The 121896-nt window shown below is 37.8% G+C and overlaps 1 protein-coding gene, 3 long non-coding RNA genes and 1 pseudogene across 8 annotated transcripts; 3 read left to right on the top strand and 2 right to left on the bottom strand.

Moving 5' to 3' along the window:
* The first annotated feature begins 38013 nt into the window (after window positions 1–38013).
* On the top strand, window positions 38014–44734 carry HMGB1 (high mobility group box 1). Of its 3 annotated transcripts, none has more exons than XM_051986510.1 (5): window positions 38014–38118; window positions 40771–40934; window positions 41279–41424; window positions 41794–41968; window positions 42944–44734. In XM_051986510.1, exons 2-5 carry the CDS (start codon window positions 40785–40787, stop codon window positions 43121–43123), a joined length of 651 nt encoding a protein of 216 aa, XP_051842470.1. In that variant the 5' UTR covers window positions 38014–38118; window positions 40771–40784; the 3' UTR covers window positions 43124–44734. The 3 variants fall into 3 exon arrangements, with proteins under 3 accessions (XP_051842470.1, XP_051842473.1, XP_051842472.1); XM_051986513.1 differs by having other exon boundaries at window positions 38059–38074; XM_051986512.1 differs by lacking the exon at window positions 38014–38118 and adding an exon at window positions 39251–39342.
* A 14804-nt stretch (window positions 44735–59538) lies between these two features.
* LOC127554704 (uncharacterized) lies at window positions 59539–100452 on the bottom strand. Of its 3 annotated transcripts, XR_007952049.1 has the most exons (3): window positions 97567–100452; window positions 66588–66680; window positions 64710–66181 (listed from the first exon to the last, which is right to left on the bottom strand). It is a non-coding gene; the product is annotated as an uncharacterized LOC127554704 (long non-coding RNA). The 3 variants fall into 3 exon arrangements; XR_007952047.1 differs by lacking the exons at window positions 64710–66181; window positions 66588–66680 and adding an exon at window positions 59539–64066; XR_007952048.1 differs by having other exon boundaries at window positions 64710–66680.
* On the top strand, window positions 95240–99986 carry LOC127554703 (uncharacterized). Its single transcript, XR_007952046.1, has 2 exons — window positions 95240–96466; window positions 96770–99986. It is a non-coding gene; the product is annotated as an uncharacterized LOC127554703 (long non-coding RNA).
* Window positions 100453–106374: 5922 nt separating the features above from the next.
* On the bottom strand, window positions 106375–106763 carry LOC127557315 (40S ribosomal protein S23-like; annotated as a pseudogene).
* Window positions 106764–114012: 7249 nt separating this feature from the next.
* LOC127554701 (uncharacterized) lies at window positions 114013–121432 on the top strand. Its single transcript, XR_007952044.1, has 2 exons — window positions 114013–115804; window positions 118027–121432. It is a non-coding gene; the product is annotated as an uncharacterized LOC127554701 (long non-coding RNA).
* Window positions 121433–121896: the final 464 nt, after the last annotated feature.

The raw sequence follows: 121896 nt of genomic DNA on the forward strand, positions 1-121896 counted from the left end.
ATATAAAACTGTGTTTTGCATGATTTCACAAGTAAAATTGATATCATATTGCTTGTTTTCTCAATAAATAGGAGAGGGGCTAGAGGGAAGGAGAGAATTTGGAAATCAAAAATCTTTTTAAAGAATTTTTAAAAAGTAAATTAAAAAAAAAAAGAACTCGAAAAAAAACAATGCGCATTCCTTAAAAAACTTATTATATGCTGATCTCTATGCTAAGTGGAGGATAAGAGAAAAGTAAAAAACCTGCCTTCAAGGATAACACAGTATAAATGCAGATAAAATGCAAACAAAACAGAGGAACTAAAGGGAGAATCCGCAAGGCTTCCTGTAAAAGGTGGAATTTTAGCAGGAACTTGAAAGAAGTCAGGAAAGCTAGGAGACAGAGATAAGGAAGGAAAGCATTCCAGGCATTAAGGAAGATCAGTTAAAGTGACCATAGTCAGGTATGTCACTAACTGCAAGTATCTGTTATTATGAGTGATATACAGGCCTAACTCTTACCTGCCTAGGAGATCATTTATCACTGGTTTCTGGCTCACTACTTTGGATTCTATATATGGGATTTTTTGTGCTTAATTACTCAAGTTGGATATTCTGAAACTTTTCTTATTAATATTATAATAAATCAACCTAATATCCAAATCAGAAAATATCAGAAGCTAAGAATTTTTTTTAATTTTGCATGATAGATTGTTTTACTGTATATTTTATTATTAGAAATGTATTAGTGTAATACCAATGTTTTCATTTGTATCATTTGAAATATCCCTTAGCATTTTTTGTAAAGCTATTTTGCCAAATAATTTTAGTCAAACTATTATTTTAGCAAAATTTTATTACTTTTTTGAATTATTTTTTATAAAAGAAAAAACTTAAATCATCATTTTTATGACTAAGTAGTTTTAAGATTTTTTCAAAAAAATCTTTCCAATCTCTCCCAAATTCTAAAACAACAAAGGGAATTTTTTTTTTAATTAGCAGCTTGGCATTAGTTTTGCCAAAGCCAATGGAATATGGAACTCAACAGTTTTGAGTTAAATTCTAAACTTAGAACCCATGATTATCAAATGGGTTCTAAATTTGGGAAACTAAAACCCTCCACTCAGATTAGAAGCTATCTTTCTAGTATTCTAAATGTGTACATATTCCCTTATTTCCTGAATTACAGTTTTCTTTCTTTTTTTTTACTGTAGTTTCAGCATTTTTCTTATCTGAAACAATATGTGTGCTGCTTTCTTTGGGGAATATAAAATCAAATAGAGGTTATTCAAAAGAAGAAAGTGATTGCAAAAAGGATTGACTATTTAGTTTGCTTTTCTATTTTTGAAATAAGATGAATATTTTTTAATTTGCTATATACTATTTACAAACACCTCAGTAGAAATTGCCACCTCATCATAATATAATTTATTTTTAAAATTATGAATAATATTTTATTTTTTCCAATTACTTGTAAAAACAATTTTGAACATATTAAAAATATTTTAAGTTCCAAATTCTCTCCCTTCCTCACTTCCATCTCCATTCCCTGAGACAGTAGGCAATTAGATATAGGTTATACATATCATAATATAATTTAGATAAGTAATTACTTTTTCTTTAAACTTCTGCATAAACATAGTTGGATCCATTTACTTTCTCTTGAAACATGAGAAAAAACATTTAACCAGGTGACCTAAAGAGCAATATCAAATGAGTCAATTCATCATTTGGCTACTATGGTCTAGGAGTCACTAAATATTCTATTATACTCCTTCCAGAAAAGACAAAGCTAAGTGAACTATCTTATGTCATGCAAAAAAATCAGTGATAGAACAGAATTTACAGAAAACCAGTCCTTACCCACTGAGATGCATCACTTCTCTGAGTGTGTAGCCTCCTTGCATTTATCTGTCTCATTTATTTGTGCATTTCCAACTCCTTGTCCTACAATAGCTTCCTTAGGCAAGGATTTGCAAGTATTGAGAATCAGGGAAATGATGTATTGTCCATAAACAAGTACAAGGTCCTTGCCAGCCCATTTCTAACTCCCATTTGTTTTCCTTCATAGACATTTAGCACTTTAGTTCAGTTCTCTTATTGAAGCATCTCTTTCCCTGTCTCCTCTTTCTACAAGTATCATTTACAACATGATCTCCCTTAAATTAAAATTATTTAAAGAAGGAAAGAGGGAAAAGTGAAAATGAAATCCTTTGATGTTCCCCCCAAATCAGTGGCTGCAACTCCATGGGAAAATTGCCTGTTAAGCATAAAACTTGTGGCCCTAGATATACCCACCCACCCCTTCCCAAAGTGATGTCTTTCCAACTCAAAAGTGCCTTTCCCTCTTGGCCACTGCCTCTTTTAGAGTTTTCTACTTTTATCTCTCTTCACTCTTTCTTCCATGTTCCAAAGAAAAACCTATCATACATCTGCCAAGAGTAGGAGTTCTCAAGCAGTAAAACCGTCCTGAAGACCCTGCTCAGCAGGTTCCCCGACTTGGCCACTCCTTTGCTTTCCCAGTGCCAAGGATAGAAGGGTGCAGTACTTAGATGTTCCCTGCTGCCCCAGTCTCCGTGGGTACCTGGCAGTCTAACTCTAAAACTCATTCATTCAGGGACAGCAGCAGGAGTCTGCTTGTGGCTTTCTCTCTGTCTTAGATGGACTTACCCGCCTTGAAACTGAAAACTGAGTTTCAAGAAATAGAGGCATTCCTTTCACCATGACAAATCCATTGTACACACACACACACACACACACACACACATTTTTCTCTTGCTCTTTCCCTTATACATACACCCATATTCCCTCTTTTTCCTTTTCTTCTTCTTTCTCTTTCTCCTTCTCCTTTTTCCTATCCTTTTCCCTCTCTATTTCTGTTTCTCTGTCTCTGTCTCTTTCTTTCCTATTACTTTAGAAATCTAACTTTGAAGTTGTTGAAAGAAAGCAAAATAACTATTCTCCTCTATTCCTAAAGCTCACTTCAGTCCAGTCCAATAACTTCCTATATCTTTCTCTGAATTATAACTGATGGCTCAGAGTCCATTATCATGTAAACATGAGTTAGCTTAGCACACTGGAGAGAGTATTGGCTCAGTAGTCAGAAGATTTAATTTGAAATCCCACTTTTGATGCTTACTACCTATGTGATTCCAAGTTACTTAGCATTCCAAGATGACCAGTATCTCATCTCTAAAGGCACATTTTATGGCCTTTTAAATCAGAGATCTACAAATTTTTGTTTTAAACATTTTGATAAGTCTGATTTTTCTTGCACAGTATGACAAATTTGTTTAAAAGGATTGCACATGTCTAATGCCTATCAGATTGCTTGCTGTCTTGGAAAGGAAGTAGGTATGAGAGGAAGAAAAAAAATTCTGGAACATAAAGTTTTACAAAACTGAATGTAGAAAACTATCTTTATATGTATGTGGAAAAATAAAATACTATTGTAAGTTGCTATTAAAAAAAAGTGTTAATAAAATGTGCATATCCTTTGACCCAGCAGTGTTACTACTGGGCTTTTATCCCAAAGAGATCTTAAAGAAGGGAAAGGGACCTGTATATGCAAAAATGTTTGTGGCAGCCCTCTTTGTAGTGGCCAGAAACTGGAAATTGAATGGATGCCCATCATTTAGAGAAGACTGAATAATGAATAGTATGCAATATTATTGTTCTGTGAGAAATGACCAGCAGGATGATTTCAGAAAAGCCTGGAGAGACTTACATGAACTAATGTTAAGTGAAATGAGCAGAACCAGGAGATCATTATACACAGCAACAAGAAGACTATATGATGATCAATTCTGATGGAAGTCACTGGACTGGACTGAAATGAGCTTTAGGAATAGAGGAGAATAGTTATTTTGCCTTCCTCCAACAATTCTGATGGACGTGGCTCTCTTCAACAATGAGACGATTCAAATCAGTTCCACTTATTCAGTGATGAGGAGAGCCATCTATACCCAGAGAGAGGACCGTGGGAACTGAGTGTGGACCACAACATAGCATTCTCATTCTTTCTGTTGTTGTTTGCTTGCATTTTCTTTTCTTTTCCAGTTTTTTTTTCTTCTTGATCCAATTGTTTTTGTGCAGCAAGATAACTGTATAAATATGTATACATATATTGGATTTAACATATATTTTAACATATTTAACATGTATTGAACTACCTGCCCTCTAAGGGAGGGGATGGGGGGAAGGAGGGGATAATTTAGCACAGAAGGCTTTGCAAGAGTCATTGTTGAAAAATTATCCATGCATGTGTTTTGTAAATAAAAAGCTTTAATTAAAAAAATATTTTTTTTTTTTAAAAAGAGAAATATGGGGATTATAGGAGGTGGCGGTAGTAGAAGTAAGTGGGAGGGACATTGGGTGAAAGGAGCATTGGGATCTTTTCTCTAATGTTAATGACTAAAGCCCCCATTCTAATTTATTCCCTCAATTAAAAATAACCCATGATTAGGATTCTTTTTAACCAATTTAATTAATTTTTATTGTTGTTCAATCATTTTAGTCATGTCCAACTCTTCATGACTTCATCTGGAGTTTTCTTGGCAAAGATACTAAAGTGGCTTATCATTTTCTTCTCCAGCTCATTTTTCAGATGAGAAAACTGAGACAAACTAGGTGAGGGGACTTGACCAAGGTCACAGAGCTGATAAATGTCTGAGGTCAGATTTGAACTCAAGGAGAAGCATCTTCCTGACTGCCAGCACTCCACTGCCACATAGCAGCCCTTTCACTAATATGTATCATTTCTTGAACGAAGATTGATTAACTTTCACAGAGGGATGTTTAATAAAGAGATAGAGCAAAACTAGTAAAAACATTTCCTCATCACACCTGGAGGCATACTCTCCCCTCTACCACTGTGATCCCTAGAGAGAGAGTGCTCAGATTTAATTCAGTTTCTACATAGCATTCACGCCATCGAAGTCACTTCCAAAATGAATCTACATCTTTTACTCCAGGACTGAACTGAAGTTCCTCAAGATTTGGATTCTGGCAAATCTCAGCAAGACATATCTCTTTGAACATTTAAGGTTTATCTCCTGATTTCTCAGACCTCACAAGGTAATAGAGATCTTCAATTTCCTTCAACTAACATGGGAATAAACAAATGCCAAGAGGCAAAGAACAGAGGCCTGTACTCAGGGCCTAGAACAGGAAGGGCCCAAAGCTTCTCCCCTTATATCATTTCTTTCTGAACTATAGTTATATGTGGGGCTGGGGTAGGGTAGTAAAGACAACCAAGGACCAAATCCTAGTTGCCTAATGCCTTTTGAATGTGCCCCAGTTCTTATTACACAGCCAAAAAACAATCAATATTCTTATCATGTAGTTAGCAGTCCAGAACCAGCAACAGATCACCTGTGCATTCTCCAAATCAGGGAACAGGAACCTTCCATTACATGTCATCATGGCTTTCCAGAAGCAGACTCCCAGCTTGTTTCAAATGACAGATTATATCAGCTCCCCATTACAATTCATATTCCACATAGCCCCAGTTGATAAGCATTTTTCTCTAGTTCTTTGCTCAATAAAAAGTGTTATTTGAATTTTTTTTTTCAAAATGCCCTTTGCCATATTTGCCAAGAATAGCAAATTTCAAATGGGCATTTTTCAGTTTGCCCAATGCATTCCTTGGTATGTAGGTGGGGGTGATCTCCTTTGAGGAGCTGTCTTTGTCTTTAAAAGTTCACTATAAAGGCAGCATATGAAGGTATGAGGTTACCCCCGACTATGTGGTAGTAAATACAGTATTTCCCTGCTAGGGTAATTGGACATACTCAAAAGTCCAGGTTATATATATTTGTGTGGGGTGAGGGGGGTGGGGAGGTTATTTGTCCCTCAGCCCACATTGAAACTCTGCACTACAATATTTTTTTGAATATCCATATGAGATTCCCCTACAGCTTGTCCTCTTTGGCTTGGTATTTTTACTCTTGAAAAGGTTAATGTCATCTATAAACTTGAAGATTTGCCTGCCCATACCACTTCAGGAAAAGTTAAGAATTAAATATGACCAGGTCTAGCATCAATCCCTTGGACATACTGTTAACAATTCTTTACCCGGAGAAGTGCCCATTTATTCCTACCCTTTGTTTTCTATTAAAAAAGAACCTTGCATCATTATATACTTCAACAACGATACTGTGTGAGGATGTATTCTGATGCAAGTGGATTTCTTTGACAAAGAGATCTAACTCAGTTCCAACTGATCAATGATGGACAGAAGCAGCTACACCCAAAGAAAGAACATTGAGAAACGAATGTAAACTGTTTGCATTTTTGTTTTTCTTCCTGGGTTATTTCTACCTTCTGAATCCAATTCTCCCTGTGCAACAAGAAAACTGTTCAGTTCTGCACACATATATTGTATCTAGGATATACTGCGACATATTCAACATGTAAAGGACTGCTTGCCATCTGGGGGAGGGGGTGGAGGGAGGGAGGGGAAAAATCGGAACAGAAGTGAGTGCAAGGGATAATGTAAAAAATTATGGGTTCTGTCAATAAAAAGTTATTATAATAAAAAAAATAAATAAATAAGAACCTTGCAATACTGTGTTAGTTTAGCTTTTAGCATGAAATACTATCAAAGAATTTTTGAAAGTCTCCATATACTGGGTATGGTACCAAACACCAATAATCCCTAATACTGAGATTAGACTAGAGGATCTCTGGGTTTGGAAGTTCTAGCTACCATGAACTAAGCCAATCAGCGATCTGCACTAAATTCAACATTAATATAGTGAGCCTCTAGGAATGGGAGTTCCCAGGTCATCTAAGAAGGGCAAACCAGCCCAGTTATTCTATGTCAATCAGTAAGACTGGACCAGGTTTTTCTACATACCCAAGGTCTACCCCTTCTCTTCTTTCCCCTCGTCCTTTCATCTATTTGTGTAACACTGACAACCAGGGCCTTTGCTGCCCAAAGGCCAGGTATATTACATTTCATCATTCCCTCAACCCACCTCTGTGGTCCTCTGTATTCCAGTTCCATTAACCCAACAGCCAGATTAGCTTTTATAAAGGAATATTTACTTCAAAAGGTATAATCACAAACATATAAGCCCACTTCCCAACACCTGGGATTTAATATTCCCTCTGCTTTGTACCACCTCAGTCTTTGGGCAGAAGGTGATGAGGTTCATTTTCCATGGAGCACAGTCCCAATTCCAAGTCCCAGACACAGTCCAGCGTTCTCTGTACCATTCTACTTGGAATGTCAGCTCCAAGGTCAGCAGCACAAGTCCTGGCCATGTGGGATCATCCCCACAGGTACCTGAAACTGGAGCTTTCAGAACAGAGGACAAAAACACAGAACAGAAATACTCCCTCCCCAGACTAACTTCTTAGAGCCCCAGTCAAAGAGATGCTGAATGAGAGAAGTCCTTCCCTTGTCCAGAGTTCCCTCCATGCACCTGCCTCTGTCTCCAGCCGACCAGAGTGAATTACGGAGATTGCTTCCTCTCCCCAGTTTCAGACCCAGAGCCAGCCAAAGGCGGCTATCCCTGCTTAGGTGGTCAGGGACACAGACGCCACCATCTTAGGAGATATGAGCAAGTCTAGGCAAGGCCCCATGGCTTCCATGCTAGGCCATCTGCCATGCTCCCAAAGCAAAACCAATTACAGTTATTCCTCTCTTCAAAGAAACCTGCTAAAGTAATTAAGCATGATTTCTCCTCATAGAAATTATCCTGCCTTTGCCCCAGCAAGTCATATCGACTTAAAGGCTCCGTGGAAGTTCTGAATTGAAACCCCAGACCCAGTGTAAGTGGACAAAGCCCCAAAGACTGGTCTGGGGCTAGCACAGGCTCCCAGAGTCCGAGGCATCTAAGGCAAACATGTTTGAATGGCGAATTTCAGGGAGGCAGGAATGGGGTGACATGCAATCATCACTCCTTTATATGCTCTTTCTCACTGGACTTCCCTTCACAGAATTTCAGAATTAAGCACATTCAATAGAGAGGTCTGACTTCACATAGGGAAGACTACCCTAATAATTAAAGTTTTCCAAACTTTCCAATACTAGAGGTCTAAAGCAAAGGCTGGAAGACCCCTTGCTTTGGGATGTTGTAGACAGACTTCTTACTAAGGTATGGGGTGGGCTGAGTGAACTGTGAGTCCTTTTTCAATTCTGAAATTCTGTGAATCATGAAAGTGCCATGAGAGATGTATCTACAAGGACTCGCACTAGAGTAATGGCAATGACAGAGAAGAAAAAGGAGTAACAAACAATTTAAGAAAGTTAAAAATCTACAGGATTGGCAACAGATTAGATTTAGATAGTGAGAGAGGGCAAAGTTGGGAGGATGGGGGTACTCAAGGTAGTGAGTAAAAGGGGGTTCAAAAGAAGAATTTGGGGGGAATATAATGACTTCAGTTTTAAATGTTAAGCTTTTTTTTTCATTTTTAAAAATAATAGTAGCTTTTTATTTTCAAAATACATACAAAAATAGTTTTCAACATTTACCCTTGCAAAACCTTATTTTCCAAATTTTTCTTCATCCTTTCCCCCTATCCCCACCCCTAGAGAGCAACAAATCCAAATATGTTAAGTTTTAACATGTCTATGTCAGTTTGAGATGTCTAATAGACAATTGGACATGTAAATCTGAAGGTTAAGAGAGAGCTTATGACTGGATAAGTAGATTAGAGGGTCATCTTTTCAGTCACTTTAGTCATGTCTGACTCTGTGACCCCAGTTGGGATTTTCTTAGCAATGTTTCTTGGGTGTTTTGTCATTTTCTCTTCCAGCTCATTTTACAGATGAGGGAAACTGAGGAAAGCAGGGTTAATCGACTTGCTCAAGGCCACACAACTACTAATTATCTGAGACTGGATTTGAACTCAGATCCAGTACTCTATCCACTGTACTATTTAGCTAAGTGAAGGATCACAAAACAGCATAAAGAAAGGAGATGAAGGCCAAGACAGGATCCCCAGGTAGACTTACTGAGTTTCTTATATTTATCAAGCTATAGGTGGGTTTTAATTCCTACAATGGATCCTGGCCTTGATTTTTTTCCTTAAATTTTTATGGTTCTAAGATGTGATGTCTAGGATCAGTTTCTCACTTAATATGTCTCACTAAAAGTGTTAAAAGTAAGTTTTATACTGCCTGAACTATTTAACTTTCAAAGACAATCACATAAAATTCTTCCTTACTTATTATATGTCCGGATCTCATTTCAGCACTTGAAACCATCTTAGAGTCACCTTAGATATTGGAAGGAGCCGAGGAAAATTCTTTAGTGGAATTCCTGGTCTTCACAGCTTCTGATAATTGTCTCCCCTCAGCATTCTTTTTATCTGCTACTCCAGTCTAATCTTACTTGGCACGTTTTAATCCATCATAAGATCCTTTAAAGAAAAAAATACTAAGCTTGATTGTTAGTCAATGAAGTTCTTACAATTTTTTGGAAATAAAAATACTTTCCATACAAGTTTGTCAATAATTATCATTCTGGTCTCGCTAATAAAAACTTATCTTGGAAGATTACTGGGGATAATATGATTAAATTCAATTTACCACACTTATGCAACATCTACATTTGCAAGGGACTGTAGTAAGAATGGCCTTTGCCTGCAAGAAGCTTATATACTTAGGCAAAGAAACTAAAAGTATGTCAAAAAGTATGCCAAAAGATTTTACCAGTGTAATGGAAGCTATCCTATACACATTCCAAATGGATAAAGTAGCCCATTAATGAAGTTATACTCCAGATATTTCTGTTTGTGAATGACATTAAGCTGATGACATCCAGCTACTGAATACTGCCTTTTGCTTTTACATTGTCTAAATCTCCACTCTTAACTCTCCCCCTACACCTCCCAATAATAAAGAATTTTTTTAAAAAAGGAAACAAGGAAAAAAGACAGCGAAATCAATATTATCAATCAATACAGTGAGAAAAAAAGAACCTGAAAATATATATAATGTCCTATATCATAGACCTCCCATCTCTTCAAAAAAGTTGGAGGAAGATATTTTCTCCTAAACTTTTCTTTGTGGCCATGTTTGTTCTTTACAGTTTTACAACATTAATTTTTATTGCTTTGTGGGTTTTTGTTCTTTTCATTTATGATGTAGCCACTGTGCATATTGTTTTCTTGTCTCTTCCTATTTCAGTTCCTGTCTTTCCATGTTCTCTTCTATTCCACATATTTGCCATTTTTTACACCACAGCAATCTTCCACTACAAAAATGTACCACAATTTATTTATTCTCTAATCAATGAGCATCTATTTTGTTTCTAGTTCTTTTGCTACCATAAAAAGAACATATAAATATTTTGATATATGGAAGACTTTGTTTTTATCCAATAATCTCTTTGGGGAATATGCCTAATAGGAGAACCTACTACTAAGGATTTTATAGGGGCAGTTTAAAATCTGCACAGTATGGCTTTCCAAATACAATCCAACTGATTTACTTTTCAAATTCAATTCTAGAAATGACACATCCTTCAGTTTGAGGCTAAATACAGCTGAAGTAAACCAATGGACTGTCTGTTATGACAGATCTATTCATATTATAACCTGGGAAATACGAATTTTTTCATCCACTTTGTTTTCCCAGGGTGAAAAGCAAAGTCAAAATTTTTTGAGCAGCTTTGGTTCTATTTATTATTCTGGATGACAAAAGAACAATGCCAGAACTAAGAGAAAATTTTGGAGTCCCGACATCAATAGGGATGCCTCCTCATCTATAAAATGGGATAATTTCACTTACCTCAGAATTGTTGTGAGGATTAAATAAGATAACATTTGTATTTGTAGTCTATATAAATGCAATCATTTTAGTGATAATAAATTAATTAAATAAAATTAAAGTATTATTAAGTAGAACTGTAGGGCAGTAATTATTGATGGTTTTTTAATAACTATTTTTTGCTAATCTTCGAGTTTGAGATCTTTTTTTTTTTTTTTTAGCTAATAAGTACAAAGTGTCTGAGTCACATTTGAACTCAGGTTCTCCTGAATTCAGGACTGGTGCTCTATCTACTGTACTATCTAGCAACGTCCTTTTTCCATTTTTTTATCTCTTCAGCTATTTTGCAAATTAATCCCTGAGTATACTCCCAATTATACTAGTCATTTGCTTTTCCTGTCTTTATTCTCTTTAGTGCTATTTCAACTGTCCCCAGAACTATGATGTTGAATCCAATAGTAATGGTTCTACAATTCTTGGTGATGGGAAAAGTTTTCTATAAAAAATAACAATAAATTAGATGCATTTTAACTCACTTATAAATGACAGTACAAGAGGCCACTTGGCACTAGTGGATAGAGAGCCAGTGTTGAACCTAGAAAGGACCTGAATTTGAGATCAACATACTGACTTTATGTTGCTGGATAAGTCCCTTAATTCCTCAGTGCTCCAGGAAGTTCGTTTAAATCTAAAAATTGCACAGGAAAGTCAACAAGCATTTATTAAGCTTATATATCACAATAATATACATACATATATAATAAGCATATATGTTTTATAAGCTTATGTATATTATAAGCTTACATCATATATATATGGCATTGTGCTAAAATGAAAAGAAAAAACATTTTTGCTCAAAGATATTCCAATTCTTTATATTCCAATAGGAGGCAGACAACACAAAAAGAGAAGTATAGAAGAGGAAGGAAAGAGGAAAGGTATCAGCATAAGAGTTATGGTATAAAAAGTTGGAAGAATCAGGAGGGGCTCTCTCCCAAGAGGAATGAATGGCCTGAGGATTTTCCATAAATGGAGGTTATGGGAGAAACCAGCAAGTCAAGAGGAAGGGGCTGCAGATGAGAAGGCCAGGGACCTTTCCAGGGTAAGAAGGCTGCTGTGATATGGTAGAAGAGCCATAAATGAAACCCAGAGAGAAAAGGTGCCAAGGAAATTTTTTCATCCAGGAGTTCCCAATATCAGTGAAATCAGATACAGACTCAACCCCCTTCCCTATCTCTATCCCTATAAATGATGGTAAATTATCACCTCAAGAGAAATGAAAAATAAAACCCATAAATTTATCAGTCTGAGAAAAATATTGAGCAATAGTATCTGAATAGGCTAGATACATGCCCTCAAGGCCATCAGATCTAAGTAGTGTGGAAATTCCAAACAGGTTGGCTTATTCATATTGAGCACTATATTACACAGCAAATTAGATACTATTTTGTTTCCCTTCCAATTTCTTCAAATGTACTCCTTTAGACTGTGAACTCCTTGAGAGCAGGAATTTTTTCTCTCTCCCCTTTGGATCTATTCCTTGCATTTAATAGGAGATGAGATCTGTTTTTCTTGTGTTTCCTGGTCACATCAATCTTCCAATCTGTGGTTTTCAGAGGGAAAAAAATCTTTTGATTGTACTTCAGATAATCAGTTTAATTCTTAGGTTTAATTTTTTAAAAAAAATCTAGCATTGATATTCACAGCAAAAGTGAACAAAATAAAAGCTGTTTTTAAATAAAAGGCTATGAAAATCTATGTAAAGGATACACTCAAAAGTAACCTCATTCAGCTAGCTCCATAAAGGGATAAAGTTCTATTCTGACTGTATTTCTCTGATGGGTGTGGATATTCCCCATTAAGTCAATTGTCAATAACTATTTCTTAAAACCAGGCACTATGCTAATCATTGGAGATTCAAATACAAATAAAGAAAGGCAGTCCCTACCCTCAAGGAGCTTACAATCAAATTGTGGAATACAACACACAAAAGGAAACAGAAAAAGGGTGGGGTTGTACATGATGGAAGACCAAGGGCTTTAGCAGAAAAATCTGACATCCCCTAGTACCCAGGTGAAAAATATGCTCAACTCTTTCTTTAAACTGAGCTTTCTGAGTTCTTGGCCCCACTTTCTAAATGACGAGAAGGAGCTGCTGAGATCTCACCAGATGATAAGGGTTTCCTTAATGAGCTTCCTCAGGGCATGGTATCTTACTGTATTTGAGGCAGACACACACACACACACAAAAAAAAAACATTCCAAAGAAAAATAGCAAATGGCTGTTTGGATGAGACTTTACAAATTGCTAAGGAAAGAGAAAGGAAAAGGAGAAAGAGAAAGATATACCCAAATGAATACAGAATTCTAGAGAATAGCAAAGAGACATGAGGTTTTCTTAAATGAGCAATGCAAAGAAAGAGGAAAGAAAAAAACAAACAAAATGGGAAAGACCAGAAATCTCTTCAAGAAAACTAGAGATATCAAGATAAATTTTTATGCAAAAATGGGAATAATAAAAGACAAAAATGGCAGGGATTTAAGCAAAGTAGAAGAGATTAAGAAGGGGTGGCAAGAATACACAAAAGGACCATACAAGAAAGATCTTAAACATCACCAAGAAGGTGTGATTACTCCTCTAGCACCAGACATCCTGGAGAATGAAGACAAGTAGGCCTTAGAAATCATTGCTAACAAGACTAGTGAAGAAGTTGGAATTCCAGCTGATTTATTTAAAATCCTAAAAGAGAGATGAGGATGTCATAATGCTGCACTCGATATGTCAGCAAATTTGGAAAACTCAATCCTGGCCACAAATTGGAAAAGATTGGTTTATATGGCAATCCTAAAGAAGTGACATGCCAAAGGATGTTCAAACTACCAAACAATTACACTCACTTCATACACAAGTAAGATTATACTTAAGATTTTGCAAGCTAGGCTTCAGGTATATAGGAACCAAAAAGTTTTAGAAGAACAGGATGGTTTTCAAAGAGGCAGACGAACTAGAGACCAAATTGCCAACATTCACCGGATTATGGAAATAGCAAGGGAGTTCCAGAAAAAAAAAAAAATCTACTGTTTCATCAACCAAATTAAAGCCTTTAACTGTATGGATCATAACAAAATGTGCCAAGTCCTCAAAAGATAAGAATACCAGATCATCTTGTCTCCTGAAGAACCTGTATTAGAATCAAGGAGTGACAGTTAGAACCAAACATGGAACAACTGCCTGATTTATGATTGGGAAAGGAGTAGAACAAGGCTATATATTGTCACCATTTATTTAAATCATATGTAAAATATATCAAGTGAAATGACAGGCTGGATAAGTCAAAAACTGGAATTAAGATTGCTAAAAGAAATATCAACAATCTCAGATATGCAAATGGCAGAAAGTGTAGTTAAAGCTATGAAATTAAAAAGGAAGGAAAGCTATGGCAAATCCTAAAAAGCAGAGATATTACCTTGCCAAAAATGGTCTGTATTGTCAAAGCTATTTTTTTCCCAGTAGCAATGAATGGCTATAAGAGTTGAACTTAAAGTAAGTTGAACACCACAGAATCAATGCTTTTGAATTGTGGTGATAGAGAAGACTTTTAATAGTTCCTTGAACATCAAGGAGATCAAATCAGTCAATATTTGAAGGAATTAATTCAAGCTCTTCGCTGGAAGGTCAAATACTGAAATTGAAGCTTAAATACATATAAGCCACATAATGAGAAAACAAGACTCATTGAAAAAGACTCCGATGTTAGGAAAGAGTGAAAAGAAAAGGAAATGAGGATGGCAGAGGATGGGATAGATAAATGGTATCATGGAAATGTGTGGGACAGGTCAGGTGCAAGACCCCATTCCCAATTAATTAATCAGAGACACCATCAAGTACAAAGAGAAAGCATTTATTTAATCTCTGCAGGAAGAGGACCAGACACACTTGGGAGCCATCTCAATTCCCACCATGTGCTCCTGGAACCTGGCCAGCTTCCTGCTTGTCCGGGGTTTAAAAGCAAAACACTCAAGCCTCCTCATTGGATAGATGGTTACATCCTTGACCAATGGTCATCAATGCTGGCTGCCTCCCACAGGTCATGTCACTTCCTGCAACTTCCTGTATCTCAGGGTTCAAAGTTCATCCCTTCAGAGATCAAATGACCTCTCCAAGGTCCCAGTTCTGGGAACAGTGATCATGTGACTCAATACTGAGAAATACTTCATCCAATCAGTCCCATTCAGAAACAATGAACACCATCTTGGACAAACTGAGAGATAGTAAGGATAGAAGGGCTTGGGGTGCTATGGTTCATGAGATCATGAAGAGTCAGACACAACTGAACATGGTGGAGAAGAAGATGTCCTAGAGATAACATTTCCCATTTGATAAAAGGTTAGGGATTTTTGATAATTTTACTTGATAAGAAGTTTTGGATACTTTTTGACCCACTGTTATTTCCTTAACAGCTACTAAATCACACAATTAAGTTATGGATACTTGAGCATTTGTGTACATGTGAATACCATTTGAGTCATAATCATGAACTTAACCTTTTAAAAAGGTCAAGAAAGTAGGAGCTAGAACATTGCTGTGCACAGAAGCCAGAGGGGAAAATGAAGGTACATAGGGAAAAAAGTTAGGTGGGAAGGGGAGTAAAGGCTGGGCATCCCCAAAGCCCCCAAGGAACTGTTCTGCCCCAGAGAAGACAGCTATGGAGACCCAGTGACAAAGCAGCAAAGGTGCTCCTAGAGGGAGAATAACCCTGGAAGAGAGGATCCACATGGCCCAAGAGATAACCATGTCTGGGGTCAGGAGTGAATTGGCAAGATTCCCAGACCCAGTCTTTTTTTTTTTTTTTTAAAGCTTTTTATTTACAAAGCATATGCATGGGTAATTTTTCAACATTGACCCTTGCAAAACTTTTTGTTCCAAATTTTCCCCTCCTTCCTCCCCACTCCCTCTCCTAGCTGGCAAGTAGTCCAATACATGTTAAATATGTTGAAATACATGTTAGATCCAATATATGTATACATGTTTATACAGTTCTCTTGTTGCACAAAAAAAATCAGATCAAGAAGGAAGAAAAAGAAAAACTGAGAAAGAAAACAAAATGCAAGCAAATAACAACAGAAAGAGTGAGAAAGCTATGTTGTGTTCCACACTCAGTTTCCATAATCCTCTCTCTGGGTGTAGATGGCTTTCTTCATCACTGAACATTTGGAACTCATTTGAATCATCTCATTGTTGAAGAGAGCCATGTCCATCAGAATTGATCATGATATATATAGTCTTGTTGTTGCCATGTACAGTGATCTCCTGGTTCTGCTCATTTCACTTAGTATCAGTTCATGTCAATCTCTCTAGGCCTCTGAAAATTTCCTGCTGCTCATTTCTTACAGAACAATAATATTCCATAGTATTCATATACCACAATTTATTCAGCCATTCCCCAACTGATGGGCATCCACTCAGTTTCCAGTTTCTTGCTACTACAAAAAAGTGCTACCACAAACATTTTTGCATATGTGGGCCTTTTTCCCTCCTTTAAGATCTCTTTGGGATACAGGCCCAATAGTAACATGCTGGGTCAAAGGGTATGCACAGTTTGATAACTTTTTGAGCATAATTCCAAATTGCTCTCCAGAATGGCTGGATGTGTTCACAATTCCACCAACAATGTATCAGTGTCCCAGTTTTCCCATATCCTCTCCAACATTCATCATTATCTTTTCCTGTCAGACCCAGTCTTATAGAGAAAGGAGTTTCCAGAGAAAAGATGGGCAATAATAAACAAAGATAACAAAGACCTTTGCCATTCACTAGTAGTGAAGGTTATAAAAACTGTGAGTCTCATGAGACAAGAGTTGACTCAAGTCCATTTCCATTCCAGAGAAGCTCCAACCACAGGGTGCCACTAATAAGACAAGAGAATTTTATAGATGGGGAAGTGAGACTCACTAGATAATAAAAAATCATCTATCAACCCCTAAGTTTATTATCCTTCCAGGAATATTCAGCTTTACTGTGGAATTAAATATGGTTCTTGGACTTTCTCTACTCACAGCACAATATTATTTATCATGAGGAGCTACAGTGTGCTAAATATTTAAGTTGACAACAAAGAAGGATTCTTAGGTAGGTAAGCCTATAGCTCCATTCTCTAGGCCATAGGATTTTTTCTGTTACTTCTTACTCTTCCCCATCCCCTAATCCACTTTTTTTCTCAATATTCCCATGAGTCTAAGCAGAGAGGATAGTTTTGAACATCAACAGATAAAGAATGATTAGTTCTAGACTAGACCTACTAGACTTAGCTTCCTGATGATAGGCCAGGATGAACAGACAGCAAACTGAAGCTGGTAGGAATAAGTTAGAGAAGAGGGAAGTTTAGGGTATAGAGAAAAATTTAAAGGAGTACCAAGTAAAATTTTTAGCACATCTTTTGAAAACAATCACAGTAATAAGTTTGGAGGATTTTATACATTTCTGGGGAAGGTAGTATTCAATTTTTTAAAAAAAGAGTATTCTTCACTATTTATGGACTTCTATGAATTTCTTATATGTTTAACATTTTCTGTGAGGCTAAATAAACACTGTTCTCTGTGCATATGTAGATAGATAAGACAGACAGATAGATAGACTGAAAACTTTTCTTTTTTGATCTGTATAAGCCAAATTTTGAGGTTCCTAAAAATAATTTGTGAGAGTTCTAAGATTAAAGCTGTTCTACATAAACACAGAACCTGGGGTTCTGGGCCATAGATTATGTTTATATTTTCAAGTCTCTACAAAATGATGATACAATTCAAGAATACTTCCTAGAATAGTGAGGAGCCCTAAGATCCTGTCCTAGGCCTTCTTTTCTTTCATACTATTTCCCTTGGTAATCTCATTAGTTTTCATGGATTCAATTATCTTCCCTATACAGATGATTCTCAGATCCAATTATTCAGCCCTAATTTCTTTTCTGAATTCTAGTCTCACTTCTTAAAACTGAATGTCCCATAGACATCTTAAACTTGATGTGTCCAAAACTCTTTACCCTTCCAAATTCCTATCATTTCAAGGGTACTACTATTTTGTCCATCATAGAGACAACCTTGGTGTTATGCCCAATTTGTCCCTTTCATCCCCCAGATTCAGTCTGTTGCCAAAGCTTGCCGATTCTACCTTCATAGCATCCTTCTTGTACCCACACTGACACCTTCTCTGCTCTGATACTACCCCGCCCCCCTCGGTACAGGCCTTTATCATCTTTTGACTGTACAACAACCTGCCAGTAAGTATTCCTTCTAATCTCTTCCCACTACCATCCTATCTTCCTCAATAGCTACCAAAATGATATTCCAAAAACACAAGTCAGATCATGTCATTCCCCTACTCAAACTACACAGATCCTTGTTACTTCCAGGATCAAATAAAAAAATCTTCTGTTTGACTTTTAAAGCCCTTCAAAACCATGACCAGTTTCTTCCTTTTCTAAACTAACACTGTAACTCTCCTCCACATTCCCACACTGACCTTGTTCCTTACACAAGACACCCCATCTTTCAATTTTACATTTTCATTGGTTATCACCATGCAACTCTCTCCTCCTCATCTCTGCCTCTTAACTTACCTGGCTTCCTTCTAGGCTCAACTAAAATTCCATAAATAAATAAATCATGTACATAAAGTTGTTTATAATGATGTCTTCCCTTTAGACTGAGAGTTCCACCAGAGCAGGGACTGATTTTTGCCTTTCTTTGTATCCCCAACATTTATTATAGTGCCTTGTACAAAGGGTAAATGCTTCTTTACTTTACTGAAGAGATTTTTCCTTTTTTGATCAAGTTTTCTGAAGCTATTAGTCTTCCACCATCACAGATCTTTTTTGAATAGGAATCTTCAATCTGTGAGCTATTTTTTTGAGACATTTGCAAAAGTTGCTTCCATTCTTTTGAAGTTTTTTCTTCGAGATAGCTTAAAAATAATAATCTCTTTTTTAATAGCTTTTTATTTACAAGATATATGCATGGGTAATTTTTCAGCATTGACAATTGCAAGACCTTTTATTCCAACTTTTCCCCTCCTTCCCCTCCTTCCCTCACCCCTTCCCCCAAATAGCAAGTTGACCAATACATGTTAAATATGTTGAATTATAAGTTAAATATAATATATGTATACATGTCCAAACAGTTATTTTGCTGTATAAAAAGAATCGGACTTTGAAATAGCATATAATAAGCTTGTGAAGGAAATCAAAAGTGCAGGACGACAAAAATAGAGGGATTGGGAATTCTATGTAGTGGTTCATAGTCACCTCCCAGAGTTCTTTCGCTGAGTGTAGCTGGTTCAGTTCATTACTGTTCTATTGGAACTGATTTGGTTCATCTCATTGTTGAAGAGGGCCATGTCCATCAGAATTGATCATCATATAGTATAAAAATAATCTTTTAAATGTCTTAAATCATTTCACCTCCCATATTGATATTTTCTGTATATTTTTTGGGACAGTCCAATGACATTTCCCTCATCTCACATTTTATCAGGTACTGAGGAGCTGGGGTCAAAGTAAGGTGTTCCACTGTCATAACTAACGAGAATAGAATGTCCCATAAACACAAATTCTATTTTAATTATGGTGCTCCTTCCAGGATATAAAAGTGGTCTTAGGATGACTTGGCTTAAATAGGTCTCAAGACTAGGTTTCTAAAGTTATGCGCTCCCTGCAATTCTTTTTCCTTTCTGAGATGGTACTGTTCACTTTCTTTTGTTATCCCTTTGTATAATATTTTACACAGGAGTATGTACTTTCTAAGCATTTTAAATCCTAGATTTCCATGTCTCTGCTTGGCAAGAAAATCAAATGTTTGCTGGCTGAAGCAATTTCTGGGGTCTTCACAGTGGCAATAGTTTTGTAGTGTCTGAACTTCTCAAAGAAATTATGACAATTAGAGTCAAGGCTTTCTCTAATAAACTATTCCAATGCAGGCCTCATCACCTCAGGTCTAGATTACTGCAACAGCTGCTGGTGTCTGCCCATCTCAAGTCTCTCACCACTCCAATCCATCCTCCATTCAACCCCTGAAGTGATTTTCCTAAACCATGTTAGCGCACACCCTTCCCCTCCCATTCAATCAGTGACTTCTTACCATCTTTAGGATCAAATGCGACTTGTTCTGTTTGGGCTCCAAAGTCCATCAAAACACCTAGCAGCTCCTTCCAGCCTTCCCTCTTTTTTTTCCCTTTCTTTTTTTCTTTTGTTTTTGCTGAAGCAATTAAGGTTAAGTGACTTGCCCAAGGTCACACAGCTAGGACGTGTTAAGTATCTGATATCAGATTTGAACTTGGGTAATCCTGACTTCAGGATTGGTGCTCTATCCACTACATCAACTAGTTGCCCCTTCCTACTTTCTTAATCTTTTTATACCTTTCTCCTGGCACCTAGTCTTTAAGTTCAGCAACAGTCTCCTGGCTGTTCAGTTAACAAGGCAATCCATTCTCTTTGCTCTGGACATTTTTTCTGACTATCCCTCATGTCTACAACATTCTCCCTCCTCAGCTCCAACTACTGACCTCCCTGGCTTCCTTTAAATTCCAAATAAAATCTATCTTCTACATGAAACCTTTCCCAACCCTTCTTAATTGTAGTGCTCTCTCTGTTAATTATTTTCTATTTGTCCTATATATAGCTTGTTTTGAACAAATTTATGTTTTCCTCCATTATACTGTAAGCTACTTGAGGGCAGGAAATATCTTTTTTGCCTTTTTTTCTATCCCCAGCACTTAGCACAGTACCTGACATATAATAAGCATTATAACAGTTGGAATACTGGACCTATAATTAGGACCTGAGTTCAAATCCTGCTTCAGACATTGACTAGCTATGTTCCCCTTGGCAAGTCACTTAACTCTCATCTGTGAAATGAACTAGAAAAGGAAATGGGAAACCACCTCATTGTCTTTGCCAAGAAAATCCCAAATGCAATCCCAAAGAGTTGGACACAACTGACAACAACAATAACTATTGATTTTGACAGATGTTGTAGCCAGGCCAGGATCTATCTGATGTAGCCATCATTTCAAAAATCTATCTGTTGCACAGACAGCTGGTTTTGAAATGACCTCCACATAAGTAAATTGTTGTTTCCTGTCCGCTAAGGTTTAATAAATTTCATTTGGGGTTATATAGTTCAGTAACTGCCATACCCGGAAAGCCCCTCCAGACCTTCGTCTCAAAAGAAAACATGAGCGGAACATGGAGGTGATGCTTACAGTCGGTCTCTTCATTTTTGTTGATATTAGCTGGGGGATCTTATGAAATTTTTCAAAGGCTACATGGTCTTCTCTGCTGTCCCTTCCCAGCACCAGACACATAAAGTATAATTATTTTCCTGAAAGTCTGTTGCTTATATTCATCATGAGCTCTGTAAGGCAAGATGAATGTGTTTTCCATGAAATTATGTTTCTTGATGCCTTGGGTTACATGATGAAACTTATTCTATTATTCACTTCTCCAAAGAGAATCTGTGGACTATCTTTCCACATAGCTCAAACTTGGTTTCCTTTATGGAAGACTTTAAAAAACAGATGCAAATCAGTTTCTCTAATGGCACACTTTTCTATATGGTCATTGATCATAAATCATACATTAAGTTTTAGAAGTAATATAAAAATTGTATGATTCTTCATACTTTCTGACCCCCTTTCTATCATGGTCACTGTGGAAACAGTAGGAGACTGAATAAATTGGGATCACTTTGAATTTTTTAACTGTTTCTAAGATTTCTGTAGAAAAAACATTAATCACCCAATGGCCAAAATTTCTAATGATAAAGCTTTCCAAACCTACCTAGGCTGTCTCTCCAGTAGCTTACACAGTCTAGCATTGGGCAAATAGAACTTCAATAGAACCTACTTGAACTTGAATTCTACTGATACAATCTTTCAGAGCTCAGGATGAATTCCATGATGTGATGAGTCAATCAACAAGCATCTATTAGGCAGTTACTATTTGCCAGGTATTGTGTTAGGTAATGGGGATACAAAGAAAAGCTAAAATTTTAAAACTGCAAAATGGGAATAACAGCAGCACCTACCTACCAGTGTTACTGTGAGGATTAAATGATATAATGTTTGTAAAGAGTTTACTTAGAACAGTGCCCAGTACATAGTAGGTGCTATATACTTCCTTCCTTCCTTTCCTAAAGCATAGTCCCTACAAGAGAGGGGAAGCAAATCCCATTCAAGGACCTCACAGTCTAATAGAGATAACACACAATTATACACCCATTTATACATATATGTATGCATGTATGCATGTATGTGTATGTATATATACATGCATGCAGATATATACCTATATTTTTGTGCATATGTATAGGTATACGTATGTATGCATACACACACATAAGATATATAAAGTTATATACAGAGTAAATTGGAGGCGTTGTTGGAAAAATATCTCCTCTCTGACTTTTTTGTGACTAACTGCTGCCAAATGCATATTTACTATAATATAGAAATTAAGGAGGTAAAAATCTATGCTCAAAAATTGTTCTCAAGCATAAGTTCAGGCCTCAGAAAGAAGTTGGACAATCATGAAGATTCTGACAAAGTTTCTTATGGGCGAAATTATATCAGAGTGACAGAGAAATAATATATTTGCATATTATAATCTTGTAAATTCCTCTTAGGCCATAAAAATTAAAGAGAAGATAGAGTTATAATTTTCTATTTTTCTCAATGTCATAAAAATTGAACTATCTTAGTCAATCTCATACATGCCCTAAACTTTAAGGAATGAATCTCAGCAAACAAACTCTATAGGTAAATTAAGTCAAATTACAAATTATGCTACTTTTAGAATATTCACAAATAGGCTTCTTACTTCTTTTCATATATTGAGTATCAAATCTGTTCCACCATTCTGTCTCCCATTTCTTAACCAGTAACAAAATGGTACTACCAAGTTTAAGTACTGCCAAGCTCCTTTTCTTCTCATTTCCCCCCATTATTTTCCTTGAGGTTCTTGAGCTTTTGCTCCTTCAGATGAATTTTGTAATTGTTTTTCTAGCTCTATAAGGGATTTTTTGGTACTTTCACTAACATGTCTCCAAATAAATAATTTACATTTTCTCATATTTGTTTGGCCTCCTCATAAGCAATTGATATTTTTCCGATTATTTATATTTATTTTTATTTGTGTAACATGGTATTTCAAATATCACTAATAGTGATTCAGCAAAAACATCTGCCAGTTGTTTCAGGAAATGAAGTTCTAGTTCATTTAGAATAGATGACTGAATTCATCAATGGCTGCTAAATATCTCTCTCTTTGCTTATCTCAGTTATCAATTCCCTGTTAGTCTTTTCATTCTTGTCATTTCTAATGTGAAAGGTCATTGTCCTTTGCAGATAATACAGAAACAATATAAGAACTAGGTAGCTGGACCTTCTCACTGCTGTCAGTTATCATCACTCTTTCTATCCCAGCAAAAATATTATTATGTCTCCTTTGAATCTCTTTTGTTTCTCACTATAACTGAAAAAGGCCCTGGCCAAGTAACAGTTCATTCAGAGCTTTAGTAATCAGGACAAGGAGTCCATGGAATTCCTTGTGTCTCCTAAACAATGGGCTGGGATGCAAGTCTCAGTCCTGGGAGGTGCCTTTCATAGCAAGATTCAGATAGCTAGCTAGCTAGATACATACATATATGTATGTATGTGTATATACATCATATAAATTATATCTTGAGGAGGTATTTGCAATGGACCAGGAGCTCGGCTTTGAACTAATGAAATCTAGCTTAATTAGATTAGGAAAATTGGGTGGTGCTTTCAATTCAATAAGTAATTATTAAGTACTTACTAAAAGTTTGGCTAGCCCAAGGAAGACAAAACAAACAACAAAAATGCTACTAGGTGGATACAACTTTTATAAAAATAAGTAAATAAAAGGTAAGTTGAGGTCAGAGGAAGTATTGTGAATGAAAGGATTCTAAAAGATTGAACTGGGTTGGGGGCTCATCTAGGACAAATGGAGTAAAATCAAAAAGATGAAAGATGGAAAGTTAAATTTAGGAAAGAGAAATTGATGATTTGGCTGAAATATAAGTCCATCAAGAGGAATAATATTAAAATAGTCTGTAAAGATAAGCTACAGCAAGGTTGTGAAGGGCTTTAAAAGCCAAATTCAGAGCATTAAAAAAAATTTAAACCCAAAGTAGACATTCTTAATCTGATGTTGATGAATTTCTTTTAAAACATTTTTGATAAGCATATTTCAATATAATTGGTTTCTTTGGAATGCTATGTATTTTAAAATCTTGTATGCATTTTAAAAGCATTATTCTAAAAAGGAATACAAAGACTTCATTAGATCTTCAAAGGGGCTTCTAACACTACTACTAATAATCATCATTATAATGTTTATTTTGCACTTTGAGGTTTGCAAAGCATTTTTATAAATACTACTTCATTTGATCATTACAACAAATCTTGGAGGTAGGTGCTATTTTAATCCTCACATTTGCCAAGAAGAAGAATGAGATAGACTGAGATAAATTGACTTGACCAGGGGTCACAAAGTGTCTTAGGCTCAATTTGAACTCAAGTCCTCTTGACTCAGGGACAGGTATATGGCACAAGAGATGGTTTGCCAGGCCTAAAGTTTTCCTCATGAGTCTTCCTGAGTTCAAATTTGGCCTCATTTGCCAACTGTGTGACCCTAGGAAAGTCACTTAACCCTGTTTGCCTCAGTTTTCTTATCTGTCAAATGAACTAGAGAAGGAAATGGCAAGCCACTCCAGTATTTCTATCATGAAAATCTAAAATAATATAATAAAGTCAATCATACAGGACTGAAAAACAAGTGAACAACAAATGCCAAATTGTGACACAGAGAGGTTTAAGTGACATGTTCATCCATGGTGATTTTCCTTGACTTCAGATCTGACCACTAAACCTCCTACTCTAAGTCTAAATTTTGTAGCTAACTAGATATTTCTTTTTTTTTTATTTTTAATTTTTTTAGGTTATACATGTATATTCATTTTTTACATATTTCCATGAGTTATGTTGGGAGAAAAAATAAGAACAAAAGGGAAAAAGTTAAGGAAAAAAAAAACCAGAAGAAAAAAAAAAAGGTGGAAATATCATTTGTTGATTCATATTCAGTCTCCATAGAGCTCTCTATAAATGCAGATGATATTTTCTATCCAAAGTTTATTGGGATTGCCTGGGATCACTGAATTGCTGAGAATCACATCTATCATGTTTGATAATCACAGTCTTGTAGTATACAATGTTTTCCTGATTCTGCTTGTTTCACTCAGCATCAGTTTATGAAAATCTTTCCAGACTTTTCTAAAATCAGCCTGTTCATCATTTTTTATAGAATAATATTCTATTCCTTTCATATCTTAGGAATAAGTTTCACAACTTACTCAGCTTTTCCCTAATTTGGGGGTATCTATTCATTTTCCAATTCTTTGCCACCACAAAAAAGATCTGGTACAAATATTTTTGCACATGTGGGATCTTTTCCCTTTTCTATGATTTCTTTAGCATACAAGCCCAATAGAGACATTGCTTGATCAAAGGGTACGTACATTTTGATAGCCCTTTGAGCATAGTTCCAAATTGCTCTCCAGAATGATTAGATCAATTCACAACTCCACCAACAATGTATTAGTGTCCACCTAGGTATTTCTTTAAAAGATTAAATAAAAACTCCTATCCTAGAGAGAAAGGGGCATGCACTATTATTATTGAGCAAGAGAGTGACATGCTTAAACCTGTCCTTTGTAAATTCAGTTTTGTAGCTATGTGGAAGATAGAATGGAGGACAGTAGTAGAAGCAGGTAGACCAGTGAGTATACTCTTGCAAGTCTCTAGTAAAGAAATGATGAGGACAGGAGCTAGGGAGTGGCCACATATGAATAAAGAAAGGGAGAGATAAAAGAGCTTCTATTGATGTAAAATTTACAAGATTTGCCAACAAATGAATATGGAAAGGTTAAGATTCAAGGATAAACTCGAAGGCCACAAACTTTTATTACTGGAAAAAAAAATGGTGGTGTTCCTAAGAGAAATAGGGAAGTCTGAAACAGACCCAGTTTTAGTGGAAGAGGTAGTAAACATGAGTAAACAAGGACTAGAACTCAGAAGAAAGGTTAGGGATAGAATGTATAGATTTTGAAATCCTCAGTAATGGAAATGATAATTGAATCATATTTGTGGATGGTATCACCAGAGAGAGAACTGAGTGCTATGAAGACAGAACCTTGGGATATACCTATAATTACCGGAAAACTATTAAGAAGAAACACTCAGGAGGAGAATCAAGAGAAAATGGCATCCAAAAAGCTAAAGGAAGAAGAGAGTATATAGGAAGAAGGGAAGGCAATAACTGTCAAAAGGATAAGTACTGAGAAATTTCAGATTTAGCAATTAAGAGATCATTAATAATCTTGGAGAGAATAGCTTTCCTTTAGGAAAGGCTAAAGAAAAGAAGGGATTGCTATGGATTGAGTGCTATTTCTGTCTAATGTGTCACTTAGCATGTTACCAACAAATAAATGTAAATAATGTTCTTCCTTGATACCTTCTTGTCTCTGAGGTTTTCATTCTCTTCCAATTCTCTTCCTGCCTATCTGACCATGCTTTCTTTGTTTCCTTTGATCTTCATTCAATTGCTACCATTGGGTTTCCCCCTCCCTTCTCTCCAGGCCCTGTCCTGAAATCTCACTTCTTTTGGTCCTCCAGTTTGACTTGGTGATCTCATCAGGTCCAGTTGATTTAGTTATCATGTCTATACAGATGACTCTCAAATAGATCTACTTAACTAGCTCTAAGCTCTCTGCTTACTCCCAGTTTCCCATTTCCAACTACTTTTCAGTCATGGTAAACTGGATGTCCATATGCCCCTTTAAACATAACATATCCAAAACTTAATCCTTATCTTCCCCCCAAACTTTCTCTTCCTAACTTTCTTAATGCTCTCAAGAAAACCATCATTCTCCCAGTCACCCAGGCTCACAACCAAGGGGTTAACATTTACTCACTCACTGCCTCATTCTGTTCAATCCATAGCATCTTCTTATATAAGTCCCTTTTTCTCCTCTGACAGAGGAAGACTATATTTGGTCTTCCTAAGTGGAGGTCTCGAGTCAGAAAGACATGAATTCAAATCTGATCTCAGATACTTACTAGCTGTATGACCTTGGGTAAGTTGCTTAATCCTGTGCCTCAGTTTCCTCATCTGTAAAATGACCTGGAGGAGGAAATGAGGAAGCATTTCCAAGCATATCTACTTTTATTATGCTTCTCTTTACTGCACTTCATAGATACTATATTTTTTAGAAATTGAAGGTTCATGGCAGCCCTACATCTTTAGCCTAGTGCTCACATCATGTTTCTCCATCACATTTTGGCAATTCACACAATATTTCAAATTTTAAAATTATTATTATATCTGTGATGGTGATCTGTAATCAATGACCTTTAGTGTTATTATTAAAATTGTTTTGGGTTTCCACAAATCAAGCCTGTATAAAACATTGAAAAATAAATGTTACATGTGTTCTGACCATTCTTCCTACTTTCCTTTCCCTAGTCTCTCTCTCCTCCCGCCTTCCTATTACATTTAAGAATATTGCATAAACTTGGTTGATAAAGCAATGGCAGAGTTTGAGAGATTGACTCCAACTTTAAAAGAAATTTTGCTATGGTCTGTCTTAAGCAACTATCACCCTGATCAGTCAGCAACACTGAGGCAAGACTTTCCACAAGTAAACATTTGATGACTTGCTGAAGACTCAGATTATGGTTAGCATTTTTAGCAATAAAATATTTTAATAAAGTTATGTATATTTTAAAAAACATAATACTATTGCAGGCAATGTAAGCATAACTTCTATATGCATTAAGAAACCAAAAATTTCATGACTTGCTTTATTGCTGTAGTCTGGAAGCACAATATCTTCAAGTTATATATTAAGCTTACCATTTGCCAAATACTATGCTAATTTCAGAAGATACAAAGAAAGGCAAAAAACTGATCCTGATCTCAAGGATTTCACTAACAGGAAGAAAAAGCAAAAAACCATAGCTTAGATAAATTGGGAATGACCAATCAAGGTAAAGTGCTTTATTAAGTTGCAGGGGTGGGAGAGCACTCACTATAGGTAATTGCATTCATTCCCTGCTCTCAAAAAGTCACTCAGAACTCCTAATATTTTTTAACCAAGAAGCATGCTGCCACAATGTGTAAAGGTAGCATTAAACAAGCTACCTTTACACATTGTGGCAGCATGCTTCACTTGAGTCCATGAGAAGATGCAAAATTGGGGGTTAACTGAGGGAATGATACCTGAATCTTGGGCCCCAGAATAAGGAATGAATCAAATCCAGATGCCTAGAGTTCCTTCCAGGAAGGTGGGACAGATTCACATATTTCTCTTCACCACCCCATCTTCTGCTCCCAAAAATCATCTGCTGACACATTTTTAAATAAAATAATTTATGAAGTAATATGGTTGGTAGAAAGAATGCTGCACTTTTGGTGGAGGAGAACCAAGTTCAAATTTCTGCTCCATTAATTATTAATTCTGTAACGATGAACAAACCATTTAAACTCTCTGATCTTGTTGGTTCTTCTATTATTGGAATTGGCAAACAATAACCAACAAGGTAAGAATGATTTTTACATTTTTAATAAAGTTTTATTTTACTTTAGAATGTAAAAACTATTCTTAGCTTGCAGGCCTTACCAAAACAGGCATATTTTATATGGACACTAACCATAGTTTGCCTACCTCTTATCTATAAAATGGGCAAAACATTTACATTACCTTCCTATCTGAATTTTGAACATGGAGCAAGTGTGGAGTCAGGAAGATCTGAATTCAAGTTCTGACAAATCACTTCACCTCTAGGTGTCCCCAGAATATAAATTGCAAAACAGTTGCCAGATTTGCACCAGTAGAGAGAATATCCTATACCATGGGCTTAAACACTAAAAAAAAAAAAAAAAAAAAACTCACCACCACCTTCAAGATTATGTAGAAAGCTCTTAATAAACCAAAAAACAATGTATAAATATCAGTTATAATTTTCTCTGTGTTCAAGATGTGCAGTTATCCCTTCCACATCTCTATTTCTATCTATTGCAGGTTGGCATAAGAGATTAAATAGGAATTTGGGGGAGTTTTGTGGAAGGTAGCAGACAACATGGGAAGGCCAGCATAAGGCACAAGAAAAGTTTAGAAACTCAGAAATGTGTAAAATATATGTGTAGTATTATATAAAAGCAACATATTTTATCTTTTAATATTACAATAATTCAGACTTTCCAGATTATGGAGTACCATGACCCCAATCCTCAGGATGTGGAAGGGATAACTGTTGCTATCAGTGAGGTCCTACTTATAAATATGCACTGACTGGAAATTGGGGATTAAAATATTAAATGGATACAACTTTAATGAGACATCATTTTTCTTTTTTGTAAGTAATCCATGTAATCACACCTTTTAGGGATTCTGTACCCATTCCTGAATTGGGTTCTGTTTGTCTTCTGCATTTACTTTAGATGAGTTAGCCAGATACTTTAAGATGAATACTAACTCACTAAGATGTTCTGCAGTTTAACTCAATAATTCAGATTTTTTTTCACCTCAAAACTCTTTTCATAGCCAAAAAAAGAAAAAAAAAAATCTTACCACCTCATTCAGAAAAGAAAAGAAAAATCATGAGTGCCATATGCAGCTGAAGAGAAAGCCATTTTTACATTTTCTCCTTCTTAGGCCCATTGCAGAACTCTGATTCTACTTGAGTTATGCCTGGGTTAGTCCTTTCTACATAATTGATAAAATACATTTTTCTCCAACACAACTGACATTATTTCACTTCACTGGTTGAGGGCGTCATTGAATGAGTGTAAAATCAAAACTTCTCTGTCTGATTTCCAGCATAATCATCAATCACCATCTCATCTAACCCTATATCCCATTTCATCTGCACTATTTCTCACTAGAAAATGTGGTACTCAAAGTATAGATGATTCAAAATTATTTTACATTATCTCTATGGTCCGGATATGTCAACTGGGAAACATCTCAACTTGGCCAGAATTCTAGCTTTTTATCTGAAAGGCCTTGGGAAATCCCTGACAAATGTCAGCCAAAGGAGAAATTAAATTTAATTCAAATCAAGCTACCATTAGCAAGTTCTTAATATATAGAAGGAAAAAATTGTTATCAATCCTGAAACTAAGAATGTACTGAGGATGATCAGGAAAGCTAAATCCAATCAAAAGGACTTGATTTTTTTCAGTTATATTGAGAGACAACAAAGAATTTTTGCTGGGGAGAATGAATAATGATAACTGGCAAATGAGAGAAGAAAGAAGTACTCAGTCTTTGTTATATCCAAGGGAAAGCAACTAGGATGATGAAAGACCCTGAATCCATGACATTGATTCATTCATCCATTCAATACACATTTAATTAAACACTAGCCACTATATCAAGCACAGGTCAAAGCCAACGAATACAAAAAGTCCCTTTTTGTCCCTCAAGGAGTTTACAATCTAATGGAAGAGACAACACGCAAACAAATATATAGAAAGCAAGTTATATGATGGATAAATAGGAAATAATTCATAGATAGAATGCACTGTATTTAAGAGTTATTAGAAAACACTTCCTGTAGAAAGTGGGATGTTTAGTTGGGACTTAAAAGAAGTTAGGGAGGTCAGTAGTCAGAGCAGATGGGGGAAAGCCAGAGAAAATGCCACAAATCAAGAGATTTTTGAGCATTAGTAGGAGTTGGGCATATTTAGCCTGGAGAAAATAAGTCTGAGAAGGGATATGGTAGCTGTCTTCAAGTATTTCAGGAGCTATCTTGTGAAGTAGGGGCTAGATTTATCTTATTTGCACAGAGGTTAAAATTAGGAACAATGGGGAGAAATTGAAAAGAAGCCAACTTAAGCTGAGCATCAGGGGGAAATTTCCTAAAAATTGGAGCTGCCCAAAAGTAGAAAGAGAGGTTTCCAGATGTGGTGCAGTCCCCCTTATAGAAGGTCTTCAACAAGAGGATAGGTGAGCACTTGTCAGATTTCTTAAGGTGGGGATTCCTTTCATGAGTGAATTGGATCAGTTATTTGCTTGAATGCTTTCCAATTCTCTAAATTTTGTGATTCTGAACAGAGTTCTACTTATGAAGGGAAGAAAAGGGAAGGTGGACAGAGTGAGACTGTGGTGTTCAGCACTGGCTTACCTTTCTTTCAAGCAATGGAGGTAAGTGACTTCTCCAGGGTCACACAGCTAGTTAAGGGTCTGGGGCCATATCTGCACTCAGGCCCTCCTGCCTCCAAGGCCAGGACTCTGTCCACTTAGGTGCCCCTGCTCACCTTCCTTCTGGTCCCTTTGCTTAACTCAGGCTAACCAAGCAAATGTGCTTATCTTCTTCCTTTTCACTTCCCTGCCTTCTTGCATGTGAGGCCTTCCTAAATTAAGCAGGTTTTGATGCAATTAGCAAGGTACAAATAGAGATACCAGACAGGTGTAAGTCAAATTTGGTAAATAATAATTTACTTTTAAATTTTAGAATGTTCTTTCCTTACAACAACCTTATACAGCAGAAATTATTTTACCAACAAGCATTCATTATGAATACTGAGCACTGTGATGGGAGATTAAGATATAAATAAAACTTCTTGCCCTCAAGAAGCTTATATTATGTGAGGGAGATATTTATATATATAAGTATACAGAAAATAAGTCTTTTGGATGAGAGGGTGCCCCCAAAGAAATTAAGTAACTTGCCCAAATCCAAAAACTTATTAAAGAAAAAATATGGGACTCAAAGTGTGTCCCTAAATCCAGGGCTGGTTCTACTCTACTATGAAGAAAAATTTATTTTAAGTGCCTTACCACTCCCTCTTTTTCTCTCTACTCAGCTCCTGGTTACTTCTTGTAGGATGTCACATTTTATTCTGAAGGTTCACTAAAATTTAAAAAGGATTCTTGAAGATCAAAGATCCAAAATTGGAGGCTATTTCTTGACCCTCTTGAAGGTCATATGACCAGTCTTTGTGCTTTCTAAATTACATCTTTTGCATTTGCCATCAAAAAAAATTTTCCCCTATATCCCTTTTCTATTGATCAAAAGTGTACACATCTTGGTAAAAGAAGAGTTGATGTTTTCTACCTCCCATCTTTTGAAAACTCAGGTTTTAAAGAAATTATCATTGAGAATGATGTTATATTTCATATTACATCTATCCACCAAAAGAATTTAGAATACTCATGGTTATCTCATTTGATTTTAAATATTTTTACAATTTAACATGTATTGATCTACCTGCCATCTGGGGGAAGGGGTGGGGGGGAAGGAGGGAAAAAGTTGGAACAGAAGATTTTGCAAGGGTCAATGCTGAAAAAATTACCCATGCATATATCTTGTAAATAAATAAATAAATAAATAAATGAAACAAAAAAAATATTTTTTATAAAGAAGGCAGAAAACAAGTGTAGTATTATTATTCCCATTGTCAGAAGAGAAATTAAGGGACCTACCAAGGTCAGTCATAAAATTTGAAATAGAACCCATTACTGTCAAGATTTCATTAAACCATGATACTAAACTATTGTCCCTTTCCTGAATTCCCTTCTCTCCTCTTCCTGCCCCCTCCCCCCAAACTTCTTAAATATATGTGATCTTGAGTGTGAATGGCCTTGTCAGACGTTCTGGTTTACTATTACTACTCCTCTCCAGAAACTGGTTCTTTTTTTCTCAGGAGACAACAGTGGAATTCACATAGCTTGACTTAGGGATTCATTGCATTAGGAAGAATATCATTATTCCTCAGCCAAGGAAAGTCTTAAAGTTCCTCGTGTGGGTTTCATTTTTTCACATTAAAGTTGTATTTCAGAAACCCATTAGAAGCAACCTTTGGGAAGACATTCTTGCCATCCTCTTTAATAACACCTCCCTTGGCTTTTCACAGTTCACTCTATCCACGAAGGGATTTTTCTACTTCCTTAGTCCTTCCTTTCTGAAGGAATTATTTGTTAAATGGCAACTTCACAAACTGAATTTATCATTTATCTACAATCATGATTCATTCTGTGTTGCCTCTGAATGAGGTAAGAATTGAAAAAATACTGTTAGTAACACTGCTCCTTTCCTTTTCTGATTCTACTTTCCTGCTTTCCAGATAACAGGGACTCAGAAAGCAATTGTTGCTGTCATTTGTCCTTCATTCTGGAAGAAGACCATGACATAGGGAGGAGATACTATGACATGCAAGTGAATTGTACTTAAGTGAGGCAAGGCTGGGCAAGGTCAACTGCCTCCTTTTCCCCTCCACAGCTGTCTATAACCAATGGCAAATATAGATCAGGACGCCTGGAGATGGTCCTGAAGGTATTGGGAGAACTTGGTCTTTTTAAGCTAAGGTAAGAACTGAGGCAAAGAATCTCCCCTTTCTTATAAGGATGAAGGAAAAGGAAGACTAAAGCAGATGAATTAAATGTGGCCTGAACTACAAATCCCCTTCAACATAATTAAAAAAAAACAATACCACAATCTTCCAGGCATATGATAGACTGTTAGCTAAAACATGGGATTTAACTTTTGAAGTCATAGATCTTTTTGATTAAAAGGACAAAACAAATGAAAATGTTTGTGAAATGGTAATTTTAAGGATATACATGAAAAAACATATATTTAATGTATATGTTTATATTGTCCATATGCAAATATAGAAAATGTATCAGTGTGTTTTATACATAGCATTTAATACATATGTAATAATGCACGTGTACTATATATACATAGGTGTGTTATATAGCAGGGCTTCTTCAACTTTTTTCACTTGCAACCCCTTTTCAGAAGAAAATTTTTTACAAAACTTTGGGTATATAGGTATATAAAATAGTATACAAAGCAAAGATTTACTGATAATAAATCATAATTTCACAATACCCACATTCAGTTACATAATCCCCCTAGTGTTCTATAGATAATTTATGTATATATGTATGTATATAGTAAGAGACAAAGTGTGGCCTAATGGCTAGACAACTAATGTTGGGATCACACAGGCCAGTGGTCAAGCCTTATAGTTAATACTTACTAGTTATGAGCCTATGGGGAAATCATTTCACTTTTCAATGCCACAGACAAACTCTCTTCTGAAACTTTAAGTTACCAAAAGTTGTCAATCTGTATTCACAGGAGGGAGTTTCCTTTTTTTCTTTTCTTTTTTTTTTTAGCGAGTTTTCACATGCTTATGAAATCATGGATCAACACTACCATTTTCCTCCCTATATATAAGGCAAGTGCTACTAAAAAAAAAAAATTTAAACTGCTTTATACCAGTTTTCTATGTTAAAAAAACCAGAAATGTTCTTACAAAGAACGCCTCTTTATTTCTTCAAAAAGTTAGTGTTTTAATAGAGGAGAATGTTGTCTGGTGGCTAGGGTAACAAGTAAACCTGAAATCAGAAAGACAGATTAAAAATCCAGTTTTAAAACTTATTAATTGGATGACTTTGAAGATGATGCTTACTTTAAACCTTAATTCTCTCATCTATAAGTTGGGAAAAACTCACAGGTTTATTATGAAGCTTAAACGAGATAGCGTGTATAAAGGGCTCTGCAAATTTTAGAGCACAGAATAACTGCCAGTTATTAATATTTCATTAGCATAGTCACTTCCTCCACTGACATGAGCACAACAATTCCCTCCCCCACCCCTACCTCAACCACCGCCTTTGGAATATACTCTTAAATTGTTATGGTCAAAAATATATTCATCCGGTGGTGACCAGTTTTCTGGTGATGAACCCACCTTATTTAGCAAAATCAGCCTTCTGAAATTACATGGAATCTATCATCAGGCCTGTACGACAACAACTGGCTAGGTAGCAGACAGCTTGGTCTGAAATCAAGAACTGAGTTCAAATCTGACCTCTGATGCTTACTAGCTATGTGACTCTGGGCAAGTCACTTAATTCTGCCTCAATTTCCTTAACTCTAAAACAAGGATAAAAAAATAGTATCAACATTGCAAGGTTATTGTGAGGATTCAATGAGATAATATTTGTAAAATACACACTGCCTGACATGTGGTAGGTGATATGTAAATGCTTATTCCCTACCCAAAACTTTTCAGCTTTTTAAACTCTTTTCAAAACTTTTTTCTGACTTCAAGAACCTAAAATCACCTTGATGGGGCAACAGAAGAGAATTTCAGAAAAGCAATTTAGTAATAAAGTTTGGGGTAAAAGTTTAGATTTTTAAAAAAATGTTGTTTCTTGTCTGGGCAAAATAACTTTCTGGTCATGAATATCAATACTAGTACTTTTTGGTTTTTGGCAAAGTTCCAGATGATACTTGGGAACAATTTACCACCACCACACTACCACCACACCTCTCAAGTGGAGAAAATATAGTTTGAAGGAAATACCCCTGTCCTACTCACCCCCTCACAATCAGAAAGTAGAAAAAATATAATTTGGAGTTATACAGATAAATTTTATCAGCCTCAGCAAAAGGTTTTGTGACTACTTAGATATATCTCAAAAAGTTTTCATAGGTACATAAAGGTTGAGTGACAGAATCATACTGCTAATAAGTGTCAGAGGTAGAATTTTAACAACTAGGATTTATATAGTACTTTTAAGGGTTTCAAAATGTTTTATGAATGTCATTTTATCCTTACAACACTACAACATATCCTGAAAAGTATTTGCTATTATTATCCCCATTTCACAGATGAAGAACCTTAGGCAGAGGTTAAGTGACTTGTACAGGGTGACACACCTAGGTAGTGTCTGAGTTTGGATTTGAACTCAGATATTACAGGTTCATCATGACTCTGAACTCTGAGTCATTTAGTTGCCTATGTCTTCCAGACGTAGGCCTAACAATGAATCACATTTGGTCTTTATAATCTGAAATGTAGACAATCTGGAATTAAGAGTCATAAATAACTTTACACAGATTTAAAATATGGGAGGGAAAAACTACCAGTCATTTCACAAATACTACATATCCAAAGTCAATTCCCTTATGAAACTATTAGGTTGGCATAATATCTTATGGAGCCCTAGAAAATATCCTCACAAAATCAGGATCTTGCAGTATGAAATTGGAAAACTCTTTGTTATTTTGCTGAGATTCCAATCCAATGTGGGCCAGACAGGTTGTTTTGCGCTGCTCCCCCCTTCCCCCCAATCTTCCCCCACCACTGATCGAAATCTTAACCAGTTGTCTAGCAAAGAAGTGTTTATTAATAACAGCCAGTTTCTCACTTTATGTCAGAGAGAGTGCAAGTACTATGGGAAAAACAACAGAAAATTTTTATCCTGTGGATAGTGCCTAGGTAGTGTGATTTCTGTATATAAAAGATAGTTGATCTCTCTGCCATGAATGTAAATGATAAGTGCACTCTCAGAAATATTTTGCAAAATAGGACACAGAGTAATAAAAACAGAATGAAAATAGATGGAATGAAATAGTGTCAAAAACTTGATTTAGAGAAGTTTAAAGGACACCTCAGTCCTATGCTAATTAGCTTGCATGTTGTCTTGTTATATACTTTAGTCTTTTTCATATTTAAGTGATATGTTCTGTCCCCTAAACTACACTATCATCAGGGAGCTAAACACTTTTTAAAAGATCATAATCATATAGCTGCAAAGGATATGGACAAAATTATCTAGTCTTTCCCCCAAAAGGTTAGTAAACTTAAACCAATTGTTTGGCTGACTAGATGATTCTGATAAAAGCTAATTAATAGAACACAATAGAAGCATACAAATAACTGACTTTACTATAAATTTAATCCATATACATTTGTATTTTTAGTCAATACCTCTGAAGGCAAAGTTTAGCAAATTTTAAAGTGTGCAAATTGTTGGGGGGAAGGGGAAGTCTGTTTTAACTGAATAGGGGTGTGGTCTGGTCAAGAGGGAATAGATTTAAAAAAAAAAAACCTCAGTTTCATAAAAGACTGCTACAGCAGAATATTCTTTCATAATTTAACCATTGTAGCTAATGTATATTAGAAAGTATTGGGTTTTCCTTGTAGTAGAAAGTTACTCTATTAAGTCTTTTTTGGTGTGGTAGAAATTTTAACCAGCTTGGTGTGCTAGAACCACAGACTGTAGATTTGGGCACATGCACTCTCTGCTTCGGTCTAATCCTTCGGGTAACAATATACCCACAACTACTGTAATCCTAGAGCAGTTACATGGATGGACTAAGTGGTGTGATGGGAGCGAAAGATAGTATCACAAGGATTCGTTTGATTATAACAGTAATCCACACCAAGTCAAATAAAATAGCCCAACAGCTAAAAACGTAGCCTTTAATGAATTTGCTAATTCTAGTAGGCCCTCATAAATATTTTCTACCTGTGAGTATACCTTATCAAAACTAAGTGGCTGTGCTTTAATTACGTGGTATAATTATTTGATTTCTAGGAAGTTAAGACACTGCTTTGTATTGAAACTTAAAAAAAAAAATTCTAGACATGCTGGGAAACACGAGCAAACCAAGAGAAAAGGTGAAACCGAATGCCTTGCTCAGTGTTTAGTGAACCAGGATTCCAGCTGCTCCGCTTGACCTGCGGTGTGGGCACCTCGGCCTAGAAAAGGGGGTTTTAAATGCTGGCTTACTGGATCATGTCACTTTCAGGCAGGAGGGAGACCATGCCTTTATGGAAGACTCAAGTGTAATGCAACCCTGCGTAGTGGAGGGGGCGAGCAGTCACCCTCCCTTTCCTGTCTGTAATAGCAGAGCCCCCAGTTCTCAAGGGGGCGATCCCACACCTTTGCCCTCACGTTGGAATGTTGCCTTAAAAGTCTGGGACCTCTTATTTGAAAGGTTTTGAAAGAGAGTAAGTGTGGGGAAGGGGGGGGAGGCCTGTGGGTGTCTCTCTTGCCTGAGGAGTTGGAGGTGTTTGCAGAAAAGCCAGGCCATTTTCGCTCCGGCGGCCACTCCGGCGTGGGGCTAGCTTGGGTTAGACACATGCATACACACACCATAGAGCTCTGCTTTCCCGTAGCAGCTGCTGCCTCTGCCTCTGCCTCTCCCGCCTCAGCCTCTCTGCCCGGCACACACACAGGTTCAGATTTGCGCGCTGTTTCAATCCTCGATGACGTGTCTCCGTTACGGGCCAATAGGAAACGGGCTCTGGTCAGGACAATGGGAGGGAGCCCGCCAATGAGCGAGCGCGGTGAGTTGGCGGTAGCCAATGGGAGCAGCGCTGCCTGGAGAGTAATGTTACAGAACGGAGAGAGTGAGGAGGCTGCGTCTGGCTCGCGCTCTCACAGCCATTGCAGTACATTGAGCTCCATAGAGACAGCGCCGGGGCAAGTAAGAGCCGGACGGGCACTGGGCTACTCTGTGCGGCGCTGAGGGTGAGTCTGGGGCAGCGCCGCGGCGGGGAGAGCGCCCGGGGCAGCTCCGAACCCCGCGCGGGAGCCGGATCCCCGCGGCCCGGAGCCGGCGGGTCAGGATTCACACAAAGGCAAATGAGGGGGGATCGTGGGGGGAACTGCGTACGGACAGGAGCCTTTTTCCCGGGCGCTTGAACCCTGCCCGGCGACGGGAACCCGCGGACCCGTAGCCCCCTCGGGCTGCTGGGGACCCCGAACCCCACGAGTTTTTTTTTTAATCTCGGGGCGGAAAAAATTTTTTTTAATTAAAAAAATTTTTTTAATAAATATATTTTTTGGTTGGGGGGGGGGCTCGTGGCCGATGTGCGCGGAGCGCGGGGTAGGGACGGGCAGACCGCGCTTGAGGCGGCGAGGGCGCGGGGCTCGGGAGGCTCAGCCTAAGCTGCTTACAGTGCATTGCATTAGCCATTGCTGCAGATAGAGCCCCAGACGCCGCCGCCGCCGCCGAGCGAGCTTCCCAGCCTGGCGGGGCGGGGGCGACCGGGGCTCGGCTGGGCTGGGGGGGGCGCCAAGGGCGGTTGCGGGGTGGGGGGTGACGGCTATGCGGGGATCCCCTCCCCGCGCCCCCTTCTCCCCGGGGCGCGGCGCGGGGGGGAGAGGCGCCGCTGCGCTCGCTGTAACATGGCTGACTCCAGCTCGGCGCTGCTGGCTGGAGAGAAAACAAGGCGGGCGAGAGCCAGAGCTAGGGGGAGCTGGCTGGGCGCTCCAGGTCCGAGACAACTTTTTTTTTTCCCTTCTCTTCTCTTCCCCCCCTCCCCCTTTTCACAGCCCCGTGTTTTCCGTGCGGGGGCGGCCCGGGGAGCGCGGGATTTCGGGGGGAGGCGAGCGGGCGGCGGCTCCGGCGGGGAGGGGTAGGCGCCCTTTCCCGGGGTGCGAAGGCCCCCCCCCTCCGGCGCTAGCTTGGGTCTGGAGGGGCCGCGCCCCCACCCCCACCCCGAGCTCCTCCCCCTCCCCCTCGTCCTTCCCCCTCCCCTGCCTGTAATGGCTGAGTGTGCGCCAGAGCGCACCGCGCACTCCTCCCCCTCCCCTCCCCTCCCTCTCTCACTCTCAGTCTCCCACACTCACACACACACACGCACGCACACACAAAGGGAAGGAGCCATATTCTCGCTCTCACTCTCGCCCTCTCGGCGGCGCAGGCGAGGAAGACGAGCAGCGGCCATTCCGTGCGCGCCGCGCCGCCGGGTACACACGCACCCTCACGCGCCACGCGGGGCCCCGCGGCCCAAGTCTTTCTCTTCCCCCCCCCCCTCCCCCCTGGCCTCTCCCTCCTTTTCCCCGCCCCCGCTTAAAGCGCGGGCTTCGGGCGGAGCCAGACCCCATTTCGAGTGGGGACTTTTGCTCTCTGGCGCACGACGGACGCTTCATACAAAATGGGGGGGCGGGAAGGAGGAGGAGGAAGGAGAGTCGCCGCCGCCCCCCGGGGCCTGCTCGGACAGCCGCGCGCACACCGAGCGAGCCCGGGGCTGGGCCGGCGGCCGGGCTGAGCTGAGCGGCGGCGCGCGCGGGCTCGAGCTCCGCTGCCCGGGCCGGGGTCCCGCCACCGCCGACCCAAGTGCTCGGGCCCCCTCCCTGCTTGGGGGGGGCCGCACGTGGCTCGAGGGCGACTCTGCTCTTTCTAATTTATTTAGGAAATGAAATTATATACTGAAAGGGTTCTTTGATCCTTACTTCGCCCCCACCCTCCTGCCACTACTTCCCAGCAAAGTTTAGAAGAGGTGTGGGGGGCAAGTGCAAAGTGGCGGGAAGAGAAGCCAGCCTCGGGCCCTCTCCTTAATTAGAAAAGATTTATGTAGTCAACTAGTTTAAATGGGGGGAGTTTAAAAAAAAACCTGCATTACTGGCTGGGATGGTTCGTCAGCCCCTAAATCTTGTTTACTCAGAGAAACTTCAAACCGGACGCGTTTAGTCAGAGCAGAAATCCGCCTCTTGGACCAACGAAGCCGGCAGCCCCACAAGTGCCCAGCTTAGTGCAGTGTGCACAAGTGGCCCCACTCTGGCCGGGAGCAAAGTTTAATACAAAGGGGAGGAGAAGGCAGTGCTTTTTTTTAAAGGAGGAATTGGGAAATCCTCGACCTACCTCTTAGAGGGAATCTAGGCAAAGAACTTCCCATAAACTGCTAAGTCTTCCATTCCTTTACTATAGAGTCCTAGTAATACCGGTTGTTTTTAAACCATTAGATTGGCACTTTAAGTTAAATGTATTATCTTAATTTGTATTTAAGATTTAAAAAAACCGAAATGAGCATAAATTGTAGAAAATATTTTAGAAATAATGCTGTTAGACTTAGGCAACATACATATTTTTGACTTTTAAGTCTATTCTTTGTCCATACTTAAGGTGTGAGAAATCACTTTGGGGTTAGGACAGTGCATACAGCCATTTCATATACATTTGCTTCTTCCTGAGTACTTAGATGCTAAATTCTGTTGCTTTCTTGTGTTAACTTTCAGCATCAGGTATTCTGAAAACATGTTGATCCACAATCTGGCAGGCTTTTTCAGAAAGAATATTGAATATCCAAGCTTATAGTTAATTGTAGTTATTTATGTTAACTTTTCAAAAGAGATACTGAAGATTTTAAATGATTATCTGTCTTTTGTGTTTTTAAGGAAAGTAATCAAAAATGGGCAAAGGTGATCCTAAGAAGCCGAGAGGGAAAATGTCTTCATATGCCTTCTTTGTGCAAACCTGCCGGGAGGAACACAAGAAGAAGCACCCAGATGCTTCTGTGAACTTCTCAGAATTTTCTAAAAAATGCTCAGAAAGGTGGAAGGTAAGAACAGCAGCTGGTGAATTAAAAGTTCAGTAGCCAAAAAAAAAATAATAAAGTTTAATTGCAAAATGTTACCCATCCTTACTGGTAGTACAGCATTTTGTGGCAGACTGGTGCTAAGGACAGCTGATTTGATCTTCTAACAGACTTTACTTAAAAAGTACTTTATATATAAATAAATAAATATAATATATATATATATATTAAAATGTAACTGGAATTTGGTGTAAAGGGGCCATACCACTAAGTCTGCTGTAAGTCTGGTTGATTAATAAAGTTAATTATACTTTACCTGATATAGTTAGGCATTTTCTGTTGGCTTAAAGCAGTGTATTCATTTCTAGACAATGTCTGCTAAAGAGAAAGGAAAATTTGAGGACATGGCAAAAGCTGATAAGGTTCGTTATGAAAGAGAAATGAAAACCTACATACCACCTAAGGGAGAAACAAAAAAGAAGTTTAAGGATCCCAATGCACCGAAGAGGCCTCCGTAAGTATCCCTTCCTGTTCTCTCCTTGAAGAAATACTTTGCCCATTGCCTTCTGGGTCAGCCTTTTATAATGAGTGACTTGTGAGTTCAAGGTGATAAGTCACATTTCTAAACCAAAGTGGTTTGCGAGGCATTTTGAGATTTTGGTTTAACAAACCTTAAGGACTTAATATATGCACTGCAGGTGACAGGTAAATTAGCCATATTTTCTCTTCAAATATCATTGGGCATAATTTTTATTGTGAAAACTGGATGGTGTTATTCTTGTACATTTTGTACATTGCTTGATTGTAGAGAAAAGAAATTTAGAAATTTACAATGTTTTGCCATTATAAATTTATAATTTTAAGATTAAAATTCTTTTTGTAGTTCGGCATTTTTCTTATTCTGTTCTGAGTATCGTCCAAAAATCAAAGGGGAGCATCCTGGTCTTTCTATTGGAGATGTGGCAAAAAAATTGGGAGAAATGTGGAATAATACTGCTGCAGATGACAAGCAACCTTATGAAAAGAAAGCAGCTAAACTGAAGGAAAAATATGAAAAGGTAACAATTTATATAAGTGTTTTAAAACCCATTTCCTACTATAATTTGAGGGCACAGATATTTTATGTTCACCTCATTTATGTCCGTAAATTTTAAAAATAGGTGTTTTTACATCCAATTTCTTTTTTGGAGCAAATATTGTTCATTAATACTAGGTTTCTTTAAGAATTATGCTACAAAACACTTGGTTGTATGAAATAAGATAAGATTATTTTAATTATGTAGAGTTAAAACTTCAAAAATCTCTTTAATGGGTATAACCTAAAACAATGGATCCCTTTCACATCCTTTTGATTTACTGCTCATTTGTCATTCATAAAACCTCTTCTAATATGGTTTTACATCTTTTTGTTCTATAAACTATAGTAGTATTGGCAAGATTAAAGTAACACATTTGAAAAACACTTAAAATTACATATTGTAGGGCTAGGTGGGGTTGTCTACACCCTTTTGTGTATTCCATGTTAAAAGAAATATTTTTCACTCTGAAATCTAGTTTGGCTTGTTTAATGATCAGTATATTTGTTCGTTTGTCTTAAAAGAATAGTCTAATTCTATAGATTTAGGGTCTTAGAGTGATAGACCAAAAGAGTAATTTTTTTGCATTCAGAAGGTGGCAGTGTCTACCCTTTAATCAAAGTCCCTATGCATTTCTTGTTTTTAATAAACTGCAGTTAGACTGCTTACATAATTGCACTTCAGTGAGGCATAGCAATTGCAAATATTAGGCCATGTCATTCTGATGGGTTGTGGATGGCTAATTACAATTATCTCGAATATGTATTTTTTGCATTCATTTCTTGAGGGCTTGGTTATTTATAGAGTTGCAATATATCTGTAAATAACAAATTATAGCACTCCCATAAATTTCTTTTTGTAAGTTATAAAAAATCTTTTTCATTCTCTTTCACTCCTATTTCTATTATTCCCTCTCCACACCCATCCTCCTAATTCCCCCAAAAAAACATTTTACAGGATATTGCTGCATACCGGGCTAAAGGAAAACCTGATGTGGGAAAAAAAGGAGGAGTTGTCAAGGCTGAGAAGAGCAAGAAAAAGAAGGAGGAGGAGGAAGATGAAGAAGATGAAGAAGACGAGGAGGAAGATGAAGAAGATGATGAGGAGGATGAGGAAGATGATGATGACGATGAATAAGTTGGTTATAGAGCAGTTTTTTTCTTGTCTATAAAGCATTTAACCCCCCTGTACACAACTCACTCCTTTTAAAGAAAAAAAATTGAAATGTAAGGCTGTGTAAGATTTGTTTTTAAACTGTACAGTGTCTTTTTTTGTATAGTTAACACACTACCGAATGTGTCTTTAGATAGCCCTGTCCTTTAGTGGTATTTTCAATAGCCACTAACCTTGCCTGGTACAGTATGGGGGTTGTAAATTGGCATGGAAATTTAAAGCAGGTTCTTGTTGGTGCACAGCACAAATTAGTTATATATGGGGATGTAGTTCATTTTCATCTTCAGTTGTCTTTGATGCAGCATATGAAATAATTGTTGTTCTGTTAACTGAATACCACTCTGTAATTGCAAAAAAAAACAAAAAACAAAAAAAAAGTTGCAGCTGTTTTGTTGACATTCTGAATGCTTCTAAGTAAATACAATTTTTTTTTTTATTAGTATTGTTGTCCTTTTCATAGGTGCCCTTAAATCATAACTTTCTTTTTGAGGGGAAGCTCGTCTTTGCTTTTGTATGCCCATTTGGGATCACATGAATTATTACAGTTTTCATCTTTTCATATAGTTAGCCGATAAAAAGCTTTGATCTACACACCCTGCATAATTGTGATGGGGTAATAAAAGTTGTATAGAAACAATTTTCTTCCATAACTGGAAATTGAAAGTTACCAGTTAATAAACTCAAAATTTCACATAGTACAGTATTCTATCCAATTACAACATTTAACCAAGAGGAGAACATAGAAATTTGCAGCATGGAATTATTTGAATGAAACGTACTAAAATTATGTCCTTGAAGGACCAGTAGAAGGGTATGTTCTAATCTTTATGTGGGGGATATACATTCATAACTTCATTACTATGTAACTGAAGTTGTGTTTATAATTCCCATCCTTTAGAAGAGCTGAAGAATGTACCCCAAAAGCGTGAGTTGAAAAATACAAGACTGCCATGTTAATCTTTGGCAGTGGACTTACTGAAGATTTAAGTACGCTTATAGTATGAAGAGCTGGCAATGAATGGCCCCTTGGGAAACTTGAGATTCTATATGGTACCATTTAAAACTCTAAATCTAGATTTGATAGTCAAAACAAAATTATAATTCAGTCTTTTAGAGTGAGTCATGTTTTTCGCATTAGGGTTTACATTAAAATTGTAATATTTGACCCTATATAAATTAAGCAGACCATGATGGGGAAATACACTTAAAATTTGGCATTAAGGTAAGATGTAGACCAAATGTCTCAATTTGATCAAATTTCTTTCCTTTCCAAAACCAAAGCTAACAGTGTATTCATTAAAACTGACCATTTATATGTTTACCTGCTTTCCATTTTGGGGGACAATTTGGCAGTTTTGTGGTTTTGAAATTATGGTTCTCTTAAGTGCCAGTGTTTTAAAAATAGCGTTCTTGTAATTTTACACGCTTTTGTGATGGAGTACTGTTTTGTTATACAATTTTGACTTTCAGATTCTAATTTCAGTTTTGCATTTGTTTATGTATAATTTCAGGAGGAATACTGAACATCTGAATCCTGAATGATACTAATAAACTAATAATTGCAGAGGTTTTAAATACTTAGTTAAATGGCTTTCACTTAATACCTTAAGATTTTGTTAAATATATTTTAAGTATTTTGTTTCAAATAAGATTTGCCACTGAAGAATTGTTGTTAAAAATAGGATAGATAAAACATTTAAATCTCTGCCTTTAAAAAATTCTAATTGAAATATGTTCAGTATAAAAACATCTCACTGATTGCGCTGAACATTAGAAGAGATAAGTGAAATTATGTGCTTATTTAAGGGACAATAACACTGATTCCCTCCCCAGGTTTCAACACATGGTCTTTACTAAAAATGTGTCATTCAGATCACTGAGGATGGTTGACATACCCTAATGTTTTAAATTTAAATATAACTTTGTTTTAATCAGATCAGGTAATCACTTATAGCCCTAGGGTTGGCCATGGTTTATAAACAAAAGTATGACTTATTTACATTAGGAGTGTAGTGAACCTCTTGAGTAGAAACAATTTAGATGTTGCTTAATTTTGTTTCTCAACATACTCTAATCAATGTTTTATCTGGTGAAAAATGAATTTGGTTTGATTGACCTAGGAACTTGTTTTAGTATATGACTGTTGAACATTTGAGTTGAGAATTTAGAGATCTCTTGATAATACAGTTTAATTAGCATTTTAGATTGGTGCTGCAAAAAAATACTGAATAGGCCTCCTTAATACTAAGTTATTCTCAAATCAGTATAATTTGGGAAAGAGTCTGATTCTCGCCAAAATTTTCACCTGGGTTGAATAATAAAATAAATTTTGACTTATCAACACTTAGGGAATTCTACAATTCAGTGATAACATTCATAATTTACCTGAGACACTAAAAGTCTTTTGCATTTGATATTAAGTTATATTCAGTATAATTTTAGTAATTTTATTGTACTATATATAGCTCTTTGAAAATAACATGATTTCCATTGACCAGAATAAGAACATCCTAGTTCCCAGATGTTACATATATATATATATGAGAGGTCAATCTACCTGATAATTTGCTTTAGCCATTGTATTAGGGATACTGTTTGTATGCAGCTTAATATAATACAAGAAGGAAATCCCCAGTGCCCTGGGTTATGTTTACTGAGTAGTTGAGATACAGCTGTTAGAAAAACATGCTCGTTATGAAATTCAAATACCTCAGTTTCTGAATTAACCAGGTAGATTCCTGGACTTGAAAGAGTGCATCCAGTACTGTATTCATGGGACTTTGCTCAAATACAACACAGTTGTGTTAAAATGAAGAGGCTATCAACCACTTTCTTATCTGTCAGTGCATATTATTTTCGTGTAGCAAATAGTGTTTGAAATAAGTTAACCATTAACTGGAATTTAGGACATTTAAGTTGATTTCTTTAAAGGTGTTTTTTTTTTTTAATACTATGTCAATGAAAAATACATGTGTCCTAGACCATATCTGCTCTGCAACATTCTCATAATCTTTCAAGTGCCTTTCTGTTTTTCTTCAATATTTGCATCTATTTCCTTGGGTCTGTGCTACTGCAAAACATTTTTCCTTATCCCCTTTTAGCAGCAAAGATTCGAATGGTCATCCTAGCACAACTTGGGAAATTCCCTGAGCATAAGCCAAAAAGTATGCAGTGGAGGAACAATGACATAAAATGTTGCTCTTCCAGAAGCAATTACTGTTGCTGTTCAGTCCACAAAACAAGTTCTTTACCGTTTCTTCTTTCACAACCTTCTTGGCTAGTGAAGCCTCTGGACCCCATTTCAGAATGAATAAAACATTTCTATAGTCATGAAAATGATAAATTAATAACACCGGGTTAAGAATTCCTTCCTGCCTATCATGGGAACTAACTAGTATAAGAAAATCAACTGGACCAAAATTTGGCCCTTTATTGAACACTTGTGGGTTGGAAAAGGACAAGTAAAGGAAGTGTGGAATACTTTTTGAGGCTCAAGGATACCTATAAATTTATATTTTATGAAATAATTAAATTACCTAGGCTGGTAAGATGTGAAGTAATAAGTAAAATGCTGTATTTGATATTCCAGAAGGCCACACATTGAAATCAAGGCTCCAATATAGAACTGAACAGTCATTTAGCTTATTAGTTTACTCAAAATGAAACTGGAATTATAACATTTCACTGGGTGATTATAAGGCTCACACAAGATGATGGTATATAAAGTGTTTGCTATATACATGTTATTACAGACACCAGAGATTAGCCTTGGTCAGAAAACCAGACATCAAAGGAGGAAAAAAAAAATAGTCATAAGTATATCATGTATGGTCACCTTGAAGGTTTGTCAAAATGTCCCAAATCTTTCTAAATGATGGTTTTTTTTTTTTTTTTTGCCAGTTAGACTGAGGCCATCTAGAATAGTTGATGCACAATGTTTTAGTTTTATTTATATCTTGTTTTTATAGTCCTTATGTATTCATTTCAAACAGCTGTTTGTAGTGCATTGAATTGTCAGCCAAAATCCTTGGTAATTCATTTTAAAAAATGATCTTTAATATCCTACCTTCATTTTAAGCAGAAATATAAGGACAACTAATGCTGTAAGAAATGGTTTGAATCCTAAAGGAGAATCTGGCAGTAGGTATAGGGGAGAGTGATTTAAAGAGCTGGTAAATTTGAATGGTTCCAAGACATTCTGGATGGCCTTGACTAAAATTGGTTCTATTAGAAAAGGTCATCACTTTGCTGCTCTGATGCTTTGGGGTGAAGCATAACTCCAATATAGCCCCAATTATATTTATAGGCTTTAATGTGTAATTAAGTGGGGCTCCTATGAATTATAAGGTATAATTGTGGGCTTTGCTATTGAGTTTAAATCGGGTACTGTTAAATGTTTTAGACCTACGTTAGAACTTATATAGCAAACTAAACTGCTCTAAAACAGAATGGGAATTAATACAGTAAAAGATTTAATAAACCTAAATAAGAAGCTGCTGGCCAGGACCTCCAAAAATAGATACTCAAATTCAATCACAAGAGATTGCTTTTCACTGGGGAGCCAGAGCAACAGGTCAATAGGAGGGACACAGGTTAAGAAAACAAATAGTAACTATTCAACCTGGGGGTGGTAGCAGCCCTCACTCTTAAGTCTGTAGGAGATTACATTGCTATCCCTGCCCAATGTGCAGAAGAGGAAATGGAAGAGCCTGGTCTGGACCAAAGGTACAGAAATATATGGGCATATGAGCGAAGGCCTCCCTACAGACCAGGTCAAAAGGTGAACTAACAGCCTTGTTTCCTAGTAGGAGAAACTTAACATTACAGCAGGGATTCTTAACCTAGCTAGAATCCATAGACTTTGAAAGGGTCCAGGGTTTAAGGGGATCTATGAACTTCATTGGGGGAGAAAAAAAGACACTTTGACTTGGAACATAATTGGTAATATAATTTTGTTTGTAGTCAGACCTAAATTTTTATTTTTTATAGCTTATTTTTCCAAATACATGCGAAAACAATTGACAACATTTACCTTTGTAAAACCTTGTGTTCCAATTTTTTTCTCCCGCCTTCCCCTTGGACAGCAAGCAATCCACTATAGGTTAAACATGTGCCATTCTTCTAAATATTTCTATATTTGTTAAGCTATTCAAGAAAAATCAGATCAAAAGAAAAATAAGTGAAAATGTAATTCTGACAGAGTTCACAATATTCACTGGACAGTCCATTGAAAATCTTTAAGCTAGAGAGAATTTTGGTGCAATATCTTGATAGTAGGATCATAGATTTAGAGTGGGAAGGGAACATTTACTTCACGTTCCTTCTTTGTACAGGGGAGGAAACAGGCCAGAGGACAAATGATATCCCCAAATCATTCCAGTATTAAATAGACTGAGGACTCCAGGCTCAGCTATGTCACCGCTCCCTAAAATGAACTTAAAAAAACAAACTGCAATACATAAAGCCAGTAATGAAAAAGAGTCCTATTAATAAGCAGTTGCTAGAGTCAAAGGTTATGAAATTAGAGTAAATACATAGAAAATAATCTTATATTCTGTGGGTAGTTGGTTTTATAATTTTCTGGTTGCTATTAAGAACATAAAGGGAAACCCCATCTTGAATATCCACCAAGTAAATTAAAGCATGTGTTTTGAAGGGAAGCATACCAAACACACAGGTAGTCCTTATTTAAAAACAAAAACAACTCTACACTGAACATTCTCTATTAGTTAGACTTATGAAGCAGGAAAGGAATTCAGAGCAAATTACCTGGAGTGGTGAGTATTAATTGCTTAGGTTCACTCAGCCCTATCCTACTATCAACCTTGCTCAGATTTTAGTTTGACATCCTAGGGGAGCAGCAACAGAGCAGAGCATGTGGGAGGCCTTGACTTTCTTTGGAGAAAAACAGAAAAACTGAGGAGGGCCCTTCCTGGCCGTTCTGAGAGCTCAGAGCCCCAGGGTCCCCTTGCTTAGTTTTGTTGTGACAAGCTTGGAGAATGCCGGCCCTTTACCCTGGTTTTACATCCATATCCTGTGCAGATTTAGCCTTGCTGCGATAGAGCATCATTGATACCTCCTTGCAGTAGTTTCACTGTATCAGAAACTTGCCAAATATGCATACGTGTGTGTATGATGTGTATATATATGTATGTGTGGTGTGTATTCTTGACAATGTGTGTTACTTGGTTCTGAATGGAAAATGTTAAGAGGTCTATGACTTCAGAAAAGATTGGCAGCAATAAAAGAGAAGGGGATGGGGGGGAGGGGAGGTGGCAAGAAGTCCTTCAAAGAAAACAATTTTATGGAGACATCTGGAAATCCGGTGGGACAGGAGCCCCCCTCCTCCTCCCTGCCCTTGTCATTTTATAGCTTCTGGGAGTTAAGGGCACAGGATCAGGGGGTTTAGGGCTAAAAGAGAATACCTTTAGAGGCCATCTGGTCCAGACACATGTAAGAGGATCCAGGCTTTCTCAAAGTCAAATATCCGCAGACTTAACTCTTGACTGAGAAAAGGTATAGTGAGCTCACTCCCAGACTAAGAGAGCTGACTGAACATGAGCTAGTTCTCACCTACTCTAGCAATAACCTGGAACTCACACAAGACCAGGAAAAAAAAAAAAAACAAGGAATCTAATGAGGAACTACTGTAAGTGAATTCCTCCACTGCAGAACTGCACAAACAAGTCAACCAGAAGCCCGGGGCAAGAAAAAGGGGTTAGGAGCAAAGGCAATGCCAGCCCAGGCAAACAAGCTCTGCTCCCAGCAGGACCAGATGTGTCGCCTTCAGGGCTGCCGATGGAGCCAACAAAACTGGAGGCCCCAAGGAAGCCTGGGGAGGTCAGAAAGCACTGGGAATCCCAGGGGGAGGGTCCTGGAAGAGAGGCCCAGTGCTGAGGCCCCCAGCAGTCTGTCCGGAGATGAATCTCAGCCCCCTTGGATGATGGACCCTGCCCCCCACCAGCACAGAACTCCACGAGGAGGCCCGACTGCGTCAAACTGAAGCCACCCAGATGTTGGGAAAGCCCCAATTCAGGAACGAAACCTGAAGAGATGAGTAATTTTTTTAATCCCCCAAATAGTTTTTATTTTAAAGTATCATAGATCTGGTATCCCTCATAAGAAGAGAAAAATTCAACAACTACAAATAGTAACTAAAAGAAAAAAAAAATGGATTCTCCACGTCTAGAATAAATGAAGTTAAGAGTTTTTTGTTTTTTTCTTAAAGGCCTGGAAGAAAGAACTGGAAAGAGAATCAATAGCTTAAAAAAGAAAACAGCAAACTTTACCCATGAAAGGGGTTCTCTGAAAACTAGAATATAACAAATATGAGATTGCAAGAAATGCTAGAGAATCAAAGAACTTAAAAAAGAAGAAAATTTAAGATACTTCATAACAATAACAACTAACCTAGAAAAACAAGTCAAGGAGAAAATATTTAAGAATCACTTGATTCCCTGAAACCATGATTTTAAATTTTGAAAAATTTATCAACACCCAGACATTAAAACTTAAAAAATTTTAACTGAAAATTGCCCATATCTATTAAAACAAGACTGCAAAATAAAGACCAAATCTACTAAACACTTTATGAAAAGAATCCCAAAAGGAAAAGCATGTCATAGCCACAATCCAGTGTGTCCAAGTAAAAGGAAAAATCCTACTACATGTCTTCAGAAAGAAATTTAAACACCCGTCCTACAGTCAGAAACACGTTTTATTATTTGATCCTCCCATCAATTCTGTGAAGAGATCCAGAGACATTAAGTGTTTTGACGTCTCTTATTCAGCAAGTTAAGAGTCAGAGGTAGAATTAATCCTGGTCTTTCCTGACTCTGGAGGGTAACATACTCACCATTAAACTATGCTGCTTCCTGTGGTTCCTGCTCCTACCATTTAGTACACTCTCCCCTGTTTCTATAGCCTTAGGATTATTAATATTTTATTAGAATGTTCTGTTCTTTTAAATATGTGATTAAAGAAAGGTTTGCTTCATTCTTCAGTATGACCTTAGAAAACTTGAAGCCAAAACGTTTTTCTATAAGAACATTACTACCCTTCTATAATAGTAGTCAATGGAAATAGGATTCATTGGACAGAATTAATTTTCCAGTAAACTTTTCAGGAATGCATCTGTCTCACACTTTGAAACAGGGGAATTTATAGTTATACTATATGGGCTTGACCTGAAAAGTAGCAGGAGTTTTCTCCATAAAGAATACTACTGTTTCCCTCCAAAATACCAAAGAACTAGAGGTGAAAAGTATGGGAACCAGGCTCCTCATAGTCCCTTGTAAAGCCTGTAGCAAAGTTTATCCATACGCTGACAGGATAGATGTGACTGATAGAAGGAAATGGAAAAACAATTATTAAACACTCACTATGTGGAAAAACCTGTGCTCAACTTAGAACACAAAAAGAGAATTTAGACAATCCCTGATCTCCAAGGATCTTGCGTCCTAAGGGGGAGAAAGATTTCAGAAAAGAAGGTTCCTGTTCCCGTTCGGTTTCTTGCAGATGGAAAAGGGCAGACGCACTCAACTTTCAAAGGGCAATGGCAAGCATAGTAGGTCCACAGATTTCATTAGCATGTGGCTCTAGACTGCCTCCAGCGGAGGTGAGGATGGCAGACGGTGGTCCCATGGCTAAGGCGCTGGGACAATGGGGCAGTGAGGATTAGCAGGACAAGGGAGCGGTTTCATGGGGCCACCCACCAGTCCCTGCCTTCCCTCCTCTCCTAAGGGAATGGTCCCACTCTAGTTGGGAAGGGAAAAGTCTTATGGGTCTGATTGTGGCCTTGAATCAAGGATCTCAGCAACCTGATAGGGTGGGAAAGATTTTCAGCTTAAGCCTAGAAAAGTAGGATCTGAATTCTGGCTCTGTTGTTCACATACTATTTGTGTATATATATATATATTTTGTTGTTATTTTTCAATTGTGTTCCACTCATTTGAATTAAACAAGATCTCTTGAAAGAGACATTGGAGTGTTTACCATTTCCTTCTCCAGTTCAGTTTACAGATGAGGAAACTGAGGCAGACAGGGTTAAGTGACTTGACAGAATCACAGTTAAGTACCCACTGTCCTATTTATCCATATGGTTATACTAGATGGCTCTCAGATTCCTTTTAAATCTAAATCTAATAATCTATTGGGTCCAAGATTTTAGGCCCAATGATTGCCAGAGGATGATTACTACTCTCCCTTGGGATTCTAAGGGCAACCCTAAGCGGCTAAGTTTTCTAGTATCCCACTGATGTGTTCCCCACTATCATTTAACAAGTTTATAACTGCCCTTTTTGTAAAAATGTTTGTAGCAGCCTTTTTTGTAGGAACTGGAAATTGAGTGGGTGCCCATCAGTTGGAGAATGGCTGAATAAGTTAGAGTATATGAATGTAATGGAACATTATTGACCCCTCTGTCCCTAGTAAAATATGTCTTCTAGCAGACTATAGATACATTGAAAGCAAAGACTTTTTAAAAAATACTTTAAAATTTTATTTCATTTTAACCTCTTTCTCTAGCACCTAATGCGCTATCTTTTATGCTGTAAGCATTTAATTTCTCACATGTAAACAAGATAGTTTTACAGATATAACATACCCCCCAAAGATTACCCAGGTTCAAAACACTTTGTGGAACAGACATATTTCAGGTTCTCTACATATGCATACTTGTCAATCTCTGGTACCTCTCCTCCTCCCACACTGACATATCCTTCTGGTAGATCCTAGCCATTAAACATTCACTCAGACCTCAAGTTCATCCTTAATTGAACAGTTTAAGTTGCAAAAATCAAAGTAAAAAGAAAAATCATTATATGCGTATATCATAAAATGCAATGTGACCATCACTTTCCAGCTCTAACCACAGAAACATTTCCTTTTTCCAGGTTGGAGTCTACTTCCTCTCTCTTATATCTCTTGGGCTCTGAGAGAACCAAAGAGGTCAGTCCCTTTAAAATCTGTTGTCTCCCAAGGAGAGGAGAAGAAGGAGTCAGGCAGTTTAGTTTTCAATGCAGGAACTTTAAATGACTACCTTAGTCACGGCTACATAGTGCAACAGAACCTCCAGCTCCAGGATTTCAGAATTGTGCACCAGGGTTCCTCAGAAACATCACTTCTGAAAATGAGGAACTACTCCAATACTCTGAGGCTAATGTGACTTCAGCACAGCCAGCACGGCAGCTCCAATCTTCAATTTCTGTCTCTTCTCCTCCCATATCCTTACACGATTTCTGCATATCACATCTGGCCCCAGGTAGGGCTTTCTGGTACCAAAGTTAACCAGAAGTTCAAGGCCTAGCACTCTCCAAGGTTCCAGGGCTTTATCCAGAGACACCTTTATAGCATCAGAGAATCACAGATAATCCCAACATAACATTCCATTAATTGAATTGTTGTTTGGGACTAAGGGAAATAATTAATCTTTCCTTGTTAACATTCATAGGCCTTCTAGTTCAGCTTCTTACCAGATGAATTATCTCAATAAGAAGAGCTGGAAACGTTTACTTTCCTTTTCATCGAGACCTACCAGAATCCCTCCCCAAGTAGCCAGAACCAATTAAACTGGGTTCCAGTGGGATCAGGAGAGAGTTCTAGGGGAATAGGGCCCATTTTTTTGTGCCAAATGATTTTCATTTCATATTCTATTTGTAAGGAGTCAGAGCTGACCAGATCAGGCTAGTGGCTTAAGTCTGATACTGGATGTAATCCATCTAACAGTTAACAAAACAAGGTTTACTAGCCAGAGCAAGGGAAGGATTTTCAGAACAGGAAGAGACATTCATTGAGGCTATAGTTGAAAGAAGTACTTGAAATTTACTTTCTTATGCCACTATTGATCATTCTTCTAAATACTGAAGTTGCCACATTATCTTGAAAATTAGGAGAAATATGAGACTTGTTTTAAATTTTAATTTTTTTATTACATTTTAAATTCCAAACTGTCTCCTTTCCTCCCCTGTACTAGAGAAGACCACCATTTAATAACTATATGTGTACATATACATATGTATACAAACACATACATACATACTTGCACATATACATATATAAACCATATTATACACACTTCTATTTATCAATTCTTTCTCTGGAGTGGATATCATCTTTCATAGGCCCTTTGTTGTTGATTCATATATTTGTAATGTTTAGAATAGCCTAGTTCACATTTTTTAAATAATATTGCTATTATTATATACCATATTCTCTTGGTTTTACTCATTTAGCTCATTATTTCATGAAAAATTTTCTGGTTTTGAGGTTAATTTTTTAAAATGAGGAAAATCCCTCATAATATATGCAAATGAACCATGATCTTAATGATCGTGTTTTGGGGAAAGATTGTAATTTTTTTTTTTGGTTACTAATAGCTATGCTTACTTTCTTTAATATTTTTATGATGCAGAAAATGTTTTAATAAAGATTGGATATGAAATCATTATATATTTACTATTTAGATGATATATTAAATCAAGTTTTTAAAATGTTCTCCATTTTTATCAACATTGTTGAGATTGGTAAGAAATATCTATAAAGATCAGTTGTACAACATTCTCTTTAATTTTTTCACAATTACATAAATGTCAAGTTTTGTGACATGAATTTTTTCTTGGAGGCACTCCTACAAGTAATAATTGATAATATTGTAATTAAGTAATAATTGCTGTTAGAATAAATGAATGTGCAGGGTACTCAATCTTGCCTTTTTGTTGAATCCATCTGTTTGGAAGAGTTTAATGAAAATAAGTCCCAACATTAAGATGTAAATGAGAAAATACTACATATTGTTGGAAATTTAAAATCTTCCTTATCAAAAGAACTGATGGAGTCTGAATACATATTGAAGCATACTTTAAAATTTTTTTTAAATTATTTTTAAATTATACCTTTTTATTTACAAGATATATGCATGGGTAATTTTTCAGCATTGACAATTGCAAAACCTTTTGTTACAGTTTTTCCCCTCCTTCCCTCCACCCCTCCCCAGATGGCAGGTTGACCAATACATGTTATATATGTTAAAGTATAAATTAAATACAATATATGTATACATGTTCATACAGTTATTTTGCTGTACAGAAAGAATCAGACTTTGAAATAGTATGCAATTAGCCTGTGAAGGAAATAAAAAATGCAGGTGGACAACAATAGAGGAATTGGGAATTCTATGTAGTGGTTCATAGTCATCTCCCAGAATTCTTTCCCTGAGTGTAGCTGGTTTAATTCATTACTGCTCTATTGGAACTGATTTGGTTCATCTCATTGCTGGAGATGGCTACATCCATCAGAATTGATCATCATATAGTATTGTTGTTGATGTATATAATGATCTCCTGGTCCTGCTATTTTCACTCAGCATCAGTTCATATAAGTCTCTCCAGGCTTTTCTGTAATCTTCCTCGTGGTCATTTCTTTCTTTTTTTTTTTTTTTAATAGCTTTTTATTTACAAGTTATGTGCATGGATAATTTTACAGCACTGACAATTGCCAAACTTTTTGTTTCAATTTTTCCCCTCCTTCCCTCCACCCTCTCCCCTAGATGGCAAGATGGCCAATACATGTTAAATATATTAGAGTATAAATTAAATACAAAATAAGTATACATGTCCAAACAGTTATTTTGCTGTACAAAAAGAATCGGACTCTGTAATATTGTACAATTAGCCTGTGAAGGAAATAAAAAATGCAGGTGGGCAAAAATATAGGGATTGGGAATTCGATGTAATGGTTTTTAGTTATCTCCCAGAGTTCTTTTGCTGGGTGTAGCTGGTTCAGTTCATTATTGCTCCATTGGAACTGATTTGGTTCATCTTATTGCTGAGGATGGCCAGGTCCATCAAAATTGATCATCATATAGTATTGTTGTTGAAGTATATAATGATCTCCTGGCCCTGCTCGTTTCACTCAGCATCAGTTTGTGTAAGTCTCTTCAGGCCTTTCTGAAATCATCCTGTTGGTCATTTCTTACCGAACAATAATATTACATAATATTCATATACCACAATTTATTCAGCCATTTTCCAAATGATGGGCATCTACTCGGTTTCCAGTTTCTGGCCACTACAAACAGGGCTGCCACAAACATTCTTGCACATATAGGTACCCCTCCCTTCCCCAAGATTTCTTTGGGGTATAAGCCCATTAGTAGCACTGCTGGATCAAAGGGTATGCACATCTTGATAACTTTTTGGGCATAGTTCCACATCACTGAAACATACTTTTAAAAACTTTTTTTAATTTTTTCTTGAGTTTTTTTCTTTTAGTTTGCATTTTATTTCATAATATGACTAATATAGAAATATGCTTTGCATGACTACACATATACAACATAAAATTGCTTGTTTTCTCAGGGAGAGGGGGAGGGAGGGAAGGAGAAATTTGGAATTCAAAATTTTAAAGCAAATGTTAAAAATTGTTTTCACAGTAATTGGGGAAAAAATAAAATATTTAAATATTTTAAAAATCATCCTTATCTTCAAATAGCTGAAAAATCTGTGGCACAAGTGATTTCTGAATCTTGTTGAAGTATAGGAGACTAGTAATTTTGATTTTTAAGAAAAAGTGTGTTATTGTTGTTCATCTATTTCAGTTGTGTCCAACTTTTCATTAACCATTTGAGATTTTCTTGCCAAAGATACTGGAGGCAAACAGAGTGAAGTGACTTGCTCAGGGTCATGGTGACTAAGGCCAGATTTGAACTCACAAAAATGAGTCTTTTTTATTCCAGGCCTGATACTTCACCACCTAGCTATCCCTGATTTAAAAAAAAAAGTTAAATTAAATATCTGAATGTTACTCCAGAAAACACTTTATGACTTGGTAAATTTATAAGCTTTTTCTAGAAACATCCTTTGCTGACCAGTATGTAGAATTGACATGTCAAATACTATTCTGTTTAAACATTGCTTCAGCACTTCAAATGATTTTACTGACAAACAGTAAGTCCTCTATTAATTTTGACAAAAATAATTCACAAAATTCAACCTTTCAATCAGGCTCATCTTTATTCAGGGCATACATTAATCTTAAAATGAAATTTTTGAATTTTGCTCTCTTTAAAATACAATGAACACTTAATTTTTCAATCCCTAATTCAAAGATAGCTTGTCAAACACATTTCCTTGGTGATTCTAGGAATTGTTTCCTCATCTCTAATTTCCCAGGATTTTGTTTGAAGGTCTCCAAGATAATTATCTATGTACATTTGGCATGGTATCATCAGTTTCAAATTTATCATGGACATATGAAAATATAGTTCACAATGGAGATTCGAATTGAAATTCATTTCTCCATTGTTCTGAACTTCTCTTGGATTTTATACTTCCAGGACCGCTTTAGTACAAATTTCCATTGTTCAAACTTAAGGAAATCATTATCTAATGCTCAGGCCAATTTTCATTTGACAGAGGTACACCCATTCTTCTCCATCTTCCTTTCCATACTCCAGAGCCAGGATTATCTGCTATTTCATTTTGCACAGCACCAGCCAAAAATGACCATGGTTATATGTTTTCTATTTTCTCATGTTTCACAGAACCAGCAAATGTATCAATGACAAAAAAAAAAAAAAAAAAAAAAAAAGACTATGTTGAACAAGGTATTTTTCTTGTTTTCTTCTCTTTCTAAGGAGAAAAATCTAGCCAACTATCTAGTCTGGAATTTCAATAGTCAAACTGGACTTCTGGCTCAGCTAATCTTTGAAATGAACATTTTTGATCTCCCATCTCCATACATTAGCACAAGCTGTCTCTCATACCTAAAGTGTACTCCCTTTTCATATCTGATGACTTTTAGCATCCTTATCTTCCTTCAAAACTCAGCTCCTTCTCTTCAAGTCCTTCTTTATTTTCAGAACATCTTCTATTTGTTTATCTGTATTCTACCCATATAGTAGAACTAAATTCAACGAGAACAGGGCCTTTTTTTAAAGTGCATTTGCCCAGAACTGTGTCTTGCACTTAGAAGGTGTTAAAAATTATTTATTGAATTGAACTGGATAAAGAATCCAAATTCAAGGGGAAAATCTTTCTTTAAAAGAGCTAAATTTTACTTCATTAAAGACTCAAGGATATTCTTATTAAGTGATATTAAATATTTCTTTGCCAACTGAGTTTGCAGTGCCATCACAATTAGTCTTGTCACTGAGTTTTTCTGAATTTCTCTATTTATTTGTATTATTATAGAAAAGCAGTATAGCTTAGTTGATAGTGGGCCAGCTTTGGAGTCAGTAATCAACTAACCCTTCACCTAATCAATAAGTACTTATTAAGCTCTTACTATTGATTAGGAGGGTAGTTAGGTGGCACAACAGCCACAGAACTAGATCTGGAGTTAGGAAGATTTGAGTTCAAATTCTACGTCTGACACCTGCCAGCTGTGTGATCCTAAGAAAGTCATTTAATTTTCTGCCTCAGTTTCCTCCTCTGTAAAATGATCTGGAGAAGGAAATGTCCAACCACTTCAGCATCTGTGCCAAGGGAACCCCATATGTTGTCACAAAGGGCCAACAACAGCGATGTGCTAGGAGCTGCACTAGGTGCTGAGGACAGATACAAGAACAAAAAACAGAAATAAAAAAAATCCTGCCCTCAAAGAGCTTGCATCCAGTTGGGAAGGACAAGTATGCTTAGAAATATGTACAAATATATACAAAATAAAGGCAAAGGAAATAGGGAGACGGGCCTCAGCAGCTTTCCCAGGAAAGCTCTGATGATGAAAGTGGCATTTGAGATAAACTTTGAAGGAAATTGGGTATTCTAGCAAGCAGAGGTAAGGAGGGAATGCATCAAAGTATGGGAGACAAAAGCAGACAAAAAATAGATGGTGTATGTGAGTAAAAGAAAGGCCAGTTTGGCTAGAATGAACTGTGAGTAATGAATAATAAAGCTGGAAAAGTAGGTTTGAACGAGGTTGTGAATGTCTTTAAAGATCAAACAGGAGAATTTGTATTTCATTCTAGAGGCAACAGAGAGCCCTGCTGTTTCTTGAGCAGGGGAGTGACATGATCAAACTATTGCTTTAGGAATATCACTTCTTTGGCTACATGAAGGTTAGATTGAAGAGGGAAGGCAGGGAGACCAATTAGTGCAACGATTCCAATAAGAGTTTGATAAGGGCTTGAACTAGGTTGATAGCCATGTGGGTAAAAATAAAGGGACAAATATGAGGTATTGAAGGTAAAATGCATTAGAACTGAGTTTAAGTCCTTCCTCTAACAAAGACTAGCTGTGTCATCATGAGCAAGTCATTAACTTTCCAGCATCTCCAGGATACTTTTTTAAATCTGCATCATTGGAAGAAGTTGGAATCAAGTCCCCAGTTGTCCAAATCAGGAAAATTAGAGAATCGGATAAAAAAAAAATTGAGGCTCACTATTGTGGATTTTATTAAAATAATTTATTCAAATTCAGATAACAATAGGTGATTTTTAAATAGAACTTTAAGGGTTGTAATATATTTTACATTTTATGTGAGTCTTAAAATAATCCTATGAATTAACTATGAAAGATTATCCCCATTTTACAGATAAGAAATTGAAGTTCATGTAGGTGAGGTGCTTTGCCTTTAAGAAGCAAAATTTGAACCCATGAGTTTCTGACTCCCAATCCACCCATCCTACCCATAATACAGTAATTTTTCCACATAACAATCTTTCTCTAGATGTCAGTTTTTGTTCAAAATAAAATTTTCAAGTATTCTATGACATAATAACAGCAGATATTTGTTACAGCGAAAAGTTAAACAATAAATGCAGGTACTCAGTTTGATTCTCTAACCTCAGTTTCTTAAACAGTGGTTAGTGATCCCATATGGGTTTTGTAATTGAATATGAGGGTCACAAAATTACAATTTATTATCAATAAATGTTTGATTTGTTTACCAACTTCATATACCTATATATCCAAGGCCATGTAAAAATTTCTCAAGTGAAAAGGGGTTGAGTGGAAAAAGTTTAATAAGCCTGGATCTAAGCTATGCATTAGAAATTGTGCTGTCCTAAATTACACAAGAGGCAGCTAGAGTTCAGCACAGAGTCAGGTAGACCTAAGTTAAAGATCTGGCCTCAGACACTCACTAGCTGTATCTCCTTGAGAAAGTCATGTAAGTTCTGTTTGCCTTGAGGCACTGGAGAAGAACATGGCAAATCACTCTGGTACCTTTGCCAAGAAAACCCTCTGCCCACATATTGGTATGATGTGATCTGTGGAGTCACAAAGCACAACTTTAAAAAACTATAGAAAAATCCTTCCAGGAAAATCAGATTTCCCACAGTGTATTTATGACAGCTAACGCTGAATTGTGTAACGTAGCCACTTTTCTAGTTTTCAGCATTCACCTTTGCAAAACCTTGTGTTCCAAATTTTCCTCCCTCTCTCCCTGCCTTTCCTCTGCCCCCTCACCTAGACAACAAACCATCCAATATAGGTTAAACGTACAATTCTCCTAAACAGATTTCTATATTCATCATGCTGGGCGAGAAAAAGCTGATCAAAAGGTGAAAGAAAAAATAAGTAGGAAAAAGAAAAAAAAAACACAAACAACAACAAAAAGTCTCCATAGTTCTCTCTCTGAATGTAGACGGCTCTCTCCATCACGTCTGTTGGAATTGCTTTGTATCACCTCACTGTTGAAAAGACCACAGTTGATCACTCTATAATAGTACTACTGCTGTATACAATATTCTCCTGGTTCTACTCACTTCATCAGTTCATGTAAGTCTGTCCAGCCTCTCTAAAATCATCCTGCTGGTCATTTCTTACAGAACAATAATATTCCATAACATCCATATACTATAATTTATTCAGCCATTCTCCAATTGATGGGCATCCATTCAGTTTCCAGTTTCTAGCCATTACAAAAAGGGCTGCCACGAACATTCTTGCACATGTGGATCCCTTTCCCTTCTTTAAGATCTCTTTGGGATACAGACCCAGTATAGACACTGCTGGGTCAAAGGCATGCAGTTAATAGCCCTTTGGGCTTAGTTCCAAATTCTAGCTACTTTTCTGATTCCAAAAAGTCGACTGGTTAGTAGCTAGTGCAATTGAGCAGATTCAGGAACCTAGGTTATGTTATCATTTTTTATCTCTTATTAGGTTCACTTCTTTCTTTAGCATTAGATTTGAATTTGACTGATTCTCTGTGGCCCACTTGGGCAAGCAAATCAGAGGGCTCCCCCAGGGCCTTGGCCAGCTAAAATCGCACCACTTCCTCAGGCCATTTCCTGCCCTGATCAAGCCCCTGACCTCTCTCCCAGTTTCTCCAGTCCCTCTCCATTCACAACCTCAAAAGCTTAGGTCCCTGCAACTACTTCTCAGGATGTGAGGAGCTGCAAATAGCTCCGGACAGCTGCATCTGGAGGCAACTTCCCTGGAAAACAGCCAGCCCCGGCCCATGGCTGCTGCCTCTGGCCAGCCTTCAAAACTCCCTGCAAATAGTCTGCAAGAGGGTTTCTTTACCTGAAGCCAGTCTTGACTTGTGCCGAGAAAGGAGGACAAAATATCGATTCTATTTTCTTGAAAACGGTTGGTAAGGAAAAACAGCCTGATGCAACTGTTTGTCTGCCTGTAAATGTTCTGTGTTTGTCATCAAGCTGCCTCTATTAGATAAGTGCTCATTCTAATTCCATCTTTAGAGATGAGAAAATTGAGGCACAGAGAGGCAACTTTATTTGCCCTAAGAGACAGCTGGGGTATGCTCATATGAGTTTAGAAGAACTGTTTTAGAACCCTGGCTTTGCTACTTAACTATATGCGACTTTAGGAAAATCACTTCAGCTTTCTATGCCTCAGATTCCCCATCTGTAAAATGAGACGTTTTGAAATAAACTGTAGGATTCTTTAAATCCTAAGATCCAAATAAAATCCAGACCTCCAAGCTCTTAGAAATAGCTTTTTCTAGGCCTGGAGAGACTTGCATGAACTGATGCTAAGTGAAGTGGGTAGAACTAAGAGAACATAGTACACGGCAAGAACAAGATTGCGGAATGATCAATTGTGATGGACGTGGATCTTTTCAACAATGAGGTGATTCAGGCCAATTCCAACAGATTTGTGATGGAGAAAGCCATCTGTATCCAGAGAAAGGACTGTGGGATTCTGAATGTGGATCACAACATATTATTTTTTTTAATTAAAGCTTTTTATTTACAAAACACATGCATGGTTAATTTTTCAATATTGACCCTTGCAAAGCCTTTTGTTCTAAATTTTCCCCTCCTTTCTCCCCTCCCCCCCTCCCTTAGCTGGCAGGTAGTTCAATAATGTTAAATATGTTAAAATATATGTAAAATCCAATATATGTATATATATATTTATACTTATCTTGCTGCACAAGAAAAATCAGATCAAAAAGGAAGAAAAAAACTGAGAAAGAAAACAAAAGAATGAGAATGCTATACAACATAATATTTTCTTTTTTTTTAAATAGCTTTTTATTTACAAATTATATGCATGGGTGATTTTACAGCATTGACAACTGTCAAACCTTTTGTTCCAATTTTTCCCCTCCTTCCCCCCACCCCCTCCCCAGATGGCAGGATGACCAATACACAACATAGTATTTTCATCTTTTTTATTGTTTGCTTGCTTTTTGTTTTCTTTCTCAGTTTTCCTTTTTGATTTGATTTTTCTTGTGCACCATGATAAATGGGGAAATGTGTATAAAAGAATTGCACATGTTTAAATTAACATATAGTAAATTACTTGCTGTCTAGGGAAGGAGGTGGGGGAAAAGGAGAGAAAAATTTGGAACACAAGGTTTTGCAAGGCTGAATGTTGAAAACTATCTTTGCATATATTTTGAAAATACAAAGCTATTTTTTTTAAAATAGCCTTTTCTTACACTTTTCCCAAGCCTTTCCTATTGTTTCCTTAAGAACTTCCTTCCTGAGTTTTGTGCTCATTGTAAAAATCCCATTTTCCCCTTTGGCCATAATCCCAAGTACAAAATATTAGTGCTATTTATAGAGCACCAAAGGTAATGCTGACTTGAAAACAAAACAAGAAATCATCCCTGAAGTAAAATTACCTTTTTCATTCATCTTTTTCAGTAATTTCTCTGCCATCCATGGTTGGAAAATCAGAATGGTACAGAGTCCTGGATATGGCAAGCATACAATATCTCAAAAGGGCTAGACAGCCCATAGAGGGGCTAACACAACAAGCATGAGAGAGTAGAAAAGGGAGGATCAGGGAGCTACGGGATGAGGAAATGGGTGAGAAAAGAACAAAGGAGATCGAGAATGGCCGACTGGATCGCCAAGAGAATCATGACTGAGCAGAAACAAGAAAATTTAGGAAGGAGAAAGGATAGAGTATCTAAACAGAAGGATGGTGACCTCAAAAAGAATGAGAACTGAGAAAAGCATGCATACAATTACAAATGTGCATGGGGATACATAAACCTTTTTTATGTGTATATATGTAAAATAAGGATTACCCTGGTCTTCACTGCCTGAGAGCCCTTCTCACCCCTGCAGAGCTCCCCATACTCATAAGGGGATTTGGCAGTGTCTAGGCTTTCTGCCCCAGCATCTCCAGCTCAAGATGGTGTTCCTCCAATTGTTTCCAGCTCCACTTAGCCACTTAAGAGTCAGGTTAGCTTTTACAAAAGAGTATTTGCCTAAAAGGCATAACGACAAAAGTACAGACATACTTTCCAATACATGGGACATAATCTCCCCCCATATAACTGGGAGAGTAAAGGGACTGCATTCACTCCGTTCTTATACAGCACCTTCCCACAGTCCAAAGCCCCTGGGATGGATCTCAAGCACCTCGGTTTCTCAGGACTTCCCAGCCAGGTGAGCCAGCTACAACATCCAGCTAGGAATCCTGGGTCTGAGGTCTCCATGACTCCACGGTTCTGGTTCCACTGAGGATTCCGTCGGGCACCTAGAAGCTGAGAAGGATAAAGGAAACAAAGACATTCCAGGCTCGTTTCTGAGAGTCACAAGGCCTAAAAAAGGGAGGAAGAGGAAGGCAGACCTTCCTCCCTCATCAGTCCAGCTCTGGGGCTGTAGGCAAACCTCCAGCCCTCTCTGGATACCAGCTAGAAAGAGCTCACAGGAGAGAGGGAGTAAAAAGCAAAATAAAACAAAAACAAAAATGGTTCCATTCCGGAGTTTTAAAGACTTTGCCTATGCTGGCTACATATGCAACCGAAGGGGGCTATTTCCATCCATGGGCTAAAGGAGTTCTGGCTATTTTCTCTTGTACCACCTTCATGTTAGGTGATAGGAGCATCTTCCCACATCCTGTTGCATACGGGTACGAGTGTGTGGATAATTAAAGCAGAAATAACTACTTTCCTGCAAAGCATGGTGAAAAATTCTCATAGGAATATGCATTGCCTTTCATACCTGCAACTACACTGGTCCAGGGCTTGGGAGGAAGCACATGTTTCCCATGCAGAGATGCTCTGCTTTACAGTGGGATGATACCTTGAGCCCTCAAACAAGTGAAGTAAGGGGGAATCAGTTTGGGCCCATCTCACAGTTATAAAATGAAGCAACTGGTTTTGTGTGTGTGTGTGTGTGTGTGTGTGTGTGTGTGTGTGTGTGGCAGCTGGTTCTGTTGGAAAGGGAAAATAGCTGTGATGTTGGTCTAGCTGCCCCTCCTAGAGACCCTCCTCATGCCCTCACCCCATGCACTACCCAGCCAAGAATGATTCAGTTGGAACCCAGTCAACATCCAGTCCTAGGATCTTTTAAGGGGAAATTTTCTCCAGGTGTGCTAATGGCAAACTCTCCTCACCTCCTGTGGTACCCTTCTCTTCAAGGGGAGATTTGGGGCTCTAATCAGAGGAGCAAGAGCAAACAGATGAGAGTTCCCAATGATTAGGTCCTGGGGGCACAATGGAGAAGCCAAAATTAGTCCCAAAGGGGTTTCACCAGGTGTAAATTTATTTTTTAGCTCTCTTATGAGAGTATCTGTGTAGCATCTGAATTGTTCATTTATTATCTCTCATGCAATACAGCAGGGCCCATCTCCTTTTCCAATACTGTTTTCATCTCTTCATTGAAATATTTTTTAATGGTCTCATTCACTAATAGCAATATACCCCAGCCTATTTATGCCTTTCAGGAGTCTCTCTTTTGCTCTTTGGGGGAAATTCAGTTTTTATTCCTTGAAGATTGTGATGTTCCATGTTTCATTATACAATTTAATGTTAAACAAATGAGATTTCATTTCTTTTTAAAATTATTATTATACCTTTTTATTTACAAGTTATATCCATGGGTAATTTTTCAGCATTGACAGTTGCAAAGCCTTTTGTTACAATTTTTCCCCTCCTACCCCCCAACCCCTCCCCAGATGGCAGGTTGACCAATACATGTTGAATATGTTAAAGTATATGTTAAATACAATATATGTATACATGTCCATAGTTATTTTGCTGCACAAAAAGAATTGCATTTTGAAATAGTGTAAAATTAACCTGTGAAGGAAATAAAAAATGCAGGCGGACAAAAACAGAGGAATTGGGAATTCTATGTAGTGGTTCACCCTCATCTCCCAGAGTTCGTTCCCTGGGTGTAGCTGGTTCAGTTCATTACTGCTCTATTGGAACTGATTTGTTTCATCTCATTATTGAAGAGGACCACGTCCATCAGAATTGATCATCATATAGTATTGTTGTTGAAGTATATAATGATCTCCTGGTCCTGCTCATTTCACTCAGTATCAGTTCATGCAAGCCTCTCCAGGTCTCTCTGTATTCATCCTGCTGGTCCTTTCTTACAGAACAATAATATTCCATAATATTCATATACCACAATTTATTCAGCCATTCTCCAATTGATGGGCATCTACTCAGTATCCAGTTTCTGGCCGCTACAAAGAGGATGCCACAGACTTCTTGCACATACAGGTCCCTTTCCCTTCTTTAAGAATGAGATTTCATTTCAAGGAAAAGCCTGGAGTCTTGAAAAATACTGTTTCATTTGCCAAATGCAATTCATCCCACTCTCTTCCTTCTCTTCAACTCTAAGCCCAGTTTTTGGCTGTTTTTTCTCTAAAGAAAAGTAACAAGAATAGCTAGACCAGACCAATTATGCACAAAGTAAGTTCATGTTGAAAGAGAAGCAATTCTTACGGTATTGAGGGACCTTTAAGATATATGAAAAGGGAGAAAATGCAAAATAATAAAAAAGGAAATTATTATTACCAAAACAAGTAATTGTGAGATAATCAATAACTAATGGCCCACATGCCTATCTTTTCATCTCTACAAAAATATTTTTAAAAAAACCTAAATTTCAAACGGGCATTAACAAATGTATCTATTTCTTCTCAGGGTATTTCTTACTTCAAGTTTTTTGTTGCTGAGAATGGTTTCAGCCAATCAGATATTCCCTAAAGGAGATCTAAATTCAGAATATTAACTCTATTGCCTTGTAAATAAATAAAGGCAGTCTTACCTGTCTCCAGTGGCTATCTTAAATTGTTTCTGTGAACCAAACTGCTGGATAGGTCTTAGCTTGAAGAAATGAAAAAATCAAATAAACCAATACCTGAAAAAAATGAGGTAAGACCAAAGATTTAAGACCCACTAAGTTTTAAGAGTCACTCATGTTTTAATATGCTTGGGTGATTTTCTAGGCTATCTTAGATTTCAAAGTTCTCTTCCTCCTTCTCCAAGTTAGCCTTCCAACCTGCATACAAAAAAATCCATTTAGATTGTTCTGATATTATGAATTGAGTCACAGAGAGAAATAAATGCCAACAGTTTATAGTTAGGTTGTAGCTATATAGTCCTCTGCTAATATCATCTCCCAGGGATGTGATGACTTGTCTAAATTTATATTGTTAATGAGAGACAGCCTTTTGTATGCAAAAAGGAAAATAAAAATTACTAGTAAGGGAATTTAACAACTAACCATATAAGAAATATAAGTATTGTATTAAATATAAATATGGCCAAATTATATATAACTATAATGATATATTAATAATATAGTTTACATAGAATATAGGAGGCAGCTAATTGATCCAATGGATGGAGTGCTAGGCTTAGAGGTAGTAAGATCTGAGTACAAATGTGGCCTCAGACATTCACTAGCTATATAGACTCTGAGAAAATAATTTAACTTCTGTCTGTCTAATCCACTGGAGAAGGTAGGTATCTTTGCCTAGAAAATTCCAAATGGGGTCAGAAAGAGTTGGATATGACTGGACAAAAATATGAATACAATTATATAACATATATAAATATAAAGTATAATAATAAATACACATAAATGAATGAATATAATAAATATGATAAAGTAGGAATGAATATAATAAAGTACAAATAATTATCAAGTTCCACAGTTTGATTTGTGTATTTTTTGATATCCCATCAAAATAAAAGCTATTCTTTAGTTATTATATTTGTGAGTAGGTAACACATGCAATTTTTTTGGAAATGAAGGACATTTTATTTCTTACATTTTTATCTAAGGGATTCTGAGTTACAGAAAGAAAGAATGAATGGAAGACAATTTCACACCAAACTATCTGCTACTCAGAGGCAGTGGGACATAGTAGATAAAGAGTAGGTTTGAATCTTGCTTCTGATACTTGCTAGTTACATGATCTTGGGCAAATCATTTGGCCTATAAAATTCCTCAGCTGCAAAATAGAGAAAATGCCTGATTCAGGCAGCTGAGAATGTATATTACTGACTTTACAAGGTAATTATAAACCGGGATTGTATAAAGTGTTTTACAAACCTTAAAACACACTCTGCTCCCAGAGCCACCTCATTCAGATTTTATCTTAAATGTAGTCCATCTCCCCTTAGTTCCCTTCTGGGGAGCTGCTATCTCAATTCAGTAAAAAGTTATTAAGAGTCTAACGTGTGCCAGGTACTGTGCTAAGCCCTGGGGATATAAATAAGAAAAAGAAAACTACTCCCTGCCCTTAAAGAGCTTATGATCTTTTAAACACAACAACAAGATTATACGAGGATAAATTCTGATGGACGTGGTTCTTTCCAATAATGAGATGACTCAGACCAGTTCCAATGATCTTGTGATGAAGAGAACCATCTGCACCCAGAGAGAGGGTGGATCACAACATAGCATTTTCACTCTTTTTGTTGTCTGCTTGCATTTTGTTCTCTTTCTCATTTTTTTTCCTTTTTGATCTGATTTTTTTTATGCAGTAAGATAATTGTATAAATATGTTTACATAGATTTAACATATATGTATATATATACACAGAGAGAGAGAGAGAATTACTTGCCATCTGGGGAGGGAGTGAGGGAAGCAGGGGAAAATTTGGAACACAAGGTTTTGCAAGGGTCAATGTTGAAAAATTATTCTTGTATATGTTTTGAAAATAAAAAGCTTTTTTTAAAAAAAGAAAGCAAACAAGAAAAAATAAAATTTATGATCTAATAGAGGAGGCAATAGACAAAAAGAAAGCTGAGAGGAGGAATCTCCAATATGGAGGCACCTTGTTCTTTGGAATTTGAACCAAGTGGTTACAGATGGAAGAAGCGTGAGATGGAAAATACAGCTCCCAGCCCTCTATAAAGGAAAGCTTTATAGGAGTTTAATGATCTATCAATCAGAAGGGAAATCCCAAGTCCTAGAGTAAACTTGGAAATACTAAAGTATTTCCCATTAAGTCACTCAGTAGACTCCCTAAGTTATTAGAAGAGATATTTATTCAAATTTCCTAGTAAATATGGGAATTATACTGAGGAACTACTCATTTCTATCAGATTGTCTATCATGACCAAAAAAGAAGGAAAATGTCCGATGTTGGTGGGGATGTGGGAAGACACGGATGCAGCTGGTGGTGCCGTGAATCGACTCAACCATTCTGGAGAGCAGTTTGGAGCTATGGCCAAACCGTGCACAGATCCAGCAACATCACAACTGGTTCTGTATTCCAAAGACATCCCCCCAAAAGAGAAGGACCTATTTGTGCAAAATACAACAGCTCTTTGTGGTAGCTCAGAATTAGAAACTGAAGAGATGCTGATCAACTGGGGAAGCTGTGGTAGATAACTAATGGGATGTAATGGTGCTGGAAGAAATGGCAGGATATTCAGGAAAACGTGGGAAGACTTACATTAACTGGTGCAAAGGGAAGCGAGCAGAGCCAGAATAAAACTGTACACAGCCACAGCAAAACTGTATGAGGGAAAACAAGAGAATGACTTGGCTGTCTCAGCAATACAATAATCCAAGATGACTTCCAAGGATCAATGATGAATCTACTATCTCTAAAGAAAGAACTGATATTGAATACAGACCAAATCGTGTACTCTTTCATCTTCTTTCCTTCATTTGAATCTTCTTTTATAAAATAATCGAATAGGGAAATGTTTTATATAATTGCGTATGACCTAAATCTGAGTCCTTACCATCTCAGAGAAGGGGGAAAGGAGAGAGGAAGGAAGGGAGGGATAGAAGGTGCATCTCAAAACTTTAAATAAAAATGTAAAAAAAAAAAAATGGAAAAGGGGGCAGCTAGGCGGTACTCAGGAGGACCTGAGTTCAAATCTGGCCTCAGATATTTAACATTGTGTGAGCCTGGGCAAGTAACATAACCCCAATTGCTTCAGGGGAAAAAATTTGTAAAGAAAAACAAAAAACATGATTGACCAAAAAAAAGAAATCTGATGTTATAAAACATTTCCTCCAAAAACCTGGGACATGTTCTTCAACAGAACAAAGAAAGGGGTGTGTGTCTACATATTGTATACAGAGAACAGAAATAAGGCACATCGGTAAAGAACAGGGTCAAGGTAACTCACAAATCTAGAACTGCAGGGTTCCACGTCTTTTCTGTCTAGAGAATTCTCTCCAAGTTGGATGTGGAACAGGGCCCTGGTGTTATGAACTTCTTAGCATTCAGTGGGTCTTACTCCTTTCTGCAAGTCTCTAACCACCTCCAGCTATAAACTTGCTTGGCTGTTCTCGTTCAAAAAGAGAGATCTTTCATTTGGATTGACAAGCCTTCTAGAAATTTGCTTCCTCAGAACCTGCGGTTTATTACTTCCAAAACTGAAGGAAAGAAGTAGTCTGTCTTTCTCAACAATTCTTGGTTCAGAGCTGATTTCTTTTAGGGAGGAGCCACACTGTAACTTATGGTGATCATAAAGCTTTATTTCCCAAATTTCCTTGAGTTTATGTAAATAAGAGAGTTAGGAGTCGGGGGAGATGGGGTGGAGAAATTATTGAGTTAGTCCATTTCTTGGGAGGCAAATTCATTGTCACCACTGTCCTAAACTACTGGAGACTTTGGTCTCAAACAATTGTGGACTGCTTCATGTAAACCTGAAAAGGCAAATATCTTTGGGTTTCATTGTCTCTATATACCCTTACAAAATTCAACTTTTCCAATGTCTTTAAAGGGAACATCTTTACATCCAGGGACTTAAAAACTACCATATTAGGAACCGTCACCTTTGGGGTTACCTCTAGAACCCAAGGTAGCAATTGCTTCTCTGGGGTGTATGTGGGAATTGGGGGAGTGAATTCTATCAGATACTCTTATTCCAACATCATGACTGTATGCCTTTAAGACAGTCATTTGTCCCCAGACAGATCTCATATAAGAACTAAGAATTGAGATAGAACTTGAGAAGATAAGGATAAAATTCCATGTCCAGAACAATAAGTTCCCATTGGTCCAGGCATGTCAATCAAACATAGCTGTTTTACAGGTGGTTGGAAACATGGATACAAGGCTGAAAAGTTAGAAGTAGAGTGGGTAGACTTGAGAGGTAGGCAGATGAAGATCTACAGTGGAAAGGGTTCAAGATTTGAAGTCAGAAGATATGCTTTCAAATGTTGGTCCAGCCATATAATGACCTTTTGACAAGGGCTCACTTAAATCCTCAGTTTCCATGTAAAACAAGAGGGTTGGATTAAATAGTCTCCAAAAAGCCTTCCAATTCTATTATTTTTTTCAATAATATTTTACTTTTCCAAGTATATGTAAAGATAGTTTTCAACATTCATTTTTATAAAACTCTGTGTTCCAAATGTTTCTCCCTCCCTTCCTTACTTCCCCCTCCTTGTGACAGCAAGCAATCTGATACAAGTTAAATATGTGCAATTCTTTTAAGCATATTTCTAGGTATTTGTCATGTTATACAAGAAAAATCAGATCAAAAGGAAAAAAAACCAAGAGAAAAAAAAAATGAAGCCAACAAACAACAAAAATGAAAATACTATGGTTCCATCCACATTCAGTCTCCATAGTTCACTCTCTGGATATGGATGGCATTTTTCATCCCAAGTCTATTGAAATTGCCTTGAATCACTGAATTGTTGAAAAGAGGCAAGTCCATCATAGTTAATCATCACAAAATCTTGTTGCTGTGTGAAATGTTCTCTTGATTCTATTCACTTCATTCAGCATCAATTCATGTAATTTGTAGGCTTTTCTGAAGTCAGCCTGCTGATCATTTTTGTATAGAACAATAATATTCCATTACATTCACATACCATTATTCCTTATGCAGTCATTCCTCAACTAATGAGCATCCACTCAATTTCAAGTTCTTTGTCACTACAAGGGCTGTTACATTTTTGTACATGTAGATCCTTTTCCCTTTTTTATGGTCTCTTTGGGATACAGATCCAGTAGCAACACTGCTGGATCAAAGGGATGCCCAGTTTTATAGCCCATAGTTCTAAACTGCTCTCCTGAATGGTTGGAGTCATTCACAATTCCACCAACAATGTATCAGTGTCCCAATTTTCCTACATCCCCTTTAACATTTATCATTACCTTCTCCTGTCTCCTTAGCCAGTCTGAGAAGTGTAGTACCTTAGAGTGCTCTTCATTTGCCTTTCTTTAATCAATAATGATTTAGAGCATTTTTTCTTATGACTAGAAATGAGCCTTTCAGTTTTAGAGCCATGATCCTGTTGTCAGAGAAGTGCTATTCCATAGAAGAGGAAGGATTGCCTCTAGTGTTTTTTTCACTATATTATATTCTATTTCAACTCTGCAAATTACCTATAAGAAGCATTTATAGTCTGATGCTACCTTCTGATCATTCTGTTTAACTAGCATAGAAACTGCCCCAAGTGAATTGCCTGAGCTCAGTGGTGAAAATCACTTCCTTACATTATTGTAGTATTAATAGTATTAAGTTTCACAGGGGAATCATAAAATCATAGGAAAATATTAGTTGGAAAGTGCAATATGATATTCTGAAATGATTTTGGTAAATCTCTACATCTATATTTTGAGAAACAAAATTTTATCAAACAAATGCTTAAAACTAATAACCAGAAGAGTACTGGCTATAGGCAAATTGACCATTAGTTATTCGGGGCATTACACACTAGGCAGTGCTTTTCTTCACTATTATGACCATACCTTGATATAACACTGAATTTTCTGAAAACTATCATTATCTTAAATATATATGTGTGTATACACATATGTATATTTATTTTGTTAAATATTTTCTAGTTATGCATTAAAATTTTTAACAATCATTTGCAAAAACAGGGTGTTCCAAATTCTTTCCTTTTCTCTCATCTCTTCCCTCTCCTTGAGAAGACAAGCAATTTGATATCAATTATGTATGTAAAGTCATGCAAAGCATATTTCCATATCAGCCATGTTGCAAAAGAAAACACAGACCAAGGAAAAAAAAACTCAAGAAAAGTAAAGTTTTAAAAAATTATGCTTCAATCTGTATTCAGATTTCTCTCTGGAGGTAGACAGCATTTTCCAAGCATTTCCAAAGGTAGACAGCAGTTCCAAATTTGGAACTGTCTTGGGTCATTGTATTGATCAGAGTAGCCAAGTTGTACAATAATACAATATCCAATGTATTATGTACAGTTCCTCCTGATTCTGTTCACTTCGTTTTGCCTGAATTCATGTCTCTCTAGCTTTTCTGAAACCATCCTGCCCTTCATTTCTTATAGCACAATAGTATTCTCATACAATAATATACCACAATTTATTCAGACATTCTCCAGTAGATGGGCATTATCTCAGGTTCCAATTCTTAGCCACCATAAAAAGAGCTGCCATATATATTTTTGTACATAGAAGTCCTTTTCTCTTTTCTTTAATCTCTTTGAAATATAGACCTAGCAATGGTATTGCTGGGTCAAAGGGAATATGTGCAGTTTTATAAATCTTTGGATATACTACTAACTTGCTCTCCAGAATAGTTGGATCCATTCACAATTTCATAAACAGCACAGTTTTTCTATATCCTCTCTAGCATTTGATATGACAGTAAATTGTTGATGAATGAGATTTGCTCTTGGCTTAAGAAAAAGAAGTATCATTGAACATGATAGAGTACGCAACCACTTTGGAGAAATACCCTTCACCAGGCATTTAGAATACAGATATACTACATGAGACACGAATCTCTTTGGCTTAGTAATGGACCTTATCATTCTCTATTTTGATGAAAGTACCCCTCCCCCCAAATTTTTAATTTATCAATTCACCTAATGACTTTATATTTTTCAACTTTTCCTCAGTAAGGAAGACATTAATGTTGAAAATTATATGTTTATATCCAGTAAGAAGAGAATATAGTGTTTAATAATTTAATTTCTTTATGCTCTAGTTGCTCTACTAAATTACTTAAAAGATGAAATAGCCATAAATACACTAGCACTATTGGGGTAGATGCCATTATCTGGATTTTATTTTACAGTGGAGACAGAAAAAATATTTGAGGGGGAAATACAGTAGGTTGTCTCACAAAGATTCTGATAATTCCCTCAATGACCTGAGAAATCGAATTTTCTGAAGGAATGGTTAACCAGAATGGTAAAACTGGTCATATGCAAACTAACAATTTTAATTTGTAGGATTATGAGTCACAGCAAGGCATATTTTATATTTTACATTTTGGAGAGATGTTAAGAATTATACTCGTAGTTATTAATATGAAATATGTATCTTATATCCATGAAGCTTCTCATAATTCATGTGAGAGTGTTGCCAGAGCAAAGCTCTAGGAAGCTGCTGATAATCATGAATTTTTCAGGTTATGTGGACTTAAGAAGTCATTTATCCTATCCCCCTACTTCTACTTCAATTACTCCCCTCCTACTGCACCTCAATTGGTCCAGACATCTGAAATCTTAATTCTATCACCTACCTTCGGGGTAGGTGATCAATAAGAATCCCTCAGTAGCTAGGTAATGCCTTTTACTGCCAGGAAATTTTCCCTTGGATCTGACCTCCACATTATTCCAGTCTCAGTGTACGTGGGGAAGGAGCCTGATTCTGGCAGCAGAGCATCTGCCATTCCCTCCTGAGTCTAAACTCATTCTCCCTTCGCCCCAAAGTGAATTTTCCTGGAGGCAGAGTCACAAATGTGATCAAAGCCAAACAGGGGCTTTGAAGGCAAATGCTCCCCCAGTCCTACAACAGCCGCAGGCCCACAGCTGAGGCCTCCGAGAGCAGCATTCCGCCTTCCTGTCTCCCCATGTTCCCGACAGGTACATGCAGCCCCGGTTTGTCAAGCGGGGTCCCCGCCAAGAGTCGTGTCAATCCTGGCTGTTCCAAGATGCACAAGGGGGGACCCAGGTAGAGAGGAGGGGCATCCTCCAGAACTAGGTGTATAATTATACGTGTGACATATACACATATATAACTCTCCGAGCCCTCCTCCGGGTCACTGCTGAGCAGAGGTCCAAGGGGGCACTGACTTGGACAAATTCACACGGCCACTGGCTGAGGCAGGACGCGAGTCTCCAGGCTTTATTCTCTGACTTCCAACTGAGCGTTTCTAAGGTTTAAACCTGCCGTGTTTAGAGAGTCTGAAGAATATCAGCCTTTATGATTGTGTGTATATATATAAAAAGAAGTGTCTAACTCTTTGAGTTTCCAAAAATAGTCTTCAGTTGTAAATTAATTCACCGACGTTTTGTTTCTTCTCCTATTTGAGCTGTAGAAAGGAGAGCACGCTAAGGGAGGTGAGAATTTGCTCAATTATCTTAATAAATGAGTAATTTCAAAGCCTTGGTGTACATTTGATCTTAGCCCTACTCTAATCTTAGCATATAAGTAAAATTGACTATAACTGAAATGCCTGGTTTAGATAATGAATTTAAATTGTAACCTATACTATCCAGAGATAAGATGTTGGAGTTTTTTAGAATACATCTGATAAGGCCCAAATAGGTTTTCTTTACAGGACTACATGATGGTATTTTCAAGAAAGGAAGATGGATATTATAACCATATTCTCAAGGAGGCATGAATTTAAAACTTAAGAATCCACAAGTGAAAAAAAAAAAGAATCCACAAGTCATTTCCTCCAATTCTACCTTTTTTTTTCTTTCAGATAACAATAAATGACATTCATGTGATGTTTTGCAGATATTATCTGATTTCTTCTTTCCACAACCCTATAATCTAGATATGGACTATGGATATGATTATTCCCATTTTGGAGATGAAGGAGTGAATCACAGTGTTCATGCAGCTAAGTCTCAAAGTTAGGATTGGATCTCAATTTCTCCTGGTGTAAAAATCAGAATCCAAGGGCAGCTAGATAGTACAGTGGATAGAGCACTAGCCCTGAAGTCAGGAGGACCTGAGTTCTTATCCAGCCTAAGACACTTAACATGTCCTAGCTGTGTGACCCTGGGCAAGTCACTTAACCCCAATTGCCTCTGCCAAAAAAAAACCCCAAAAAATAAACCTCAGAATCCTTTCTAGGTACTGGAAACCTCCCCAGTAGACACTGGGCCAAGAAACAGGAAAAGAACTCAGGGCAAAAACAAAGTCAGTTGGGGATGGGTGGAATCCACAGGGAGAGTTAATGAACCTTGGAACACAATGCCCCAAGAGGAGAGAATGGACATCAAGAAGAAGGTCACCAAGGGAGGAGAGAAGAAAGCCCTTGTTGGGAAAGGGAGAAGCTCACTGGCTAATTATTCTGGCTAAGGAGATCTCTGTTGTTTCTTCTTAATTGATTACACATGCTGTCAGCATTCCTAAATTTTATCCTCTAAATTTGTGGGTGTGTGAGCCTCTAAATTTAGGTAGCCTGGAGAAAACCCCTTTCAGACCCATCTTAGTTCTCATCAGTTTTAGGAGCAACCCACAAAGGCCACCTGATCCTCTTCCTGATCATTTTTGGACCCCAAATGTTCAAACACTGGGTAGATTCTTATAGTTGTATGTAAATATGCTCATGAGATCTATAATACTAAAACTTGTATTTATAAATACTGTGCCACTGAAACATTTTTGGTGGGATCAGTTACTGGTGGGGGAGACACTAAGAATTTATTTTACTTTCTGAGTGAACATGGTAATTAGTTCCTACAAGCAAATTAAGCCATGTCTAATAAAAATGGCTATCAAATGCACTTCCTCTCAACCCAGTATTTCCACTGGCTTCTATGGGAACAGGTACCACCCAGGTGAGAAACAGCTCAAGGACAGTCTGGCTGGACCTACAGGTATGCAAAGGAGAGCCATGGATATAAGAAGACAGGGAAGATTGGTTTGAGTCAGGTTACAAAGGGCTTTAAATGGCAAACAGAGAAATTGGTATTTGATCCTAAAATTAATAGGTAGCTGCTATACCTGAGGGAATGCCATGATCCAGTGTGAGCATTAGGAGTATCATTGCAGCAGCTGGGGGGATGGTGTAGAGAGAAAAGGCTTGAAGTCATGTTGAGCTGGAGAAACCTACAGGATGACAGTCATTTTGAATGGTCAGAGCCCTAGGATTGGAGGGCTCTCAGACACCACTTAACTTCTCTATGCTCAGTTTCCTCATCTATAGATGGGAATGATAATATAACTCTGATCTCCCAGAACTGTTGTGAGAATCAAATTAAAAAATATTTGTAAAGCACTTTGTAAACCTTAAAGAGCTATATAAATGCTAGTAACTATTATTATAGGGCAGGAGTGGGACTAGCACTGAATATATAGATCTGGGAGTTATCAATAGAGAAACAAATTAAATCCATAGATTCTATTACATCTACCTATGGTTGCCACAGAAAAACACATTTCTTTTGGGTGTGCCATTGTTTCACCTCACACTGAAGGTTCCAAATGCTACTATTATTTTGTACAAATTTCTTCTGAATCTTTTACTGCTCTTCATTTAGCCCTGAGTTCTACATAAAGTTCTCTTTCCACTGAGACAGTCACACAAATTGATTTTTAGATCTTTGATCTGATGCGATGGTAGATGAGCTGGTTGCCTAATTTTCTGCCTTGATGTGGCAATAAGCATTATTGAATTCCTGTGGTGCTGTGGAAAGAGCACTGGATTTGGAGTTCATGTATCTGAGTTCATAAACTACCTCACCACCCTCTGTTGCCATGGGCAATTTGGGTCTCAGTTTCCTCATCTGCAAAATATACCGGTTACACCTCGAAGGCCCCTCCCACCTGGAAAGCCTGTGATGTTCTACTTTTATCTACTATCCCATCGATTAACATGTAAATTCTCCAGCTAAAATTTTAGGTAACTGCTATTTGATCACAGGCCAGGCGCTTTCTTCTTGCCTCCGCCACAAACTAGGTTCGTTTATGAAGGGGAGAGAGACTCCTGACAGCATGCTGCCTGACAATTCTGTGTCATAAAGCTATTTTGCATGCATGCCCCGGTGACTAGAAACAAAGGCATTCCGGCACATGGCATGAGTGTGTCGGGCTGCCAAGAGATCATGCAGGAGCATGAAATATGTATATTTGGGGAAAGAGCAACAACTGGGAATGTTCAAACAGCAGTGACAGGACATCTTCCCCAAGCCTGTAATTATACCAGGAACTAAAGCTTCTGTTAGGAAAACATGGATCTGCTCATTTCTAGAGAGGAGAGAAAACAGCTGAAAATATGTTTTAAAGAAACCCAGCTCCTCATTTGAATTCTGAGAACCCACCACACTATTCTTCATCAGGGCTAATGTTTAGTAAGAACAGTCCCCATTTATATTGTGCTTTAAGGTTCACAAGCGCTCTTTGCCTAACAACTCTGAGGCAGGTGTCTAATGATTATCACCATTATTATCATCCCCATCTTACAGAGGAGGAAATGGGTTTGGAGAAATTAGGGGACTTACCCCAAATCAGAGAGAGCAGTAAGTACTGGAGTTGGAATGCGAATAAAGAATCTTCTGAAACGACCGACAGAAAGGCCTGGAGAGACTGACACGAACCGATGCTGAGTGAAATGAGCAGGGCCAGGAGATCATCATATACTTCAACAACAATACTATATGATGATCAATTCTGATGGGCCTGGCCATCCTCAGCAATGAGATGAACCAAATCAGTTCTAATGGAGCACTAATGAAGAGAACCAGCTACACCCGGAGAAAGAACTGTGGGGGCTGAGTGTGGACCCAACACAGCATTCTCACTCTTTTTGTTGTTGTTCGCTGGCATTTTGTTTTCTGACTCATTTTCTTTTCTTTTGGATCTGATTTTTCTTGTGCAACAAGAGAATTGTATAAATATGTTGACACATTATTTAACATATATTTTAACATGTATAACATATATTGGATTGCTTGCCATCAGGGGGAGGAGGAAGGGGAAAATCTGAAACACAGAGCTGTGCAAAAATCAATGTTGTCCATCAGATGTTTTAAGCTTTAAATAAAAACAAAGAATCTTTGAATTCTACTTATGCTGCCTCATGCTACCCCCATCGCCTCTCTGAGAATCTTTATGGTGTTAGTGTTCGGAGGATTATGTTTAGGCAATAGCCTGAGCCCAAACTGAGCACAAAATTCCACCTTTATTATAAAGACTTCTGGCATTGATGGTGGAGAAGCAGCCGTGAAATTCCCATGAGGTTATTCTCTTAACAAAGTATGAATCAGCCTTGATCTGTCTTCACTGAGTTAACCCCACCTTGGTATTTTTTTGATAGTTAATGGGTAAACCAATATCCCTTTGCTGATGGAATTAGCACTAGGGCTGAATTCTTGGACTTAGCCTAGAAAAGACTAAGACTCAAGACTAAAAAAAAAAGGAGAAAGGGGATTTCAGGGATTTTCTTGGCCTTAGGAATAGCAGCATTGGAACTGCAATGGCAAAGTGTCAGAGTAGTTCCTAGAATAAATAAAAGTCTTTCTAAGACCAAGCCGAGGAGTTCCTGGATCGCTGACAAGGCCAAAAAGCAGGAAGAAAATCACAGCACAGAAAATGGGAGAAAAAGCTAATCCAGACTTTCTCTCCTCTTGATACTCTGAGTTATGTAGACTATGCAGATCTAGGAGAATTCTACCGACCCTGAGTTCTTTCCACTTTTGTGGAAGTTTCAAAATGGGTACTCTTGTAACTGAAAGCTGAATGACTCCCTGGGGAAGAAGAGACTGCTCATTTATGGAGAGGAGAGAAAAACAACTGCAAATATATTTTAGAGACACCTCGCTCCTCATTTGAAATCTGAAGATGCACCCCACTCTTCTTTACTCCGGCCTAACGTTTAATAATAAGTCCCCATTTATAATGGGCTTTCCAGTTCACAAAGTACTTTTGGCCTAACAGCTCCTTAAGGCAGAGTTGTAACTGAAAGGATTACTTGACTTTCTTTCAGTCCTATTATTGTTCAGTCATTTTTCCAGTCTTGTCTTATTTTTCCTGACCCCATTTGCAGTTTTCTTGGCAAAGATATTGGAATGATCTGCCATTTCCTCCTCCAGCCCATTTCCCAGATAAGGAGACTGAGGCAAATAGTTAAACGACTTGCACATTTTCACACAGCCAGTGAGTGACTTGGTCAGGGTCACAAAGCTAGTAAGTATCTGAGGTCACATTTGAACTTAGGAAAATGAGACTTTCTGGCCAGGGGCGCAGCACTGTGCCCAGCACTCCTGAGGGTCCTCAATTTGGCTGTACTTGGTGACAGACAGCCTAAAGGCCTGCCAGAAACTCAAGAACAGTTGCCTTGACATTAGCCAAATTCTGATACTGCAATGGGATACCCCGGATGGGGGTGGAGTAGGATAAGGAAAATAAGTTTTGATGTTCCTAAAGAAAATAAGAGCAAAGGTATAGGCCAAAAAGTATATGAGAAGCCTTCCAGATTGAACCCGATCCACATAAACTCAGAGCTGCCGAGCTGGGCCATGTGTTACAAGTACAATCACAGAATCAGGGAATTTTGGAGTCAGAAGAGACGACAGGGGGTAACCTGAGTCCAAACCCTGTGCAAATTAAAGATTCTGTCTTACAATATCAGTAATGATTAATTGTCCACTATCCGCCCACAGACCTCCAGTGATGGAGAACGCATTACTTCCCACAGTAGTCCGCTACATTTTTTTTTTTTGACGACACTACTTGTTCTTTTCTAAATTAAGAACATAAAGTCATGGAAACTGTCTCCATATTTGCAGTCAAAGAGCCTTGCTTTCTTCATTAAGCCCGTTATCATACAGGTTTGAAAAGTTAGACTCTGAGTCACTGACTGTTTCTGTGACACCCTAGGAGGTTGCAGACACTTCCCATATCAGGGAGGTTGTTTTTACCTGTCAGACAGCATTTTTTTTTTATTGCCACTGGACTTCAGAATCATTTACCTTTCAGTCTTTGAGTCCCCTTCGCCAGGGAGTAATTAACTTCATTTTCCTGCAGAGAGGTCAAGTGATGGGTCCAAAATCATGGAGCAAATATGACTCCTTGTCCTGAGCTCGGGCCTGATCTGTGATCCTCTTTGGCAATCCTGTCCCTTACTCTGTTTGAAGGTTTGCCGTTGAATCACCAGGGAACATGACCACTTTTCAGAGGTCTTTTTTTTTTTTTTAAAGGCTGTCTCTATGGTGTCAAACATCTGAATGAAAACTGAGAACTTTGCTCAACATTCAGATTATGGAAATCATTATCCTTAAAGAGCTAAAATGTCTGGGCAAAAAATAAAAAATAAAAAGCTAGAAGGATTTACATCATTGGTGATAGGTCCAGAAATGAAAATAAGGATGTATGAATAATATTTCTAATTTTATAAAGCCAACAATGAAGGAGAATATCCTTTGGAATCTATGAGACAGATTCCAAGTCCCAGTAGAATGTTAAGCTCCTCAGAGTCAAGCACTCTTTTTGTGTTTTGTCTATGTATTTCCAGCATTTTAAAAAGCATTGTGTCCTACCAATTTTTCCTTAAATTTTTTCCACTTAACCCCTTTCCGGGCAAAAAGTTTTTGGTTTAACCTGGTTTAGAATCTTAGCTGAGGTGATTGTGGCAGTGTTAGTGCATGTGCAGTACAAAGTACAGATGTTGTATATTCAGACCTAAGGCTGCAGTGAAGATGCAACATGGGCAAGTGGTGCCAGAAGCACATTGGATTCATTTTTTTTTAGTTTTGAATTAATTTTGGGGTGTTTCACTCAAACCTTTTACTGTTGCCAAATTTTTCGAGGATTCCACATTCACTTATGGGGTCCTATGTGAGGTCCAAGCCACAGTTATAAGAAGTTTTGCTCTACACAAAATAAATGCTTGATGAATGATCAGTGGAATGCATAGAATTGGAGTAGATTGGAGAATGCTGGGATGGTTGTTTATAGTGTGATGGGCCTCATTTATAAAGTATTTTTTTAATATTGTGTTTAGTTGAATACTTAACAATTGCAAAACATTTGGATAACAATTTTGTAGTCCTTAGCTAAACTTTTGTATCTTTGATATAATTCTAGTTTGAAAAAGTACTAAGAAAAGGAATTGAATGGATGTCACCAACATCTGTGCCAGTTTGCACTAATAACTGATTAAACAATTCATGGCAGCTTTTGTTTCTAAATTTAAAGAGTTTGTTTATTTATGTATTTATTTATTTATTTTTGCTGAGGCAATTGGGATCAAGTGATTTGCTTAGGATCACTTAGCTAGGTGTTAAGTGTCTGAGGTCAGATTTAAACTCAGGTCCTCTTGACTTCAGGACTGGTGCTCTATCCACTGTGCCATCTAACTGCCCCTTAAAGAGTTTTTCTGGATTGTACTTTTATCTAAATCAGCAGCTTAGGGATACCTCCCATCACCATTACCATTTCAATAGGTCAATTAGACCAAATCTATTTTCAGAATAATACTAATCTGTTTTAATTTGTAATAAGATAAATATTGATAGACATAATCCATATAAGTAAAATCTCTTTAAGATTCTCAATTTTAGGTTTAGAGTATAAAGAGGTCCTGAAATCCCTTTTTGAATTTGAGAACTTCTAGCCTAATGAATAACTTTTTTAAAAAATTGCTCATAGAGTGGAAAGCCCCTCAAGTTAATCCCTGTATCTCTGGGGATCCAGAACCACTTTCCCCACACACAGAGGGTACAGAATAAGCCTGGTGCCTTCAGCTGTGATTCTAACTCTTGAGGCATCTCACTCTGGGGCCTCTGAGAAGTCTCTGAGGAGGAGAATTCTGTCCTCCCTGCATCCACTTGCACAGAACACAACAAAGAGCCCTGGTTTCACTTCAGAGGCTGCATCCTGCCTCGCCCTGCCTTCCCTCCACCCCCAGCACAGTCAGAACAGGAAAAGGAGTACTTCACCTTCCATGCCATGGGTTAGGCAAGGGGAAATTCGTACCCAGCAGCTTAGGCCGTGAGGGACAGGCCCTCAGTGCACTTTCCACTTGAAGGGCCAAAGATGCACAAGCTGAGCCCCCCAAGCAGGCCCGGAGCCCCCCTACTCTTGGGAAGTAATACCTCCTCGGCTAGGACAGGCTTTCCTGCTGTTAACGATGGAGAGAACAATCCCAAGCCAGCCACCCACCTGCAACAGTGTTGAAAATATAACCTAAGGGTGGGGGTGGGTGCCAGGGCGCTAACCACTTGTTTCCCCAGGCCTCAGGAGCATCGCCATGGCGTGTTACCTTGGCCATTAGCAAAAGGAAGGAGGAGGAAGAAAGGTCATTCCCCTTAATGAATTAAAGGTAGAAGAGCAGCTTTTATAGATTTTCTAAGATGAATTTGCAGACACTCGGCTCATCTGACTATGAAAAAGAAGGAGCTTGGGCCTTTTGATGACTTAATTAAAGTTCTGATAAATAAAGGGGGTGGGGGAAGAGGAAACGTGTCCAAACAAAACCTGCATAATGGCCAAGCATCTAAAATAAGAACATGAAGAACAGAAAAATGATTTAAAAAAAAAAAAAGCATGTTTGTGTTATCAGAAAAGACCCATCCCTGATTTACTAAGGCCAAGATTTGCAAAAGTCTTAGCTATGTTTATTTAAAAAAAAAAAAAAAATCTCATGGTGGAAGGGCATGAGGGGAGAATACGGAAATGTCATGAGAGAGAAATGAAAGCACAGCCAGACTTTACTGCAGCCTTGCAAATACTGTGGTTGGCCAAAAATAAATAAATAAATAGAATGAAAAGTTGGGCTGCAGATATGTTATTTAGCCTGTAAAATCTGCATCAATCCACCTTTATCCATGTGGCCATCTTAATCCCACCTAGCAATTTACAGTTCCAGGTACTCCTCCTATCCCCAAAGCCCAAACCATCTGTGCATTATATTGTTTGTTGTTGTTCATTCTTTGTTCTCAAATAGGACTAAAAATATCAGAAAGGTAAAGTCTTGACTTGAGTATGAATTGGATTAGAGAGCGTCATAGAGGTTTAGGTTGGATCTACACAGCAAGAAAATACTTCGTCTATTTAGATAGATTATCAATCCAAAAATTATCTACTTAAAGTTTTTATTGAATTTGTGGGTAAAAATCAGGCTATAGCCAATTATTATTGTGGCTTTGGGCAAAAACAAAACCCTCCTCCTTTCCTCCCCCACCAGATTTCCGTGAAAAGTAATGAAAAAAAAAAAGGATAGAAAGGAGTAGAATACTGTATTGATGTTCACTGGGCCCTCTCACTTGCTTTAATGAAGCCTCCCTAATTTTCCAATGGATCATAGGCCCTGGATTACTCTCCCAAAGGCTTCATTGTGTACAGACTAGTTGGGGGAGGGGAAGCAGGAGAAGAACTTTCTGTGGTCATCTTTCCTATTATTTATTTGGCAGGTTCATTATGATTCCAAGCACCTTTATTTCTGGATTTGGGGGCAGATTAGTGTGGTCAGACTTTTATAATTTCAAAACTGCAGCTGGCCAGATGACTGTTTCCCTCCCTCCTATGATTGTCTCTTCTTTTCAATGGCCTCACTAAATTATTCTAATAAATATTATGTGTCAAGGCTAAGGTCTCCTTTGGAAGTTGCAACGGGTGCAAAACACAGCAGCTTATTTGCTGAGCAGAATGAGCATCTATGCTATTATAATCCCCACCCTCACACCCTCCCTTCCTTTATTGATTTCCTGACCAAAGCTAGATTCAAATCAAGGTATCGATCCTTTCCTTCACAGCATGAAATGGGATCCTTTCTTTTGTGTTTTATCATGCAACTTCTAGTATCCCAGTAAATTATACTTCTCTGTCCCCAATATCAAGTGTGTGTAAATATATATGTGTGTGTGTGTGTATGTATATACACACACATACCTACATATACATACACACACACACACACACACACACACACACCCCTACAAATACACACACATACCTATATATACATATATATATGTATGTATCACAGGACTAGACAGAGAGAGAGAGACCAGGTTTAGTCTTTGGGGGCAGTTCCAAATTAACATTCTTCCTGTGGCTTGTTTTGCCTCTCTCTAGAGTTGCCTTACTCAAAATATAACTTGAATATAGCTCATGCCTAAGTCTGAATAAAAATGTCCTATATAATAAGCACTTACAGTAGGAATACATCTATCTGGTGGACAGCCTTTATTTCATTTCATAGAACATGCAAAAAACACCAAAAAGGATTTAAAAGGGTCTATAAGCAATGGATCCGATTCCCCTTCCATCTTCAATATCATTCTCTACCCTTCTTTAATCCCAGAAACCACACCAGCCTTACACTTCCCCCCACTTCCCCGCAAAGCTAAAGGAACTTGAGATTGCTGGACAGTAAATCCCACTTTACCTTCAGAGATAAATCTAGGTCCATCTTAAGGTCTTAGATTCCTTTGGAAAGAAAATATCCTTAGGACTATGAGGTAAGCTACCCCTTCCTAGGATCTGACTTCTACAAATAAATCATGATAATAGTCAAGGGCAAAGTTCAGATCTTTTGCTCCCCATTTCAAGACTTTTCCTCCTCGCCTGCCTCTCTGGCTTTGGGGGCAATATGTCTATACACCTATTCTTTTTAAGAGCCTGACATTGTTCAGGAAGTCTCCTTCTCTTTCAGAAAGCCAGGCTCACAAATCTTACCTGGGATGAATAAAAAGGCAAATGCAACACTGATAATACTGAGGAACTTTCCCCCATGTCCATCTAGAGCAGGGGTGGGGAACCATTTTTCTGCTAAGGGCCATGCAAAATTATCAACTTAAAAATTCAAGCAGTGTGAGGGTGTTGTACCTACTTCAATTCCTCATCACCTGTGGTTGCCTTAGCAAATGAATTCTGGGACCTTATACAGCACTCAGGCCAGATGTTCCCCACCCTGGTCTGGAGAGTTGGGGTTTGGAGCTTCCACCATTTGGGCCATTTAAGTTCCCTTTTCCATGACTAACGAGTCATTGAGGGTCACCCTGGAGCTGAGTAGCATTCTGAATCCAACAATTCAGCCCTCACAAAGTCTAAATATTTTGCCTGTCTTGACTGCTACCATATTGGAAAGGATGCCCATCAGTCCCTTTAGGCCTATAATAGGAGCAGGTATCTCCTCTCGGACCAAAGTACGCTCCATCCACCCTGGTCTCCAATCTGAGCTCAGGAAAGGGTACAAGGCCAAAAAAGGAAGGGTTACTTCCTATTAGGGACCATCACCAACACAAGCTAATCAGTGAATCCCCAAACTTATCCACTACAAGACAGATGCCAAGGGACATTCGGAAGAAATAACTGAAGTCTTAAACAGAGATTCAACTCCTCATAATATTACCAAGATAAACAGGATTCTCAATCAACCAGCTACACACAGACTACCTAAATCATGGGACTCAAGGGTAATAACAGATCCATTCTGGGCAACTCTGGCAATGAGCCGTTCATGCTTTCATCTTTTAAGGAAAAGATGAAAATTTTACTGGATCATCCACATTTTCCTTTAGTTCCTATTCAATTGTGCCTCCCTTTCCAGAACACTTGCTCCCTGAGACATATACTATTAAAAGGCTAATACAATGGCTTCCGAAGGCAATATGTCATACCTCTGAACCAGAGATATCACTACTAGGCTCGTGCTAGCAGGACAGGCAGGTAGGGGTCAGTGGTTAACTCTCAGGTTAATATGACTTAAGCTGATTTGCCCTGAGACACATACTGTGGGACCCTAGAAAGATAATCTAACCTCTTTTTGTTTCAGTTTCCTCAACTATAAAATGGGAATAATAGCACCTGTCTCCCAGAGTTGCTGTTAAGATTAAATGAAATAATATTTGTAAAGTGCTTAAAGTAACACATGGCAGGTGCCTAATAAGAGCTTGTTTCCTTCCTTTATACTCCAGAGATATCAAAGAAAAAAATATATTTTCAAAAATATTTAAAGATTTTTTTTAGCAAAAACTTGAAACAAAAGGACTACCCACCAACTGGAGAATGGCAGGGCAAATTAAAGTATATGAATATCATGAAATATTGCACTATAAGAAGTGACAAGGGATGGATACAAAATACCAGGCAATCTGAGCAGGTTCTAAAAAACAATTTTTACAACTACAACATTATAAAGGAAAACAACTGTGAAAGATAGAAGACCTATGATCAATAAAATGGGTCAATCACAACTCCAGAAGAATGATGATAAGTCATGTTTTTCTATCTCTTGTCTGACAGATAATGGACTAGTAGCATAGGATAAGTTAATAAATAAATTTTTTAGATAAAGACAATGTGTTGGTTTCTTTTTCTAGTCATAGTTTATTTGCTAAAAAGCAGGATTTATTTTTAAAATGGAAGAATTACAAGAAGAGTTTCAGTACTATTAGTGATTTTTTTAAAAGAAAAAAAAAAAGAAATGTATCATTAAAGGAAGAGAGTTGGAGGCTTAGGATGGAGATATGCTAGGAAACAAGAGATGGAATGCCATGTGTGAAAACAATAAGGAGGCCAGGTTGACTGGACCACAGAGTCTGTGAAGAGGAGTGATACGTGATCGTGCAACAAAGATAGATGAGCTGGAGTCAGACTGAGGAGTTTGTACTTTATTCTAGCTGAAACTAGCAACCATCAAAGTTTTTTCAATACGAGAATAATATGGTTAGGTATACAGTTCAAAAGTACCAAGTTGGCAGTATGGAGTGTTTGAAGAAAGATCAATTAAGAGGTCACTTGGATTGTCCAGTTAAGAAGGGCTAAGGGCCTGAACTAAACTGGTCCAGGTGAATGGAAAAAAGGGGGCAGATGTAAAGCAGAGCTGGAGGTGAAATTACACGGCCTAACAACTAACTGGATATGTAGAGAGAAGAACAATGAGGACAGAAATAGGATGGTGAGGAAGAGGGGTGGTTGGGGGGGTGAAGATTAATTCTATTTTAAACACATTGAGATAACTTACTATTTAACATAGTGCTAGAAATATTAGCTATAGCAATGAAAAACCAAGAAGATATATGTAGGTAAAGAGGAAACAAAACAATCTCTCTTTGGAAATGACATATGGTATGCTATCCAGAGAACCTAGGTGTCCAGAAGCAAGATGGACTATTTGACAGAAACAGGACAGTTAGAAATAGGGGCCAGTTGGGGCACCAAGGTAGGAGAATAAATTCTAGTTGGAAATGTTAAAATGTCTACAGGGCTTCTACGATTCAAAATATTCACTACATGAGGTGAAAATGAAATTTAGAAAGAACACTGGGAAATGAATATAAACTGCTTGCATTTTTGTTTTTCTTCCCGGGTTATTTATACCTTCTGAATTCAATTCTCCCTGTGCAACAAGAAAACTGTTCAGGTTCTGCACACATATATTGTATCTAGGATATACTGTAACCTATTCAACATGTAAAGGACTCTTGCCATCTGGGGGAAGGGGTGGAGGGAGGGAGGGGAAAAATCGGAACAGAAGTGAATGCAAGGGATAATGCTGTAAAAAATTACCCTGGTATGTGTTCTATCAATAAAAAGTTATTAAAAAAAAAAAAGAAAATGAAATTTAGGATAGAGACTGGGGCTAAATATATGATACAGGAGTTATTTGCTTAGAGATAATAGTTAAAACTCATAGGAAACAATGTCACCAAGAGATAAAAAGGGAAGCAAAGGAGAGAATTCAGGAGAGAGACTCGAAGTGCACTGAATTAGGTGGCAAGGCTTGGATGAGAATCAAGCAAAGGAGATAAAGCAGTATCACCAAAAATTAAAATAAAAGGAAATATCCAGGTGGTTTATGGTGTCAAATGGTTCAGAAAACTCAAAAAATAAGAAGAGGCCATTCAATTTGGCTATTAAGAGAACACCAGTAACTCTAAAAGAAAAAAATGTCAATTACTAGAGGAGATGAGAAGCTGGATTACAGGATGCAGAGAATCAAGTGACCAAAGTAATGAGTAAGTGTAGATAGCCTTTTCTAGGGGTTTCACTGGGAAAAACAAAAGGAACATAGGATAAAAAGCTGAAGGGATGACAAGAAAGCCAATTAAGGATGGGAAGACCCCAGCTATTTGTAAGTAGCAGGGAAGGAGTCAGAAGAATGAGGTGGGCTAAAGTAATTGGGAAGTGATGGGATGAAAGTACAAGTTGATCGACTTTGGAGAGATCCACCTCTTTTTCAGAGACTAGAGCAAAGGAAGTAAGAACAGGGAATTATGTCAAAAGGTTTTAAGTTGTAAAGCAGGGGAAAAGAAAAAAACCAGGTGAAGGGATTTTATTAAAGTATGAAGCAAGGTCTTGATTGAGAGAGAGGGATAAAGAGTGCTCTGGGAGGCTTGAGGACAGAAGAGAAGGTTTCCAAAGGCTGCTTTGATAAACATCATTGAGAATCAATTAGGGAAGAATAAAATGGTTACTTTGAGGCATTAAGGGTCCAACTGAGATTAGATAAAGAATTTGTCTGGAGTGAATCCACATGGTTGTGTGATCTTCTCCCAATAGACCAGCAGAGTCAGAATCAGACCAAACCATAAGAAAAAAAAAAAAATCCAGATTTGGGTTTTAACAAGGTTTGGGAATTGACAGTACTCATATAGTTCCATGCCTAGCACATAGTATGTGCTTAATAAATATTTGCTGATTGATGGATAGAACAAAGGACTTGACTGCAAAAGAAATTTATTAATTGTAGAGTCAAAATTAGGAAGGAAGTAAAAATAAGAAAGTGCAGATATGAGTGGGTTTACAAGATCTTTGGAGTACAGTGGAAAAAATGGAGGTCTTAGTTAAAAGAAAGACAAGTTAGGATGTTGTGGATGGATAGAGGTATTTTAGAATTCTTGAATTTTTAAAAAAATTATTATTATTATTTGTTGTTGAGGCAACTGGTGTTAAGTGACTTGCCCAGGGTCACACAGCTAGGAAGTGTGAAGTATCTGAGGCCAGATTTGACTTAGGACCTCCTAACTTCAGGGATGATGTTCTAATCACTGCGCCAGAATTTTTTTATTTTAATAGTCAAATATCTATGGATGATGACATTGTAAAAGATGCCTTCCCTATGTGTGGCTGAGACTGAGTGAAAGTGTAAGTTATAGAAAATCAACATATATATTATATATTGCATATATTGAGTGTATGTGTTGAAACCCTATTTTAAAAGTTTAGGGGTTACAGCTTTTGGGATAATGGTTCACTATTTGACAAAAACTGCTGGGAAAATTGGAAACTAGTTTGGCAGAAATTAGGCCTTGACCCACAACTGACATCATATACCAAGATAAGGTCAAAATGGGTTCATGATCTAGACATAAAGAATGATACTATAAACAAATTAGAAGAACATAGGATAATTTACCTCTCAGATCTGTGGAGGAGAAAGGAATTTGTGACCATTGATCACAAAATAGATAATTTTGATTATATTAAGTTAAAAAGTTTTTGTATAAACAAAACTAATGCAGACAAGATTAGAAGGGAAACAATAAACCGAGAAAACATTTTTACATCTAAAGGATCTAATAAAAGCCTCATTTCTAAAATATATAGAGAACTGACTCATTCTCAAGCCATTCTCCAATTCATAAATAGTCAAAGGATAAGAACAGACAATTTTCAGACGAAGAAATTGAAACCATTTCTAGTCATATGAAAAGATGCTCTAAATCACCATATCACATCATGTAAACATAATTGTAAAAATTAAAAAAATAGACTATGTAGATAGAAAAATAATGTAAAACCATATGATTATATAAATAGATATTAGGGAAGGTAAGAGTCAACTAAAAAAATAATGTGAAATAATAACTTCATCAAAATTTCAGGATTTAAATAAATTTATATAAATAACCAGCATTCCTATGTTAACAATTCCTAGCAGGAAGAGTTAAAAAGCAAAATTCCATTCAAAATAACAACAGAATGTATAACATATTTGGGAGTCTTTTTACCAAGGTACACACAGGAACTAAATGGATAACTTCTTTAAAGAAACGGTCAGGCCTAAACAACTGGAAAAATATTAACTGCTCATGAGTTGGCTATATTAATATAATAAAGTAACAATAGTACTCAATTTATTTACACAGTGCTATCAAAATACCAAAAGGTTACAGAGGTTGGAGAAAAAGTAAAAAAATCATGTGGAAGAAACAAAAGTTCAAGAATCTCAAGGGAAATAGTGAAAAAAGCAGGAAGTAGAGGTGGGGAGAAGTCACAGCAGTACCAGATCTCAAACTATTCTACAAAGCAGTAACTTTCAAGATGATCTGATACCAAATAAAAAAACTAAAGAGGTTAAGTATTGGAACAGATTAGGAACACAACATACAGAAGAAAGTAAACATAGTAGCACAGTGTTCTATAAACTCAAAGATCTCAGATACTAAGTAAAGGACTCGTTATTTGACAAAAAACTGCTAAGAAAAACTGGTAGAAATTAGGTACAAACCAACATCTCATTCCATGTTACACAAAAAGCTTCAAATGGATATGTGGCTTAGACATTAATCCTTGCAAAGCCTTGTGTTCATTCTCCCTCCTTTCCCCCACCTCTTTCCCTAGATGACAAGTAATCCAATATATATTAAACATGGTAAAAAATATATGTTAAATCCAATATATCCACACATATTTATGCAATTCTCTTGCTGCACATGAAAAGTCAAATCAAAAAGGAAAAAAATGAGAAAGAAAATAAAATGCAAGCAAACAACAACAACAAAAAGAGTGAGAATATTATGTTGTGATCCAAATTCAGTTCCCACAGTTCTCTCTCTGGGTATAGATGACTCTCTCCATCATAAGATCATTGGAACTGATCTGAATCATCTTACTGTTGATAAAAACCACGTCCATCAGAATTGATCATTGTATAATCTCGTGTGCATACTCTTTGACCATTTACTAGGTTTATACTCCAAAGAAAAGAAAGAAGAAAAGGACCCATATTGACAAAAATATTCACTTCATTTTTTACTAACAAACTGAAAACAAAAGAGGAACACATCAGTTGAAGAATGGCTGAACAAATTATGTTATATTGATATAAATAAATATTTTTCTATAAAAAATGATGAAATGGAAGATTTCACAGAAAACTAGGAAGATTTGTATGGATTAATGTAAAGTCAGCAGAACTAGGAAAAAAATTTATATAAGGTCAACAATTTTGAAAGACTTATGAACTCTGATCAATATCCAAGGATCCAATGATGTTGCCTATTGGCTGACAGAGAAGTATAAAGACTCAAAATGAAGAACTAAATTTTGAAATACAAATTGTGTGGGAATTTATTTTGAGTAACTATGCTTATTTGTTACAAAGATTTTGATTGGGTTTTTCTTCTTTTAATTGGGCTATTGCCAGGAGAGTTAGCTATAGGATGGGAAGAAAAAGAAAAGTATTTTGATTATCAAAGCTTGGATATGCAGATACTATTCTAATGACAAAGTATTACTAACACTTAAATTTTTTTAATGCAAAGAAGAGAATATAAAGGCCAGAAAAAATAACTAATGTGCAGGACAGCTTGAGAAAAAATATTTTATGTATTATACATTTTAAAAGAAAATTATATATGTATCTCTATCATGTTATGTGTATAAAATATAATATATTTTAAAAGCTAGGTGGTAGAATGAATGGGCAGAGTACTGGATGTATTCAGGAAGATCTGAGTTCAAATTCAGCCTCAGACCCTTTTTACTTGAAGTCACTTAATCTCCATTATAGATTTAAAGTCTATTTTAACTGAATTTTTTCCTTTATAAAGTAAGTATACCAGTAGCACCTCTCCACCCAGTATTGTTGTAAGGCTAAAATATATTTGTAAAGTGTTCTGCAAACCTTAAAGCACTATATTAAAATTAGGTATTATAATCTTTCTCTTCTACTGTTTATGGAAATGTTCATTTTATTTATTGTTCATATTTTTTTTAAAGGGTAGAGGTTGGACTGGAAAGAGAGACTATGAGCCAAGTACTAAAAATCCTTGAGAAAGTAGATAGAATGACCTGGTAAACAGCTGCCACAAGGATCTGATAGATGTGTTCAGAATGAACTTCAAAGGAGATGAGGCTGTGGAAATGACGCTGGCAGAGAGCTAATCTAAAATCAGCCAAATACTTCCAGTGAGCAGGAAGTATTCCCCATCATGAGGTTGGAAGGCACCTTAGGAGCCATCTAGTCTAACTGTCATTTGACAGATGAGGAAGTGGAGGCCAATATAAAAATGACCTGTCCAATCCATCCATATAATAAATAGCTAGCATTTAAATCGTGTTTTAAGATCTGAAAAGAGAAAACTGGGAAGATTCTTATAGACAGATGTAAAGTGAGCAGAACTAGGAAAACTATAGAAAGTTTGATCTTCACAACAAACCCAGGGGACAGGTCATCTTTTTTTATATACCCATTTTACAAATGAAAAAACTGAGATTGAAATTGAAGTTGAAGGATTTACCAAAAGTCATACAGCTAGCTACTAAGTATCTGAGGCAAGATTTGAAATGAGGGCTACCAAAAAAAAATAATTAAAAAAGAAAGAAAGAAATGAGAGCTACCCAATTTCAAGTCCAACACTTTTTACTGGGTCAATTTAGCCATCTATTAAAGAGCGAAGCTGGGATTTGGATCCCGTTGATTCTGATTCTCAGTCCAGGGCTGTCCACTGAAGCACAGTGGTCCAGAATAATGATACAGCTTTGTATGGAGCTTTAAGGTTTACCAAGGACTTTACCTGCATTTTCACCATTGATCTTTACAATAACAGGGAGGCAGGTGCATAGAAAGAGATGCAGAGTGAAGAAGGCAAAATCCAGAAACATTCAGTCATGCTGGACTCATGAACCACAGCACAGCGTGGACAATGCACAGACTTTTTATCTCCTGAAGTCTGTCCAAGCTCACATTCGTTGTTTTCCTGCCATCTCTTCCTCTGCCATCCCCTTTTCTTTTTGCTTTCAGTCTCTCCCAACATCAGGGTCTTTTCCAATGAGTCCTGTCTTCTCATCATGTGGCCAGCCCACTGAACCTTCAGCTTCCTTTTTTGACCTTTCCCTGAAGAACATGAATTCGTTTAAGTGCTGACTTCATCTCCTTGCCTTTGGAAAGACTCCCAAAATTCTTCTTCAGAATCACGATTAAAAAGTTTCAATTCTGTACCACTGAGTTTTCCTTATACTCCAATTCTCATGGAAAAATCATAATTTTCATCATATGGACCTTTGTTGGCAAGGTGACGTCTCCGCTTTTTAGTATGCTGTCTAGATCTGCCATACTTTTCCTTCCAAGGAGCAAATATCTTTTAATTTTTTGACTGCAGTTGCTATTTGTAGTGATCTTTGAGCCCAAGAATATGAAGTTTGACACTGCTTGCATTTTTTCTCCCACTATTTGCCAAGTCCCTTGTATAAATGGGACCTGTTATCAAGAGCTTAGTTTTTTTGTTTTTCATGTTAAGCTATAAACCAGCTTTTCCATTCTCCTCTTTCCCCTCTTCAAGAGCCTTCTTGATTCCTCTTTACTTTTTGTCATTAGAATGGTATCGTCTGCATTTACAAAACAGTTGATATTTCTTCTAGCATGTTTAATTCTGGATTGATTTATACAGTCTGGCATTTAACCACATATGTACTTTTCAAATAAGTTAGTTAAGTAAGATAATATACTTGTACACCTTTCCCAATCTTAAATCAACCAGCTGTTCCATCATTTGATTCTAATTTTGCTTCTTGACCTGCATACTAGGTCCTCAGGAAACAAGTAAGATGACCTGGGTACTCTTACCTTTTGGAGGACATCACATTGTATAGTAATCCACAGTCAAAGGCTTTAGGAGTAGAAATAGATGTTTTTCTGGGACTCCCTTGGTATCGCCATATTCCAGTAAATGTAAGCAATTTGGTCTCTAGTTCCTCTGCCTCTTTGAAAACCAGCTTGCATTTCTGCTAATTCTTGGTTCACATGTAGCTAAAGCCTAGCTTTGTGAAGTAAGCACAATAGTTGGGTAATTTGAATATATTAAACCATGCACAAGGATTACAACTATCTGAAAATATCAATAATAGCAATAATAATAATTAATAATATAACACTGTATGCCAGGCACTATGCTAAACTAATTACTATCTCATTTGATCCTCTCAACAACCTTGGAAGATAAAGTGCTATTATTAACCCATTTTACAGATGTGAAAACTGAGGCAGGCAGCATTTAAGTAATTTACCCAGAGTCACACAACTAACATTTTGGGGTCACATTTGAACTGAGGTCCTTCTGACTCAAGGTCCAATACTCTATACACTGCACTTAATGCACTACCTACTTTTTAATATAGAAGAAAAATAGTTCAAAAGAGTATACCCATTTAACCACTCAGCTAGGAGAATTCTAGCTGACTATATACTGACATATACACACACAATATACACAAATGTACACTGCATGATTCTGTGTATATATACATACACACGTGTGTATACATATATGTATATATATGTATGTATGTATATACTATATGCTGACTTTCTCAATAGGAATGTGAGCTCTTCTCCCTAGTATATTTATATTCCCAGTATTTAGCCAAATGCTTTACACACAGTTGTTAAATTTTTCTATTGCATTCCATTTTCATTAATAATCTTGTTAAAATTAAAATATGGCTTAAAAACTGTAAATACTTTCATGTATGACCCTTTTCTTTCTGTTTATGTATATGGAAGCTTTTTTCCTTGACAGTAAGTTTAAAAATAGGAAATATTCATTTCCCCAAGAAACATGTCTCCAATTTTTTAATAAAAGCCCATGGAAAAATAAGATTTGGTATATAAAAATTCACTTCACAAGCAATTTTAAAAGTGTTAACCCCAAGATAACTTCTTAAAAATATATACATGCATATTTAAGGATGTAGCAAATCTTTTAAAAAGCACATATTTGAAAGTCACTGCAGAATACATTTTTAACATTCCCAGTCAGACCACTCAAAATAAGTTACAGAAGATTAATAAAAAGTTTGCTGGGGTTATATTTTACATTTTACATTTACTAACACAATCCCTAGACTGAAGCTAAGCTTCACTCAAATTCTATTTTCCTAATAATGGGCAGAAGGCAGACATTTTAATATTTCTTGAGTTGTTTGGGGTTTAAAGCCCTTTTTGGGGACCTGGGGTTTTTAGAAATGGTCAGATTATCCTGGGCTATGGAGAAGGTAGGTGCCTGCATTCAAAACCCAGCACAGGTCTAAGTATCTGGCAGGTAGGGGAGGAAGAGCTCTGGGGAGCTGGGACTGAGCTTGGAGAGAGATTAGACATCCCTACCTGGGAAGGAAGACCAGGACCAGGGACGGTGTGAGAGAGTGCACGAGGTCTGTGTGAAGGGGAGTGGTCAGAGATCCAAGCAGCCCAGCCCTGTGCCAGCAGACAGAAGCCATAAGAGGCCACCGTGTAGCATACAGCCCAGTCCATGGGACCAGCAATCACCAGCCTCCTCCTCTGGGGTCACCATTCCCCTGAGGCTTGGTCCTGGGGCCAAGGCCAGTCAAGGAAGCGTCCTGACTGACAAAAGTTGGTACCTGCCTTTCAGGTAGGAGCCAGAGCCAGAAAGGAAGGGCTTTCTCTCCAGGAAGGAATCTTGCCTGAAGTCTACCCACTCCAGCTCAGTTCAACAGTAATGGAAGCCCTTAAGAGAATATACTTAACAAAATACACAGCAAAACAGGACCTGAGTATCCCGCAAAATGTGGCTTCAGGTAATGCACGCCAAACATGAGCTATTAAAAACCAATCGGTCAGAGTTTTTGTGTCATCAGTGAACTTCTAAGGGTGTCCTGATCTCGACAGTTAAATTAAACCACATAAAAGGATTCCCCATCTCCAAGAGAGGCTGATGAACAGGATTCTTAACCTGGCTTCTATGGGTAATTTCAGGAACTCCTTGAATTTAGATGGGGTGGGGAAAACTACATTTTTATTTTCACCAAGTGAAATTTAGCATATCTTTCCACATGATTCTGAGAAGGGGTCCAGATAGGTTTCACCAAACTCTCTTCTAGGAGTCTACGGCAGATAATAGAATTCAAGAAGCCCTGATCTAAAGGATAAAAGACCTTATGATATTGAATGTAACAGACCCGGACAGGCTGGAGGAGGCTATTATATTGTTTAATAAAAAGTGCTGTTTTTAGATTACACATTTGTGTACTTTGTCTCACGTCAAAGGTCAAGCATTCCGAGCATCCCCATTTCTCGTTAGCCTACAAATGGCATCCCAGGGCTGATTTGGAAACATAAATTACATGCCTAGTAATTCATCGTGTGAAGAATTAAATTGTTCTTTTAACTTTTTTTAACCTCGTGTACTTTATACAACAGCTGTGCTCTTTTAAAAAAGTGACGCAGTAATGGAGTTGTACTTTTCCTTGTAGTAGACTTAAACGTGCTAACTTAGGAGAGGGTCTATATTCTCTTTGAATGGACCTTCCGTAGCCCGTGTCTCCTAATTTGTTTTTTCTTTCCTTCTTCCCCCACCACATACACACCCCCTCCCAGGCACTCAACTCCACAAATCCAGGCCCAGTGTGACCTGACCCCTTTTGAAAAGCAAATCATTTTTTTTCTTTTGCAAAGGAAAGAACTCCCCCACTTCACCCCCACCTTCTCCCCTCCCACTTTATCTCTCCGGCCGTCTGGCATTTGGGATTTTCTACAGCCACCACCCTCCTCACCCCTCCCCCTCCAGCCCCGCACATGGCCCCGGGACTTTCTGTTTCCAAGCTGGGAGAAGGCGTCCTTGTAATTTTTATTTTTATTTCTTAAAAAAAAAAAAAAAAAAAAAAACCAATCTCCTCACCTGGAACTGCCAAGATGAAGCAGACATTATCTAACACAATGTCCATTATAAATCAGTAACCAAGAAGTAGCCGGTTATGTTATGTTCCCTTCCCTGCTTTCTTTAGTGACCTTGCATTGTTGATATGAGACGGGCTGAGTGTGAATCAGCCAGCCAGCCGCTACAAAAGAGCTCAGAAATACTCGGGCCGGGCTTTCACTACGGGAGGGCGGGACTTGAGCGTCTTGTTTTCTACTAAGTCTGGGCGCAGCTCTACAAGACTACTCCTCCCCCACTCCCTCTCCCTCTCCCTTCCTCCCTTCCCTGCTGTAGCCCATGGCTCCTAAATTTTTCTGCCCCTCCCTCTACCCATCTCTCCCGCCCCCCCTCCCTCTGGTAGCCGGTGGCCCCTAATTTTTTATGGCCCTTCCCCCTCTTTTTCCCAGTCCCTCTTCCTTTCTCTCTCCTTTTCCCCAGCCTCCCTTCCCCCTCTGAACCTCCAGTCCTTCCAGCCCGCCTGCCTGTTTGCTTTTTAAGATCGGGATAACCCAATTTGAGGGGCTGATAAAAAGTGAATTATCATTAAAAAACAGAGCAGGGAAATAGGTTTACCAAGAGGCACACCAAACCAAAAAAAAGTAACTCCAGGAAGTTAAAGACACATACACAATACAGCAAAACAAAAAACCAAGGGATCATAATCTTATTTTTAAATCTTTTCTTTTGGTTTTCTTAAAAAAAAAATAAAGATTTTGTAGTTTTCCATGCTAAGACCAGAAACATCAAAGGAAATTGGTAAATTTTAAAATAGAAAGGAAGAAAAGAGGGGGGGGGAGAATCCTCCCCACCACCCCCCCCTCCCGGAAATCTGCCCGAGAGACGCCGGCAGCAGCCACAGCAGCTGCAGCGGTAGCAGGAGCACATGGAGAGCCCTCCCCTGCAAGCGAGTGTGCGCCGCAGTCCCAGGCGCAGCCATCTAACAAACCAAGGAAGTTCAGAATGTGCCACGTGAGGCCGGCCTTTCTCGGGTTACAACCATCTGAGCGCAAAGTTTCTCAAACAAAACCATTGGCTGTTCCGACAGGCCCCGGCCCTGTCTGGGCATTACAAGCGCTGCATTCAGAGCGCGCTGTCTGGAAAACGGCCGGGCCCCGGAGTTACTTAGTGCCACCCAGTGTTGGCAGGGAGAAGGGAGGTTAAGTGCCGTCGGCGAGCGCTGGCTCAGTTCAACCCAGGAAAAACAGAATCGAGCTGTTGCTTACTGGGTCAAGGGTCAGTCGTTTGTGTGAACTATTATTTCATGGAAGCTAACGCGATGTTAAGAAATAAAACGCCCAGTGCCACTTTCTGCCCAGCTAGGTGCGTTCTCGCCAGTCTTTCTTAAGTTCCTAACAGAAAACAACGACTTATTTATCGTGCTGATCTTTAAGCGGAGTTCCCCGGAGGGCTGTGATCAGCTCCGTTGGTGTGCGCGCTGGCTTGATGGGAGGGTCAGTACTCTCCTCCCTTTTCCCCTCCCATCTCCGTAGTATCCTTCATTTTGACATTCACAGATCTGCACAGAACACTATAAAGATTGTAGTTACATGTCGGAGAAGTCTGGGGGAAGTCCTAGACGCCATTCTTCTCCCAGAATGAGTCTCTTAGCCAGAAGGAACCAACTCCTCTTCAGTTGGAAAACGCCCACTGGTTGTGTAAAAAACTAAAGACAGGACTATCACTGGAGAGGAAGGTCCTTTAAGACCCAGTGTGTTTGTTTAAAATGTAAGACCAGAGGGGGAGGAGGGAAGGAGCGGTGGCGTGTCAGTCTGTCTGTTTCAAGCCTAGATTAGGTGGGAGGGAAGGAAGATTACCCGGGACTTGTTTTGTGACCTTGAGCTAGACATTTCACTTCTCACCCTCGGTTTTTCTCCTTTGTAAAATGGAGTATGGGACCGGTATAAAATGGAGCGTGGGACCAAGTGAACAAGACAGACTTTCGAGAGTGGGAGTCTGGGGACCCAGGAGGAGGAAGTCCCGGATGCGAGTGAATGGATGCTCCTAAGTGGGGGAGCAAAGGCACCATACAAATTGTGACCAATGCACTTGGGATCTTTTGTTCCTCCCTTGTTCCGGAGACCCAGCAGAAGCAATGGGAGATCAGAAATAAGCGTTGGACAGTCCAGCTTGAACAGATGAACAGAAGTGATTGTCAGAAATTCTTGCTGCTTCCCTTATCTTGCAGGGTATATTTAAGGGGGAGAGCTCTATGGTGGGGACAGTACAGAAGGGTGGAGCAGGGGGAAAGCGCCCAGGAAGACACATGCCCCTTTCTTCTCCAGGTGGCATTTCCTAGGAAGCGCTAAGAGATGGGGAGTGAGGGATTCGAGCACCGTCCTTTAGTCTTTGGTCAGGACTCTGCACCAAACTCTCACTCCCCTTCATCCCAGAGACCTGCTCCTTGTGACCTTCATCCCCGCCAAAGGCTGCCACAGGTTACAGAAGAGTTGATGATCGGATCCTGCATTAAGAGATCCCAATGAAACAAAATAACCTCTACCAATTAAAAAGAAAAATGTTTAAATAAGTCTCTATTCCCTCCAACTTTAATATAAATACCAATTGTTTTATTATACATAAGTATAATAAAAGTAAAAGTAATGAGGGAAGTTGGGGAAGTTTTTTTTTTTTTTTTTTTTTTTTGTACTTTCCCTGAGATTCCTAAGTAGTTCCATAAGTGTCTTGACTAGATGGTTTCATTTCAGCTCAGGATCAAGAGCTGAAAAAACACTTTCAGAATGATCTAGTCTAGTTCTCAAACTTTTTAGTCACAGGCAGAAAGTTTTTACATTTTTAAACATTATTGAGGACCCCAAATAATTTTTGTTTATATGGGTTAGACCTATTGATTTTTATTGCATTAGACATTAAAATAAGTAGGTTTTTAAAATATTTATTCATTTTAAAAATAATAAACCCATTGCATGTTAACATATCATGTTTTATCAAAAATAACTTTTTCAAAACAAAAAATAGTATTGTAACATTTTTTACAGTCTTACAAATCTTTTTTATGTCTGGCTTAATAGAGGACAGCTGGATTCTCATATCTGCTTATGTATCAATCTGTTGCAATCTGTTGTTTTAGTTGAAGTATTTGAAGAAAATCTGTCCTCACACAGATATGTAGTTGGAAAAGGGAGGTATAGTTTATCGAATAAATAATGTCTTTATTATTATGAAAGTAGTTTTGACCTTGTCCCTGAAGTGGTCTTGATGTGGACTCCCCAGGAGTCCTCAGGTTTTGTTTTGAGATAAGAAGATCTAGTATCATCCCCTCATTTTATAGAAGTGACTTAGAGAGTGATCACATAGCTAAAGAGTAGAAGGTATTCATTGAGTATTCAAATATTTATTCAAGCTCTAGTAGGGGTCCTCAAACTACGGACTGCAGGCCAGATGCGGCAGCTGAGGACGTTTATCCCCCTCACCTAGGGCTATGAAGTTTCTTTATTTAAAGGCCCACAAAACAAAGTTTTTGTTTTTACCAAAGTCCGGCCCTCCAACAGTCTGAGGGACAGTGAACTGGCCCCTTATTTAAAAAGTTTGAGGACCCCTGCATGATATATTAGGAAGAAAAGTCAATTTGGAGTCAGAAGATCTAGGTTGAAATCCCACCTTAACCTTTGCTTCAAATCCTACCTGTGTGACTTGGAGCAACTGACAAACTCTGCGCCTCAATTCTTTATCTGTCAAGTGAAGAAGTTAGACTAGATAAGCCCTAAAGTAATTTACAGCTCTAAATATGTCCCATGATTCTGTGACCTACAGTGTCACTACCATGCTATTAGTAGGTAGCACTTGTTATTGTGGGAAATAGAAGCTGTAGTCTCTTGATTTTCTGGATCTTATATAATTATACTATATAACTATACTACATAATTATACTATATAACTATACTACATAATTATACTATATACATATACTCATACTATATATATAAGACATATACACAAAAAATTCCATAAAGAAAGACATACATTTGGACTATTATAAATACCCAAATTAAGTAGAAAGAACATAAAGACACTATCTGAATCCAGAGAAAGAACTGATAAATAGAAGTATATATATAAAAAATTTTATTTATAAATGTGCACACACATATTTGTTTTAATAGTAGCCATCTCTGCTAGGGTAGGGGGAGGAAAGACAAAAGTAATAAAAAAGTTACGTGAGAACTTTATTGTATATTTGAAAGGAATAGCAAGTTGTATATAATCGATTTGCAGTTTCATGATATGGAAATGCTTGTTTTATTTTTTAAGTCCTGAATAAGGTAAATAAAATTTTAAAAAGACATATATACAAAAAACTCCATGGAGAAAGTGCCACGATGGGTGAGAAAGAAGCAAAGCTTTCCTTCTGATGGGGGACTATCTGAGAAGGCTTCATGGAGGAGGTGTTACCTGACCTGGTCATTGAAGGGAGAGAGGAAAATGAGCAACTGGGTATGGGGAGTACAAAGGGCATTCTAAAAGGAGGAAACAGATGGACCACAAAGGAAATATTTGCTTACATTTAATCATTTCAAAAATAGTTAATATTTATATAGCACTTACTATGTGCCAGGTATCTTGCTAAGCACTTTTACAGTTATCATTTCATTGGCTCTCACAGTGACTGGAGGAGGGAGGTGTTATTAGTATCTCATTTTACATCTGAGGAAACTGGCCCACAGCTTAAGTGACTTAATGAGGTTCACACAGCTAGTATGTGTCACAGGTCAGATTTGAACTCAGATCTTTCTAGCACACTAGAGCACTTTCTTACAACAAACCTGTGAGTTGGTAGTGCAGACCCTATCACTTTCATAAAAGAAATGACATTTGAGTTGGGCCTAAAGAAGTGTAAGTAAGATAGGAAGGGGGGAAATCAGAGATCACAGTGTTCTATACTCTATGTCAGAATTTAGCTTTTATATAGGTCACTATAAAAAAAGCAAAAGGGTCCTAAGCTTCCCTGCAAGGACTCAGTCTTATAAGATAGTGAAAATAGGACAGTCTTTATTTAAGCAGACAAAAAATGTAGACTTCCATCAGAGTTCATAAACAGTCAAACATCTCTCCTTCCTTTCCTGGTGAGCCCCTCACTCCCAAGGACACTACAATCCTCCCAGATCTAGATTACTATCTAGAGAAGGCCTCTTAAATCTCACTCTAAAAAGAAAGCACCAAGCAACCTATCCATTGCTCTTGGGAGTGAGATTTTTCTATTAGACCCTTCACCTTACTATTTTATTATATTCCTCCTGTCTTTGTTGTTTTATTTTAAATAAGAGTTTTTTATTGTCAAAATACATGCAGAGATAGTTTTCTACATTCACCCCTGAAAAACTTGTGTTCCAAATTTTTCTCCCTCCTTTCCCCCACCTTCTCCCCTAAAATGGAAGTAATCCAATATATGTTTAACATATGCAGTTCTTCTATATATATTTCCACATTTATCATGCTGCACAAGAAAAACCAGATGAAAAAGGAAAAAATGAGAAATAAAACAAAAAACAAACAACAACAAAAAAGGTCTTGTGATCCATATTCAGTCCTCATTCTCTCGGGGTGCAGATGGCTCTCCCCCTTACAAGACCATTGGAACTGGCCTGAATCACCTCATTGTTGAGAAAAGCCATGTCCATCAGAATTGATCATTGTATAATTTTGTTGCAGTGTACAACGATCTCCTGGTTCTGCTCACTTCACTCAGCATCAGTTCCTGTAAGTCTTTCCAGGCCTCTCTGAAATCATCCTGCTGATTGTTTCTTATAAAGCAATAATATTCCATTCCTCCTGTTTTATAAGACATACCACTATGGGATTGAGTAAACCACTCAGTCATTATAAAGCTGACCATCTTCTCCTAGACCTGTCAAGTCCACAGAGCTCACAGGACTGGGGAACCGCAAGGCCTGAGATTACTTCTCAACTATCTGTTTTGCTATTTCCTGGTTTTGCCTCCCACTTGGTCCAGGAAATGCTCCACTGTTCAGTCCTTATTCTAACAGGTGCTGGCTTAGCTCAAGAACTCCCTGCTGTTCCATCTGGGCCTCTCTGGCCTCCTACCCCCACCCTGGGCCACGTGCTTCTTTGAAGCACAAGGTTCCCTGGAAGGATCAACGAGAATCCCCAGAGGAGCTGTCTAAAAGTGCAAGTTTCCTCTCCTAGGAGCCAAGTCTGGGTCTCTCTGTAACTACTTTTCACTCTTTCTCTTTCATTGAGTCTCCAAGGATACATACAAGGGATGAACAAGCCCTCAGTTTACATATCTGTAAAGTGAGGAAGTTCAATGATATTTTCAAGGATCCTCCTAGTTTAAAAAAAATTTTTTTTTGAATTTAAGATCTTATAACTCTATGTATTACAGAGACCAAAAGAAAACCCAGGACCACAAAGGCCTTATCATATTATAGGGCTAACTTTGTCAAGGGAATTTTAGCACCTCTTTAAGGAAAAAATGAAAGGGATTCAAGTGAATATAACTAAGCTCCTTCTGGGTATATTCCCTATAGTTTGTTAACCACAGAATCCTAGTCAGGGGTCCTCAAACTTTTTAAATAGGCAACCAGTTCACTGTCCCTCAGACTGTTGGAGGGCTGGACTATAGTAAAAACAAAAACTTTGTTTTGTGGGCCTTTAAATAAAGAAACTTCACAGCCCTGGGTGAGGGGGATAATTGTCCTCAGCTGCCGCATCTGGCCCCCAAGCTATAGTTTGAGGACCCCTGCTAGATAAACTGTATTTAGCTAGTACAATCCCCCATATGCTACAGGTGAGGAATCTGAAACTTTAGGAAATCTAGTCCTTGCCTAAAAATCACTTTTGATCCAACACTTTGTATCATCTCTCCTCTGACCCAGAGAATAGTGTCAGTACAGCCTACATAAACCACCCCTGATCAGCAGTGTCCCTTATACACTCAAAAAAGAACTGAGGCAAATGATATTTACAACTATGCCTGTAAATAGAATGACAAGGAAATTAAGGTGTATTTTGATCTGGCTCACAGAGGAACTCAGAATCATGATCATATTCACATTGGAACAGACTTAGGAGATCACCTGCCTTCTACAGCCCTTATAAGAATAACTCAAATATCTAAGAGAGTCCTTATACCTCTGAGTTAAAAAGGACCATCAAGTCCAAGCTACGAGTTGAACAGAAATTCTGTCTACAACATTAATGACTGTACTCATTCCCTAGAACCTAGCTTCTTAAACTGTGATTCTCAACCCCATGTGGGGTCTCATAACTAAATGTGGGGGTCACAAAATTATGATTTATTATCAGTAAATGTTTGATTTATATACTTATTCTATATACCTATACATAAGATTTATGTAATAAGTAACTGATTCCTTCCCAGGAAACATTTTACTTTTGTAAAATCCTAACAATAGGAAGTTTTTCCTTATATCAAGCCAAAATCTGCTTCTGGAACTTCTACCCTTTGCTTCTAGCTTCTTCTGCCCTGCAGGGCCACACAGAACAAGTCTAATCTCTCTTCCATGTGACAGTCTTTCAAGCACTTAACACAACTATATCATCTCTCCCCTAAGTCTTTCTTTCCCCAGGCTAAATCTCCCCAGTTGCTCTGGTAATAGGGAGCTGACTCATAACAGATGCCAAAAATATGAATGACAGTTTTGCAGAGAGGGTCAAAGCACATAACTGATTAGGCCAACATATTCACTTGCTCCTCAGTGTTCCTCAGCTACACACATACACACACACACACACACACACACACACACACACACACACATACACAGGGATGCATGGGAGGGCAGTCAGTGTTCCATGAATTCACTGGAAGTACAGTATCAGTGATGTGGATCAAACCACAAATGTGCATTCAAATTCTTCTCTAACCATGGTTCAATTAATTTCAATCCAAGGCTAAATTCTTTCAGGTCTGGGACCTCTGGACTTTTGATAATTTGTTGGCTAATAGAATGTTAGGTTGCAGGTGAATGATTCCTCTCCCTTCCCTTGCCCCCACAAGGGAGACTCATGGGTGGTCCTGGGCAAAATTGTGAAGGGCTGGATGTTGTGGTAAGGGATGGTTTATTTTAGATTTCTTCTAGTCCTTTTTTCAATGGTTAAGATTTGTATATTAGAAAAGTAAAATATTGAAACAAAATGACAAAATTGGAACATATCCATCTCAAAATGTTAGGCATATACAACATGTATAAAAAATTTCATATCATATATACAAAGGCAAGCTCATACTTTGGGTAAACTAGTTAGTATTTCATATTTGGAAACAAAAAGAGTCACTATGCTGTTCTTAAATCATTGTTATTTGAATTGCCATCTTGGTTTGAAATTAACTCTCAAGGGATCTTTTCATTTAAAATAACCCAGTAAATATTTGAACTATCATTTTCTGAAGAATTCTTCCCTAGTACTTGTGAGTGAAAGCAGATTAATGTATTCAGTTCAAATGGCTGTGCACTAGTTGGAATGTCTGCTTAAAATTTAAATTAAATCCAATGCAAATACAATTTGGCTTGGTTTATAAATGTCATGCTGTATTCCCTAAGTAGAATATAATTTGCTTGAGGGAAGGAACTATCTTAATTCTGTATTTGTATATTCTCTGAGCACCAATAGGTACTTAATAAATGCTTATGACATTTAGCTACTACTACCTATTAAGCAGTTTTGCTTATAAAGACAGGTATAACGTTAAAATAGATATTCCAACTCTGAAGAATAAATTTAAAGGATAGGGGAAAAAAGCCACACTTGTTATATGAAAATTCTTATGACAATAACATCACACAATTTTTATGACCTTGGTCTTTTCTCCTTGCCTTTATATAAGATCAAAACAGAAACACTGATGATTTTCACAACCTGATCCACTTCAGGAATGTCATCAATAGCATGACATTTCATGATCAAATCTAGCAACCCAAACCTCATCTTTAACCTCAATAAAATTTCAGAAAAGCACTGATACTTTTTGTAGTTCTTAATTAGGGCCACTCTGACACACTTGTGAATGGCAGAATACAGTTGCTTACCTTTTATACCACCTTTTTCTAAAACAATCCCTTTTGCATGGCATGATCCCCTTAACAGACTGGCCTTCATGACAGTGCCCAATGGGCTTTCTTGTGTGGTCTGTCCTGCCACTTGTGCTCTCTCTCGTGGCTGCAGACCTTTTTATACATTGGTCTGCATGTTGTCTTCACTGTTAGATTGTAAGCTCTTTGAAGGCAGGGACTACCTTTTCCTTCCTTTTCTATCCCCAGTACTTAGCACTATGCCAGGCACACAATATGTGCTTAATAAATATTGATTAAACAGCATCTAACTATGCTCCCAGGATCTGGAGCTAGAGTGGGGGGAAGGGAAGCTAATGTCCTTTTAAAATGCTTTTGTATCTACTTTTAGAACTCTCCCCCACAATACATTTAGGGCCCTCATTCATCAGTCCCTACTCCAGCTACCCAGCATGTTTTACTATTTAGACCTGTCTTCCCCAAGTGTCCCATTCTCTACAGCAGTGGTTTCAAACCCAGGGCAAAACACTCCTGAGTGGATCAAACTAGATGAAAATGTAATTGGAAAATATAAAAAAACAAATAAAATAGAACATGTTAATATATAGATTTGTTACTCAATCTGAAGTTTCTAGGGGTCCTTATGCACTGTTTAGTACTTAGAATTTGACATTACTATACTCTACAGTAAGGGCCCTTAACTTTAAATCTGGGGGATTTAGTTTTAAAAAATTTTATAACTGTATTTTAATATCATTGTTTTCCTTTGTAATTCCATGTATTTATTTTATTTGTCTAAAAACATTTTTCTGAGAAGGCTTCACCAGATTGCTAAAGGAGTCCAGAATATAGAAAAGTTATGAATCCCTATTCTAGACCTCTCCTGTGAAACTCCTCTTCAAAATGTACAGAATAGCCAAGAATGAGAGGTGGGGGAGAACTCAAGCAATCTAGCCCAAATTATAGCTTAATAAGAATCTCATCAAAATCCTGGGGTCTCACAGGTAGTCAGTAGGACTTGATCAATCTTTGCTAGACCAACTCTAGGAAGGGGAAAGCCACACTCCCACAGGAGCACTGTTTTCTGACAGCTCTCATTTTCAGATTTTCCTTTCTATCTATGCAGAATAAGTCTCTCCACAACTTTCTCTTGTAGCTTCAAGTTCTGTTTTCAGGGACCATTCCTTTTTCAACAGCTAGCCTTCCAAATTCTTGTGCAGTGAATATGCTTTGTCCCTCTCTCCCCAATCAGGTTCCCTGCATCCCTCCTTCAGTGCCCTAAGAGTACTCTGAGGGATATTTGGAAGCATCTGTCTTTAAGGCCGTCACTTCTCATCCCCACCAGTAATTTCCCTTTTCTGTACTGCTAGTCACTATTGCCTAGTGCCTCAGCCCTATCTAATCATTTACAACAATTAGCTTGTCCAGATGGATATTTACTTCAAATACATAACCACAACGAAAGTGCAACCCCTCCTCCCCTTCACTGACCCCCCCCCCTTTCCCCCACAAGCCCTCCACTGTGTATTCTCCCTTATATTACCTGGATCTCTGGGAAGAGCAGGCTACCTCTTAGCACAGTTTCTATATAACATTGTTCCCATCAAGTTCCCATCCAGATGAGTCTTTGTCAAAGAGTCACTGGGATAGTTCCTAAAGGTTACTCTGAAGGTCACTCCTGGACTTTGCGACATCAGAATGCCTGGATACTTGATCTCCCGATCTTTCAAAATTTAGCCTGCAGATCTCTTTAACCTCAAATAAAAAAACAAAAACAAAGACTATTTTGTCTCTCCCAAATTTTGTCTGTGAAGGAGTGAAACCAAGAGAAAACAGCCAAAGAGAATGAGATGGGAAAAAAAATGGACAAGGACCAGCTCACTACTGCTTTTTCTGGCTATGCAGACAGTCAAAAAAGCTTTTAACTCTGTAGTTAGCAGACAGAGCCAGTTATAGAATATTTATGCATGCTCAGGTCTTTCCAAGGTACTCTACAAGGCATTGACAGGAATCTCCCTGAAGGAGACCTCAGTCTCCTCCAGAAGGGGAGAGTCTATCAGTGGGGTTCTCTGCAGGGCTGATTGCTCTTATATTTGAACATGACTTTCCAATTCTTGCTAAATTCTTCACTTGTGCAGGCTAAACATTTCCAATTTCTTGTCCTGTGCTCCATTCCCAGATAATCTGAGAAATTCATACTAAAATGCCCAGTGAGTCGTCACGATTTAATAGATTACTTCTTCTCAATAACACTATTGCATTTTAACAAAGACTTTATGGAAAATAATCTCACAGCTCTAATCATAGCGATTTCATACTGCTTTGAAAGGGGATGTGAGAAGAGATTTTCTGGAATACTAGCCTTGAATCATACCACATTTATTACACCAATCCTAAGTCATCGTAGAAAGACCACTGGGTAGGCTCTACTTCCATTAATTGTGTGATCTCTCTGAACCTCAATTTTCCCATCTGTAAAAAGAAGGGGTCAGACTAGATAAAGATCTTTAAGGATCCTTCAGAACTCTAGAATTTTTAAATGTGAGAATCATGATGTGAGAGCTACAAAAATAGGACTGCTTCAGCAAGGAGCAGACTTCTTTCTTGCTGGAAGGATTGATATTTTTTGGATTGGCAGCTTCAGAGGCATTTCTAGTCCAAACTCATTTTGCAGAAAAGAAAACTTAAGACTCAAGAAGATTCAAGGCTTTGCTTACAGGTAGTAAACTTCAGAGGTATCATTCCTCTGACTGGATATTTGTGCTGTTACTGTAATGAACTGATATCTTCAAGAAAATGCTGAATGACCATTTTTCTGGGGATTCTTGTTCAGATAGTGGTGGGACTAACCTGAGATCTTTTTGAAGTCCTGAGATTATAGAGTGGAAAGAGCATTGAGCTTTGACTCAGAAGGACTGGATTTTCAAGCTGAAAAGACTTATAAGAATTGATGCTGAGTGAAGTGAGCAGAAAGAGAATATTGTATACAGCAATAGCAATTGTTCAATGATCAGTTTTGAAAGACTTTAGCTCATCCCAGTAATACAATGATCCAAGACAAATTCAAAAGACCCATGATAGAAAATGCTATCCATATCTGGAAAAATTATATAGTCTAAATGCAAATCAAATCATACTATTTTCACTCCCCCCCTTTCTTTTCCTTTTTGTTCTGATTCTTCTTTTACAACATGACTAATATGGAAATGTTTAAAATGATTGTACATGTATAACCTATATCAGATTATTTGCTGTCTTGGGGAAGACAAAAGGTAAAGGAGGGAGAGGAGAAAAAATTTGGAACTCAAAATTTTAGAAAAATGTTGAAAACTATCTTTACATGTAATTGGAAAAAAACAAATTTAAGTGAAAAAATAAAAATCTTATAAAAATAAATGTTGCAAACTTGAAAAATAATAATAATAAAGAACTGAATTTCCATCTTGGCTCTTCCATTAAGTATATATTTTCAGGCCTTCTGGAACTTTTGTTTTCCCTAAATGTATAATGAGGCTCAGAATAGATGATCCCTAGATCCCTTTTATCTCTTTAATAGCTTATGATTCTGTGAGCTAGATGGCAAATAGTGAACGTTCTAGGAAGCTCTGTAGATTTATTTAGAGGAGGAGAAGATGGCAGCTGGGGGCACTGTGTGTTCTAGCACTAGGTCTGGACTTAAGGAAGACCCTCAAGTTCCAAATGTATCCTCAGACACAACTAGCTAAGCGAGGTCTCAGGCATGTCACTTAACCTTTGTATGCCTCAGTTTCTTACACTGTAAGATGGAGATGATAATAGCAACTCCTTTCCAGGGCTTCTGTAAGGATTAAATGAGATTTTTTAAAATCAAAAGCAAGAAGCCCATGGTAGTATACTATAGTAATATATGGTATATTCAAATAGTATACTATAGTAGTATAAATGCTAAGTTCCTTCTCTTCAGGTTTCCAATACTCTTTGATTTGGAAAACTCTTAAAGAAAAACCATTTGTTCAGAATTTCCACCTCCTGTTTTTCTTGTTTCCTACTGCTAAAGATTGATACTTTTACAAGCCAGTTGCCCTGCCAGTTGTTTGAGGGTTGATAATTCCTAGAAGTGCTAATTTGGTGTGGCTGAGACTAGGCAAGTGCAGGAAAAAACTATTTGCCAATCACCTCTTCAACCCAGGGACATTTTTGATCATTATCATTCAACATAGTGGGGGTAAGTAAAAGAGCAAAATAGGGAGCCATAGGGTAAAAAAAACATTGTTATTAAGATGGTAGGAAAACCTGTTCATTTTTCTGTCTCTCTCCTTTGTGTCTAAACAGGGATTGTAGGAAGATAGATTGAGGAGGTGTAAAGGATGGACCCCGGAAGTCATCTAATTCTATCCCTCCTTTTATAGATAAGGGAATCGGGGGCCCAAAGGAGGTGAAATTACTTGCCCAGGGTCCTACAGGTATTAAGTAGGACAGGTGAGGTTTGAACAACTGTCCTCTGACTCCAAGACAAACATGTCTTAGGTACACACTATGTACGAGGCGCTGGTGATCCAAAGATAAAACTAGAAAGCTCCTGCCCTCAAGGAGTTCACATTCTACTGGGAGGATACAACCTGTGCACAAATTATAAACACAAGGTAACTCGGGGAGAGAGAAAGCACTAGAACTGGAGAAATCTGGAAAGGCTTGTTAGGAGGTGGCAATTAGGCTTTTCTCCCCAGGAACAAAAGGATTACAAATATCTTCCCTTATGACCCTAAGGTCCTTTCCAACTCTGAGATCCTATTGGCAGATACATCAGCATCAAGACTCTGCCCCAGATAAATATGCACAAATTAATATGAAAGAACAATTTAAGGTAATCCTGGGCACAGTAGGGGAAATATTCTTTGGACTCTTAAGATTTTGCAATAAGCTGCCTATTACATGACTACTCTGCAATAATCTTCCCTCAAGAAACTCAAAAAGGGGACAAATCCAATTAACATAACACTCTTGTTCTGACAACAATTGGTATAATGATTATAATCATCATAATAGCAATTATTATTAGGTGTTAACTTAGAACTTTTAAGAAGCTCAAAATTCATTTTATAGATTTTCATTTATTACCTAACCTAATTGTTTGATCGGTGGTAGGGCATAATGGTCAATGGAAAACTTCCTCAACTGAAGGGCTGCCTTGTGGCTGTGCCCTTGTTCCTGGCATTATGGGCAGCCACTGATAATTGCTAACTGGTGTGTGTGGCCACACCCACCGTGGGCAGGACTGTTTCTACCTGGCTGACCCCAAAATCTTGAGCCCAGGTATGCCTGCATTAGAATTAATTACCTTTGCTGTCAATGCAAACCATTGCCAGAAACACAGAGTAATGATACTGGGGAGGAAGCAACCAATGAATGGCTTGAAACAGAGGTCACAAAGTTGGGAAAGTATTGTGACGTTACAAGGGTATTACAGTGGAAAAGTGAACTGGGGGCTACAGGAACAAATAGATGTATCCTGGAATTTCTGCAGGACAGGCCCAGGTTTTAAGTTCAGTGCACTATAATATCATTTTCCAATTTTATGATGGAAGTTTATGAGAAAATAAGATTTATGTTATAGAAAGTATGACATTTTTTCTGCAACTATATAAATAATAGTTTAAAAATGAATAATAAACAAAAGGGTATCCCAGATGAAAGGTTCTTCTAAATAAATACTTCTCAAGTTTTTTGGAAGATGAATGGTTTGGACTACTTATGCATCATTGGTATAGGGAATTCTTCATTAGGAAGCTCCCTTATCAACCAGTCTGTAATTTATAGTCCTGAGATCCTAAGGGATCAAATCACTTGCTCAGGGTCAGTTACACCATCAGTATGTGTCAAAGACAGGATTCAAACTTAGGCTTTTCTGACTGTCAAATTAGTTCTCTATTCACTATACTAAGTTGTCTACTGAGTTTATCTCATTTTACAAATAGGAGGCAGCCTCGTATTTTGGAGAGAGCTTTGTATTGGGAATCATGGGACCTCAGTTTCAACACTAATTCTTCTGCTTATTAGTTATGTGGCTTTAGGCAAATCACTTCTCTCTGGTTCTTCGTTTCTCACTTGTAAACTGAGAGGGTTGGACTAGATGGGTCCTTCCCAAATCTACATCTTATGATTTTTAATGGATACACAGCATTTACCACATTTTCCCACTAATCATAAATACTGTTTATTGGGATGTTAGAACCACCCTCAGGGCACAGCAGGGCAGCCGTTCCATTGAGTACTGCAATACTGCTTACCAGCAGACAACAGGAAGTGAATTATTTCATTATAACTGCAGGGATAACGGAGAGGGCCAGTGTGGGATTTAGGTAGGCATAGGCAGAAAAACAAAGGCTCTGGGCTCCGTTTGCTGTGATTTTCTGCTATGTAAACATTTTCTCTTTTGAAAATGTCATCAAGTCTTTAAGGTTTTCACAGAGCTCAGGGAACTGGATTTAAAAAAAAATACATTATATAGACATACATATATGTATGTATGTATAATATAACATGTTAAAACATATACAAGGCATTTAAATAAATATAAAATATATACAGCTTCACATACATTTATACACAGCTACACAATTTTATATTTAGGCATATATTAATTATATTATCATAAATGGTTTCATTTAAAATAACTTAACAGGCACTGTGCAGGTGCAGAGATATTCTGTGTATCTAATTAAAAAAAAAAAAAAGAGGACAAAATATCAACCTAGATGGATTGGAGAAAACTCCCACCAAAAATTTTGACCAAGACACTCCTCCACCTTCAGAACCAGCCAAAAGCAAAGATAGTAAACCGTGGGAATTTAAGATTGTTTTCTCTGAATTTGTCATTGCTTAAAGAATCTGTGGAATGAGGCTGTCTTAATTCTTTGCTGCCAAGTAGAGGGTGTTTCTTTGAATCCCTTATATGTCTGATTGTTTTACCAAAAAAAAAAAAAAAAAAAAATTCCAAACAACTAAATCCGAAGAGCTCATTCTTGGAGAACTTCGTTTCCCCAGTATAGCGGCGGTGCAGATTATTAATAAATGCTTGTTGAAGTGATTTGACTTAAATAATGAAAATCCATATATGCATAAGTATTTATTAAAGCACTGAGCTAGGCACTAAAGAGCCAAAAATTGAAATAATTGCTACTTCTTAGAAGTTTTAGCTCCTAATACAAATGCAGAACATATATTGGCTTAATTGTATCCTTACAACATTATCAGAATTCAGGACCACTTTTTTTTTTAAACCTTAATTTAAGTATGATTTGATGTATATCACAGATGATTTGGAGGCTAGTCCTATATTTATTATCAACTTAGCAACAAGTACTTATTAAGCACCTACACTATGCCAGGCACTCTGCAAAGAAATACAAAGGATAAAACCATCTCTTTTTCTTAGGAATTTATTCTATGTACATTTCAGTTTGAGAGGGAGGTGGTGGGGTAGGAGTTTAGTGGAAAGGTTAAGCACATAGGATCACATGATTTTTCTGGTGGAAAGAATTTGAACACAAGGCTTTAAGATTCTTGTGGTGGATATTTATTTCTAAATAGTGTTTCCTCCCAAAACACATGTCAAGATAATTTTTAGCATTTATCTTTACAAGATTTTGAGTTTCAATTTTTTTCTCTCCCTCTCCTCTCCTCTTCTGAAAATGATAGGCAATTTGATATGTTTGATACAGCTTCCATAGTACTCACAGTTGTGAAAGAAACAGATCAAAAGGGGAAAAAAACCCACCAAAAAGAATATGAGAAAAATATGCTTCAATCTATATTCAGAATCTTATCAGCTCTCCATCAGGATGTGAAAAGCATTTTCCTTGGTGAATCCTTTGTATTGTTTTGGATCACTATGTTGAGAAGAACTGAATTTGTTCAATATTTTCCAGGTTCTGCTCATTTCACTTTGCATCAGCTGGGACAAGTCTTTGCAGGGTTTTCTGAAATCTGCCTTTCCATCTTTTTTTATTGCACAAGGGAATGCCTTTACCTTCAAATAGCACAGCTGGTTCAGCCATTCCCCAATGGATGAGCATCCCCTCCATTTCCAATATTTTGAAATTGGGATAGTTCTTTAACCATATACCAGGGTGCCAATAAGCACTCAGTACACTCTTATTGATTCGTTGCCTAATCAGTTATTTTAATACAGGGTTGGTACTTTTGAAAAATGAACAAATGGGTGAAAGCAGACTAAAAGGGTAATTTGGGATTAGTGTCCTAGAGAGTAGGATCGATAGGGTTACTTTCACTGGCAGATTACCATGGGAAGAGTGGTCTTTCAGACATACCCCATAATAAGCAAAGTTTGAGCTCTGAATTGTGTGTTTTTTAAAAATATTGGTGATAGGCTATTCTCGTCCATTCCCATCCTCTCTTCTGGTCTCCTTGGGATTTATGTTAGTCAGGTCCAGGCACTTAAGTGGCGCAGGTGGCTTAAATCTAGGCTCTAAACTGCACGAGGGGGAGTAGCCCTCCACCAGAAACCACCCTTGTACGCTCCACGGGGCTGCTCTCGCTTCCTTCCCGAGACCTTTTCTAAAGGCTCACAATGCACTGGGTCTTCACCTACAGGGCCGGGGTCCTACTCCTGCTGCCTCCCTTGTCCCAGCCGGGCCCATTCCTGTGGGGTCGGGGGAGGTTTGGCTCATGCCGCAGCTGCTGTCGTTACTCAACAGAGCGGCCTCTTTCAAAACAGGACATGTTGAGAAACTGAATTTCCTCCAAGGGAATAGCAGGGCAGTTCCTTCCTCCAACTGCTTTCTGGGAAGAAGAGGAGAAGCACGTGCCCGGGGACACCCAGACATCCCCAGAACGCGCAGTCCCGTGAGGGTGCCCGGGCACCTAGGGGCCCCCAGTTCCTGCACAACAGCCAGCGGCGCCCCTCCCCCGCGGGCCTGGTTTCATCCTGGGCGGAACTGAGCGCGATGAGGGACAGTAGACATAGCGAGGGAGCGGGCGCGCAGGGCCCCAGCGCTCCCGCCCCCTCCCCAGGCCGTCTCCTCCTCCTCCTCCTCCCCCTCCTCCCCCTCCTCGCTTCTGCTCAGTTCCGCAGCCTCCATTTGGGAGACGGGCGCGGATTTGCGAAGCTGGGGAAGTGACATCTGCTGGTCGATCCTGGAACTGCACGTCGACGCGAACCCTGCCCCCTTTCCCCCCTCCCCCATGTCTGTGACGTCACGGAGAGTCAGGTAAGGCGCTTCCCGCACAGTGCTCGCGAGGTGGGGGGGAGGGGAGCGGGAGCGGAGGCGGGGAAGAGGAGGACGGGAGAGGAGGGGTTATCATTGTAACCTTGTGCTTGTGCTTGACAGAAATCGAATCGGTATTGAACTGATTCTGCCCTCTGGACGCTTGGTATGATTGGCTGGCGGTCCAGATTTTCTCCGGCCTTTTAAATTTTTATCAGTGTTGTACATATCCCGGGTGTCCCAAAAGTTTTAGTGCAAAGCCCAAATCAACACTTTGGGGCCATCATGTGTGTGTGTGTGTGTGTGTGTGTACATCTACATAGATACACAAAGACTTACATAGATACCTCCCCACACATACAGTTACAGTAACGGGCCTACAGTATAGGCACCCCTACACAACTACCAATAGCTATATATGTACCGATACCTATGCCTGCTATAGATGTGTGCACACACACACCCCTACACCTGTACACACATGCAAATACCTGTCACTGAGGTATACACCCCGTACAGAGTATGTTACACACGTGTGTGTGCTACCTATGTAACATGCACATTACATCTGTAATAATGATCGGGTATTCTCATCCATTTACATCCTCTCTTCGGGTCTCCTTGGGATTTAGACTAGAGAGGCAGTGGAAGTATCTAAACTGTGGGTCCAGGCCCTTAAGTGGCGCAAATCTAGGTGGGGGCTCAAGTCTATGAGGGCTGCATGAGGACTGAATATATGTACATATACACATCTTACATACACATTCATCTATATCCGCACAATATACAAACACATACCTACACATAGATAGATATACATACAAGGTTGTGCTGGTAAATATTTAACTTTCTCAAAAATTTTTATGCAAGACATTCAAAAAATGTAATCTGCCCTTATTTAACATTTTCTCCATTTCTTTCTCTAGACAGTAAATAAAACAGTAAGCCAAGCCTGTTTCCAGGTGTCAGTTTACCCTGAAATTTAACAGTGGACTTGAAAGCTGCTTCTAGCTGGTTTTGCATATAGATATGTATATGTGTATGTGTATAGAAATAAATATACACACATACAATTTTGTTCAGGCCTGTGATTTCATCCTCTTATGTAGGGACTTCTGTTGAAGAATACCAACAGTAATATCCAGACAATAATAATATCCAGTCTTAGATAATAATAATACCTAGTATAATTTCCTGGGGCAATGAGAGATGAAATGATTTGCTTATGATCATTCAGTAAGCCTTTCAAAATAAGGGCCTATTTTGTGCTAGGTTCTGGACATACAAAGATAAAGGTTTCTTTTGTCAAGAGTTTACATTTTATCAGAGACGACAAGTCCACGTGTAAATTCAAAATAAATACAAATTAAAAAAAAACAAATTCAAGTAAAGATGTGTTTCAGTGTCAGGACTTGACCCAGATCTTCTTACCCCAAAGTTGACCTTCCACTCCACTAATTCTTAGACTTTTTATTTTTTATTTTTTTGGACTTTTACTTTATTTGCCAAGTCTCTCCCTCCAACACCCATTGAATATTTATTTATATTTATTGAGCAATAAAAACCAAACTGCTACAAATTACTAATGTTATATTTACTCTCCGCCCAAAACCCAGCCATCTTCAACCATACTCTGCTGTTATTTCCCATAACTTTTGGTTAAGGACCCTTAAAGCAACATCCCTGCCACCCTACACCATGTCCTTAGAAGAGAGAGGGCAAAAACTTATTGCATTTCTTTTAGAACTAATTTGATCTGAGTTCAGGCTCATGTGAACCTATCGGCTCTAAAGTTATAAACTTTGGTTTTCATAACCTCATTTTCATTGAAGAGACATTTGGGCATTATTCATTCCCATGTCACCTTTAGATGGACTTGCTTGAACTTCCAGGGCTTTTTTTCCTATGAGGCATAAAGACTGACAGTTATAATTCACTAAAGAACACAAGTAGAGATTCTGGCCATTCAGACACCAAGAGGCAGGACCTGGGGAGCTGGCGTTCTGCCGACCTTGCGGTGGGCTCCTCCCTGCTGAGCCAGATTTACCAAGTTACTTGAGTTTGGAGGCCTGGAAGTGGCTGCTGGGCTCCTCATGTCATGCTACTCCATCGTCCCCTTTTCCTCCTAGGGAGATCTTTAAATCAACTTTGGCTGAACCTTGAGAAGTTTATCTTTTTTGTTTTTAACAGGCTTTTCTTTTTCCTTCTTTGCCCTTTATAATCAGAATTTGCTGGGTGCCAGGACCCACTGATTGCCTTGCTTTGGATCTGTGTGCTCAGAGCTGTCCCTGAAATGACCCAGCTTTGGGAAGTGGAAACCCGAGTCCAGCTGCTTCTGGTTGAAGATGTGGCAGAGTGGAAAAAACAGTGGATTGAGAATCAGAGGATGTGGTTTCATATTCCATCTTTGTTGCTTGTGATTTACATGACCTCTCAGAGCCTCAGTTTCCTCATCTATAAAAGGAGGGGACTGGACTAAGTAATCTTTGGTCCTCTTTCTAATTCTAAATCCTATAGCTAACACTAGACCTTGTTGTTGACCCTTCAGCCTAGTGTTTTGGGGTTTGTTTGTCTTTACTTAGATTAAAGACATGCATTGCTTTCAGCAAACCTAATATACTAAAATCTAGATTTTTAAAAAAGCTGAAAATCAGGAACTTATTGTAACATTCCTTTCATATAAAGCTTTCTTAGTGCATTGAACATAAGTTTGTTATAGGTACAAAAATTTGATCTATACGCAGCTTTTTCAGAAATAGTTTTACTGTGTAAACTGTATACTATCTATAATGCCTAATGGCAAGACAATGGAATATCATTCCAACATCTTTACTACGCCTCTGTGGGGTTTCAATACTCCCTTATCTTGTGTACTCCTTCTGGGCAAGTATCTTGAAGGGCTGCCCATCTACTTTTCTTAGGGATATGCTTCCTTCTCGAGTACTGTCCTCCATTTGTCCTTTTTTGGTTTTAGATAATTCTTGAGTAATATCAGAGTGGAATTATACTAAATCTGTCTTTTTAACACCAGAATTATTAAAGATACTACTAGATTTAGTAAAAATGACAATCCTTTCAGAATAAACTTGTAGATTTAATTAAATACCAATTAAAACAACAATAGCTTTCTCTTGAATTGATTTGTGATTCCCAAAAATATGGACATATCTGATTGTTCTTAATGGAGTTCTTCTCCCTTATGGCCTAAACTGCCCCAAATGGTGAATGAAATAAGGGGGCTGCTCGGCTGTTCACTGATGGATGCTCCAAGATGTTGGAATCCAGGGGGTATCTCTGAGCTCCTGGATTCTGTCAGGAGGGAGGCACAAACTTGGAAAAGAATATGGAAGCAAACAGATGGAGAACCACATGGAAAGGGGTTTCCTGGTGTGCTGCTGAGCTTCAGTGAGCTGGCCACTGAGGTTTAGACTGAAGAGAGATGAAGGAAAAATTGACAGTTGGCTTACCCTGTCCACTCAAACACTGAGAAATAGTAATCCAACTGTTCATAAATTTTCCTTTCCCATTCACCACTTTTTAAAAACTAATTTTAATCATCAATTTTACTAATTGATTTTCCTTGCCTTTAATTAAATGCTTTTGCAACCATGTACCTGCTTCATCTTTAAATAAGATAGCATTGTACCGATGGAAGCTTACACTGATTTGCAAAACTGATTGCCCAAAATTGTTCATACCAATCTTGGCAAAAGCAGGGGCTCCGCAGCCATAGTTTCCAGGGAAAAGGTTTTCTACTTCTATGTGTACAGACAGTAACCCATGTATACTTTTTCATTTTGCCAGAATCTTGTTCTCCTACAGGTAAATCCTTGACAGAGGAACATCCCAAAGGAGGAGGGGCCTTTCTTTAGACTCTTACCAGTGTAGTTTTAGGCCTTCATCTATTTCCTTTGATGCACCTAACGACATTTTCTCATCATTTTTCCTTGATAATATCCCTTCTATACCACTTCTTATACATGGGTTATTACTGGAAATAGTTACTTGCACTTTTCATGAATCATTCTACTGCCCTCTGGGTCACCTACTATGTTGATTTTTCAGAGACTGCTATTTTGTTAATTGAAGCCATACAGTATTGTTAGGAATATATTTGTGTTTAAAAAAAAAAAAATGTGTCTTTGTGCTGGGGACCAGCATGGGATCATCAAAATCTGGCACAATTTCCCAAATGCAATCTAGCCTGCTTTTTAAAATTTCCTCTTATTCAATTCTAAGCATAATTAATGATCTCTTGCAGCGCCTATTCCACATATATGTACTAATGTGCTAACTCAATAGACTGGCTATTCAACTGCCTGTCACAGATTGGACAACCTGTATTTTTATCCACTTACTTTTTCCCTTATGGATTATTATGTCAATCTCTTTTGACCTTAATTCTCATTAAGGAGATCTTATAAGTCCTTGGTCTCGTTGCAATCAGCACAGAGATCATCTACAGACAAGAACCTTACCATTTGGGAGGAAATCATTTTCCTTTTGGATCCTGGGCAGAGCATCCTTCTTGACGATGGCTAATAATATAGAAGAGTACTACTTTTCATTTGTGATTTTTCTCCTATGTCTGATAATGCTTCCTCTCTCCCCATATCTCCTCTTCCAAATTTTCTTATCTTTTGGAAGGATTGCCATCCTTCTAGCTTCCCAGGATGATAATCTCCACATTATGTTCTACTTCTCACTCTCTTATCCCACATATATAATTAGTTGCCAGATGTGTACTGTTTCTACCCATGTCCACAATATCTTTCATATCTAACTCTTCTTGACTTTTAGAACCTGGGATGCTCCTAGGATATTAATGGCCCCCAGGTCACACTTTTTTTTGGGGGGGTCCTCTGTTTAAATAATTTGAGATATATACATATATATTTATATTTTACAAAATTCATGGGTCTATATGAAGCATAATAATTTTTAAATGAAGATTTAGGAGAATTAGCTTAGAATTTTTACTGTTTTAAGTATGCTGAGGTGTATATAGCAGAAATGACATTAAAATTTTACTATTACAGTCAACTTGACCATTCTAGTTATAGTTCCATGCAGTTGCTGACCACTGTCAGTAAAAGAGCGAATGAAACCTCCGATCTGTCCTCCCAGCTATTCAAAACAAATTGCAGAAAATTCCAGAAATTCCAATAAAAAACGGTGGCTGCTCACCTCATTTCTGTTGACCACAGTCCCTTAATACACCACAAATATCCATAACTTCATTTTCATAAAGTGTTTTAAAGACCATTTTAAAGCTGATCCCCTTAAGTTAGAATGTAGCAAATAGCCTGGTATATCACTCTTCAATAACACCTATTCTAAGAAAAACTGAATATATTACTCTTTTTGTAATAGCATGTATCGAAGAATTTTGACTTTGTAAAATAGTAAATAAAAACTTTAACAGAGATTGAAACTCAGTTTTGGTACATTTCTTGTGGGGGAAAAAAGCCTTTCCTAAAAAATCCTAGTAATGACATTTTCATGAAATAGATAATTTGTAAGATCACTTTTATTCTATTTTATGCTAAAGTTTAGTTACTTTTAAGTATTGCTTGTTGTATTGGTGGTCCAAATAAACCAGAAAATAGATTGTTAATACTGTCTTTATAATTCAGAGTGTCCTGTTTTTTGAAACCCTAGGTACTCTTAACTTGTATCTTGAAATTAAAATAATAATCACTTTGTATTAAGTATATAAAATATATCAATATATCAAAATTTTAACTTAAGAAAATAGAATCAAGTGGTACTTCAATTGTTTATTCAAACTTATAACAACATTTTCATATTAAAACTACACTACACAGTTTGAGTGCAAAAACTATTTTTTGTGATAGTTTAAACACACCCAAACATGAAAAGTACAAAATTAAAGTATTCTGGTCTGTGAACAGATGATCTAACCTTTAAAGTAACATTACATAACAGAAAGCACTATTCTACACATTATGATTGAGCCAGCATATATGTGCACTTAGATAGCAGCCAAGAGCCTGCTCATTCTTTAGATAGAATCATTTTAATATTGATAGTTACAGTCATACCATTTTATAAAACATTTTTAGGCAAATATG

Source organism: Antechinus flavipes, chromosome 3 (genome assembly GCF_016432865.1).
Source record: "Antechinus flavipes isolate AdamAnt ecotype Samford, QLD, Australia chromosome 3, AdamAnt_v2, whole genome shotgun sequence".
NCBI lineage: Eukaryota > Metazoa > Chordata > Mammalia > Dasyuromorphia > Dasyuridae > Antechinus > Antechinus flavipes.

What these genes read in the sequence shown, in the direction of transcription:
- HMGB1 (XM_051986510.1), top strand. Translation starts at nt 40,785, where the DNA reads ATGGGCAAAGGTGATCCTAAGAAGCCGAGAGGGAAAATGTCTTCATAT. An exon ending in AATGCACCGAAGAGGCCTCC is followed by an intron (nt 41,425 to 41,793) that starts GTAAGTATCCCT and finishes TTCTTTTTGTAG; the next exon opens with TTCGGCATTTTTCTTATTCT. An exon ending in TGAAGGAAAAATATGAAAAG is followed by an intron (nt 41,969 to 42,943) that starts GTAACAATTTAT and finishes AACATTTTACAG; the next exon opens with GATATTGCTGCATACCGGGC.